We start from the raw sequence: 141,371 nt of genomic DNA, 5'->3' as shown, positions 1-141,371 counted from the left end.
CAGAGCAGGTAATTGCATTTTGTCCTCGCTGCTACACTTCACTTCCCCGCTCCAAACGGTGCTGCCTCCCTTTCATTATCCCAGCCTAACGCGCTCCAACAAGTGTATTTGGGACGTCAGGGTGTTACACGGCTTCACCCCACACACCAGCAATCAAGGCACAAAAAGACCAAGTGATGGAAGAGTCGGTGCAGATCCCAACTGGAGAACTGGGAAATGCTCCATCTCCTGCTCACCCTTCCCTGTGCTTCACACCATTAATTTTTAGCCACGGAGGGACAGTTCCTTATCAGTAACCTTCCCCTGCCCCACAGGACTTATTCAGGGAACCCCAGGGCCAGGCTCCCACCTCATAACCCTGCTTCCAGCATCTCTGGGGCTTCAGCCTCCCAGCCAGCCTCCAGCACCCCAGGCCTGGATGCTGGGAGCTAATCAATACCAGAGGAACAGATTAAGGGACTGGTTCGCAGCCATCAATCAGCACCATTTACACGGGAACTGTCAGGCTGCAAATAGAAAAAGAGGTGATGTGAAACAATCCTGTCTGAAGGTTTTCAGCACTCTTTACAAATTGCTGTGGTGAATAACTTGTTGCCTGTATTTATCCCTTTTCAAATTGTCTCTTAGCTACAGTCATCCATCTTCATTCCTCCCTGCTTGCTCCAGACACTCTCTGCTGCTACCTCATTATTTTACATTTGTACACTGCCACTTGGCTGTGCCTTGCTCAGAGGCGCACAGTGAGCCCAGGAGGATTGATCCTTCCCTGGGGCAATGCCTCTGGCCTCAGGGCAGGTCCAGCACTGCCCTTCACACCGAAGGATGGGAGCACTGCCACCAGGACACCTGAGGGACAGAGAGGGACAGTGCTAAGGGCCTTGGAAAGCAAAGCGCCTGATCCATATAATGGAGGTTTTATAGAAAGGAGGTTTTACTGGCCGAGGTGGGGCTTCCCTAGAGCACTTTTAAATCAATGGCAAGTCAATTTATTTTTTCCTTTTTAAAAAAAAAAAAAAAAAAAAAAAAAGAAAGAAATTACAAGTCCGAGATGCCACCAAGAAACAGACGTCATGCCAGGCAGCACGCGGACAGGCTCCAGCTGTGCTGTGTCTTGCAGCACCCTAGGAAAGCACCCAACACGCAGCTAGCATATGTCTCCCCATCTTCAGAGTGGCTTCCACCAGCTCAGTGCTGCTCCTCTCCGGCTCTCAAGCTCCTGGAGGAGTGCCACGGCCCTCCTCTCCCCCCGGCTGCAGGCACACACCTCCACCAGATTTTCCCCATCCCTCAGCTTTTCTCTCCTTCATTTGCCAATCATGACTGGATACTTTGCGTGTTTTCACTGGCCAGCATCTCCAAACCACCGCTTCCTCTAATTTATACTCTGCACTGACTCATTTTATTTGCCGCCGAGAGGAGTCCAGGGAACAGTGTTTGTATAAAAGATGCTACACAAAATAAACTCGTATCGTGCCATAAATCTCAGCCAAAGCACAACTAAGATGGGCGCAAAATTATAGGCTGCAAGTAGGTGGTTTGAGAGCGCTCACTTATGTGGGAGGGCAAAACCATTCCCTCCACGCCAGCCGTCGCTGGGGAAAGCTCTGTAGCTCGTGTTATTCCAGCAGCCAGGCTGGGGAGGGCTCTTCTCTTCCCATCCATAACTCTAAAGGTCAGGTTTTGTTAAAAGAACATTGACAAGATCAAAGCCCCAACGCCCTGGGGACTGTGTATATCTGTCTCAGGAGATGACCCTGCCATTTAAAGGAAAATAAAACAGAAATGCCTTGGTCAAGGGCAGCATGTAGCTCAGTGGCAGGAGCCGGACAGACCCAGAGATACCGAATGTCCACATTGTGCCAAAGGGAAAAAAGATGGGGTTGAACTTGTTCAACATTCAGATGTAAATGGGAGGAAAGAATCACAAAACCAGAGCAACATCTTGAAGGAGGAAGAGCTTTGGGGAACAGAAAGCAATCCTAGAACACTAAATGTTCCCTGTTCTCCAGGAAAGGGAGGTGTCAGGGTGTGTGCCACTGCCCCAGGCTCCATCCTCAGCTTCCCGTGCCAGCCAGTCCATCTCAAAGCCTCCTCCATTTCACTGAATCACAACTACTTCAGACATCCTCTGGTTTCCCTTTCTCTCCCTAATTGAAAAGCAGACTCCAAAAATCACTGTGGGCAGCAGCCCTCGGTCTCAGACTCATTCCCATTTCTTCCTGCTGAGATAATCTCGCCTTCCCAAATCAAGTGGCAAGGGGCTGAGTGCCCAAGCCCAGTGCCAAGAGCCATCCCGTCATCTGTGCTGCTGGCTAGCTCTCATTGGCCCCAATTTATTCAGTACCAATGCTAGCAGCCTGCTAACAGACAACCTTAAGAGCTCTTCCCTTCAATCCAGGCCCTGCCTTTTGCATTATGTAACATCTCTCCGCCTCAACTATTCCCCGAGCTGAAAAGCTGTTCGTATAATAGATGAATGCTCCGGCTGGACGTTTTTATTTTTATTATGTTTAATTCACTTTATCCATTGCTAATTTCCCCTTTTGCTATGTGCCTGTCAGGAATCCATGTCTCAGCAATTCACGGAGCGGAGCAGCCTGAGCGTATATCAGCCCTGGAAATAGCACCCCAGCGGCTCGGGCTTGCTGACAGAGCTGCCGAGCATCACTGATCCGCAGTGATCTGCCTCTGGAGGCACAGCACGCCGGGTCAGATGGGGTCACCGGCTTCCAGCTCTGTTTCCCTGCTTGCCTCCCCCATATCCTCCCTTCCCAGCTTCGCTGCTGCTGTATAGGAGCCTCAGCAGCCCCCTCCGAGTCTCCCCAGAGGGATGGCAAATAGGGAAAGGCAGCAAAGGGGCTGTGACCTGCTGCTTGAGAGGGATGAAAGGACCAGTTCTCAGCACTGGGGTCACAGCTGAACCAGTTGCCAGCCAATTCCCAGGCTCCACACACCCAGCAACCCCACTGCCAGCAGCATTGGCATCACCCTCCTCTGCAGGCAGCCAGCAGCACGTGGAATAATCCCCAAGGTTACACGGGAGGTCACAACCAGAGCTCCTCCCCACGAGCCACAGACAGAACTCATCTGCCACCCCAAAGCCTGGGACTGCTGCTGCAAGGCTTGCTGTTCACCTCGCAGCCAGCTTCAACTCCAAATTGCCCCAAATGGCAGCTCAAATAGGTTATCGTACAGCAGCAAAGAGCACTAGAAATTGAGTTCGGTGCAGAACAATTATTTTGATATGCCAGCCAAAACTGAAGCAGCTAAAAATGTTCTTTTCACGTCTATTGAAAATAAACCACTTTCTCATGGAAATAATGCCTTCCTCCCCCCCTCCCATCCTTCACAGCCCCTGTATGTGCAATCATATCATTTGGAGTCGTGCAAAATGTTTAGCTCTTTCTGCTGAAAATTATTAGTCCGATGTGGCGTGAGCTCATGAATAGCTCCAGTCAACAAATTGTGTTTTCCAGCACAGGAAAATAGGCAACCTCCCCCACTCCTTAAATCAGCTCTAATTACAGGAGCAAAAGAATCAGAGATGCCCTCAGAGATGGCAAGACGAGTGTTACTCGATATAGACAGGACTGGCAGAAATAAAGCAAAATTTTCCTGAATTGGGAGCCAAAGGAAATGTCTGGGGTGGGTTGGGCTTGGTAGCATCAAGGGCAAGTTATTTATGCCCTTCTCTGATGGTCGTGCCTGTAGCAGCCTGCCCTTCCCTGCCACGTCCTTACACCCCCTCCAGCGGGCTGAAGGAATTGTCTCCATCTCCGTCAGTGTCCAGGCAGCCAAAACTACGTGTGGAAACAAACCTCCCCTCACTTTCTCCACCCAAAACAAGCACTGCTACCTGCTGAAGAGCCCACAGGGATGTATGCAGCCACATCTAACCAGCATGAACCAAGAGAGAATGTGACAACAGCTTCGGCAGCGTTCACCTTGCCTCCCCCCAGGTCTATGTTTAGGACCAGCAGGGCTCGCAACCCTTCCAGCCTCCCACCAGGCAGCATCCGTGCAGATAATTCTCCTCAAAGCTCCGCTGCTGAACAGAGATCTTAACCGTGGACAGCAAGAAGGAGAGCAGGCTGACAGGATGAAGCATCGCCCTTTAAACCCTGCTGTTAAGCCATCATCCTTTTAGATGAAATGCTTTGGGCTAGAGACCAGTGGTTGGTATTTTTTTTTTAGCACCTAGTGTAACCATAGTGTAACTGGCCTCCAGCTGCAGTGCTTGGACAAGGATAGGCAGTTAGCTAATAACAAAACCACAGATTTCCAAACTCTTCACAAAAAAGAGGCAGGAATTACTGTGAGCATTTTACTGATAAGGTGATAGACATGGAAGTGCTTCGGGTTGGAGATCCTGGGAGAACATCCAGCACCCCAGTCATCCATTTGCATCCACAGCTGGGACCAAATAATCTCACAGCCCAACAGCAAAACCAGAAGCAGGCTCTGCTTCTCTTGCTAGCAGACTAAGAACAAAACATTTCCTAAAACCATTAGAATTCCAAGGCTTTGTGGAAAGGTAGAAAAATTGCAGGTAGCATTTGCAGTATCTTTCAGAATACTCCCCATCCAGTAAGAGACAAAAGAAAGAATTTAATCACAAGGAGGAAAAAACATTTGACCAAGTTGAGGGTTTGTTTGATCTCATCCAGAAATTCTGCCCTGGGCCATCATTTGAATCAGGTTTTTCTTCAGATTCTTCTTATTTTCCCATAATTACATTCCTTTTAATAAGCATAACTTAGTAAATATAGAACAAGAATGCCCTGTTTCACTGCTTCTGCGAAAAAAGAAACACCAATTAGAGAAAAACAAGAGCATCAAGATATAGAAGCGTGTAAACACACAGCCATTAGATGAACTGTCGGAATGTGTTGCTGGTGTATTTTATCTTCCCCAAATCAATTTCCAACTGACCATACGAATTCACATCTGGCATTACTGCTTTCCTAGAGCCACATCAGACATTTGAAGCCTGCAGAGACAGCAATCCCAGGGCATTCCCAACAGCAGAAGTAACCAAAAATATGAATACAGAGCCAACAGAAAACAAAACCTAACCAGGTAGGTGGATTTTCTCCACGCTTTGACATATAAATAAAGCTCTCAAAAATATTTTCAACCCCTCTCATCATGAACAAACTGAGACCACTAAGCCTTGCTGCATGTATTAGAGCCCCTACCCAAGGGCCTAACCCACTTCCAACCCCCCTGCTTACACAGAGCAGAAGACAGGCTGGGCCATCCCCAGCTTTATCACTTTTTTCACTTATTTATTCTCGTTGCTTGCATTGAAGCACATTGAGGCACAGGAGATGGCCATGGTGGGACACAAGTCATACCCAGCAGCAGAGATGGATTCCTGGTCCATAAAGACCCCAACACCCCTTAGGACCTTCTTCTCCTCCTCCCCGTGCACACAGGACATGGGAAGCACACAGGACGGTGCACTGGAAGGTAAAGATTTTCTGTCAGAAAATACAACTTTTGAAGATCTCACTAGAAAATCAATTATTTCAGGACAACCAGCAATCTTTTACTTGGAAGGATAAGAATTATTGAGCTGCAGGTCGAAAAGAGAAGAAATATTTTGGACTATATCTAGGAGGAAACACAGGGAGAAATAAGTTAGCTCAACGCTCTTTAGCAGATTAAAACTGGAAATTAAGCAAGCTGGCGTGCAAATGGGATCACATTTGATAAGCAGAGTGACAATGCAGTAGGAACACCAGCAGAAAAAGATACAGGAAGGCAGAACAATATTTACCAGAAGCAGGAGGTAAATATTTTTATAGAGCATACAGTGTGTGCATCTCCCTTGTTTTCAGCATTGCTCTGGGTGTAACTACATGCATTGAGCAGAACGTAATGGGCCTTGGAAAATTGGAAGAAGGCATTGTACAGAGCAGAAACGTGCTGCATGCCACAAAGGTTAACGGTGGAAGCTGTAAGACAGGCTGTCAGACAGAAGCACGTTGAATCAATGAGAATATACTACCCGGTACACTCGGTGGCAGTTTTAGCTCGTCCTTTATCAAAAGTTGGTGTATATATCACCACGAAGATACCCTGGTCACTTCCCAATGTCCTAAATCAGAGCTCGGGCGTTGTTATCCCCGGCACATTGCTAGCACAGCAAAGAGCTCGTCTGCAGCCAAATGGCATGAGCAGACAGATGGGCAGAAGGGGGAGATTCTGCAGAAAAGCAAATCAGCCCGGGGAAGGAACAGTTTGGTGCTCACTTACAGACTGCAGAGCCTGTGGTTTGTTTATCGTCTTTTGAAATTGCTGGCCTTGGAAGTAGGAGAGGGAGAGGGACGAAGGGAATTCGTGAGGTCTCCTGGCTGGTGTGCTGAGTTCAACGGGCAGCTTACCCTGCCTGGACCTTAGAAGAAGAAAAAGTGCAAAAGAAAGAAGAAGAGTGCAAAAACCTCGTGGTCAGTGTCAGCAGGTGTTCCCCAATGGGCCACACTGACACCTTTGACTTCTCAAGTGCTTTCCATCAAGGGCTGCACTTTCCCATCACAGCACAGGGGTTCTCATTAGGAGTAATTTTGCATCAGGGAGATGCAAGCTACATGCTCATTAGGCACCAGGTTCTCAGAATTACTTCTGTGCCTGCTAGACCCGTGTCCTCCCCAGCTGCCAGCCAAGGGCAGGGACACCCCAAGACAGACGGCTTGCTGCTTCCTGACATTTTGGGGTAGGACAACTTGTGCCCTGTCATTGCTCCTGAGAAGCCTCCCTCTGATCCTGAGAAAGCTTTTTTAAAATATGGCCATTTAATTATCTGCCTTCATACTTACACCGAGCTCATCCAAAAAATCCAGTCCAAGCAGAGGATGAAGCTAGAAGAGGCAGTGAAATCTCACAGCAATGTTCTTCCCTCAGTGACTGTTACAGCAGCAGAAAACATGGCCCGAATAACCGGATCACTGAATCCTCACTCAGATAGCTTAACAGGCTCATCGTATGAAAATACTCCTTCCCTCTGGATAGTTCTTTTTGCTGGGCTGGTTTTTAAGAGTAGGAGAAAATTTGAAGAAAAGCAAGCCTTGATACTAAAATATTTTGATTTCCTCTTTATTTGCTTCTGAAGTGGAAGAGGATTTAGTTCAGCTTTTTTTTTTTTTCCTCCTTTTTTACAAGGCCGTGACCAAACAGAAACAATTGGTATATGTTTCCGTAGCCAGTGTCACAGCAGCTTTGCTGCTGATTCGGGAATGTTACCTACAAGCGTGCTAATAAAAGCACGGGCATGCATGCACACACAGAGGCACCTAAAAGCAGTGGAGCAAAGCAATTCTCTGGGAGTAGCAATACAAGTCAGAGTCAATCTCCTTTCACCTTATGCCTCATTAGAGGAGAGGTTCTTCTCTGCCTGAGCTGGGTTTTGATATTAGCTTTCAATTACCCGGTGTACATTTTAAACACTTCCCCAATTACCTCAGCCACCTCTCTCCCATTACAGCCCCACAATCGATATATGGGCTATATTCCTTCCCCAAACTCTGGTGGAATATAAAAGGCAGCCCAGATAACTGCATCCTGCCTGTAATCCTGCTGAGGGGACATGCTTTCTTACCCTCTAATGTAATGTCACTCCCTCCCCAAGCTGAGCCTGCCTCGGTCGCTGCATATCACCTCAGCTCGCTAATGATTATTATCTCCTCCAGCAATAAATAGAAAGACTCCGAACTGATTCCGCAAGGATATTTATTGCCCAGGGTGCCCTTTGATCCTGTTTAGTCTAATTGAGCCTGGCACACAGCTCCAGGTTGCTAATGTATTTCCACCATAAACTATATCTGCAGACAGATGGAAGTCGCACGATTGCCTCCTTTCGCCGCTATTAGCAGAGCAGTCGGCTCCTTACTTTTACTTACAATTTAATTACGAGGCATATGGAAACGTTGAGAGCACCAAAGCCAAGGGCCTTGCACAGATCTCAGTGCTTCTTTTGCCTCCAAGACACCTCTCTCTTTTTTCAAAGGCTTGAGAAAGTCCTAAAGCAGCCCCTCTGGCTGAGCTTGGGGGCAGGGATCCCTTTGGGAGCCACGCATGGGGGACCCTGGGGAAGATGCTCCTGGTTTGTGTGAACTCAGAGAGAAGGAAACAGCAGCTGGCAAAACCTCACCTACATTTCCCCTACAACAGGGCAAGGAGCAGAGGATTTTGGTGAGAGCTGATCACCATCCCAAGAGGATCACTGGCACTGCCAGGCTGAGCCAAGCAGCTCAGGGACATGCCCCGCTGCCACCAGACCTGGTGGTTGGCTTGGGCAAGGACCTGAGCATAGCTGGAGGTGCTCAGACCTCCTCAGCTAATCACCTGAGCATTTATTAAACAGCTCTCTGAAATTAGTGAAGAGCAAGATGCTTCAAACTCCTGCCTGGTTTTAAATATCAAGATGCCATTAGCTGGGCTCATCTCCTTCCAGGAAGCAAACGGGGAACGGTGGCGGCTCCTGGGCTCTCAGCATCCACCCTCAGCTCCCTTTGGTCCACATTACACAAGGATTCAGCCACCTAGGCCTTGCTAGAGAAGGACGCCTTCCAGCTGCTCTATTTCTTGTGCTTTTCACCCCAAAGCAAGCTGCGCACTACCAATAGCCAAGACACAACTAGCCTCTGGCTGCTCTAGGTGTCCCGGTGCAAGTCAGAGCACAGCAGCAGGCACGGACTGAACCACAAAGCTGAGCATCTCGAGCCCAGGGCGATTTCCCCCTGAAGGCTGACTCCTTCCCTGGCACGGACAGCATCTTCCAGGAAGGATGCAGAGGAGAAGGACACGGCCCTGGTGGTACAGCCCCGCAGCCCCTCCTGAGGGAAGCCCACTCGAACAAGCTGCTCCCGCTGCAGCTCAGCCTTTCCTGCCACCTCGTTATCTGCTATCTCCTTGTTGTGTTTCACTGCTCTCCGATGGAAACAACAACAATAAAACAGAACCTGAGGATGGAAACGAGCAAAAGAAGGGGAGGGGGAAGGGAGGGATGGAAACGTGACATTCATCTCTTCCCCCCCACTTCAGAAGATGCCTGACAATTCTGTTGCTGAGTAAATGACAGTTGTATTCAGGGAGTTAATTGAATCCCTGTCAATTAAGCAGAAAAATCAGATCAAACCTACAATAAGATCCCTGTAAAAAAAAAAAAAAATAGAAAAGGATAAGAGGAAGAGACAATGAAAGCAAACAACTTGTACAGTGTGGTCCAAAGCACTGCGGGCCCGAATTAACCCAAGACTGATGTATCCTGCTGTGGGAGAGGGCAGACGTGAACCTTCTGGAGCAGGAACGCTGCCATCCATCTCCCACAGCTTGGGATCAGTGCTGTGGTCCCACGGACTGCGTGCACCTCCCATCCCCCAGCTGGCTTGGGACATGAGCAAACCCCGACCTGTCTCCATCCCTCACCTCTCAGAGCCCAAAATGCCCTTAGTGCTGAACTGGAAAATTCCACCCTATAATCCTGCTGAGAAACTCACAAGCAAAATTCCCACTGTCCTTGCCAAGCAGGATGTTTGTTCCCATCCCAAACATTGACCGCAATGGATAACCCTGAGTCAGCACCAACACTTCCACGTCTCTGTCTCTTCTCACTTTTTTCCTTCTTTCACTCCTCTACAGAGAAATCCACCTCTTTCACTCCCTGCCTTTACTTTACCTGTGCTTTTTTTCCTTCCTCAATTTCCATCCCATTTCCCTGAGTTCAATTTAAGCCGAATTGCTTTCCTGGTGCCACTGAAACACAAGGATTGCAAAAGCCATTTAGAAAGGGGTGCATGACATTACATAAAAAAATATTTAAGGAAGGAATTCACCAGTAAATGGAATCGATATATTCCACGTGAAACGTTAACGGGAACAGGAAAACAACAAAGGAGCGAAGTCAAACTCTTGTTAAGTGCACCACAACTACTCAAAATGCAGAGCTGGTAACGTGGTAGCACACAACCAGCAGCATCCCCATTCCTGCTGCTGTGCTCGCCCCAGCTGCCGAGCCCTGGCTGCAGCACAGCCCTGCACAAAGCGATGATCTCTTGCTGTTTCGGGGATGCTGGGCTGAGGGAGCCCGAGCTGTTTCCTCTGGATCCCTTCTCTCCGCACTGCTGCCAGCGCAGCCGTAGATCACCGGCTCTGGCACTTCCCAGCCGCATTTCGGATGCGGCAGGCAGGCACTGAGGATGGGGAGAAGGAATTTACATAGCGATTCTAGACCCAGAGGGGGAATAAATCCACAGCCGGTTTTGGAAGGCGATCCTGCAGCAGAGCTGGCTCCACACTTGCTTACCTTTGTCTGAGCCCTCTCTGTGATTAATTCAGATGCCCACAGACACTGGTGGCACAGAGGACTCACCCACAAGAGCAAGCAAATCCCTGCTGGACCCTGGGAATTGTGCTGTGCTACTCTCCTCACACATTCATGAGCATTTCCCTCCTCAAACCCAGCTTAACAGCAGCCTTTCCACCTTATCACACCGTCAGCAGGCAAACCTTCACCTGGGGCAGTTTGGAGTCCCCCTGAAGGGAGCAGAGCTCTGTGGGAAACACGGGGACACTCAGACCTGCTCCCCACAGACCAAGGTGTGGTTTCAAACCCTAAAAAGCTCCTAAAGCCAGGCTCAAGGCTAAGTGTGCAGACATTTTCAGAATATACAAGCAATCCGGAGCTCAGACTAGTTGGCAGTGATCACAGTGGCTTCTCTGGGATGGAATTAAGAGGGCCAGAGCCCTACCAGCACAGCTGGGCACATCACATCTTCCTAGTCCCCTTCTGCTCCCCCACAGCTCTGCACCCCAAGCAGCACAGCACCCTGCACCTCTCATGGGTCCTCCTGGATCCATTTTCTTCCCAGCCCAGGGGCAGCCTTGCTCTGAGAGGTGAGACAAAATTCCTGGGTTTTGCTTCTCCCAGCTGCTGCCGAATTACCAGCTCGTGTTCCTGCCAGCTCCTGGCTGCCCCAGGAATCCCAGCACAGACAAAACACTCTCACCTCTCCGGGAAGAAATTAAGTTTTCTCTGAGGAAGTAATCAGGCAGTGTGTTCCACTTACTGCGGAGATTAAGAGGCCTCTGCTAATAGCCTGCTTCCTATAGCAGAACGTGTCGGTGCTGCCTCCCTGTCTCAAGCAGCTCCCAGCACCTCTGGGGCTGCTGCACCCTGCACCTCTTAGTTTCCTTCATTTTCAGATCCCATGAAACAACTGCACCTGGAATTCCTTCTTCTCCTCCTCTTGTGCACCCTAAAACACTCCCAGGGACAAGTGATAACCCCATTGAGGGGATAAAGCTGGGAGGTTGTTCTTCGCACATCCCCTTTTAGCCATTTTCTCACCATATTCAAGCCAATTTGTTTCAACATAATGGGGTTGTAAACTCCCCAGTGACCGTGTTACTACCAAGAATGGGTTGTATCAAGCATTTCTATCAAGCCGTGGACACGGCTCTACCCTCTGTAGGTGCATTTTGAGAGTTTCAGGGTAACATTAGCAGAAACTAACAGCAGACTGTCAGCCTTAAAACATCCCAAGCATCTCCACAGACTCCATGACGTGGAAATTAAATTAATTTTTAAGTGGGAACCGAACTCTTCAGGGGTGCCTTTTGAGCCTGTGACCCCTTTAGTGCCATGGGTCCAGTAAAGGCACAACCTCCAGTCCAGGAAAAGCCCCATCCATGAGGAAGCCCAACCTGAAGTGGCACTGATGCATCACAAGAGTGGGAAGAGCATCAAGCATAAGAGCTTGCAGAGATTTGCCAAAACACCACCCCAGGCACCCCCTCGATCTGTTTTCAGCCAGACCTCTGAGCTTTATTGAGAATTACCTCTTGCCAAAGGCAGCCCGGTGCTTACAGACAGGGATTTCAGGACAGCATTCCCTCCCACGGGGAAACGAGAGCACCGCAAACCATAATCACTTCTGGATATATAATGGACTAATCAATATTATAGGGATAGTTATGTCCTCCAGCTCATGTGTCCTTAACAGCAGATAAAATGCTTGTAAATATAGCTTCCCGTTCGGTGTATGCTGACTGCTTACTTCCAAAGCACAATTCCTTAGGGCTCTCGTTCTGTGGGACTCATTACCCGCAAAGCTTTGGGCATTAACAGTTCTGGTGGACCTCACACGGCCTCTGATGATGGAATGTGGCTTTTGTCTGTACTTTTCTACGGCTTTGTTTCTTATTGTTAGCCCCCTGGAAGCCTCCTAATCAAAATGGATTTTGTAGCATAACGCGAACAAAGCGTGCCCTGGAAAGGCCTCAAATGAAATTATGGGCGATGCTCTCCATTTAAACAGCATCTTCACGGCTGCTTTTACCAGACTGATTTCTCTGGCTGGGCACCACAACACACTGCTCTGAGAGGGAAAGATCACAGACCCAATTCCCCAGCACCAGGTAAAGCCTCTCCAGCAGTCCAAGCTTTCTCAAGGTTGACTGTCCTCCCTTCTTCTCCCCTGTAGTGGGTTTACGTGGCAAGGTTTTGGTAGCAGGGAGCCATAGGGGTGGTTTCTGTGAGAAAGATCTAGAAGCTGCCCCATGTTTGGGAAGGGCCCCATTGTTTTCCAGATCCGAGCCAATAAGCGATGTTGTTTTTCGCCTCTGTGAGAGCATATTTAAGACAGGGAAAAAACGCTGCGCCACACAGCAGCCGGGAGAGTGAGAGGAGCGAGGAACAGCCTTGCGCCAAGGTCAGTGTAGAAGGAGGGGGAGAGGTGCTCCAGGCGCCGGAGCAGAAGTCCCCTGCAGCCTGTGGTGAGGACCATGGTGAAGCAGAATGTCCCCCTGCAGCCCATGGAGTACCACGGTGGAGCAGGGTTCCACGCTGCAGCCCGTGGAGGAGACCACGGTGGAGCAGGTGGCCCTGCACCGATGGAGGCTGCCGCCTGTGGAAGACCCCTGCCGGAGCAGATTCTGGGCCGGACCTGTAGCCCGTGGAGAGGAGCCCACGCAGGAGCAGGTGATCTGGCAGGAGCTGCTGCCCGTAGGGGAGCCAGGTTGGAGCAGTTTTCTCCTGAGGGATGGACCCCGTGGTACGGACCCATATCTGGAGCAGTTCTGGAAGAGCTGCTGCCTGTGGGAAGCCCACGCCGGATCAGTTCATCAAGGACTGCACCCCGTGGGTGGGACCCCACAGCACAGGGGACGAGAGTGACCGAGAAGGAGCGGCAGAGAAGAAGTGCTGTAGACTGACCATAACCCCCATTCCCCCGTTCCCCTGCGCCGCTCGGGGGGAGGAGGTGGAAGAGGGTGGATGGGGGGAAGGTGCTTTTGTTTTTTTTTTTTCCTTTGTTTTCTCACTTCTCTCGCTTGTTAGTTGTAGGCAATAAATCTTACTATCTCCTTATGCCGAGTCTGTTTTGCCCGTTACAATAATTATTGCGTGATTTTCTCGTCCTTATCTCAATCCTTGAGCCCTTTTCACATATTTTCTCCCCATTCCTCTTTGAGGAGGGGGAGTGAGAGAGCGGCTGTGGTGGAGCTCGGCTGCCCACTCGAGCGGAACCACGACATCCCCAAAACCCTCATCCCTGGCTCCCAGTTTTCTCCTGCACCAGTTCACATCCACCCACTGTTTTGGTTAAGGGACTGTAGAAGCAGAGCATGTGGCAATAGAAGTGCTGAATGGTCGCTGTACCCTGCACAGAGCGTATTCAGATCAACATGTAAATTATAGCCCTGCCTGCCTCTTGCTTTGTCCTCAAATGGGCTAAAGAGCACCCAGCAGATGTTCTGGTGCCCATCCAACACCGCAGTAAAAGGTTGCTGAAGGAGGGATAATTGAAGAGAAGTGTCAGTGAGGAGGAAAACAGAGATGGATAGCAGCTAAGGAAGAAAAGCCCTCCTTGAGCGTGAAGGACCGTGCTTTCCTTTGAAGCAGCTCAGTGAGAAGCACTCCGTGCCTGCAGGGCAGCAATTTGGGAGAAGGCTGGAACAGTCCGACTGTTTTATTACCACTGCCACACAGCTCTGAGAACCCTCCCAACACTCACAGAAGGGAATACTGGAGGGAAAAGACTCTAACCCTGAAGGATAGGCAGCAGGACTGGACAGACACTTGCACTGCCCCTTCCTCCACTTACAATTAGGGACTGCAGCCCAGAAACAGCATCTCCACGAGGCAGGGCCACTTTCTGCATGGGAAGGGACAAAGCCATTCTGGGTTTATGTGACGAGGTTTTGGTGACACTGGAGCTGCAGGGACCCAGGCAGAGTTAAACCATGGTCCCACAGAGGCAGGATGCTCGCAGAGAGCAGGGCACACCAGCACCTTAGGTGCCCCTGCTACCACGCACAGAGCCAGCAAGGAGCCTGCTGCCCACTTTTTCCAAAAGCCTTTCCTTTCTGCTCATCACAGAGCCTGAAATAATTCCCCCATGCTATAATGCAAACGTTTACAAGGGCCTGCACGCGTTATTTTCTGGTTTGTGGCCCCAGAGGAGTAAGATCTTGCATTTTCTGTATAAACGAGGGCCAAGGTCTCCCTTCCCTCCCACCAGCCTCCAAGACAGATCGCTCCTAGCCAGCCGTGCCGCAGGAGGTACCCACAATTTTTCAAGCACTGTCTGTCAAGAGCACTTAGATGAAAGGCCAAAGCAGCGAGTTGCCTTAACTCCAGTGGAGAGACAGCTGCATATCAGCCCATTACTGCCATGATCTGAGATTTGTTTACTGTCTGGGCCATAGACAAGCAGAACAACTTGTAGCAATGAAAGCGCCTTGGTGCTCCAGCACAGAGCTCTGTAATTTACCAGCTATGTTCATCTCTTCCTCCAGCAGGGAAGCCAGAGACAAAGGTAATCGCTCTAGACAGCATGCTGTGAGCTAGTCTGAATGCTTAAGAAAACAGAACGAGCTGGAAGATGGTTTCCTCTTCTCCCATCACCAAACCACAAACATCCTAGCAAGCCCTGTCACTCAGGAAAGGAGGCAGAGGCAATCCGAGTCCCAGGAGGCAGGGCAGGGTTAGGTGGTCGTCCCGTGAAGCCGGAGGATTTCTCAGGCCCCACGCATGGTCGATAACTTCTGCAGAGCCACCAATTCTAAGAACCAAACCAGAAGAAAACAAGACTCACAGGTGATTTAAAATATCTTGAAATCCACCAAAAAAAATTTCCTTCTAAAATGGAAGTGTACCCAGTGCACTCCCCTGCAACCCCCAAGTGAAAAGCAGCCTCTCCAGAGATTAAGTTAATACTCAGGAACTAAAACAGAGCATGAATGCTACCACTGAGGCATTCATCAGGAGAAATCCCTGCTGAGAGCACCTCCATCAAGCCCATCTGGTCTCAGACCACTCGCTGGAGATGGGAGCTCCTGCTCTGAGCCAAAGCTCTGATCTCAGCAAACAGCAGAGCTCTGCCCTCTGATGTTATCACCTGCCTTTCATTTCCACATCAGCTTTCATTTAGCTGCTTTAGAACACCTGGTACCCCACTAACTAATTGAAGATCATTTTGAATCCTGAACATTATCAACTGAATTATGTTTATCACCTATTTTTTTCTCTCCAGTCCTTGAAATCCCTGGCCTGTTTAATTAGCAGACCTTCAGCAAGAGCTTTTTAAAGGCACTTGAGCTTACAATTCCTGTTGAAATCAGATAACCACGTCTCTGCAATGTGGCCTCAAACCTTACATTTCAGAGACAAAACAGAGAAGTTCTCCAGCAAGGAAATTGCTGCAGTACCAAAGAACCCCAAACAGAGACGAGGTCCTTGTTACCCGAGCAAGTAATCTAAGTCTAGGCAACAAAATGAGGCAATTAGAGATAACGACCCAGCATTTATCCTTCTCACTGAGGCTCATGGAAATGAGCAGCATTTTGTTGTAGGTATATTTAGCTTTTGGGGGTGGGGAGGGACAGGAAAGGGATTGGATTATTTCCCAGTTAGTTTTCCCTTTAAGTACCAAAAGGAGTTCTTCAGTGCAGACAAGTGATAAAGCAAGCAGATACTGAAGGAAAAGCAGTGAACAAAAGCATCTTTTACCCATCCTGCCTCAAAAGTTTGGATGCTGGCCTTCAAGATGCTTCTGTTGCCCCTGCAGGTTCAGCTGAGCCCAGATCCTGCACCCCAAGCATGGTACGGGGCAATCTGTCCCTAACCAGGATTGTCACACGAGGAAAAGGAGACCAGAAAGGATGACAAATATTGAATTTTCCCCATGAACTCCATAAACTAAATGGCATTACACAGAGGTGTTTTTAGCTCATGGATCCATAAGGTTTTGCTTTTCTTTCCGTTGCAAATTTATATGTACCAGCATAACTTGTAGCAATCTGGAGGGAATAAGACTTCTCGGGGATATTTTGCAACTTCCACTTAAGCTCAGTCTGTCTTTATATTCACTGTCATCTAAACTGTGAATATATTATTTTTTCCCCAACTTTCCAATTTTATCATCTACCATCAGTGTCATTTATGTGCAATACTGCCTAGATGGGAGCCGAGGATTTTTATTTATTTATTTCTCATTCAGTAACTTCACCTTAATGTGTTATAATACAAAACATAACAGCCCTTACTGGCTCGGATAGGAAAGTTAATATTTCATTTTCTGTGTTTTATGTCCTGATGGCTTCCTACTAACATCAGAGGTAATTCTCACATATTTCACCAGGAAATGTAATGGGGTGGAAAGACATTCCCTAGCTCTGCAATCGCTGCTCTAGCTGAGACAGATGGAATAGGGACTTGCAGAAATGCATTGGTGGTGTCTATTCTGGACAGACTCTGGGCAATTTATATAAGTTACTAATACGTTTGTCAGGGAGACATCAGACATTTTCTTTCTTTTGTTTGTTCTCCCCACAAATTGGAGAAAAAGAATGGACGCATTTGCCGAGATGCAATCTTTAAGTTAGTGGTGTGGAAAATTGCATTGATACTTCCTGAGCAAAATGATCAACTTTATTGAACAGCAGCAAGAGCTGAACATTTGCATGAGGCTTTTAAAAAGAAATCTTCATCTCCTCTCTATGACAAGTGAAACAGGAAGTAGAGCAATTTTATCTGGATGTACTCCAAGGCACAAGAGCTTAATTGGAGACCAATTTATTTTTGGGACAGAAGAAAACCTATTGATCAAGGGCTACATCGAAATAAGAGATGTAAAATTGGAGACAAATTGAGCTGAATGTGCTTTGAAGAAGGAAATTTGACAGCTTACAGCGCTGGAGCATGTAGCATGGTCCTTTCAGCCTGAAGATGCCAGGTCAAATAACTCACATTCAAGACCTGACTAGGTGTGAGCAATTCAAACAGCTTGGGCCATCTCTTATTTTCATGTCAGGCTGCAGGTTGTCCCCCTACAGCCACCAATATCTCTGGTACATGCAATTCCAACTTCATCAAGAAAAATAAATGGAATCCGGAAAGTGAATCAAATAACACGGTCCCACAAAGCCCAGGGAAACAGGCTAGGAGAAATGGAACTATTTTTATTGCCAATAGCATTTCTTCACTACTAACAGAAAAAGACCTCATCCCCATCATAATCTTCGCTTCCCAGGTCAAGTCCAAACAGGGTCCTTCTAAATAACAGCAGTGAAACCCATCACTTGGTCTTCTGCACATGGAGAACAGGCGTATATTTATTTCATGTTAGGACCTAAAAGGGTTTCCAGAGAGATATCTGCCCTGTCCACTCTCCATTGAGGCATATTGCTGTTCAAGTTATTTACAAACAGCCCTGCCTTCCACATCTGCAAGCTTTTAACCCTGTTGCCTGGATGGTTTAGGATCTCATCAATGCTGGCAGACCTCCTTTGCCCTTAATTTTTGGATTTCATAACAAAACTCCTGAATCACTCCAGAACACCACCTTTTTCTGGGTTACAGGTAGATTATCCCCCCCAAGCCCCACGTTCTCACTCACAATCCTAAAAAATCACATGGACTCACTCACATCCATACCCAAAAGCTTACTTTCCTGCCTTGAACATCAGAAATCTTTTGTGGATGCACACACGAGTCTGTCCACACTTCAAATAGTTTTGCCATCAGGTATCTGAAGACTGTCGCCCTGATTTCCAGAAGCCCTGGGACTCTGCGAGCCTCGCATTCCCCGTTAGATCTCATGTCTGGAACATTGTGGTAAGCGATAAGTTTATTTAAAGGAAAAAAAGTAAAAGCACATAGAAAGCCACAGCAGTCCCAGGACTTTCATTACGATTCAAAGGAAGAACTCCCTGCAACTGCTGTCAGCAGCGTGGCTGGCATTCTGAGCGAGCCTCCAGCACCAGTTAAAAAGAAGCTCTGCCAAAGAGGAGGGGGGGGGGGGGAACATAAATAATCCAGCGGTCACAGCTCGCACCAATCGGCTGAGCTTTGTGCTTCCCAGCTCCCTGCCTCGGATCACAAGCAGCCACATCACACGCTGACATGAAAGCTGCTGCTAGGGTCCTTCCGAGCTTGAAAGACCTGGTCTTGCATTTCCTACTCCATCCCCTTCTTTACCCCTGCTCCTCACTTGCTCTCCAAGCCCCTCCCTTGCTCACGGATTTAATTATTCATAAAGTGAGGCTCTATGGACTCCCGTTAATCTCTTCCACTCTTCCCAGTTGAGGTGAGCGACAAAGCCACAGCAAAGCACGCAGTGCTGATCAAAGTATCGATCGGCAAAAGATCAGAAGTATTAGGATCGCAAGTGCCCCTAGCATTTGCCATCCTAAACTGGAAGTCGGTGCCAGTCGGTCCCACTGCATCCCTGGGACCCAAGCTGAGGGATGCTTTGCTCTGCCTGCAGGGATGGAGGCACGATGCTCAGCACCAGGGCATGTGCAGCACGAGGGGTTTAATGCTGGCAGCCTGGCCCTCTGGTAAAGGGGCTGCCAAGGAGATTAGTGAAGCAAAGAAATCCTCAGGGCTCATAATTCTGCTCTGGGGATTGGGATAATGGCATTTGCCAAAAGAAGAGGATAAGCCAAGAAACCTTGCTCTGTAACATGCCCTTTGTGCAAGTCTCAAGCAATAGACTCATGCACAGCACCAAAGCAAGCTGCTCTGCTTTCCATCACCCAAATTTCTTGACAAATTCAGCTTATTCCTCACGCTCTGATCAGGTTATGTCCCCTTTTTACACATTTGGGCAAAACTAGCCCTGAGGATTTAGAGGTGTGAAAGAGGGAAGGCTGCATTCAGCCCCAGCTAACAGAAAACCCCAGCTGTGCTTTAGGGCAGTGACCAGCAAGACCCATCTGCAGGAGCTGTGGAGAGAAGGAGACTGCCTTGTAAAGTCAGGGACACAAACTTATGGTCATGTTTTACCCTGAAGCAGCAGGATGAGGAATTTTCAGGCAGCTATTTTTGACACTAAGGATGCTATAATCTCTTGCCCTCTGTGCTGCTTTTGTGCCTGTTCTGTTCCCTAAGGAGATTTTAAAGGTGAGCTATAAAACAGGGAGAAAAGGGAAAAAGAAACATGGTTTCAGGTCCCAAGTTAGCATCCAAAAGTATGTGGTGGCCTAAAAACCTCCTATTAGTATCAGCGATCAGCAGAGGCGGAGAGCCCACATCCCATCTGGGAACAACCTGCATGTTTTGGGTGCTGAGGCACCAGCGAGGACTTTCAGGCCAGTGTCTCAGGAGGCACACATGCATCTTCAGTCTGCACACAGAGGGCAACAACCCAAGGATGCAATGTCTCCAGCTTCAGGGGAACAACTCCAGCACTACGCTGCTCTGAGGAGCACCAGTCCCAGCCCCCTGGTCCCCAGTGGGCCACAAATACAGAGCTGGATGTCCACATCTAATCTGCTCAGCACAAGCATATTCCCATAGAATGGGGTCCTTCCAGTGCAGCACCCATGGGATCCTCGGGAGGTGGAGGTTTGCGGCACCCTTCTTGCAGAGAAGCTCCCCTCAGCCCCAGGCAGCATCCCCTGCTTGCTTCTGCCCACAAAACACTCAGAATTCACACACAAAAGCCAGCAGGGCTGAACACGAAGCATGTCAACATTTAGCTTTTAAATCAAGGGCTGCAGGGCTCTTTCAAGAGAGATATTCCCTTGCAAGGCACCAGCTTTGAGATGAAACCCACCAGAGACAAGAACACATGAACCTGCAGAGCCTTTGCATGGCAAATCCCCCTTTTGCCAGACACTGCCTGTGTTCTTGTCTTCAAAGCAACTTCAATTCCCTGTATTGTCATCAAGTAGAGGAAAACCCTCAAACCCAGGGGCATGTGAATTCACATCAGTGACTTCATTTCTGCAGTCTCTCAGCTCAGATTGTTGCCTACGGGGCTGAGCCCAGGTCTCTGTGCATGTGTGCAGTTTCACCTCATCACTGCTGAAAAACAGCAAGGTTTTCATATGTTTTAATGAAAATTCATTGTGTTGGCCAGCTACACACTCCATCTCTCCTTGCTTCAGAGGTCAGGAGAGTCCACAGATGACACCTTCATCCCAAGGGCACTGCAAATCCTTACCACCAAGCCTCTTTGGGGAAAAAGCCAGCTGTGGAGGCACAGCTAGAGAGTTTGAAAGGGATGCCCATGCTCCCAGGACATAGATGGATAGAGAAGCATATACCTGGACTGAAGCATATCCACAATGCCACCCTGCCAAGGGACACTGCAAAATGAGTGCTCTCATTTTGTAGACACTACCCTGGTCTATTTGTGCTTCCCCTCTCAGGACAGCACGATTTCTGCACTTCCCAGGATGTCTCAGTAGTTTTCTGTAGCCTGATGAATTTTGCATTGGAGTTTGAAGATGGGAGACATGAGCTGAATATGCTACCCAATCGGAGCTGATTCCCATTTCAATTCTCCAGGAACACGTAAGTGAATGTTTCATTTAATCATCCCATATCCTCCAAGGACTCTGCCTCTCACTGCTGTCTGAGGGCTCCTGTGCATACAAACACACCTTGAGCAGGAAAGCCACCTTCGGTGAAAGCACACAGGTAAACACATGCCCGAGTACCTCTCCTACCACAAAGACACCACTGCATGCGTACAGCGCACAGAGCCAGGTTCAAAGCAGCCCAAAGAGCAGCGAGAGCCCCTGGGGGCTGCTGTCACATCTGCACGGGCAGAGCTGCAGCCCCCAGGGCCCTACCCCAGGAAAACAGCTCCGGCAGCACACAGCTTGATGAAGAAGAGCCCAGCCCTGCAGGGAGCTGTCTGGGTACAAAAACTCTCAGTGCTCAGGCTCTGCTGTTCCTCGTTCAGAAAGGATTCAGAAAGGAGAGAGGAAAAAAACACAAACCCATGCCAGAGAAGAAGCCAAGTGAATTGCCTGTTAGTATTCGGAGTGCAGGACCTACACTGCTCACCTGGAACCCAGACCAGGCTGTGCAGGGTGGAGGAAACATCCTGCTGAAGTGTTTTGTAAACTTAGCCAAGCAAGGATTTGCTTTGTATACAGAAGGAAATGAGACAGATGTCCTACAGGAAGGTTTGTGGCAAGGACAGGATTTTATCTTAATGTAGCTCTCACCAACAGCATCAAGTGAGGGGCCTCTCAGCCCCTCTGCTCCAATAGATTTGTGGCATCTGGCAAGACAAGGCAGAGGCACAGCTTTTATCAATATTTGACACAAAATCCTGTTTTCTAAAAGTCACCAGCTCCTCTCTGGGAATGCAGGGAAGCAACACTTAGCCAGACAGCTCCATCTCACTGCATTAGGTGATTCTTCAAGGGTGCAGAGAAGTTCCCTCAAGCAGGCAGGCTCCAAGCCACTGTTCAAAACCAATTCTTCAGGCTTCAACTGCCTGAAAACAAGCCTGGAAAAGCTGCGATGCAGCAAGAACATAAACATTCACATCACTGAATCCCAGGCACTGCAGCCCGGTGTTTCCAGCCCTCCTCAGTGGCCAGGGAAGAAAAACTCTCCCTGGGTGATTTACAAAACCTGTCAAGATGGCCAAAGATGGACCAGAAATGAGAGCTATAAAGGAAATAGGGGAGATTGGGAGCTGAAATTGGAGAGCTTGAAGAGGAAAATGAAGGATCTCAAGCCTGATGAGGCTAAATCCATAAACCCAGGCTCCCAACATAGGGTTCTTAAAGCTGGCAGCCCACGGTCTCAGGACATGGCATGAACCAGTGCCCGTGGCTGTGCTATTGGGGTCAGAGCTGCTCCCAGCCCTACAGATCTGAGGAGCCTTCCCTGCCAGACACCCCGACACCAGGACACTCATACTGGTGCCAGTGCCACCACCGAACTGGTTGGAGGAGCATGGTGGTGGGGAAGCACCAGAACGTGGCACAGCTGGGGGAAGTAACCTCAGTTCTTCCCCTCCTAGCATTTTCAGTTCAAGTCTGTCTCCTTGAGAGAGCAGGCTGTGAAGCAAAGGTTTTTCCTTCCTTCTTTCATCCATTCCAAATGTCAAGCAAATCGAGGCCAGCTCTGAAGGGCTAAAAAAAACAGGCCTCTTGCAGCTCTGGAGTGCTGACTTGCATCACTTCGGGGATCTTAGCTCCTTGTTTTGTAAATAAGTCGAGGGCAGCTGGAATAATATACCTGTCAAACAGCAGCGAGCCTCCAATTTCCCCTGACAGCACCAGCTCACATGTGCTGCCTTTTCCAAGAGCCTGCCAGAAGGAATCAATTCTTTAAACATGTCAACGTACAAACACGCCCTGTTGCTTCAGTAGCTTCTGGCCATTGACCACAGACTTGAGAGAAGCCTTTACCTCCAGTTTTGGCTCCTCATTTTGGTGTCGTGCCAGATTTGGATCCAGCCCTCTGCTGCGAGGTTCACTCAGGCAGTGCAGGTGAGCTGCCCAGCACTTTGCTTTATGACCCCTTTTTCAGCTCAGGACTCACCACAAGCTCAGTTCATCTAAAGCTTTCCATGCCAGGGACCTGTATCTTCCATTAATTCTTTTGGGGAAGTTGCTTTTGGAATAAGTTTGCTGTTTTTAGAAAAATGGGTTATTTTAGAGGGGGAAAAACACATTTTACCTAAAGAAAAAAAAAAGCAACGCTTTGGCTCAATCTTTACACTGGTCTCTGTACTAATAGAAAAATCATTAGAAAACTGGAAATCACTGAAGAAAAATAATTAAAGAATAAATAGATATAGTGGCTGTGCAAATAGAAACTCATTAAAGTTCACAAAGCACTCTGATATTTTGAGAACTGCGCTATGGCGAAGCTCTCGTGGAAATTCAGTGTTGTGTAGTCAGAGCAAGGATTAGAGACTGCATCATAAATAATGCATACAGACAGACAGCTTGTGATGAGACCAAAAAAAATAAGAGTAGCCCTGCAGTTACCACCAACAGCTTTCGTGCATGGGAAGAGCCACGGGTCGTGCAGAGCAAGTCAGAGGTGCTTGAAGATAGAGGGATAAGCAGGGAGAGCTGAAGTTATTTAAAGCAACCTCTATTTGATGTTTTCAGCCTTGATGTTCTTCTCAGAGAAAAATCAAGTACAATGTTATACAGCTTGTGTTTATGTGCTCCAACTGCTGTCCAGGGCCCCCAAAGGACACTACAAACCTTCATCAGCAAGGCTGAACCCCATGCACCTGCAGGTGGAGAGGGATCAAGAGATCCCATTCAAGGATGGAGAAACTCAATCTCGGGAGAAAAAACACTTGCTTAAGGTCAAAAGATGCCTGTGATAAAAGCAGAAACAGAAGAGGTGGCATGGCTCGATATTTGGGACACATCTTTGGTGCTATAAACTGGAACAAGTCTCTGCACGCCTGCAAAGCAAAGGCAGCAGGCTCCTGATCTCGCTCCCAGGGCCAGCAGTTCCCTGCACGAAGCTGTCTCTCACTGCAGACACCACACCGATGCCAAGAAGTGACACAGCAGCAGCAGAGCATTTGACACAGAATTAAGCTAGCAAAGCACCTGGGCATCGAGATCACACACCACCTGTGCTCCTGGTTACTGTGGGGCTCTGCACCAAGCAGCTCTGCCCCTTCCACCGCAGAGTAAGGCAGTGGAGGAAGCACAGCAGCAACAGTGCAAAGGCACAGAGAGCTTGAATTGAGTCCTCTATTCAAAGAGGAAACAAGGCACTTCTGATTGTCAGGCTGGTAAATGATAGCAAGGGTGAATTCAATGTCTTAATTGCAGGCTTACCATGCTGTGCTGGGTCAGACCCATGCTCCCTCACATCAGCACCCAGAAAGCAGGGGAGAAGAGAGCAGAGCAAACACACCCAAGTCTTCCTTTATCACTGCTCTGAGCATTGATTCATCAGTCCATAATCCTAAGGGTAATTGCATTAAAATTATTAAGACTCACACTAAGACCTGGACCATTGAGCATAAGCTTCGGCAAATTATTTTTACTTCTCCACAAGTCAGTGCACGATCGTCTCATTTGCCACGCCGAAGGAGCAGAATTTCACAGCTCTGCGGGGAGCTTTCACCACGTTCCCCCCACCCAAGGGTGACCCCTTTGCTGCTTGAGCTAGCAGAACGGCTGCTGGCAGCAGAAGGCTGTTCCCCCCACCCGGAGCAGGGGCTGCACCAGGCATTTACAGCTTCATTAGGTGTCAGGGCCTGCAGACAAACAGCTCCAAAAGGCAGAAATATCATCGCCAGGGACACGGCAGCCGGAGCCTGGGAACATCAGCCAAAGCACTGACCAAATGTTTCCCGCTCCGTGTCAGGAAACAAACGCAAATGTTGACAAATAAAACACAAGAGCTGGGCTGGGCAGGAGATCCTTCAATATTTCCCTGTGTCTGGCTGGTGCTTTCGAACACGGACACACGCAGAAGCTTCCTGCTGTGCCCAGAGCTGGGAACAGGCCCAGAGCCCACGGAAGGTGCCAGCCCCTCCAGCAGGCACTTGCCTGTCACCGTTCCCAAGCAGGAGCTCTGCAGTCACACACAGCTCATCCCAGACCCTAAAACCCCCCTTTCCATGGGCAGCACTTGCACTGCTCTTCTTGGAATCCCTACCATGTGGATGAACTGACCAGAAGCAGCAGGTCCTGTGTGCAGAACGCCCCCACACGCTGTGGGGAACTTTGAGGGCTCCATCCAGACATCTCCCCTCAGCAGGTGCAGTTAGGATCTACCTACAGGGACAAGCTGAGCTGTCTTTTTTTTTTTTTTTTTAATGCTCCAAAGCTTCTCTTCCCAGCCCTGGGGCTTCTCATTTTTCACGTGATCACCACCCATCTACCCCAGACACCTTCCATTTTGATGGAAAACTCATTGATGAGTTTTTCTTTTTTTTAGGATTTTATCACTCTAGGGACCTCTTGTTGCTGATCATTGGCAGGGAGGAAGAAGGATCTGAAAGTTAAAGGACAAGACCAGGACCAGATCTGCATTTGAGCAAGTTATCCAGGAGCCTTAGACACTGAACCAAGAGGAGCAGGTGCTTGTAGGGAACACTGCATCCACCCACATCCCAAAGCAGACACCTGGACTTTGAGAACCTGCCTGATCTGCTCCCCTTTCCCTTCACCACGATGAAGCAGCAGATAAACAGCTGTAGCCATAGGTTTGCCTTCCTCAGTGCAGCATAAGCAAGATTAATCTCAGAAGCATCTGTTTCTGGCAATGGGGCCCTGCAAACAAGGGCTCCTCCACTCCTCTCCTTCCATGCTACAGCTGTGCAGACCTGAGGGGGAAGGATTTAGATGGCACTGTCTAGCAAGGCCTTCTAATGAGCCTGGTTTTGGCTGCGAGCACAGCAACACATTTGCAGAACCGCTACACCACCCTGAGATGCCATCTGACTCCGTTTAGGGACGTCTGCTGCCGAGCTCCCCTTTTGTAGAGCTCCGTGAAAACAATCACAAGTGGGAGGACCGCAAGGAAAATGTTCTTGTGAGCGAGCCTGGGTTGTGAGTCAGGCTGGGACAGCACACGAAGGGAGAAAATGGGCAACAGCTCGTCCTCCCCAGAGCTGGCTACATTTCAGCATTAGAGAACAGCTTGTGAAGCACAGGGAGCAGCTGAAGATTTTGAGCACGTATCATTCGCCATAGCCAAAGAGAAGCAGCACCATGAATAGGTCTTCGTGAACATGAGGACCAGACCTGGGGGAAGGTGTTGGCAAGGTGTTTGCCTCCAGTGGTCAGCTTTCCTTTTGATGGGGAAGGAACTCAGCCCTTCTGGTACGCAGATGTTTTGGTGTTTTATCAGGAGCCACCTAATCTGTCCCCAGCTGAGCCCCAAACTTGCAGCAATCCAACACCTGAAGCCTGTCCTCTGCTAAATGTGGCTGAAACAGGCTAATGGTGCAGAAGTTATGAGAAGCATGTACACAGACACCACTTATGCAAGCCTCATTTCTTTAAGAAACCAGGCTAAAAAAAGGCAATGAAACCTGCACCACCTTCCACATGCTCCAAGGTTAAAGGACCCTTTATTTTAAGCACCGCAAAAGCTTGCTCAGGTTCTTTCCTGAAAGCTTGAGTAGGTTCAGCACCAGAACTGCTGCTGTCCTCTCACAGCCGACCCCATCTCCAGGAGGAAGCTGTCTGAGCAGTGACTGATGGAGAAACCACTTCATCACGCCTCCCAGAGGACATCACGACAGCAGGTTTTCATTCCAGAATAAAAAAACACTCCAAAGTAATTAGCATCCTTCCAAAGTGAAGTAATTATGCTACAGCAAAGTCACTTCTGTTCCAGAAGAGTGTCCATGCAGGCAGCTCTTCTGGAAGGCTTCCGGCTGAACAGCTTATTCGGCAGCAGCAATTCCCATCAGTTCCCCAAACGACAATGATCTCTCACTTCCCCTCCTACAGGGAGGAAACCAGATTAGGAAAGCTGGTGCTCTTCAGGAGACATTTCAACTAATTTGACAGATCTACCAGTTTACAGGAAAAAATTTTGGGGTGTGTGTGAGTTTTATAATCACTGGCAGATAATTAGAGAAGGATCAAATTCTTTCCCTGCCCTCAAGGAGAAGGCAACAGGAGCTCAGCTATGTGTTGGCCATCCAAGCATCCACGGGGCAGAGCTTTTATGGACTCCAACCATGCACGGAGCATTGGGAGCGTGCATTTTATTACACACCAGAGAGTCCAACGTAAATCACAAGCCTGGAGGAAAGCTGGCTGCATTACTCACAGCTCCTGGAACCACTTGTCCAACAATAAAAGGGACATGAAAGACAATATTTGAATCCGTAAGTGCAGTAGCCACAGGCAAAGCATCGTGTCCAGCCCCAGGATCAGGGCACTGAGCATCTCCACTGCCAGCAGCGATGCTGGGCTGCTTGCAGCCCTGCAGGATTTGGGAGAACATTTCCAGCCCTGCCTGCTCGCCAGACACCAAGTTGTGAAGGCAGAAGGGTTAACTGAGCCCAAAACGGCCTGGGCTGATTTTGCTGTGGGCTGGCGTGTGCTTTAAGTGCACCCATCTATCTTTGGCGCTCCTTAGCATATTTGCTCAGCTTATTTGCATACACAAATATAAACTGTGCTCTCCAAAAATTGCTCAGAGTCTGGAGCAAATTAAACACTCAAGCTGAGGAGAGTGGGAGGAAGGCAGTGAAAGAAAACTGTAGCTACACCATGCTCGGGGCCTGTGGCTGACATGGCTTAAAGCAAAGAGGCCTTGCAAACATCGAGTACAAGGGGAAAACATTGAGAACATGACAGGGAAGTCGTGCTGCTGTAAGAGAAGAGATGCATGAGTGGTTTATTCCTGCATATTTTCGCGGCTAATATGGAAACTGAATCTGTCTGCGGTGATAGCAATTCTATTTAACCAGAGGAAAACAGTAGTGGAGGAAGATCAAGGCAGAGAACTGATCCAGAGCTTCTTGGGATGAGGGATGCAACTGATCTCCATGCCTTTAGCTGAGCACGGAGTGGCCAGGGGAATTAATTGCTCTGCAGACACCAACTCCAGCCCACGTGGGCAGATCCCAACACCCAGTTTTGTCTAAATGGAAACTTTTTACATCAAAAAAACAGATGGGGAAAAAGCAGCCCATGCTGGCTGCCCACCCCCTGGCAGAGCAAGGTGCTCTGGTGCAGCTGAGCAGCTGGTTCGGGGCTCAGCAACACAAAAAAAAAAAAAAAAAAAAAAAAACAGGCTCTCAGACCTTTTAGCACAGGGCTGTAAATATCTGTGATTTTTCCCAGCCCGGGGAGCCACGGGAAGCAAGTTGCTTAGTCAAATTCTGGCGGGCAAAAGCTCACATCGAGCTCCATATCAACAGCTCGCACATTGAGCTCACCCAGGAGACAGGATGGGAGGCTTAAACGCAACCTCAAAGAAAGGTCAAACGAAATAGGTTTGCTCAGCCCAGATAAGAGTTTTCTGAACCGGGGATATAATAACAGACCTCTGATATGTAAAAGGTTGGTCTGAAAAGGGAGGTGAGCAATTATCCTTTAGGCCACTAGAGGCAGAACAGAAGAGAATAAGGTGAATTTGCAAGGGAGGAAATAGAAAAAAAAGGTAAATTTAGGTTTGTTGGTAGGATAAACTTCCTAGTGCTGAGGGTAAATAAGTACAGAAACAGACTGTTCAGGCAGGGGGCTAAGCCCTTGTCAGAGGAGGATTTTAAGAACATCTGCCAGGGTTGGTGCCATCTAGTCAGTTGTGCAGGGGGTAGGGGATGGATTGGAAGTCCCACCAACCCCGTATTTCTAAGATTATTCTCTGTATGAAAAACAGAAGAAACAAAGAAATGAGTGTTCTGCAAAGAATGAACCAAGAAGGACAAATTGAGGGTTTTGTCCACATACGAAGGAACACACAATGTGAAATCCAGCACATGGTCCCCAAAAGCAGGGGCTGTGCCTGGTGTCACAAAGCAAAGTCCCTCCAGCAGTTCCCATTTAGGGTGGAGAAGAGAAACACCTCCCTTCCTGCCCTCACTGCTCATGTCCAGACAATCCTTGGGCACATGAGCAAGAGCCACCAGAGTCCAGAGGAGTTTCAGTGTCCCACCTACTGTCCAATCTGTAGCTGGGTCCAACTCCCGATGCCCCAAAGCAGGCAAAAAGCAGCAGCACAGGAGTTAGAGTTCTAAGAGAAGCTTCTTTAGAGTAAAAAAGCATTTCAGGTCTATTCTAGACTGACTGATTTATCCTATGGGGACAGGGCAATGCTGGAATACATCTATACTAGCACTGTATGCTCAAGGGAAAAGGGTAGAAAACATTATGGAGGCTCTTTGCCAACCTTTTTGCCCCTCACTCCCTCAGCACTTGAGCTCCCAGGTAGAAATCATGCAGGGTAAGAGAGGCAGGAAGGGATGCAAAGGGACCTACCATGCTGGAATCAACCCAAACTCAAACTACCTCTTTTTTTTTTCCCCCCCTCCAGCCATTGCAGATAAATTAGGTCTGCCTCAAAATACCTTTCAGGAAGATGTTGTGTGGAAAAAGTCCCTGTCTGCCCTTTACAAAGGTCAAAGCTCTTCTAACCAAGCCCTCCCAGACACTTGATCAAATCAAGTGGACCCAAAACCACCTCTGGAACAGACCCAGGCCCAGCCTCCACCTCCAATCAATGAGTTTTTCATTTGGGAGATCTCAGCCCACATTTCTAAGCAGGACAAGCTTCATCAATGACAGCAGAGCTGGCACCACAGCAGGAAGGCAACGCAGGATTTTCATGGCTCTATTAATTCTTGGCCTTATTTTATATCTCCCCCTTAGCCATGTAGCCCAGGCCTGAAGTAACATCCCCACCAGTTTCTGATGCTCCCTGCAACCTCAGCACCAGGAAATCTGTCTCCATCTGCCAAAGTGTGAACCACAAACCAAGATTTTGTTCCTGGATTTACAACTTCTGACTCTTCGTGTCTGACTGCAGATGGCTGTGACCTCCAAACGCACTTGTGTGAGCACTTCTGAACTTGGGAACATTTTGAACTCAATTAAAACCTGGTTCCTGCAGTCAGATGCTTGGTGTAAGTTAATCAACGGTGATTCTAACAGGAGTTTCTCACCAACATGGATTTTTCCCTCAAATTTTGAATTTTCACCATGCCCAAAGTTGCCTGTAAAAGAACCAAGGCAAAAACATTGACTTGCCTGGGGGAACTTGGGTACACTCAGTGACAAAGACGGGAAAGGATCCAAACAGTTCATCGCTGCTTGCCTTTGATCTGCCACGCTTCTTGCAATGCCAAGGAGCATCTTGGGCACATTTCTGAAGGAATTAGTGAGGAATCCTGCAGCTGAAGTTCCCAGTGAATAGCAGAGCTGCACACAAAGGATTCTCAAACATTTACAGAAGAGCAGAGTGAGGAATCCTCTTTGTTCTGGGCATGTAACATTAGAGAACCTGTCAGCTCTCATTTCACTTGATGACTTGGATAAATCTCTGTCTTTGTCTTTCTGCTTCTCTTTCTTTTATTGTTTTTCCAAGAAACAGTTGACATGAAAAATGAGAAACAAGAATTGCACTGTCAGTTAGAAACACATACATGTAATGAATTGTAAACTGGTTGACCCTTCCTGGGTATTGATTCTGCTTTTTAACCAGGAGGGGGACCATGGACTGGTTTGCAGACGCTAATGAAAAACTACCAAATAAAAACCAAACCCACGATTTTCATATTTTAATCTTAGGCTTGTCACAGGGCTGGCTGGAGCACTATAACACAACATAATTCTCACCAAAAAAAAGGCTTCTCTAAAGTACCCCTTTCTGTCTGAACGAGAAACTTGCCAGTTTTCATTTATCAGTTTTAATCATGAAGAAAATGTAAATAATTGAGACCATAGGCAAAAGCAGGGCTCTAAAAAGAAAGCTCAAAATATTTTGCTTTCTGGGATTTCTATCTCCCATCAAAACCTTAAAAGATGCTCATGAAATATTTTCACCAACTGAAAAAGCATTTTTATGAAAAAGCATATTTCCTGAAAAAATTTGCATTTCTCAAACAGCTGCAATAAATCCTCATCTCACAGGGATGCTGCGAGAGGGATGCTAAGCTTTAAACAGTTTTAGAAATGGATCTTCGGCTGGCATAAATCAGCCTAGTTCCACTGAAACAACAGACTCGAGGCTCAGATGAGCGGGATGCAACTCCAGAGCAGCTCTCCCAATTTACACCAGGTGAGTGTTTGTCCCCTTAACATCCCCCCCAAGCAGAAACAAGAGCAGCCATTACAACACATTCCTAACTTGAAGCAATGAACATTTTTAATCACCCCAGCCAAACGCCTGGGTAAAGCTGCGCTGCTCCCACTTAAAGCCTTAAGCGCATTCATCAGCATCACAGCTACTATTGTGCATTGCAAATGACCGGGACCAGGTAACAAAGCATTCCTCTAACTTCCCCTGTCATATGATGTATGTTGTTTGCATTGCAGAGAGCAGCACCGGGTTGATTGACTGCATGCGGTAACACAGACTAAAGGACAGGTGCTTAAAACAGACTTGCAAATGAGAGCAGAAACACCAAGTGCACTTCCAATACACATATACATTCAGCAGATATTTCCCTCCACCCCACCCAGGCCGGCAAAAATACATTATTATTTTTTTTTTTTTAAGCGAATCCTGGAAACAATGAGTCTTCAATCTTGGCTACCAGCACCCATGGAAAGGGTAGGTAACTCAGGAAAGTATTCAGCCTGCTGCTTTTAATCACACCACTGCCTGCATTAGCTACATGTGCTGCTTTTTTCCCCCTCTCGTTCTTTGCAAAGATGGCTTGTAAATAACTTTTTCCAATCTCTCTTCAATCAACATCACCCAGGGTGTCTGGAGCTATCAGACACCACAGCATTGCTCTGCAGCCCAGCAAGCAGGCTGAACTACTGGACCCAGGGGAACATCTACTCAGACAAATGCAGGTGCCTGGAGATGCAGAGGGCTACCTGCCAACCCACTTTTGGCCACCAAATCCAGGGGTGCCTTTCCTAAGCCTTGCAGAAAGCAATTGCAAATGGCCTCACGCTGAGACAAAGTTCCAGTTTTTAGCAAAACCATCCTGACTTCAGAGCTGGATGGGGGTTTTCACAGGGGACCAGAACCCCTGCCCAATTTCTGCCCTACACTCAGACCCAGGGGAGCTGCAGGAGCACGAAGTGCTAATGGAGATCTCTGGTACAGGCACCCTTAGAGGCCAGCAGGTGCAAAGGAGCAAGACACTTGGATGGGGGGAAAAAACATTAGCAAAGTCACAAGGTTAAATGGCCTCAGCACATACTGAAACATCCCTGCCATGTTTTACATCTCATAAAAGCCATTTATTTGTTCCCTGCCCCATGCAGCACTGCAGCATCCCCAAACAGGACCCTGAGCTGTGCTGGGGTGCACAGGCAGTGCCTGGCCTTATGGAGGGGCAGAGGGACAGACTGCAAGCTCAAAGCCAACAGATGGGCATTTCTGGATGAATTTTTAGCTGTTCCCCTTGATACTATTTATAGCAAATCAAGACCTCCTGAGGCACAACCTTGGTAAACTTCCACTCATCTGCCACTACGGAGTGAGGAAAAAAAAGCAAAGGGAGGGATTTGGGGCTAGGCTGCACAGTCATCAGAGCTTCTTCCAGCTTTTTGTCCTTCCCTTGTTATAGCCCCTGGATACACAGAGCAAGAAAAAAAAAAAAAAAAAGGAAAAAAAAACACTCAAGAAACAACCACAGAGAGAAAAGTGCTGCATCGACATTTCTGGGCCAGATCAGGAGGCAGAGATGGAAATGAATTCCTGTGCAGCTGCTGTCTCATTGACAGATATCACTGCTCTTTAAAACACACTTATCTCACTGACAGATCTGCTGCACTTCTCCACTGCCTGCCCTAGCACTCCAGGCTGCAGGGAGGCGCATGAGACAGAAAAATAGAAGCAACAGAAACTTTTCCTACCTTGTCCACGCAGCTGGGAGGTGGAGGGAGGCAGAGCTGAGCAGATCCAGGAGCCAGGCTGCCCCTACAGCCACTGGGAGATGTAACCACAAAATAAAAACAACCAAAAGCCTGAGCCCAAGTGGGACAGGAGGCAGCAGACAGCCCTGTAGCTGCCATACAAAAAGTTAAGGAAGGGCTGAGCTGCTCCATAAATACCCTCCCTGCACAGTGCCCCCAGGTGCTGCCTGTGAAGCCCCAGGGCCTTGCTGGAAACACCTGGGCAAAAAGCTCTGCAGCACATAGATCTCAGGTGGAAGGGAGCGAATTGGGGTGATTTTTAGTAGATTGAAGAAACGAGGCATGAATAGGGGAGAAGTAATTTTCCCGAGAAGTCTAAGGAGAAAAGTTCATTGTCCCCATTAACTGAGCCAGCTGCGTGCCTAAGCCAGGCTGACACCACCCTCACCTGCTTCGTGGTGAAATGATTTTGTTGTCTGTGTTTCTGGTGCTTTGTTGTTTCTCCCACAGGAGAGGGGACAGCATACAATAGTAAAATTCTGACAGATTTCTCCGTTTTAGGGCTGGGGAGAAACAGTTCCTAAGAGTCTCCACTGAAAGAAAAGCTACAGCTTGAGTCCTTTAGGCATTGAAGAAGCTCTCCAAAAGCTCATTTCTGGAATTAGAAGTCCACAGGTTCCCCTGCTGCAAGGACTTACTTTGTAATGCATTTAGGTTTGCAACATGGATAAGGTTTCTTTGCTCTCATTCCTTGCTTGGATGGGTGGAAAAGAACCCCCCATGTCAAGCTGGTTCTCAAATGTCCCCAGGGAATAGCTGCAAGTATTATCAAAATTGCACTGTGATGTAAACGATGATTGAGCATTTGAAATTTTCCACCTATTAATACTCATTGAAAAGACTTGAAATTATTTAATTCCAACAAAACTACCTGGGAAAATATTGTCTTACAGCATAAGGGTTTTCCTTACACTGTCTTGTACTGGCTGAATTCCTGAACCACAGCTGAAAGACTGGCACCTGGAGCTAAGCCTCAAATGAGTTTGAGTTATTGCCCATCTCTTGATCAAGTTTTGGAAGAGAAGAAAAGAAGAGCCGCAAGGTCCAAATAATATTCATAGTGATGGGGGTAGCAAGGGAAATGCTTTATGCTGATCACATGGAAATAAAACAAAACAACAAAGAAAAATAAAATAAAATAAAATAAAATAAAATAAAATAAAATAAAATAAAATAAAATAAAATAAAATAAAATAAAATAAAATAAAGAAACACATCAAAGCCTGAACAAAAAAGTGAATTTATTAAAATGGTCAAAAAGAGTTTATTTTAAAATCAATTTGTATTGAACCTCCATAACAAAGAAATCATAAACTCCTTCCAGTGTAATGAACTCGAATTGACCTCAGCCACTCATCCCGAAAGCTGTGGAGCCAGCAGTCAGCGCAGCCAGCCCCTCACCTGCTTCATCCGCGCACCGCTCGATTCATAAAAGCTGTAGCTGTGTAATTTAGAACACAGGCTCTCCAATCCAGAAATAAACCGGCCTCTAAGCAATCAAATTCAGCAACCACTAAGCTAGTCCATTCCCCATTCTAAGTACATCAGCGGTTTCAAACATAGCGACTGTTTTATCTGAAAAGCAGTAAATGGCATAAATCTAATGCTCAGTAAAATACTTTCGGAGTGAGGATGCTGCACTATCAATTTGCAGAGTCTACCAACTAGTATCTAAGAAATCTCTCACCAGCCTTGTTGTCTGTGGACATTAGAATCAGCTGATCTATGCTGGATCCAAACTAAAATCAAAACCCGCTCTAAAACCTAACGTCTGGCTTAGATAACAAAATGCATCAGCCCGGGTGAGCACTTTTCCTTTTTTTTTCCCTTTCTTTCATTCCTTCCCCTCCCCCTGATGCTGAATCCTTAGAATTTTCTCCTGGAATTGCAGATCCTGATATAGCAAACACAAGTCTCCTGCCAACTGGTTTGTTTTCACCAAACAATTGGGGATAGTCAGTGGGTTGCCTGGAGCCTGTGGACTGCAGCTTGAAAGCCAGCACTGATGTGCTGCTACACAACATAGGACGAGGCAAAACATCTCCTGGTGCATCTGCTGACCTGCCAGTCCCATGCAAGTGCTCAGAGGAGAACAAAGCTCCTTGCTCAGCAATAAACAGCGCTGCTGGATTAGGAATAGAAGATCAAAAGAGAAATTTCTTCTTGTGGCCAGTGAGTCAGGAGCCTTTTCAAAATGGTGCCGGGACCTGCAGCACTTTAAAAACATGACACCAGATTTAAGACATCCAGCTGGCATAAAAAAAAGAAGTATCGTTGTGAACCATGAGCTAACAAAGCATTAGCTGGCTGGGGAGGCTCAGTGCAACACAGCTCTCCCGTAACAAATGCGTCGCAAGCTGTGACGGAGCCTTTTCTCTGGGCTGAGCAATCAGCCTGCCCCTGGCCTCTATGGGCTCTCTGGTGGCTATTGCCACGGCTGTGCTCACTCTTCAGCTCTCCTTTTAGCTGGAGAAGTAATGCTGGGCTCATTCTTCCAGCTGGCAAACCCCATCAGAACTTGGACCTGCTGAAATCAGGCAGCGGGGTCAGGCTGATGAAGGGCAGGGCTGGCAGGCAGGCAGGGACAGGGAGCTGGGCTAAAAACGCTGCTGAGTTTGACTGCAGTAAGGAACAAATAAAACACTTAATAGTTATCTGTATGCATTCCTATAAAAAAGGATTATCCCCCCTTACATCCAAGAAAGCCTTTACAAAGCAAGCTGGCCGGACTGAAAGCCTGAAGCCTGTTCAGCTGCGGAGCACCCCAGGGCTGGGGGAGGACCACGTCGATACCAATTACGAGTGAAGGGATAGAGCTCTGTCCTGTCAGCACTTTTAGGTGTGCAATTAGTCTCCCTAACTGTCTCGTGGACAGGTGAGGCTGCCTGCTGCCGGCAGCGATGGGAGAGGGATGCTGTGTGCATCACGAAACGGCTTGGGGTGCCAGCGGGCATCAGCTCCTTGGGAAAGTGCTGCAGCAGGGGAAAAGTGGAGAAAAGAAATTGGAGTTGCTCTTCCCCTTGCCCTGTGGCTTCCCACACTGACTGCAGTCACTCCAGGCTCTTTGGAGGCTTGGCTCAAGGGAGGGCCATCAGAAAGGGAATCACAAGAAGGAGCAGCACGCCGTGAGCTGTCTTTGTGTGTGTAGGGGAGCATCATGCATCGGGCTGGTTTGCAGGTGAAAATGCACAGCCAGCCCCTCAGGGTGTGCATGTGTGTGCAGAGACCGCAGCTGGATTCTGAAAATAAATTAAATAAATAAACGGAAAAGCAAAATCAGTCGAACGCGGAGAGGAAGGGCATCTTTATCCACCTGCTGCCAGGATGATGTTTCTTTCTTTGGGCAATGATGGGAGGCTTTGGATCTGATGCCAGCACAGGGCACATGGCTCATGTGTGCCCCTTGCTCCCAGGTGGGGGTCCCATGGGTCCCGCCGAGCCTTGCCTTGCCCTGCAGGGGTGCATGGCAGCATGTTGATGCTCAAGGGAGGGCTTTGCAGAGGTCTCTAGAAAAACAGGGATTTATTGTCACTGGGAGGTTTCACCAAATCATCAGCAAAACACTGAGTGCAGAAAAATACTGGAAACAATCCACCCACGTGGCCAGAACAAGAGTTTAGGTCATGATAAATCTGTATTTCTCCCAGACATCTGCCAGACTTGGCCAGCGTTGCTTTGCAGGAAGTTCCTAAGGGTGTCAGTGAAAGCAGAAATGAAGGAAACAGCTTGAAACTAAATACCAGGCTTTTCTTCTCCTCCTTCCACCTAGCCCAACCATCACAGGTCCACCAGCTTTGACCAGACCCTGGCCAAAGCCTTGAGGAGTGGTTCTCAAAGGCCTGCAGCCAGCTGGATGAGAGCTGGGCATCTCCAGGGCCAGGCTCAGGAAGAACTTGTTGGAGATGCTGATTTTGTTTTCCCACGTCTCAGGTACTGGAACGCAACCGACCGGCATGCTTGGACAGATGGGATTTTCCGAAGCTTGTGGGAATTTCCTTCCTCGGAGACATTTCTCTCGCTGTGAGAGTCAGGGGAACGAGGCCAGTGGGACCAGAAGTTATTACCGGAGCGAAGCAGCCAGACAGCAGGTTGCACACACCTTGCCTCCCCAGGGAGGCGGGCTGACATCGAAAAAGAAGCAACCGACAGCACAACGCTCTCCCTACAAGCCCGTCTTTATTTTTAGAGCCGCGAACCAAAGAACATTCTGTCTCCCAACCAGATCAGAACGTCTGGAAGCGTCCGGGGGGCAGCTCCGCTCCTTTTTTTCTATCTTTTCTTGTACAAGCAAAGAGCAGGGGCAGGGAAGGGAGCTGTGGTGACACAGCCCGGTGCTGCCATCGCCGTTATCAGCCCCGGCGAGCTTCCTGGGAGCGTGCCTGGAAGGATGGAGAGGCGTACAAGGCAGAAAAAAAGGCTTCATTTAGAAATGCATTTCATTTACATTTTTATAACAAAACTTCAAAGTTCTGATTGATCATAAGGGCTTCACTTAGTACAAAGAGCAGAATGATTAAAGCTCACATAAGCAATGATTGTGAGCCAGAAGTGAAGTCATTCTCCCTTCCTGATGGAGGTATGTTTATCCTGCAAGGGTTTACACCTTCTCCCCGAGTCAGAAAAAAGCTTCCCGGCAGGCTGTATTTATATTGAAACCACATGTGTGCAGGCAGGGTCTCCAAGACTAAGGAGAGGAGATGCAGCCTCACTCCCAACTGTGTGTTTAATAAACCACGCCGCGAGCAGAAAGCGCAGGAGAAGCTGTGAAGGCAAAGCTCCCAGCCCTGTGCGTGCTACGAGAGAGGCCAAAGGGTGCCGAGCCAAAGGGTGCCGAGCCAAAGGGCGCAGGGGCAGTGGGTGCAGGGGCAGTGGGTGCAGGCAGGCGCTGCCCATGGGTGCTGTGTGGTTCTGTGCCTCCTGGGGACCTCAGCCCTGGTCTGATGGGGCCAAGGAAACCCCACGGTCCCTGCAGGGCTTTCCTCGTGGAAAAGGAGCAAAGCAGCAGCCCGCAGGGCTGTGGGCAGAGCCCTGGGTCCTGCTGCGGCTCAGAGCCCCCAGCTGTACGACAGCAGCAATAACAGCCCTGCCCGCTCGGCTCTGCCTCTCTGTTGGTTGTCTGGGCACCCTGAGCTTGGGAATGGGATTTAGGCTAAAAACCCCAACGGGGTAAGGCTCAGCCACGTCCTGAGGTAGGTCCACCACAATGTTGGGGTCATAAAAATACCAATTTTCACTGCTCTCGGCATGGAGCAGCAGGCAGACACCGTTTGAGGTGGTCCCCACCCAAATTTGCAGGCTCTTGCTCAGAAATCTTGGAAGCAAAAAAAAAAAAAAAAAAAAAATCCCACTAAAACCCATTCCATTATAAGGAAAAAGGATCAAATGCTGGTTAACGGCTCTGCTCAGATGGTTTAGAGAACTGCTTCAGAAACACCCCAAATGGCACAGCAAAGGGCTGCAGACCAAGTCCAGCTTGCCTTGGGAAGCTCTGGAGCGGCACCGGGTACAGGCAGGCAGCAGCTCTGCACTGCGGCACCGTTTGGAGAGCCCAAAAGCTGCCCAGACTTGCAGAGCACAGTTTTAAACCAGTGGGTTGAAAAAAATGAGGAGCATTGTATGTATGAGAAAGGAGATGGTGTTGTTAAATAAGTTTGGAGTTTTCGGATAAACCTTCTTTTCCTTGGGAAATGGTTATTTAAGCAAGAAACCTCTTCTCTGCCCCAGCTTGGAAACTGTAACCCAATCTGACCTGAAATAATAAGGGGTGAAAGGACTGACAGCCTACAAGTCAGGACCCCAGAGAGGAAACTGTGGGCTTACAAGCATCCTTGAGATTTCCAGCCTGCATCAGGCAGAGCAGGAGTTAAACCATCCCATACAGATACCATTTTAATATGCGGGGAACAGCTTAAATCTGTTCAGAAGCAGGCAGCAATATCGACTGCCTTCATTGTTGTGATAGCGGAGTGGAAGCAGCCTCAGAATTGGAGGCAATCCTGAATTACTGATCCCACTTAAAAATCTTTGCTTGCTCCCAAAGCCTCTCCCTTAAACAGCAGCTGAAGGACGAGCAGTCGGAGACCTGAATGATTTTGAAATTGCCCAGATTTTTATTTTATTTTTTTTATCTTTGTGCTTCCTGAACATAAGCCACATCTTGATTTAGAGTGTATCAGATCTTGAATTATATATATTTCTTTTTTGATTGAGAATACTCTTGTGGTGAAAGGAGCCCGGCGTGTTTTATTTGTGATGCCATGGCTGGGTTTAAGATTGGCCAAACACGGTGATATATGCCTGGTTTGTTCTCCTCAGAGCATTTTTCCGGCTCTTTAGCGGGAGGTTTATGGCTTTTTTGTGCAATATGCATTCGGCAGCCTGCGTGTTGTTTTTTTTTAAATAATAAATACAATGTTTTCAAGAATAAAACCTCAGCCCCAGCTAGCAGCACGCACCCGCGTACCCATGTCGGTGCCAGAGGCCGTGAGCCCTTCCCGGTGGTGGCACCAGGAGCGAGGCCACAGCTGCACGGGGTCCTCAGCTGGCTCCAGCAGCTGCTCCTGGCTCGCAGGGAGCTTGGCAGCTCCATTCCCTTTACAGCTCACCCCAGCACTGTGGCATCGTGCATGGGAATGGGGGAGCCCTGCTTTCCCCCGAGCCCTGGTGCCGTGCTCTGACAGCAGCATCCCTCTGGACCCATCTCCACGGCTCCGTGGGTCACCAGCCCGGCTGTGGCAATCAGCTGGGCACATCTCAGGGCTGATTTGGATCCATCAGAGCTTTCCCTGAGCTCTGAGCTAACACATTCCTCGCCCATTTCTGGTGTCAGCTAGAATTCCCGTTGCCAAAGCAGGAAAGGGCTTAACCCCCTGCAATACCCCACGCAGGACACAGTCCCGTGATGAGAGCAGCGTTTTCAGCTCACCTGGGTCTCTGCTGCCCAGGAGCTGGTGACGGATCCAGAAGGGCACAGGTATTAAACCCTTCTTGCTGCCTAGCACAGCGATAACCCTGCCACCAGGAGTGGGGTTGCCAACACCAAACCTGCAGGTTTGCCTTTACTGCAGTGTCTCCTTACTAAATTTTTATTTATTTTTTTTTTGTGGAATAGCAAAGACAAATACAGGACGCTGTAGAAAGTGAGAGCCGAGAGCTACGGAGAGGCCGTGGCCAACGAACAGAACTAATGGATCACTTTTTAATAATAATGCTTACACTCCGATAGGTTTGCAGCTTCAAAGCGCTGTGCAAATGGTAGCTAATTAATCCGCGCCGAATCCCAGCCAGGTATTACTGGAGCCTTCCTTCCTCGCACATCGCGCAGACGACTGCAGCCGCTAATTGTCCCCACGGTCACAGTGGGGGAATGCGGAGATTGCTGAGATAGGAGGAAGCAGGTTCGTGCTGCTGTGAACCCCACCACACACAAAATGAGAGGTTTAGGCCCTGGGGAGCAGCGCTGGAGCTAACGATTCATCATCTTCCAGCCATCCCGAGGGCTACTGTTGTTATTACCCTAATTTGCACGGGGAGGAGAGAAAGGAGCATCAGGAGATGAAGTGCCCAGGTGGGGACTGGGTGGAGGAGGAAGGTTAGCAGCAGCCACGGGGCTCGTCCCTATGTCAGGGAGCAGCAGCAGGGCTGGGAGAGGGGCTGCATCTCCCTGTCATCCCTCAGGGGCTCATCCCTCGCTGAGCATCCCGAGCAGACACAGCCATGGCATCTCCATCACACCTAGAAGCTCCCAGCTCATCCCCGGCTGCTCTTCAGGACCATCCCATCCCCGTTCCTTCTTCAGCCAGGAACCACCACGAGCTCTCCTGCATCATCAGGGATTTCTGCACACCTTTCCCATTTTCCATGCCCTTTGTGCCCGTTCAGCCGGGGTGACAGCACAAGCAGCTGATCTCCTGGCCCGCCGGGCACCTCGCCATCAGCAGCTCAGCACAGGGGAAGGGAACAGAATAATTTCTGTTCTTTGTCACCAGCCCTCACGCCCAGATCACAGCGCTGAATGGGATCAATGAGAATGTGCTGCTGCACTTCCTTAATGCTTTATTACAGGCACCAGGGTCCTGCTAAACAGCATAATAAAATATCGATAAATAGACTGGTTGCTGTAAGGGCTCCTTCTGCTTCTGCAATTTCTCCACCTCACGCACGATTTCTGCAGCTCGGTGTGTTGCAGCTTGGCCAGAGGGGTTTCTGGCACGCGGGGAGGGATGGGGATGGATGCACGGACTGGCAGCAGCACAGGGCTGCCTGCTTTCGGAGACCAGCACAGCACCAGAGGAGCTCTGAAGCCCGCTGAAATTGTTCTGCTCTCAGCTTCCCACAAAACACCAAACCCCAAAATCGTCCACGAAGAGGCAAGAGTGATTCTCCTCGCTTAATAACGATTCTGGAGGAAAAGGAACGTAGCGGTTTTTTTCTTCCAGTTTTTAAAGCAAGACTTCAGGGACTGCTGCTATGAAGAGATGTTTCATTGCACAGGTAGCTAATGCACGTACAGGAGTAGTGGAAAAAAAAATATAAAAAGGCTACACAAAGCTGAATTGTTGTGATAAAGCTCAGACAGAAATGGGTTTTTATGATTGATGAAAACCACCAGGATTTTCATTCTGGAAAAAAAAAAAAATAATAAAAAAAAAAGCTTTGACCTTCCCCCCGAGCTGGAAATCCTCTACCCAGCCTGTTCTTCTGACCTGCCTCATTTTTGATATAATCTCATCTTCAGTGCCCCTGCCTACAATATCTCAGCAAAGTTCCTCTGTGGAGAGGCAGCTGGGGCTGTGCAGCAGGGCGGTGTGACACACGCTGCCTTTTTATTACCAGCCAGCAGCCTGCCCGAGCCCCTGCTTATCCCGGGCTCCGTGCAGCCTGGCTCTGAATCTGCGGCAGCCTGTGCCTGGAAATCTCTGCTGACCGAGGTCTGTCCCGCAGCTTCCCCCAGGGGCTTTGGCGAAGCACCTGATAAAGATGTCTTCGGCATGTCTGACATGGAGCTATCACGCTGTTTACAAGAGATCTGTCACAGACAAGTGCCTTCTGCACAGAAGCCGTTTTCTCCCTAGGCAGAGAGCAGAGGACGTCCTAAATTAGCTCCCGAGGATGGAGATGTTCCAACACACCCAGGCACAAACGAAGCCGTGCTTCGAGCTGCATGGAGCTGTGCCCTGTCGTGAGCCTGGCTTACGACTTGTGCGCTCGCTCCCGTTTCTGATTTTCCTTCTTTCCTCGGCTTCCTGATCTCGCAGCTTATCCAAGAAGTTCAGCTGGAGAGAAGGTGAAGTCGGGAGAGGAGGGGCAGGTGATGGAGAAGCTGAGGAATGCCTGCTGGGAACGCTTTGGAAATCGCCCAGAAGAAGTAGGAATACATCACTTAATGGGAAATGAAGCCAGGAGCCCTGCTCCCCTGCTGCTGCAGCCTGCTCCTCCTCTCAGACGTGTGGCAAAACCCAGGAGTGCACATTACAGGAGATGCTGTTGTGCCAACAGGTCTGCGGGCAGCATCCAGGGACCCTGGGCATCCAAGCGCTTGTCTAACCACCAACCAGACCTTCACTTCTGCCTGCAGCCACACAGGAGCAGAAATCAGCAGAAATCCTCCCCAGTCCTCCATCCACCAGCTGGGGTCTCCGTGGCTCCTCTGCCCTCTCCATCACGGTGCAGGGGAGCAGAGCGAGGTGCCTGGGTGCGTGCAGCGGGGTGGCGAGGGGTTCGTTTCCCTCCTCATCATTTCAGCCTCCCGTAAATTCAATGCCTGTGACGTTGGGAAATCACAGAGTAAGGAGGGGAAGGCAAACAGCAGCACACGAGGGGAATGGGAATGCAGCCGGGAAGTCGGGGCCATCGCTCACGCCAGGGGGCTGCCCAGCTCAGCCAGGAGGGCCAGGTCGGGGTGCTGCAGGGGTGGAGGTGCCCGTGATGGTTTCCCCACTTCAAAAGGGGCAGCATCGGCCTCTGGGCTCACCTCGCAGGGGCAGCATCGTGCAGACAGAGCTGGGAAGCATCCCCGTGGAGGCTGACTCAGCTGCGCGGACATTGGGGCTCAGTGGCGGATACCTTGCAGCTCCAGCAGGCTCTTAGCAGCCAGGCTTCATCAGCTCTGCCTTTCTGCACAGAAGCTGACATTCCCCTCGTTTTCCCAGCCCTGTTTTCCCCGGGGGAATAGGATTTCCTGCACGTTTGACACCCGTGGTACAGAGCTGGTGCACAGCTGTGCAGATGGCAGTGGATGGTTCACAGCAGCGGGTTTTGGACACCCCAAAACTGCCCTGTGGATTGCACCACCTGAAATCCCCTCCATGGCAAGGGGCTGCAGATATTCACAGGGATGAAGAACGAGGCATTTGTGGCCTGACACTTACAGGAGGTCCCCAAAGAGTCTGGGAGATGCTGAGAGCTCTGTCCCTGTGCACTGAAATCACGGCTGAGCCCACCCCGCAGACCCAAACCACCAGCTTTTGTGCAGCCCTTCCCTCTGCGTGGCAAAAGCTGTTCCCCCTCCATCAATAAAGTGCCAGCGAGGTAGCTGGCGACAGCTTTCTCCCCTCTCCTCCTGCTCCTGTAAAAAATCTTCACCCCATCCACAGAGCCTTGGTGCAGGAGTCGCGGGCAGGCACAGACATTTCTATTTGCAGCCACCCCAGCGCCTGCGCTTCACCCGCTTGCTGATAAAATGCTCCTCGCAACACAAACAAGGAGAAGCCTCTGAAATAATCCGCCCGCCTTCTACCTCCGAACCACGCTTGACTTCTGACAGGCAGCTCGGGAAAGTTCCTAATGATGTCCCCTGGACACTTCAGAGGCGACCCGCCCCGGAGCGGGATTTGATGGCTCAGCGAGCGGATGGCCTCGTTTGTACCGCCGAGCCAGCTCGAGCCTCATCAGCTGGGCTTGACCTAGTTTCTCCCTCGCATAGGTCAATAACAACACAGCAAACAGAGCTAATCAGACACTGACGATGCACAGTTAATCTGGGCTGTTCCAGGCTCACAGGAACACGGCAAACCCTGCTGTCATGGAGAAGAGGAAAATAAATCTTTCCCTAAAAAGTCAAAGGGAGCTGTACAAAGAACATGCTGCAGATAATGCACGAGCTTTGCTATTCTTTCTTTTTCTTCTTTTTTTTTTTTTCTGCTTGCTTCCTTTTTGGTCTGCCAGCATCTGGAGGATGCTGCACGGCTCTCCCTCCCCAGACAGCAGCGAGGGTTGGTCCCGTACAGCCAGGGCTAGAAGCAATCACCAAAAGGGCATGAAATCAGACCAAAATAAATAAAATAAATAAATAAATAAATAAATAAATTGCGCAGCTGGCTCTGGAGTGTCCAAATAAATCCTGGGTAAATGCCAGGCTGCCTGAGTCACCGGCTCTGCGGGACAAGGATGGCTTCTTCCAAGCTGCCTGTGCGGTGTGGGAGCAGCGACCGCACTCCGGGCACGGCCGTGGGGACGGGGTGGGTGGGAGCTTGGGGGGCACACAGGGAGCAGACAGAGGGGACATGCACGCCACAGAAGGCACCCTGAGAAGCAGGCGCCTTCAGCTGGGGACCCACACGGGCATCCAGGGCCATCCTGACCCGCTGCTCGGCTCACACGGGGCATGTTGGGGACCTGCAGACAAACACGTCTGCAGATGGGGCTGCGGGGAGCTGCGATGCCTTCCAGCCACGCACATGCCATCCTTCCCCAGCCCATCATCCCTCCCCAGCCCATCACGCCACGTGGATGTGATGTCTGCGTTCAGGTGCTGGCATAAACATCTCCAGGGCAGGATGCGTGGATGTAGCACCCACGTACGGAGGCGGTGCGCAGGGACCCGGCTGTTTTCTGTGCTCATATGGCTGTTGTGTCCCCCTGTTGTCCGGCAGCCCTTTGCATCCCAAAAGCAGCCCCTAAAGGTACTCCATCCCATTGCCCTGCCCGGATTCATGCCCAGCCTTGACCATGCCTTCTTCCTCATGCCAAGGATGTCCTGCCTCAAATTAAGGCACTCAGGGCTGGGAAAAGCTTAATGAAGGTCTCCCACATCCCCTGCACACCCCGCTCAGCAGCTGGAGAGAGTTTGGGGCTGCCTGGATTGGGGCTGATGTCGGGAGCATCCGCTCCCCTAGGACAGCCAAGAGCCACTTTCTCCCCTGATGGATGTGTGCACGGCCACTGTGCTTTGCCCCCCAGCCCCTGCTGCAGAGGTGTCAAGGTCACCCACGCCTGCACTCAAGAGCGGATAAAAAATGAGGATAAAAGCTGGCTCTGGCTTGCCAGCAGGGCTGAGCTCCCCACTTCTGGATGGGGCCATGGTGCTCTGGCTGGCCTTGAGCCACCCTGGGAAGAGCATCAGTCCCTGCGGGTGCTGAGCTCCCACCGCTCTCCTTCCGACCTGGGCGGGTATTTTGGCACTAGGAGGCAGATTTCCCCCTGTAGCACAGGGAAAATGCAGCTCCAGGGCCTCGGCTTCGGCTTTCTGCTTCTGGGCGCACTGACAGCAGGAACTCAGAAGGGCCTGACACTTTGAGAGCCTCGCTCCTCAGGGAGGGAGTTGTGCAACCCCAGCTGCTTGCAGTGACAATTTTGGAGGAAGCCAGGCTGTTATTGAAAAGTTATTCCAAAGATTACAGCACCTAATGTTAGCTTGGAAGGGAAGCTCCACCAGCAAGGTCGAGCTCCCAGGCTGGCCTCCTTGCTCTGATGCAAAAGCAAGTGGGAAATGCGGACGCACAAAATAAAAAATAGACCAGTGTTTAAGGACTAAGATTTCTGGATTTATTTCTTTTTTTTTTCTACCATTCCAGAGAAGAACCAGCACTCGCAGAGCGAAGCCATCTTCCTCCCTGCCGGCCCTCACCACGTCCCACTCCGCCGCGCTGTCCCCGCGTCTCTGGTGCCGGAGCATCAGCATAATGCGATGTGACACCTTCCCCCACACTTTGTTATAAATATCATGTGTCGCTGTAACTGTGTCTGACACCCCCTCGGGGGCATTTTCTCCTGCTCCCAGCCAAGATGTGGGCACGTGCAGATCCCCCAGCCTGCGCTGTCCCTGCTGGCACGGGGCTGCCCTCCGTCCCCGCGCCTTCCCCACCGACAGCGGTGTGGAAACCAGTGGCACTGGGACGGGTTGTGCGGGGTGAGCCAGTCCTCTGTGCTCAGCCTGGCTCTCCAAGAAATAACGCTGCAACACCACGGGGCTCTCCCTTTCTCCTCCCACCAGATGGATGCCAACGCAAGGGACTTTTATTCCCCAAAGCCTGCGATTTATCTGAATATCTCACCACCAAGCCTCACCGCTGCCCTGCCACGGGGACATGGACAGCAGAGGTGCTGTTCCCATACAAGCCAAGGGCAAAAACAAGTGTGAAACCTTGTAGGAACTTGCTACGAGGACAAAAAATATTCCTGTGAATAGTGGGGATGCCCTGCAAGTGCCACATCATGGCCTTGTTGTCCTGCTCCCAAATGAGCGTGTCCTGTCCTAAGCTCACCAGGTCCCAGCTGTAGACATCCAGGAGCACGTCCCTGTCTCACTACTCCACTCTCTTTTTGGCTCTGCTCTCCTCATCTTCCAGGCTCAGCCTGCCCAGCCTCGGGGACCTGCTGTGGTCCTGCTGGGAGCTGTGTCCGTCCATCCCAAAGGGAGCAATGAATCTGCCCTCATGCCGCAACTGCTGCCCCACGAGATAAATCACGGGGACGGGAGCCCTCAGCAGCTCCTTCTCCATTTCTCACAACCCCAACCCCTGTTCCTCCGAGCTCTGCACATGCCGGGAGGGCTGGCAGGCTCCGGAGGGTGGCAGCTTGTCTGGGAGGAGGAGGCAGCCACCGCCACCCAAACACACATGTGGTCCCCATTGGGTCCCCGCTCCTGCCCGCAGGAGGAGGCCAGCAGATGCCCTGCACGTGGCAGGGAGCTGAGGAGCTGCTGAGGCTGTGCCAGCTTCCAGATCCACAATATGCAGCCGGGACGGGGCACTGGAGGCAGCTGCCTCCCCTGGAGGGGTGCCGGGAGCCGAGGTCATGTCCAGCAGCCGCTGCCCGAGAGGCAGCGCGAGGCTTTTCCCCGCGCCAGGACAGCTGCTGCCTCGCCATTCCACCTCTTGGGCAACTCTTTGCAGCAGATGCAGTGCAATTACCAGCACTGATGTAAGTGCAATTACTGCTCGAGCTGTTTGAGAAATGATGGTTATTTTTCGGAGGAAGGTTGGGAAGGAAACCGTCTCTTCTTGCGTCTCAGGAAATTTTGATTTTCCACTGGCTTCTTTTTCTCTCGAAGGAGAAGCAGGAGAAGGACGCTTTTCTTATAACTGTTGGTGCAAAAACATACTACAGAAACACAAGATTTTAAATAAATAGAAAGTGGGAAGATATTTACCAATGAAAAAGGGATTGTTTTATGTATTTTGCTTTATTTAACTAAATCTGTAACAACAAATTTTTACTTTTTAGTTCCGAGGGTACTTATATTTTTGTGCAATGAGTTTGGTTTGATAAAAAATCAGCCAGCTCTACGTCCAGTTACACCCAGCATTCAGAGATGTCCCTGCCCACAGCAGCAAGGCCGAGGAGGCTGTGCTGGTCCTGGAGCAGGAAAAGCAAATTTCCTCCCCTCCGTTTGACAGGCTGAGCACCAGGTGCTGGGAGGGAAAGGCGAGAGGCGGTTCCGAAACAGCAGAGAGGACAGATGAAAGAGCTGCAGGTAGGTGCTTGGCTCCCAGGTGTGGGGCTGGGGCGAGCACAAAGCGTTTGGAAGTGCTCTGAAGTTGTGTCTGAGCGGCTCCCCGGGCTGATGTGCCAAGGAGCTTCCAATCGCCGTTCAAAAGCTTCCCTTCTCCCCGCTGCCGCTCGCTCCCTTTGTAATGGGTGGCTGTTTCTAATTATCTGTAAATGTTAAATGTTCCCTAATTCAATCAGAACAACTTGTTCACAGATGGCAAACCCTTCATCTGCTCGGCTTTCAACTCAGGCTCTGACTCGAGAGCCATTGATCCCCTCCTTCCCGGAGAGGAGAGGAGAGGCGAGGAGAGGAGAGGAGAGGCTGCCTTCAGACGTGCCAGGGGTGTGAGAGAGGAGGGCTGCAGCTCCTGGGGGATGGCCGGGGGGCTGCCCGATCCCCCCACACCTCCTGTGCCCCCCTCTGCTCCTCAGATCCTGCATTTTGTGTTGTGTTGCCTGCTGGTGCACGGCACGTGTTGACATGGTGTGTCCCTGTTTCCCCTTGCTCCTCTCCAGACATGGTTAGGGCACGAAGCTGCTGCTCACCACCCAGAAATACCTCTAGCAGTGACCCAAAATCAGGAATCTCCAGCCATGCCACTAAAATCTGCAATTTATACTATTCAAGTCATGTGGAAAAACGCAAGGGGAAGGTGAGGTTTTCTTGTTAAATCTGCTGGAAACTCCCTTTCGTGCCCACTCCCAGAGATTTCTTGCAGCACCACGTCTTCCCCTCAGACCCAGGAGAGGGCCCTGCCTCTGATCAACCGGTGACTCACCGAGGTGCTTCACGAGCAAGGCGAGCTATTTCTGCACATGGAAGGGGAGAAAAATAGTCCTGCTCGTCAGCGGGAGGGTGGGCAGGATGAGACCCAGGCCACCCCCGGGCTGATGCCGCGTGGGCTGCGCCCCCGGCTCCGCAGCGCCGCACGAGCTCCCCGCGGCAGGGAGCTGTGGGGGAGACTCTTACGTCTCAGAGGAAGGGCTCCACGCCAGGATGGGAATAGAAGAGCTGGAATTATCCTCCTCGCCTCGCCTCGCAAGGCTAGGTGTGGGTCTCCGTCAGCCCGTGCCGATGGATCAGGGCTGTGAGCATCTGCCGAGGGTTTGCTCACGTATCCCCATCGCACCTGCAGGTCCCAACCTGCTCTTTGCAATCCCCACCTCTCCTTCCTTTACATCGTAGCCAAAATCTAATCGCTTCCAGATCAGGCAAGCGTGTTTCCTGGAAGATCTCTTTATTCAGAAATCTCTCTCCAAATCCTGGCACAAAACCCCAATCCTTCGAGACCCCAAAACCCTTTCCAGGACATTCCTAAAACCTGCAGCATCACCTCCACTTCCTCCTGCTCTTCGCTGCCTGACTCTGCAAAAACACCTTCGGCTGAAAGGCTCTGCTCAGGGAAGGGAAATGTGCTGTTGTTCAGGACACGAGCAGATGCACAGCTAAGAGCCAGCCACCCATGAGAGACTCCCGGCACAGCGAGCGCCGCAGAATCATGGCTCCGTGTCCTCCGACAGCTCACCGAGGAGCAGCAAAGCCATTAACGCGCACGTCGCACTCGCTGGAGCAATCCTTGGGCAGAGGCTTCGTGCAGAGCCCCACTGGGCAGAGTGCTCCGCTGCTCAGGAGCAGTGATTAGGGAGGGCTTGCTAATGAAGCAGATTTTAGTGACTAAAGGCGAGTGGAGAGAGAAGAGAGAGGGAGCGGGCTCTTCATCAAGTGGCACGACGCGGGCTCGCCGCAGCTCCTCTTCGGTGGATGTAAATCAATTCAGCTCGCCCAGCTTTTATCAGCCCAGGATCTGACCCACGGGACGTGCGTGTTTTTGGAGGGCAGAGCGCCAAGCACGCCGTAATCACACTGCTCAGCGCCGGCCACAGATCTCAAAGCATTTTGCAGCTGCCCGGAGCCGTAAAAGCTTCGCTCCCGTCTCCAAGCTCGCCTTTTTCCACATGCTCCCTGAGGGCTCAGCTGCTCCAAATCAGGGCGATCCCCTCGGGGCATGGAGAGGGGGTGAAGGGTCCCTGCGTGGCAGTCCTGCTGCTCTGATCTCGCCGGGCCATCGCCCCTGTGCTGACAGCCAGCAGGATGGGACCAATTTGCGCAGCCTGGGGCCCAGCTCCCAGCTCAGGGTGCACAGCTTGCCCTGCGTGGGAGACGAGAGGGCAAAGCAGCGTGCTAAAGGGACCCCGAGTGGCTTTACCCATGCACGGATGGTGTGCACGGGGGGTTGCACGCCAGCTCCTCACACAACTTCCCCAAATGCAGAAAAACATATTTTTTGTTCCTTTCCTCCCTCCTTCAATTCATCACCCCTTGCCCCCCACCTCCATACCTTTCCCCCCCAAGTGCCCAAGGCCACAGGATGATTCCCATCCCGCAGCAGGCTGCCAAATACCCAGGGACGAGCTTTTTTCCCCCGTGATGTGACTCCCCCAGGCCAGGCACCCCTGGAGCTGCGACCCCAACCCTTGCACAGGCTCGGCAGCAGGTCGGGGCTCCTGTGTCTGTGCAGAGAGCCCACAGGGGAAAGGGGGAGCTGGAGGTGACCACACTTTCCAGAGGACCCAGGAACCTTCTCCATGGTTTTCTGGTGGATTTCTGTTAGAGCCGACCTTTATTCTCGGTTATCACACTTCGTGTGAGCGCTCCTAGCTCTGCTCTCCCTCCCCACGCCGACCCCTTTGTGACAAGAGGAGCTCAGGTTGGATGGAGACGGGTTTGGGGAGACAGCCCCTTCCCAGAGGGGAACTGGGGAGGGAGGGAAGGAAGGCCCCCCATGCTGCTGGGTGCTGTGCAAGCATGAAAGCGAGAGGTAGAGAGATTGTAATCGGATCTTCCACAGGCTTCCCACATGTCCTTCAGGCACAAGTCGCTCCGTTTGGCAAAACCTTCCAAATCTCTGCACTTAGCAGTGAAAATGAGGCATTTTCCCAGCCTGCTCCTCTTCGCCAGGCAGTGCTCCGCACCCACCCAGCCCTGCTCATCCCGAGGATAGCACCCACTTGGCCGAGCCCCTTCCCACTCAGCCCTCCCCCACCAGGCATTGATTTCCCATATTGACGGGACGGCCCCAGCCATTAACGAGTTCATTTTCCATCACTTAGCTGCAGATGGATTCCCTCAGGAGCCCCAGGGTCACCAAAGTTTCATTAACAGCCACTGCAAAAGTATTTAAATACGCTTAAAAAATGACTCAACAAACGGAGTGAGTCCATAGAGCTGCTCCTCTCGGGTTACCTCAAAAGATAACAGCAACCTTTGGTGCCCACAGGACAGAGAGCCCTTAGCAGCTTGTCCCTGCTGTTGTCCACCTCCCAACACATCACCTTTGAAGAGGTCCAGCTTCCCAAAATCCTCCAGATGGAGGCCATCTATTTATTCTCTTATCCAGGCTCTGGCCGAGCACCTTCCAGTCACCGATGGCTTTTGGCCTCCAAATTTTCCCGTTAGCCACTTTGGCTGGTGGTAAACTGAGGCAGGGACTGGTGAAGGCTCAGCCCCAGCTCAGGATTTAGGTGCTCGGAGGCAGAAGAGATGTCACAGACAGGTGCTGGTGGCTCTGCTGCAAAGTGATTTCTCATCCCAACCATCCATATCAGGGCAAAAAAATGACACCCAAGCCCTAACTGGCCTTGAACACCACCCAGAAGATTACACAGGAAAATATGTGTCAGAAATGCAGGCTGAGCTGAGGAGTTATTTCTGCTGCTGAAACATCTCTGCCTCCTTCCCACAGACCCGTAGGAGACACGTTGGATTTTACTACCACGAAGCTCCACGTAGGTGCTGGCTTAGCTGTCACTCCGCGAGGGGGGTTGGAAGGCAGCAGCATTGCCAAACCCCCACCAAAAAAACCCGGCCGGGGAAAATTCAGCCCCGCAGACAGCTTCCACTGCGAGCTCATTTGTGTCGAGAGCTCCAACTACACACTCGAAAATTTGCAAACAAAAATGTAATGTGACATTTTTCTCCCTGCTCGGGAAGGGATGACTCACGGAGCTGGGCTGCAGCTCTCGCTGGGCGCCCAGGGTGTCGCAGCGCTGGGAAGGATGCTCGCTATGGTCCCCAGTTATCCCTGAGCACTGGGAGGAATGGGTCTGCAAATAAACCTCTGGGGAGCTCAGCACGAGGATGGTGACCCCCTGCCTCCAGCATCTGCAGCAGGAAGGAGCTAAAGGTGGAGGAGGAAGGGTGCTCCTTCCAGAGCCAGAGACTGAAGGAAACTGGCCCACAAGGAGAGGTTTGTCCTGGGAGGGGGAGCAGGAATGTCACCTCACTGTCCCCACCTCTGTGACTCTGGGATGATGGAAACGTTTCCCTGGAACCTCTCCAAATTCCCACCACAAACTGCAGCAAAATTCCCCCAAATAGACATCAGCCAACCCCACTTTGGCATTTCCAAAACTGGCTGCCAGGGGGATTTCTCCAGGTTCTCAGAAGCCCTCTTTGCCTTCCCTGGATGGTGGCAGGGCACGCACGAGGGACCTCCCCAGCACGCACAGCCCGGCAGCAGCCTCCCCCTGCTCACCGAGGGGAGAATCATTAATGCCGACAAGGTAAACTCAGGCTGTATTATTCATATCTCTATTTATCAAGTATTTATGCTGACAACCTAGAGGGCGATAAATCAGCATCACCGGGATGTGTTGATTCCTGCGGCCGATGGCGATGCTGACAAGGCTGATGCCTGCCTCGCTGGGCGGAGGGGGGCAGAGGCTCGGTTGTGACAGCTGGGGATGAACGGAGGCAGAGGGTGCTCTTTGCTGGCTGTGCCTCAGAAGCAAATGGCAGGGACTGAATGGGGAAGAAGAACTGTTTCCCTCTCGGATGGGGATTTTAATAAAGCTGGCACCCGGCTGCACCACCCAGGAATGGGCCTTGGGCTGCCCCCGGGGTCCCACCACAGTAGCAGGACACGGGGGGCTCCGTGACACAGCTCCGTGACCAGCTGGGGCTGCTCCGTGTTCGTAGCAGCGACTGTGCTAAACTCAGCTCACACCACAGATCCCCATTCCCAGGCTGGATTCACCCCAAAATTTGCTGAAATTGATGCATTGGAGCTGCTCCAGTGGCACATCTGGATGGGAGGACATGGTCTGGTCTGACCCCAGCAGTTCCTGTGGGGACAGGGGAGTCACCCTGCTGATGGCAACGTGCCCTCCAGGCTCCCTGAGCTGGCTGTAGGGGCATTACTCCATGTCCTAGCATCAAATTTATGCTCTCATGCTATTGACCTAAGGGTCTGCAAATGAGACAGGCCCACACACCTCTTGCCTGCTTGCCCTGTGATCCGGAGACCAGGTCCCAGCAGAGCTTACTCACGGAGAGAAGCCAATTTGTCCGGCTACTGCAAGCAAACGGCTTGCTTCCACTTGGAAGTCTACAGCAAAACCCGATCCTGGTTCAGATCCGAAGTCAGTGAATGTCCAGCGCAGAAGAAATCTCTGTGGCTTTTCCCTCCTGGCTGAGCAGTGCAGCTTCTAAACCCTCTGCCAGATGCTATTCTGGGTACTGGTTTGGGACTCTGTGTCCTGCCTTCCCCGCCATGCACGGGCATGGCCAAGGCTCTCAGGAAGGCAGAGCTGTGGTGCTGTTCAATAATGCATGCTATTTTCTAATACTGCAGCTGCTGGGGCTCGTGCATGCTGTGAGCAAGCTGCACCAGGGCTGGAGTGTGCATCGGTTCAGATTTTGGAGCTGAGAGATGAGCCTGGAGGAGAGGAGAGGCAAATTCCCTTGCTGGACCTCGTTAACAATGCCTGCAACACACGTCCTTTGAAATATTCCTGCTGGTTCTGTTGTATATTTCCCCTCTCTGTTTTCTTTCCCTGTGCCATGGCATCTCCATGAATGTCACCTTCCACCTTCTGCCCAGCACCTCTGTGCAGGGCCATGTGCGTGCACGATCCCAAGGGGACACACAGTCCCAAGGACAACCCTGAGCGCACGCAGGATCCCAAGCACATGCACAGTTCAGAGTGCACATGATGCCAAGCACATGCACAAACCCAAGCACAAGCACAATCCCAAGCTCATGCACAATCCCAAACTCATGTGTGATCCCAAGCACATGCATGATGCCGAGTGCATGCGCCATCCAAGCCCACGCACAATCCCAAACCCACACACAATCCCAAACCCACACACGACCCCACACACACGCACGGTGCCCAGCACACACCAGGTGCCCATGGGGGATCCCGGCGCCCTTTTCCGTGCCCTCCTTGCTGCCGGCTCCTCCACCAGCACCCCCGACCCCCGGCCCCGCCGCCCTTCCCACGGCCCCAGGGGCGCACGGGGGCGCACGGGAGCGCAGGGCCGGATCCTGCCCGGGTTGCGGCCGCCTCGGTGGGGCAGCGGCGGCGGCCCCGCTGACACTAGGTGGTGCTCGGCGGTTGTGCTTGGTGCTCTGCCCGCCCTATTTCCTCGCAAGGTGCCGGCCCGGCTGCAGCTGCGCCCCTGGTCCTGCAGCTGGAAGCCGGGAGGCACCGCCAGGGCGCTCGGGGGAGGGCTGCTCGCCCTTTTCCTGACCTGTCCACGGATGGAGGCTCCGTCCCTTCCTCTGCCTAGCTCAGAGGGGAGCCAAAGCTAAAGGCGCCTCCCAGCAGGATGCTCGCTGGCGATGGGACAGGATGCCCAGAAGAAAAGAGCTGACCAAATTGCCGCATGGTGCAGTTGTTTGCACAAGGCGTGGATGCTGCTGCCTGCAGCAGCGTCGCGCCCTCCAGCCCAAACCCAGCTCCAGTTTGGGGCTGTAGGGTTGGGAGAAACCCAGAAGCTGTGGCTGGGCATTTCCAGGGGCATTTGCACTGAAACCCACAGCAGAACCCCCACTGCTTTCTGCAGAGTTGGGGTTCCTAACCTCCATGGACTTCTTTTCTCCACATATAATGAGGATTATGGTGTAATTCCTGCCTCACAAGGGGGTGCTGTGGGGATCGAGAGGGTTAAGGCACTCAGATTCACTGCAGCAAGGCCATTATAAACCCTTCAATGGCAGGGGACAGAAAAAGAAAAAGGAAAAAAAAAAAGAAAAGAAAAGAAACAAACACTGCTGTTTGCAAACTGCTTAGAACTTGCATCGGCTTCCATTAACTGGAAGGCAATTTTCTTGCCAGTTCGGATTTAATTTCATCTCCAACTGCTGGCACTACCCAGAGAACGGCAGGACGGGAGAAACTGTCAGCCCTGAATTGCCTTCCGAAAGGATGGGGCTTTCAGACCTGCAGGGGTGCCTGTGCTCTGTGCGGTGTGTATGTGAGCACATGTTGGTGTGTTCGTGTAAGCATGTGGGAGGCTGTATCAGGAGAGCTCAGAAGTGAAGCCAAGCAGAGAATCAGCTCTGGAAGCCCTTTGCACCTCTGATCCCTCATTGTTGACTGCGCCGCAGACACATTATGTGTGTTTACAGATGAAAAAGCAAAAATAAAACTGACGCTGGCTTTAAAATTCTGTTCAGCACAGCCTTCTGCACTGATTCAAAATGTTTATAAACACAGGAGTTAATGTAATCAGCACTGCAGCAAATACACACCAGGTACACGGTGGAGACAGGAGTGTCAAATGCGCTCCCAGCGCAGAATGACAGGCCTCTGCTGGGGGCTCTTCATCAAACAAAAGCAGCTGAAAAAAATAAAAAAAAGAACAACACTGAGGAATGTTTTAAAGAGCAATTTCTCCCTCCCCTTCTTCCCTCCTTCCAATCCCCTCTGGTAATCGTAATTGTAAAAAAAAATAATATAAGGTACCCGTTCCCACTGAGCCTTTCAAGTCACAGCGCGTGTGCGCGCGGGGAGCCCCTGGAAAGCGGCCACTGCTTGGGGTGGGTGCGGGGACACAGCCCCACGTCGGTGGGGAACTGGTGTGGGGGGGCTCCGGGGGAACATTTCATTCTGGGGGGGCATTTCATACTGGGGGGACTTTTTATTCCAGGGTGACATTTCGTTCCTGGGTGACATTTCACTCTGGGGTGACATTTCTCCTCCATGGCAGGGCGGCGGAGAGGCAGCGCTCCCCTGGGGGCTATCCATCAGCCCAGCCCCATTGTTCCCAGCTGCTGCTGGTCCCGGAGCAGATAGGGGCTGCTTCTACAAAGCTTTGGCCAAGCTGTTGTGCCCTGACTCCAACCCAGCACTCTGCTCAGCCCCGGGGAGCGATGTCTATCTCCTGGCAAGGGAAGACCCCATCCGAAGGGGTTGTGTCGCTGCTGACCCCACACCGAGCCCAGCCTGTGCCCTGCACGTTTTCAGGAAGCCTGTGCTCGACCATGTCAGCCAGTGGGCAGGATTTGGGGAGGTGCACACAGAATGTCCTATTACAGCAGGTTGCTGCAGAGACGTTACCTCACATGTCAGCATCAGCAGAAAACTCTCGCGCTGGCTGAACAGCCAAAATGCTGGGTGAACAAAACAGTGCTCGCTACAAGCAAGCCTTTTTTTTTTTTTTTTTTTTTTTTTAATTCAGCCAAATGTTGTTTCATGCTGTAATTGCAATTTTCAAGAACTATATTAGCATGACAATTTATATAAGTGCCGGCCAAGTTACTATACCACTTCTAGTATCTGTGCCTAAAGCAGATTTCACAGGGGGGGTATAGGAAGGGGCTTGTACAACTTTGGGGGCTCTGTTTGGATGGCCAGCTGCCACCTAAAATGAGATTTTTGCCATCCCCGGATACCAGAAAGGGGTAAATAGCACTTTTGTACAGCACTGGGAATGATTTTCCTTGGAAAAGAGGGGGATTCAGCCCAGCCCAGCCCTTCGGACTACCTGAAGCACAGTCAGCGTGCTGGGTTGTATTTTTCTCTTTGTCTGTAGTAGAATATATTTATAGATTCATGAAAGGGATTTCTGAGCCTCAGAGCCATGCCTGTGCTGATGCATTAGGAGCGGAAAGGACGGGCAACCCTTGCGGCTCCTGCCCTATTATTATTGCAGGCATAAAAAGTATTCAGGGCTCCTGCTCCCACCTCTCTGGCTTGGGACGAGCTTCAGAAACCCACTGCTGGGAGGGTTACAAGCAAGGGAGAAAGAAAAACCGTCTGATACAGCAAAGCAGAAGGCAGCCCCATTAGCCCCTCGCAGGCCATGCACACAGAGACCTCCCCAAATCAAAAAAATGAGTATGATGCAATTAAATATGTTACACATTATGATCTTCCTCCCTTAGAAATAACAAAAAACTGCCAAACCAAAGCATTCTGCTCCTGCCTTTCCTGCTCATGCAGAAGTCCCCTTGGGCTTCACGGAAATTTTGGACTCACAAAAAGCTGCAGAACAGGGGCCCCATGGCACTGTGTAATAAATCTTAGAAGTTAACAGCCAGAACTGTGCCAAATGTGATGGGTTTTGCTTTGTGCAGGGTCCTGAAAATAATACATTCTGGCTCAGTAAGTTAGGCCTGATGCACCAAGGCTAATGGCCCGCTGCCGCTGCTGCTGCTGGCGGATTTACATTTTTGTCTCCTCTGTTCGAAGGCTGTGATTTGGGAGGCCAAGGCCCAAGGCTCTATCAAATCTCCCCGTGTCCCTGAAGGGAAATCCTAATTGTGCCCTAAATCCAGCACTCAAGAGTCACCTTCCTTCGATCGCCTTCCTTCCCTCGAACTTGGTGCATCCGCCACGGCTCTCCTGAGCCACTGCAAGCCCCCAGGAGCAGCGCTCCCCTTCCCAGCCCAGATTTGGGCAGTTTTGGTGTCGGGAACAAACTCAGGATGTCTTTTTGGGGGTGTGCAGGAGGCTTAAAGCAATGTGCTGAGCTCCGGCCTGCCCCCAGCATCTCAGGTGCTGGTGGCAATGTGTTAGAAAGGAGATGGGAGAGCATCGTGCTGGGAACAACGGGAGGTGGACGTGGGAGACCTGGGGCCAGTGGGAAACCTGCCCAGGGTGATTTCTGAGTGAAGCCCTCTCTAAAATGGAGTCGGGAAAAGAAATGATGAGAACCCATGGATCAAGGGGAGCCAGATAAAACACGAGGGCTGGAAAACCAAGGGCTGAAACTACTGCTGAAGGGAGCCGGGGGCTCTCCAGAGCTTCCCTGCCCACGAGGGCAGGGGTTGTGCTCCTGCAGCTGCGTGCAGGAGGCAGCAGGCACGGGGGCAGCAGCCTCTGCTCAGCACTCAGGACCTCCAGAGGAATCCCACTGGCCCTAAAGAACCGTGTATCTTATTGACTAAACCTCATTACTACGTAATAACTTTTGTTATTTTAGACCAAACCTCGCATCCGGCTAATCCGCTTTGTTCCAGAGCTGCCCATCCTTCCCCTGAACGGGAATTAACTTCGAAGGGAATTAAAAGGAGGAGGAGACTGCTGGAGGGGTCCTTCGAGGTGTCTTTTTATAGCTGCTGGCTGCCCCCCCCCCACCTCTGCTTCCCTTCTCCTCGATGTGTGGTATCCCTCCCCACTGCTTCTGTCCTTTTTTTGCTCGCCAGGCATTGATTTGTTCCCGTGTTGTTCTAATGGAGCTTGCAATCAACAGGACTTCTGTTGGCGGTTGTTGTCCTTGCCGTTCACATCTTTGTTTGGGGCTCAGCATCCTCGGCGAGGCCCGGGAGGCTCCGTTTGCAGGCTGAACACCTCCTGAGCAAGGGAGCCACGAAGGCTGCAGCCGTGCCCACGAAACAAGGGCTGCTACGAGGCGGAGGAGCAGAGCCTCCCTCCTCCTGCGTTTCAGCCCTTGTGCTGCTTGGGAAGCCCTTCCCTTCTCGAGGCATGCAGAGCGTGGCCAGAACAGGCTCCTTCCTCCATGAAAACGCTGTAGGTTGGGATTCACACACACAAAAAAAATAAAAAATAGATATATTGGTGAGTGTGGCTGCAGATCCCACGCGCCGGCCGCACGCAGCTCCCGCAGGGTTTGTGTAAGGTGCGTTTACCCGCTGCGTGCCAGCACCGCCGGGGAAATTCGGGGGGCGAGCCTCCAGACCCCCCCAAAACCGGGGGAGAGCCCCCAAAAACCTGGCTGACGAAGCAGCGGAGATGAGCAGGGGACACCTTGGAGAGGCGCCCAGCCTCCATCCTTCCCCCGGCTTTGGGGAACAAAAGGCGGCGGCGAGGAGGCTGCAGAGGAGCCGGGGAGGCACGGAGCGAGGCCGGGGCTCGCCCACAACCTCCGCTCTTCCCGAGCGAGCCCCGGGGCTCCCGAAAGGGATGCTGCGGAGCAGGCAAAGAGTTAACGCGGCTCCCTCCTCCCCGCCGCTCCGCACTGACATCACGGAGGAGAGGGCGAGCGCCGCCGCCTCCGCCCCGCCCGGGAGCGCGCGTGTGAGTGTGAGCGCGGCGCAGCCAGCGGCCGGCCGTGCCCTGCCCGCCCGGGCACAGCCCCTGCCCGGCCATGGAGCTCCGACACCGGCTCGCCCCGGCCCCGGCCCCGGCTCCGACCCCGGTCCCGGCCCCCTGAGCGCCGCCGCCGGGCTCCCGGCGCCCCCCCCCCCCCCCCCCCGCCCCGTACCCCGAGCGGAGGCAGCGGCCGGGGGCTGCTCCCAGCCCAGCCCCGCCGCCGGAGCCACGGCACGGCCCAGGGCTGCTCCCTGCTTCTCTTCGGCTGCTTTACAACACCGATTTTTTTTTTTTTTTGAAAGCTTTTCGGTCTTTTTTTTTTTTTTTTGGAAGGTTTTTGCCTTTTTTTGAAAAGGTTTTTGCTCTTTTTTGAACCTTTTCCCTCTTATTTTTTACCTTCTCCCTCTTATTTTTAACCTTTCCCCTCTTATTTTTAACCTTTCCCCTCTTATCTTTAACCCTTTCCCACTAATTTTTTACCTTTTCCCTTTTATTTTTAACCTTTTCCCTCTTATTTTTTACCTTTTCCCTCTTTCCTTAAACCTTTCCCTCTTCTTTTAACCTTTTTCTTCTTTTTTTTTTCTAACCTTCTCCCTCTTTTTTCTAACCTTTTCCCTCTTTTTTAACCCTTCTTGCTTCTTTTAACCTCTTTCAACCCTTTTCCTTTTTTAACCTTTTCCTTTAACCCTTTTCCTTTTCTAACCCTTTTATTTTTTCCCCTTTCCTTTCTCTTTTAACCTTTCTCCTTTTTCCTTTCCCCTTTTTCCCCTTTTTCCCTTTTTTTTTTCTCCTTCCTCTTTTCACCCTTTTTTTTTCCCCATCCTTTTTTTCTCTCTTTTTTTTTTTTTTTTTTTGGGTGGATTTCCCCTCCCCTCCCAACCAGCCTCCCCGGCGGACATCCCCGCTCCCCTCCGAGCCCCGGGGGACCCCGCGGATGTGCCAAGCTCCCCGGTCCCCCCCCAGCCTCCTGCCTGCTCTCCAGCCGCCCCTATTACCTCTTCACCCTCCCGCACCTCCATTTTTCCCTTTTTTTTAATTTTTTTTTTTTTTTAAGCAGCACCGCGGGCGGGGAGGGCTAAAGGGGGGGGGGGCCAGCGACGCTGCCAGACCGCCCCTTGCCCATTTCTCGGAAGGAACTCTCATGGCTTCACAGCTGCACACAAGTTGCCCTGCATCTTGGTGGACTATCGGAGTTTGCATCCTGGCGGCCGCGCTCTCCCCAGGTGAGCCGCTGCCGGCCGGACCCCCCCCCGGCTCCGGGTCGGGGCTTTTCGGGATGGGGGCAACCCCCCCGTGGGGGTTTTGGGGTGTTTGGGGGGGATGGAGGGTGCTGGGGAGGACGGGAGAGGCTTTTTGGGGTGCGCCTTTGGAGAGGGTGTGGGTGCATCTGGCCGGGGGTGGGAGGGGGGTCGTGGCCGGATCCCCCCCCCCCCGGTGTGGGGAGGAACAAGGCGATGGTTTGTTTGGGAACCGAGGCGGTTTTGTTTGCTTTTTGGGGCTGGAGCAAAGGGCTGGCGAGGCGCAGCAGCCGGGCTGCCCCGGGGAAGGGAGCCACGAGGCTGGGTGCTGAGCCCAGATGCCTCGGGAGGAGGCAGCGAGGTTTCAGCCCCCCCCCCAAAAAAAAAAAAAAAAGCTCCCTGCCTCCTCACGCAGGCTTCCCACGGGCCCTTTTGGCAGCTCCCAGGTCTCCGAGCTTCTTCCCCTGCTTGCTTTGTGCTCGGCGAGCCTGCTTGGGGTTGTTGGGAAGGAGATGGGCAAGGATTTGGGTCGTGTCCCCCCACCCAGGGCTCGGTGCTGCCCTGGGCTCCAGCCCAGCTCTCGGCAGTGGGTGGGTGACCCCCCTGCATAACGTGCCCATTGGGGGGGGGTTGTTCTGCTGGTTCACGCCACCCTGGAGGGCTGTGGAAACGTTCCCATGGCAGGGCGAGCAGCACTTTGGGTTTGCAGGGCTTGTGAATGAGCTGGGAGGTGAAAGCAGGACGCTGGTTTGCTTTTTGGAGGCAATCTGGGGGTGGCTGGGTCTGGAGAGGGGGCAGCGGGCGCGTGTGCCACCCCCGGGCAGGGCGAGGGGCAGCCTGCGTCTGCAGAAGTTGTGGCATTGCCTCTGTTTCTCCTCTTTTGGGGCTAGAGGAGCGGCCAGGCTGGCTGGGCTGGGAGCTGGAAGCAGGGTGGGAGCCAAAGCTCTGGCCACCGGGGCAAACACCAGGGCCTGGGGGCTGTGGGTGCTGGCAGAGCTGGAGGTGGCATCACCCCGGGCACGGGAGGTGGGCAGAGCGCAGCGCCCAGGGGGGGTCCGGCTAAAATGGGTAAAGGCAGGGGTGAAACAGGGGCTGGCTGGGTGAGAAACCAGGAGGATGGGTGAGAGGGGAGAGGGGAGCGAAGAGAAATCCGGGCTGGGTAATGCCTCTGTGCTGCCAGGACAAAGGGATCTGCTGTGCATTGCAAAAAGGGGTGATGGAAGGGACAGCCTGGGGCTCCCTGCATGCTCTGTGCTGCAGGCAGGTGCCTGGCTGAGCTCCGGAGGAGGCTCAAAACTTTCCATGCAGTTCCTCCCGGGGGCTTGCCTCCCTCCTGCCCCTCCACCATGCACAAAACCCTCCCCACGGCCCTGGGAAAGGCGCTGGGGCTGCAGTGACGCGGCGGTGACGGTGCCAGGTTAGCCAGAGGGGGGTTTATCCTCCCCCAAATCCCCGCAGGAATTGCTTCCACCAAGGAGAGACACCGGCAGCGCTCGGGGGCAAGCCTGGCATTTCACCTTGCCCTGCCACGGGAGATTTCTTCTCCCCATTTCTTCTATTTCTGGCTGGCGTTGGGGCTGCGCTGCCAGCACTCGGCCAACCTCGTCTCCTGCCACTCCGTGGTAGCCTGGCAGTTTGTCCTGCCCTGTCCTGCTGACAGCTCCGCCGGCGCGAGCCAGCACTGGGTGCACCCAGCAAAGCGAAGGGCACGGGCAGGAAAAATCCCCCCCCGACCCCATCCGTCGGGATCACGGGGTGCCCTGCAGCCTGCGTGGGCGCCGCTCTCGGCCGGACCAGTTTGGGGGTGGCTGCAGCACATTTGTGAATCTGCCTGGTGCTCGCTGTGCCTTCCTTCACTCAGCCCTCCCCTTCATTCGGGGGCTTCTGCGGGCGCATCCCGGAGCTGCAGGGGGGGGAGCAGCACGTTGGGGTGCTGGGTGCTGCACAAAGCCACCCCGTACTCGTGGCCCTTGCTGGAATTAGGGTCTGAAAGGCACGCCGAGGCAGGTTTGGCAGCGTGTTGTGCCGCAAGAAGCTGGGGGGATGTGTATATATATATATATATAACAAGCCATATGTGAGCGCCGAACGCAGACGGGCTTGCTCATCGAGGAGAAGGGGAGAGGGTAACTTAGGATTCTCTGCTAGAAGTCAATTAGTGGCTGTGGACTTTTTTTTGGGAAATGCTGCTTGGTGCCTAGCACCGGAAGGATGGGAGGAAGGCAGGAGGCACCACGGGCTTTCTGGAAAGCCTTTTGTGCCCGTCTGATCAATGCCATTTGATTTTGTTCCCATCCATGCACACTGCTTCCCCTTTCTGCCAACGTTGCCCTTCTTGCTGACAAGGAAATAGGATTTGCCCGCTGTAGCAGCTGTAAGGAGCCCCTGTAAAAATCTGCTTTACAAATCATCCTTAATGCAGTCGTCTCAGTCATCCAAAAAGGGTTCAGAGCGGGGTTCCTGCAGCCTTCCATGCCCGTCTGCCTGCCTGCTTGGGACCCCTCGCCAGGTCCCACCTGGCTGTGGGATCGGGGTGGCAAGGTGTTAGAGCAAACAGGGGCCGTGGTAAAGCCGTAGGGTGCTGGGGAGGGAAGATCCCCGCCAGCTGATTGTCAGAGGCTGCCAACACTTGTGGTTGGATTTCTGCTTTGCAAGCTGCAACAATCTGCCCGTGTATCCCCGCGTGATGCTCGGTGCAGCTCGGGGTGCAGCCACGAGGAGCACAGGCCCTGTTTTTGTCCCCTCTGGCTGGGGACAAATTCCTGCCTGCCACCACCAGCCACCTCTCGGGCTCAGGCAGGGCCCCGTGAGTCTTTCTCTGCGAAGTGCTTTGAGATCCCCAGCAGGGGAGAGCTGACCCATCCCCTTTAATGTCCTGAAACAGCTTCCAGAAGGCCAAAAGTCGCCGAAGTTTTGCTCAGCCTTTGCTTGGTTCGTTTTTATATTTTCCTGTCCTCCTGAAACTCTGAAAAAACACCACCAGGCCGTGTCAGGCAGCGAGGCAGTGCCCTTGGCTGATGTTTCCTCATTAAACCCAGCTCGCTGCAGTGGAACCGACCCAGCGAGTCCTCACCCGGCGTGAATCGGCGAGCGAGGTGCCGGGAGCCAGCCGAGCCCCCAAGCAGCCAGGGCATGGCTGGGATTTGTGCTCCTCGCTCCCTCTTCCAGCAGCATTAATCACTTTTTGACGAATTTTTAGACCCATTTGCAAAGGGCTGTGCAAAGCGGGGGCATCGCCACGTCGTGGCTAGCGCCAGGCAGGTGTTTGCAGCCAGCTGGTGGCCGACGAGGTGCCGGTGGTGGCGGTGTCGGGCGCATCCCTCCTCGCATCGCATCGCATCGCATCGCCCCTCCTCTGGGCTGCAGCCGGGGCTGGCCACGACGCTGAGTTGCAGGGAGGCACCCAAAGGATCCTCTGGGCACCGCGCACGCCTCAGCTGAATCACGGAGATGGAACCAGAAGAGCCTGTTGGTGTGACCTGCTTCCCACGGCCGTGCGTCCACGGGCACCCCGCGCCCTCTGCTCGGGCCGCTAAGGCTGGGGACAGCGGGGACAGCCCATCCCAAGTTGGCCATGGCAGCCACAAAGCCAGGGGAAGGCTCTTTCCCATCGGCAGCACCCCGGGGTGCTGCACAGCACCGCCAGCCCCGGGGGGAGATGGGGGCAGCACCTGGGAAAAGGACTTTGGGGAAGAGCAGAAGGCTGCACGGAGGAGCTGCTCAGTCCTTGGGGCCTGTGAGAAGAGGTTTGCGTCTCGCAACAGCATTGCTGAAGGTTGTGGTGGCTCTTGGTGTCGTTTTCAGAAGCCAGCAAGGCACAGCGGTGCAAAAAGCAAGAGAGGGACACAGGGGCTGCCACCCCCGGAGATGTTGCCTTCAAAACCACGCCATTAACTGAGGGCAGCGCCGATGCAGGGCGAGCTGGTGCCGCCAGCTGCTGGAGCTGGGACCCAGTTTGCACGTGAGACACCTCCGGTGTTAATTACCACAGCCTCCCCAGCCCAGCACAGAGAATTCGGAGCTCTGTACTGAACCCAGAGCGATGTTGCAGGTGAACGTTTGTTGAAGTAAAGCACGAAGCCTCGTGTGAAATGTTCCTCTGCTTTCCCTCCGCCTGCTGTCGAGCTGCAGGCACCCTCCTGGCCTTTCGGTTTCCTCGGCTCCCAGGGGAGGTTCAGCCCAGGTGAAGGTGACGCACAGAGCATCCAAAGCAGCCTGGCTCCACGGGGAATCCGTGACAGAGGAGGAACTCCTGCCCGAGCTGCCCAAATGCAGAAGTGCTGGCCGCGGGAGGAAGGACAATTCTGCCTGATCTGCAAGTTAAACCCCCGGGCAGGCAGACAGGCACCGCTCTGGCCTTTCAGCGTGCCCCTGTGCCGGGTTTCAAGTCCTCCATTCCCACCCTGTGTCACGCACTAACAGGAGGGAAGTGAAAGCTGCAGGTTCAGGGGTTGTCGTTGCCAGCACTGAGTCACGTTAATGCCCTCTGCTGCCATTTCTGCCTCTCCCTGCCTCCACGGGCACCCGAGGGGTTTAAGGCACTGCTGTCCATTTGCTGTTTCTCCCCGTCCCCGGGGCTGGTAACAGCATTTGCTCAGGCTGGCGTGGTAAAATCTGCAGCAGCTCTCGGCTCTGCAGCAGTCCCGAGGCAGATGAGCAGCAGCTGCTGGTGTGAGAGGGGGAGCACGAGCTGCAGTCCCTGCTCTGTGCCCATCCCAGGCTGCTCGTGCCCCACATGGCACGGGTTTTGGGGAGCTTGGCCAGCGTCTCCGGTCCCTTTGGCTTCTCCGTGGCATGCTGGGGCTGGACCCAACCTGCTGCTGAACCTTCTCGTCTCCGTTCCCCTGCTCTGGAAGGGAAGGGGCTGAAGGAGGTGACCGAAAACCACCGCCCAGGGCTGGCCGGGTGCCTTCCCGACTGCAGGAGATGGCAAAGTGGCTCCGTCTGCTCCCGACCGTGCAGGAATGTGAGGGACAGGCCCTCAAATCACATCACTGCCTCGCAGCGGCGGCAGGTACCAGATGGGCCACCTGGCTCGGAGACAGAAGGTGCTCCCAAGCCTGGTTAGCCACGAGATCTCTGCCTCCATCTCTCTTCTCAGCACTTCTCTCCCTACCTGGGAAACCCCCGTGATCGGACCGAGCTCCAGCCTGGTTTTCCTTTCCCGTGGAAGATCCCGTCCTCCCCTTGTGCTGGAGGGAGGCAGGAGCAGGACAGAGGGGCCATGCAGCAAAGGCGCAGCAGTGTGCAAGGCACGGGGCTGGCACGGCCACCTGAGAGCAAAGCCAGCCTTGTCGGGGGGTCTGTGGCCACGTCACGCAGACACGGCTGTCATTTCTTATGGAATAAGATATCCCTGGACTAAGGGGTGTGCTGGTTGGGAAGGGTTTTCGGGAAGAGAGACAGCCCGAGGAGGAGGTCTGGGGGCCGAGCTGTGGCTAAGGACTCGATGCTAGCACGTAGAAGAGGCTGACAGGACTCGAGAGGCCAAGCAGAGCCCTTTGATGAGGGGATGTTGTGCCGAGTGTCCTAGCAAAGCCGGGGTTACACCCCGTCCCTGACGGACAGAAGTCATAGAGCAGGGGAGAGTTTAATACGATGAGCGGGGATTACTGGAGGCAAACACGGAGCTGGCTAGGTGAGGAGAAAGGTCGGCATCTCCGTCACCGTATTCTCACCGTTTCTGTGCTGAGCAGCTCAATATTTCGCCGTGGTGCTGCCTGCATGAGGCACGGCGGCACTCGGGGCAGGGGCGAACAGCAAGGGCGGAATGAACCCTGCCCGTCCTTGACCAGCCCACAGAAACTGCCCGAGCTCAGAGTCCGGGGCTGGCTGAGCTATCAACGCCCCGTGGCGTCACAGCTTGCCCCTAGCCCAAACCAAACTGAGACCCCTTGTAGCCCAGCCCTGAGTCACCTCCCCACCAGAGCCCTTGTGCTGATGCTCTGCGTAGAAGTCTGTTCAGGGGCTGGAAGTGCACCCCAGGAAAAAAATCTCCCCTGCTCCAGGGAGCTCCCAGCACGCAGGCTCCTGCCTGTGTCGCCTACCCAAGGCCTGTGCCACTTGGGGCTGTCGTGGTTTGGCGGAGCGCAGCGGGGACGGCGGCACCAGCTGCTCGTGCTGGGGCTGCCCGTGCTCTTCCCATCATCGGCACAGGGTTTCGGCACCGACCGGCTTCTTGGGGACGCGGGGGGGAAGCGAGGCTGTGCCCATGTATAGGCATTTTGGAAAGGGCCGTGTCGCACGGCAGCCTCCCTGCCATCTCCTAATTCGGATCAGCTGCCGCCGTTTCCACGGGATACGGGACCCCTCTGGGCTCTGCTGGCAGTGCTGCTGGGTGCTGCAGTCTGTGGTGTCCCCCCCGCTGGACACGCTCAGCATCTCACTTGGGAGGGCTGAGCTCATGTTCTTGGATTTTGGGGCTGAGAGCTGGGGGTTAGGGGCTGAACGGGGTGGTCGCAGCACAGCTCGGGGGGGCAAAACCTGCAGGACACCGACCGGCACGGCTTCAAAGCCAAGCGTGCCGCTCCTTGTGTCAGAGTGCACATGGTTTCTTACGAAAGCCTGGAGAAAAAGCTCCTGGCTTTTCCCTTCGAGGCCAGGGTTATGAAAGGCACTCGTGCACCAACACGTGAACCGACACGCAAGCGCCACTTCTGCTCCGGTGCTTGCCCCAGCGCGGGCACGTCCAGCCCGCGGGCAGCACTCCGGGCACCCTGTGCTGCTTTTCCCCTGGGTCCCGGGGGTATTCAGCAGAGGGGACGTGCTGCCATGGCTCAGGACACCTTCAGCATGGCCCAGCTCAGCTCCTGCTGCAGGAGGACGTGAGGCCCAGGCAGCAGCATCGCCCTGCTGCAGGCAGGGACAGCCTCTGGATATCCACTGCGTGCTGAAAGGGGACCTGCATGAGGCCTGGAGCTCTCTGGTGCAAGTTTGGTGCAGATTTTTTCTGGTGATGGGTCTGAGCTTGCCAAACCTACCTCAGCGGGAACCCAGGGACGGGGCAAGGCTTAGTGGGATCTCCTTGCAGAGGGATGATTGCAGCGCGCTGTGATCTCGAGAGGCGGCTTGTTTGGGGATTTGCTTGGTGCTCTGATGTCTGATGGGTGTGTTCGTGTATCCCTTTGATACAGGCGGAATGGGATCCTCCTGGGAGGATGGCAGCAGTCCTGGAAGGAGGTGGGAGGGAAGGGAAGGAGAGAGGCTTGCACAGAGCACAGCTCGTAAAAAGGGGAATGCTGTCAGAGCCCGAGGACCCGGGGGCAATTAGGGGCAGAGTTACGCAGAAGGAGTGCTGCAGCGGTTGCAGAGGATGGGGATGCTCCAGCAGGGTCTGGTTTATCCTCAGGAACCCAGAGAGCAAGGCTGAGGACTTTGCATCTCCCCCTGTGGCCGTGCAGGGCTGCTTCACCTGCACTCTGTCAGTGGGGTTTCCTAGACGGCTGCCCAAAAGGGACCTGGCCTCGCTCCCCGCTCTGTGCAGGGACAGAAGCATTAACCAGCAGGGACATTAAATTATCAGAAATTAAAACTGGCATGGTGATTCAGAGCAGGGTGCCTCCTGCATCCCCCTGCCCCAGAGCCCAGGTGGCCTTGCCGTGCAGCAGGGCTGGGACATGCTGCTAGAGGGGTGGAAAAACCACGCGGGGCTGTGCCGGCTCCAGGGCCATGTCCTTCACTCGACATCCAGCAGCAGGTCCCTGATCTCATCCCCGCTGCGTCTGGTTACAGGCTCGGGCTCCCAGCCCAGTAATCCTGGCTGCAGATCCCGGGGGGGTGCCGTGTCACCTCCTCTCCCCGGGACCTTGTCCCAGGCGCAAGCAGGGGCAGCGCCGGAGTCACCCCCAGGATTCAGGGGAGCTGCTCTGCCTTTGGGACTGGTCCAACTGGGAGATGCACCAGCAAGCTGCCAGTGGGAGAGCCTTTATCCCCCGACCCCCCAGCCCTGCTTGGAATTCGACTTTGCCACCTACAAGGGCAGGATGGGGATAGGAACGCATTCTCCGGGGCTGATTTTTCCACTTATCACTCTCTAGAAAGTCTATTCTTTCTTTTTTCCTTGGCATGGCAGGAACAGACTTTCAAAAATGTATCCTGATTTTTAAATACTCTTTTCGCCTGTGGTGTAAATACTAAGATGTGTTTTTTTGTTTTTTTGTTTTTTTTTTTTTTCCTCTCCCCTCTCTCCTGGAGTTTAAAAATATCGCTAGCCTGGGGAGGTGCATCTTCCAGCGAGATTTATAGCGGCTGCTCTCAAGTGATGTGGAAAATGAGCCTCCCTCTGCCCCATCCAGCCTGGCACCTTCCAAGAATTTATTTCCTTTATTTGCGTGAGCCTAGGAATACTTAGAGGCTGCATCTCCGCCCAAGCACTCTAATTATTGAAGTTTTGTTTATGGCCAGGCTCTGGGGAGGCGAGTAGGTCCGGGCTGCCAATACCTGCCTCGTCTGGGTAACCAGACATTATGCTGTTGGGCCTGTGTGTAGCAGAGCATCATGCCAGAGCCATAGATAAACTCTCTCTAGGGCTGCTTTTGCCTCAAAATCTGCTCCCAAACGGCCTTGAGCCCCATGGGACTGGCTGTGCACGGGGCAGGGAGGCAGCTGGGCGGGCGCGGGGTTTGTCCGCACGTGGCCTCTCCTCCAGACAGAGCGCAGCCGGGTGAAGTCTCCTCGTGGTGCCGGGGAACAAAAGCTGCTCGGAAGGGGGAGGAAGGAAGGAGGGGGAGTTTCCCTCTTGCTCTTCAAGGCGACCCGGCAAGGTCGGAGCGAGGCCCGCTGTGCAGATGCTGCCTCAGCCGTGCCCTGGCTGCGGCTAAGGGGAGGACTCCAGCTCGCAGCTCTGCTGCTATCGATCCCAGGCCTTTCACAGGCTCTAAATTCACCTCAGAACTACGAGGCTAAAGTCATTCTTTTTGGATACGTGGCTATTCTGCATCTTTGCGGGCCCATGGTGCTCGCTGGCAGCGGGTGGACCCGCTGCCTCACGCCGGCTTCCACCGGGCGTGAATCAGCTTTTACTTCAAGGGAAAGCTTGGCCTGGAGGTGATGGCAAAGGCAGGCTGAGCTCAGGAGGGCTGGCAGCATTTCTTGGCTTTGCCACAAGCTCCCTGGAATATCCTTGGCCAGTTCCTTTCTCCTCGGTGTGCCTTGCCTTGTCCGGAGCTGCTGCTGGCTGTCCTCGTCTCCTACCCCGCGTCAGGGCGCCTCGCCATGCCCACGTGCCTCCCTTCGAGCTGGAGATCATCTAAAAGGCACGGGGGAAGGCGACTCCCCTTTCTTCTGCCATTTTCCTCAGCCTGCCGAGATCGCACAGCTCCCTGCCCAGGGATTTTAGAAGACAATTAGACTTGAGAGCGGTTTTGCACAATTTGCACCAACGCTCTGCCAGGGTTTCTGAGTGCGCGCTGCGTGGGTTGGAGCCGTGGAGGTGGGAGGACGCAGTCCATTGCCTTCCCTGCCTGCTTTCATTCAAAGGCCTTCTGATTTCCACCCCACTAACGCTGCATTTGGGTCACTTCTGGCTTGCAGTCATTACCTGGGGGGGTGTTTTGGTGGTAGGTGAGGGGTGCAGAGATGCTCGGTGCAAAAGCAAGGGAGCAGCGGGCTGAGCCCCAGCCTCCTGCTGCAGCCCCCCCTGCCCCGGCTGGCAGTGCTCCATACCTGGTGAGTTATTACAAAAGCCTTGTCGGGACAGAATGGAAAGTTTAAAGTTCGATAATTGTTAATTATTACCCGTGCTTCCCGTGAGACCTGCTGGAAGAAGAAACAAACCCTCACATGCCTCTGTGCTGCAGAGGTGTTTTGTGGGCCATTTGTCTCTGTCCTGGCCACGCCGAGGCCTTCCTCGCTGCCTTCTTCTGCCTCCAGTGGGATTAATAAAGAGCTGCTGGAGAGCTTCTTATCTCCGAGCCGAATAATGTTTGTAATACGGGGAGGGGAGGCAGCTTTGATCCAGGAAGAGAGCAGGGAGGGAAAAAAAAAAAAAAAAAAAAGGGCTATTGGGGCAGGGGGTGCGGGGCAGGCTGGGCTGTGCTGCTGCGTGGGAAGCTGGCACGGCTCTGCTGCTGTGCTGAACCTGTTCTGCAGAGACGAGCTGTGGGTTTTAGGGCTTGCCGGGTTGGGGAAGAAAGGGCTGGAGCAGCTCCAGGGCCGGCACGCCAGCCCTGCGCTCCGCTCCGCTGGGGGCTGTGGCTGCGCGATTCCCTCTTGCAGCCCAGCCCGGTGAGAGGGCCGGGAGCCCGCTGGCCGTGGGAGGCTGGGTTTGGCTCTTTGTTGGTAAAGGCGTGGGTTCTGGTGGCGGAGGAACCCAAACACCTGGGGTTTGTACCCATTTCTGTCGCTGCCCCCCCCCCCCCAAGCTGGCTGGGGCGAAGCGCTGTGCCTGCTTGGAGACCTGCTCTCATCACCGAGCACCTTTGGGGTGCCACAACCCACAGCCTCCCGAGGGGTCTGACCCCGAGCAGAAACCCAAAATCCCAGGGCGGGGGGATGGAGCTGGGGGTGCTGCGGACGCCCCCATCCGAGCCTGGAGGCTGCCGAGCGCCTCCCGCTCCCTCCTCCCGGCCGCATCCAGGCTGGCAGCAGCAGGAGCCCGGAGGCGAAGGGCCACACCTGAGAGGCAGGACGGGCTCCGGCTCTTCTCACGGGTGTGGGTTGGGAGCCGGTTGGGCCAGGCCAGGCCCCCCCTCGAGGCCAGGAGCCCCGTTCCCGTGCCAGGGCTGCAGGAAAGGCAGCAGCGTGGCGCAGGGAGGAGCGTTTGGCCCCCGTGCATCCTCCCCGTGCGCCAGGGGGACGTGCTGCACATCTTCCCACACGTAGTCTGTGATTTTTGGGTATTTCCAGGAAGGTCTGGGTGTTTAGTGGCTCCAAAGTCCCGTGCCACAGCCCCATGTAATCCCCAGGGGGATTAGCAGCCCGGTTTTATCGTCACCCATCCCAGTCTGAACCCCTCTGGGAGACCCAGCAGCAGCTGAGCCCTGCGCCCTCCCACTCTGTGATCCCCCCAACCGAGGTTTGGGGAGGGCAGGAGGATGCTCCACGGGCCTGGCAGCACCCAGCTCGCCCCATAGGATGGGGAGTCCATGGGTGATGGGTCCCAGAGGGTTCCTGCCCCTCGGGAGGGGAGCACACAGGTCCCCCCGTGGGCACGTCCCTGTCCCCGCGGCGTGCGGCCATGGCCCCGCATCGCTCCCCCTGGGGTGGGCTCCGGCCGCCCAGGACCATCTGTTCATTTTCGGCCCGTTGCCGTGGCGACGGGGAGGCTTTGAGCTGGGGTTTCACCAGCAGCAGCGGTTGGGGGAACGCCGGGAAAATAACACAGGCGGGGAGAAGTCTTCCTTTTCCTGGGCGGAAATGGAGGGGAGAGGGAGGGATCCAGCCACGGAGCCTGCGTCCTGGCCCCTGCCTCCCCCCGATGCTCCCATCCCGCTCCCAACTCCAAGACGCACGATATCAGCGTGCACCCAGCCAGGGAGCACCCGTTTTGTCCCCATTGTCCCCTCCAAGCCGTGGCAATGTCCCTGTCCCACCACTTTCTACCCACGGTGGCTCCCCAGGCTGCAGCCACAGCTGCGGTTCCAAGCCAGGGGACGTCCCCAGCGTCTGCTCGCGCTCAGCCCTGGCAATGGGAGCAAAATTTAGGGTTTCTGCGTGCCAGGGTGCGTTGGGGCCCCTCCTCTCGCCATGCAAAGCCTGCGGTCGCAGGGGAACACGTCTGCAGGTGGGCAAGTGCTGGCAAGCGGGCTGCGAGCTGCACCCCGTGCTGCCTGCTCTGCCCCGGCACCGGAGGCAAAAGCGAGCTGGAGGAGGCTGGGGAGAGTTTGGCCGTGGGGTTTTACACACAGGGTCGCTGCTCAGAGCGAGCTGCCCCTGGTTTTTTGCATTAAATAAGTTCAGGGCAGAGAGTGAGGCTGGTCTGCCCCTGTCTGTACATGGGTGCGTGTATCCGCGCATGGCTGCGTCTAATTCGAGTGGAAATGGCTTTTAAAAAGCAAACGAAAGAGGAAGCAACAAATAACTATCTGCTTGTAGACGGCGAGATCCGGGCTAACGTGTGACAGACGAAAATGAAGCGAACGCAAAGTGACAGATTGACAGAGAGACAGACATGTTTGCGCGCCGCTTCAGCATCCTTGTGGAAACAGGAGATAATTCGGGTTGCGGAGGACCTCGTCAGGTCGCCTGCCTACCTGCCGAAGCAGACGGCTGTGCTAAATGCCTTTTTTTGAACCAAATTCCCGTGGGAGAGGCCAGCGCAGGGCCGTGCATGGGATCGGCAGGCAGGAGCCTGTTTTTTGGTGCCCACGAGCCAGGCGGGGGGCAGCAGGCATCGGGGAAGCTCGCCCTCCCCGCCTGGGTGCGATGCTGGCTGGAAAGGCAGCCGGGGCTGCTCGATGATGAGGCTTTTTGTTTGTTTTTACTAAATCTAGGGAAACGGGATCGATTAAGTGAGTTATCGCTGTGTACCTTGCGCTGGAGGCCTGCCGTGCTGGCTGCCGTCCCTGCTGGGGGATTTTCTCTGGCTTTAAGGTTTCCACTGGACGTGTCCCTGGACCTGTCTGCTCCCGGGGCAGGAGGGGGCACTTGGGGCCAGAGCCGAGCCTGCAGCCCTAAATACAACCCCAGTGGCCCAGCGATTGCTGTGGGAAGCAGAGAACCAGCCCCGTGGCCCTTAGGAACACGGAGCTGGCATAAAGTCACCTTCCTCCCTCCTCTCGTGTCCCAGATCCGAGTGCAGCAGGGCTGAATGTCACCTGCTCCCCTGGGACTCGCGATTTACAAGCGCTCATCCTGCGCCTTGTTTGCAGAGCAAATGCCCTTTTCCTGCTGGCTCTGCCCTCCCCGCGGCGGGGAATCAGCATCTTCTGGGCTCGAAGCTTCTCCCAGATTTATGAGCTTGCTCTTCACCTTGAGAGTACAGCTTCCTCGCCCCGAGACGGGTCTGAAACCCAAAACACCGCTTGCTGACTTAAGCAAACACCATTGATCCCCCAGCAAGTCAAATTTCTTCCTTTTTGTCTATTTTAGGACGCGAGTTGTTGAGGTTCTGTTGTTGGCCTTTCCGGGTTTCTCTTTTCCTCTGCTGTCAGAGAGTCCCAAAATATTCTGAGCAAAATCAATACGATGTGAAGAGAACTCTTCGGTAACACAGGTGGGACGTCGCCTCCTTGCCAGAGACCAAAAGGAAAAGAAAACATGAAAAAAAACCCTCCTCCCGGCTCCCTCTCCCCTTGAAAAGCAGCATTCGTTAATTGGCTTTTAATCTGGGGGAGAGGAGAGCCGTTTGCATTGAATTGGTAATAGGGGATAATATCCTACCCCGAGTGATGGGTTATTTGATCTCTGGGCATCAGAAACCCGAGCGTACGGCTGGGAAACTGGGGGCAGGGACGCCAGGAGCACGGCTGCTTTGTGATTTCTGATCACAATTAGAAATAAAACGGGGAACAATCACCTGTCCTCTTGCTCCAGGGCATCAGGCGACACTGGGAAGCCCGGGGAAAAGCCTTCAAAGCATGGCACGGGGCGCACGGGTGGCGTTAGCATCCCCCAGCCACGGGTGGCACGGGGCGAGCTGGGGCTGCGGGCACAGCCTGGCTGTGAGCCCCGGGATGCTGCAGGAGGAGCACGAAATGGGCAGTGCTGGCCTGGGGGCTCTGCCTTTGCCTCCCACCCACATCCCACACTTGTGTCCCTGCTGTCCCTGCTCAAAGCTGAGCGATGCAGGAAGGTGTCTGCGTGGCTTCCTGCGGCTGCAAGCTCTGGGTGCTGGCTGAGCACCGCTCAGCGTGGTCCCACCACCCCACTCTCACCTCATTTTACATCCCCAAACATCATTTCCAAGCCACGGCCACCACCCTCCTTCGCCGAGGGAACAAAAGGGCTGAACCAAGCGGCAGCACCTCACCCTCCTGGAGCCGTGCGAGCTCTCCAGGCTCTGCAGCGGGGTCTGGAGGGGAGAGCATTGACGTGAGCAGCCCTGGATGGGGCTGTCGGTGGCTCGGCCCCGTGTTCCCAGCAGAGATCCCCCCCAGCAGCAGCGCTGCGCCCAGTGACACGTGCTCTGAAATGCCTCCTGGCTGCCCGCTGACTCAGGAGCGCATGGGAGGCTCGCTGGGGACGACACCATTCCTTCCCGGCTGGCTCCGTTTGGTTTTGCTTCTTGCTGCAGCTGCCTTCGGAGCAATAAATAGCTGTGGATCCTGCTTGTGGTCTGCGCGGAGCGGTTAATATTTAATCGGAGGGCTGGAGCTGGATTCGGTTGGTCGGCGAAACACGAAAATCACTTTTTCTGGTTGTAGAGCTAGGCAGCTAGGGCCAGCCGTTCCGAAAAGCTCAGGGTCAGCTTTTAATTGATCGGTGGTTCTCAGCTTGCAGCGTGCTGCTCGGTGACAGGTTTCCCAAACACCTCGGGTCCCAGCAAACCACCTTACCAAACGCCAGAGCAGCTGAAATGCCTGGCACCCAGCGAGGAGTATTATTTATAGAAGTGCTGTGTCCCTTCTCCTGCTCCTCCTCGGGGTTTTCCTGCAGGTCTGCTCGCACGGTTGGATGCAGGTGGGAGGGAGAGGACCTGGCTTTCCCAGCGAGCCTTCCCTCTGGCTCTGGTGGCGTTAGGCAGCCAGGCTTTGCACAGCCATTAGTGCAGAAACCCTGCCGCAGGCTCCTGGGGGAGAAAAGCTGAGCTTTGATTCCCCCATTTGCAATTCTGGCCACTGAGAGAAATGTTTGCAGCGGGCACCTCTGGTTGGAAGCATCCTGGGCCCCGCAGCCAGACCATCTGGGTCGTTGCTTTACCGTTCCCCACAAAAAGCCACCTTCGGGCCAAGGTCAGCCCACAGAAGAGGCACGCAGGTTTTTGGGGGGCCCGTTGCCAAGCTGGAAGGTGGCAGCTGAAGCATTCAGAGGCGAGCATCCAGCAGCTCTCCTTGTCCCCAGCCCGGAGCCTGAGGCAGTGCCACGGGCAGGATACCACCCAGCAGCCCGGCTGCAGCATCCTGCCCCTCCCGGGCCCCGGGGAGCTTCTCTTCTCCTCTTCTCCCTTCTTTTGGAGAGGCGCTGGCACGCTAACCTTCAAACCTTGCTGCTCACCTCCAGCTACAGCCTCTTTCCAGGGAGACGGGGGCGAACCCTGCCCGTGCTGGGAGCCACCAGACCCCACAGCTCGCGCCCAGCTGCTGGCTCCTTGCGCCCCTGCGCAGCGCCCACGCGGGCTCCCGCTCGCTCCCGTTGGCAGCATTTCCACCCTGACTCGGGCTCGCTTTAGGAATTTGGCAATCCGTGGAGATCTCCAGGACGTTTTGCAACGCGAGGCCTCTGCATTACCATCCCCTGGGAATAAGCAGCGGGACGGCCGGGGCTTTACCCAGCTGCTGTTTGCCTCGTGTAGGAGGGCACGGTTTGTTTGCGAGAGGCACTGAGCGCCGGCACGTCAGCTCTGCTTCCTGCTGATGGGAACATCGGTGCCTGCAAAAAAACAGCGCCTGGATTAGGACAGGGAGGCCAGCAGCCCACCCGCAGGGGTCAGAGCCTTGTCAGGTCTTGTTTCTGCAGGAGCAGGGCGCTGGGTGCCGGCCGTGCCGGTGGGTGCAGAGCTGGAGCTGGGGCTGCAGCACGGCGCTGGACCAAGGGCAGCAGCTGCTGGGGGTGGCTGGAAGAAGAGGGAATGCCGGGGATGGGAATGCAGTGCTGGGTTTGGGGTTTTTTCACCACTGGTAGAGGCAGCGGGTGCCTGCTTCCTACCGTCGTTAGGCTGGGACGAGCCCACCGGGCCACGCTCTGGTATCGTTGCCCTGGGGTCTCCTTGAGCTGTTGTTCAGGCCATAAAAGAAGCAGTGAATGCACCTGGAAAATGCATTTTCAGAACGCGCTTTCTGAAGCCAAGAGAAGACCCGCACCCTTTACAGCCCCACCAAATCGCTGCCTCGTCCCCTTGACCGGACAAAGCATGGAAATGCTGCAGATTAGGGCAGATTTTACGGTTTTCCCTAAATATTGCTGGTGTCCTGGGTGCCAGATCCATTAGAGATGTCAGAGGAGGAGCAGGGAAAATCCTGTACGGGTTCTGGAGGCCATGTGGGCCAGGTCTGCTGCCGTCTGCCACCTCGCACGGCCCCATCCATCGGCGTGCAGGGCAGGATCCGTCCCCATCCCCTGCACAGGCACGAGGGGAGGTGAGGGTTACAGGGAGGGCTCGGCTCTCCCTCATCCCCTCATCCTTTGTTCTGGGCAGGCTGCTGAGGTTTGGGGATGGAGATCAGGGAGCAAACAGCACAAAATCTGTCCGTTAGCACCGTGCGGCGCTGATTTTTGGTTGCAGCAACCATTCTGTTCAGAACTCTGGTTTCGTAGGAGTCAATGAAAAATAAAACCGAGGGAGCAGGAGCGGTGCTGGAGCCCGGCGACGCTCCTCGGCCGTGAAAGTTGCCTCTCTCCAAGCCTGGATTTTCACTTCAATTTGCCACAGGCGGCGGGATCTGACTCGGAGCGCTCATTAGCATAGAAATGCTGTTGGTTGCTCTGCATTCCTGGCCCCATCGCTTTGTTCCTGCTCATGGCAGGAGCCCAGATGATAAAACCAACCCCCCGCCCGGCCCCCCCTTCCCTCAGCTCTGCCGAGCCCCCTCCCTGTGCTCAGGGATGCTCGGGGTGGGGAGAGGGGACAGATCCCTGGGGATGGGGATGGGAAATGGGGATGGGGTGAGAGAGGAGAATAGGGATGGGGATGGGGATGGGAAATGAGGAAGGGGCTGAGAAAGAGGATGGGGATGGGGACGGGGGTGCAGATGGGGATGGGGATGAGGAAAGAGGATGGAGATGAGGACAGGGATGGGAATGGGGGTGGGAACAGGGCTTGGGGCCAACTGCCGTGACCTCCTGCAGTGTGACACCGCTGACCGAGGCGGGAGGGAGCTCGGTGCCTGGTTCCCCTGGCGGATTAGCCAGCAGACAGCAGACATCTGCGGGGAGTGGGGCAGGGGGCAGGGCTGCCGTCTTTTGTTGTTGCTTTTCCGCTGCATGTGGCCAGAATATAGGTCGCCGCCTGCACAATGGGTTCGTGCTGTCTTTGGGGGGGGTTGCCTCTGCTTTCCCCAAGCAACGATGGAGGAAAATCTTGGCTTTGCCCTGGGTCTGTGCCAGGTGAACGTCCCGGTGCCCAGGATGTGTCCCCGCTCTTATTCCCGATCTGGGCGCGTATTTTGGGGCAAGAATCCTCACTTTGCCTCTTTTTGCCAGCAAGAAACGGCGAGCGAGGCTGGGAAGTGCGGGGCTGTGAGGTAGGGTGTGTGCCTCCGGGAAGGAAAGGAGCTGATGGACCACGGGGGGATGTTTGGGAGCCTCCCCTTCCTGCTCCTCCTGAGCCTTTGCCGAGGTGGGGAGCAGCAGCAGGCTGGGGGTCACAAATTCCTCCCCTAAAGCCAACACAGCTGGCTCAGCGCTGCCTCCACCTGCGGAGGGGCCGAGCATCGTTTTACAAAGGCTGGACTGAGCACGGGGCCGAAGGCTTCATCTTTTAGAGATGAGTTGGGAACGTGATCCGCACGCAGGGTCAGTTTTCAGAGAGGGGCAGCTTGCAAAGGGAGAAGGGAAAAGCCCAGAGCTTGGCTTAGAAATCAGGGTAGGAAGTCACCTCTGCAAAAAACGTAGAGTTTTCTACAGAGAGGGCAGGGTTTCTTCTCCTCTCACCTTTCTGCCCCTGCAACCTCAGGAGCATTTCCCTGGGTTGGTGTCACATCCTGGAGATGCTCAGGAGCTCTGCGTTGTGGAAGATGGGCCCTTTCATGGAGCCTTTCGGTCGCCCCTTGTGCCTTCCCCCATTTCTTGGTAGTGTTTGTGTGACAGGAAGGGAAAACACAGGGATGGGAAATTAAATCTGGAGGATAGATGAGAGATTTATTAATTTATGAATATGGCAGGACTAATTAATGTCTCTCCAAGATTCATCTCCTTGCCTGGGCTCCCGCATGCCAGTGACTCAGTCCCAGGAGTCACATTAAAGTGATGGAGAGGCTGAGAGGAGCTTCATGAGGGGAATGAAGAGCAAAGCACGCAGCCTGGGCAGGCCGGGCATGATGGCAGAGAAATCTGTGGCTAAGTTAGAGCAGGAGGAACCAGGCAGGAGCTGAGCCATCGCCTCCCTTTCGGCTTCTTGTGCCCACCAGGGGTGATGTGGGGCAGGGGAGAGCCCAAACCCAGTGGGCTGGTGTCCACAGCCCAGGAGGGTGGGTGTCTGTTCATCTAAAGGAGCTGTTTTATCCAAAAGCTGAAGTCCCCGGCTGCTTCTGGCAGCAGCTGACGTGGATTTCTAGCTGCTGGAAGGCCTCGCTCTCCTTTCACTTCTGCTCCTGTTAATGTGCGATTTAATGTGAGGATGGGCAGAGCCCTGCAGCCCCTCGGGATGCCAAAACATGCTGATGAATCCCTTGGCTCCAGCCCCTGGCGTTACCAATGAAAAAGCCATTTGTCCTCAGCACACAGCCCCTTCAGAAACGCTCGGTTCATTTTCTTCTCCATCACCTTCAGCGCGGCGAGGCCCGGGACTCCATTTAAAACCTATTTGAACAGTGGCTCAAAGGCCCCACCACGTCTTGGTGAGGTTCTGCAGGCCGGGCATCTCGCCGGCGACTTTACCACATCCCCTACAGACCTTTCGCTCCGTTTCCACTTCATGAAAAAGCGAAGGCAATGGGCTGGGATCAGTTTTCAAACCACCTCGCCGTGTACTGCGAGGGGCCTTGGGCCTGATCCTTCCTCAGCAGGCAGCAGCAAACAAAGGCAGCCGGGCTCTTTGAAGAGCCGTGGCTCGAAAAGCCTCTGGTGGTGCTTTTTGTTGCTGGGCATCTTCGCCTTCGTGTTTGTGATGTTTCGAGGCTCTGTCAGCAGGGGAGGGCTGCTGCAGCGGGATGGGGTCAAGGGAGCATCCTCAGCTCCCTGCTGCCACCTTTTTGGTGTGTGACCGGCCGGTGGGCAGCAGGGCTCGCTCCCTGGGTCACCCTACAAGCATCCCTCATCCCAACGGGGTGTGTGGGCTTGGCAAAGCGTCCGTATAGGACGCAAAACAAGGCAGACTGTAGGACTGTAGCAGACTGTAAGACTGGAGACCGACTTCTGGCTTTGGCCCTAGCTCCTGCCCTGCAGCACGAGGGAGGGCTGCGATGCTGAACGTGTTTTTTTTTCCTCCAGAGCAGTGGCTAAAAGCCCTCTGGGCTGGCCACCGTCCGCACCAGGAAGCCCCGGCCCCGCTCTGCCCCGCGCCGCCGAGCTGCGTCTCCGGGAAGGTTTCTCATTTCTGGGCTGGGTTTTTCTTTTGGCTGCTTTGTTTACAGGGGAATAAATGACACAATCAGGCGGCCTGATCTTCCGCGCTGGGAGGGAGGAGAGGATTGATGCAGATCTTCACTGCTGCTGCAATCAGCTTAGCCGTTCCCAGGGTCAGGGGCTGCCGGGATCGGCCGTGGCAGGGAGACAGAGACCCTGCTCTGCCTGCAGGGAGGGCAGCAGGGCTGTAACCAGATCCCTTTCCCACTTCTCCAGCCCTTTTTTTTCTCCCTGCAGCAGTGCCACGCTTTCTGAAGCCCAGCACGGTGGTCAGGCACCAGCCAGCCTGTACCTTCCTCCTATTTTTTGTCCACCGTGCGTCGCGCTGGCTTGCTCCTGGGTTGCACCCCTTCCCCTGCAGCTCCTGGCCCTCTGTCCCAGCCTGGATTTCACGTCTGGTATCCCTGCTGGCTCGGATTTGCTGGGGTGAAGCAGGGAGAGCAGCCAGCACCTGAACGCACACCTGCCGAGCTGCTGCGGTAGCCACAGCCCAGTGCGGGATGGAGAGGGTGGAGAGGGAGCGAGCGTGGGAGAAAAGGGCCTGTGTACGAAATATTCCAAGTGGGGAAAATTGGCATGTTTGCTAATGCTGCAAAGAAGGAGGCTGCCTTTTCTCAGGCCCTGGGGTGGATACGTAGGCAATAAAGGAGAAAAAAACCACTAGGAGCGAGAGCCGCCAAGCTGACAGCCCCAGCAAGCTGAAACCTGCCTGGTGAGGAGGCAGCTCCGGAGCGGGAAGGGGCAGGTTCCCTGTCCCAACCAGCTCTGCACGGCCCTTTCTCATGGAAATGGGGCCCAGGGTTTCCAGGAAGAGCTGGCCTTTCGGTCCTTTTAAGCTCTACCCCCTGCCCTCAGCCTTCAGGCTGCTCCGAGCCTGTGACCCCAGCGTGTGGCCAGGGGGAAATGTGAGCCCAGCTCCACAGCTCCCCTCTGCAGGTCTCAGCTCCCCGAGCTCGCCCGGGGCCCAGCTGGAGCCACGCTGGGGCTAATTTGCAGTGGGTGCCCCACCGGGCTCCTTCCAGCACCGTGCCGGGGCTTTGCCCTCGTGCTCAGCTGCAGAGAGCCCAGCACTGAAGGAATCAGAGAGGAAAGCTTTTTGGGGCATCCTGCTTTGGCAGCTGGATGTCTCCCCTGCAGAGGACTGTCACAGCCCTGCACAGCACCGTGCCCCCAGGCGCCGCCAGTCCCTGCTCTGGTTCCCATGCCACGCTTGCAGCTCTCCTTGGTTCTTGCACCAGAGCTGCTGAGCATAGCCTGGCCTCACTCCCTGAGGCTGGAGCAGGAAGGACAGCGGTTCCCTGCCCTAAACCATCCCTTGGCATTCAGCTAGGAGCTGGGACACTCTCCTTGTCCAGCCAGCACGGCCACGCACACCTCCACCTGCTTTGCGCTGCCCCGTGTCTTTGCTGGCCCTTGGTCCCCACGCCACGGGGGCTGGCTCCGTGGCCCTCCTCGCTGATATTTCTGACTGAAGCTGCATTTCTGGGGCAAGTCGGAGCAGGCAGCCCGGTTTCTGGTCGGACTGGCTCTGTTTGTGCTCTGGGAGAGACGGGGCCGTTGGCTGCCAGCCCCGCTGGGGAGCGGAGTCGCACGGTTGGGGCTGGGGAGAGGGGGACGTGCCGCAGCTTGCTGCCCGCTGCTCCCCCTCTCCCCGCTTCCCTCCCAGGGGTTTGAACTTTGGAGGTGTCTTCCTGCAGAAAAGGGCGTGAAACGGTGCCAGAGGGAAGCAGGGACGGAAAAAAAGGAGAATGGCTGAGGCAGGTGGTTCTGTCTTAGGGGCAGAAACATGCTGGAGGTTGAGCCTGTTGGAGATGGAGGGGTTGGGGTGGTCAGCCACCCCCAGGAGCTCCAGACTTCCCTTTTTCCTCTTCCCTTACCTCCATTCAGCCCTTTTCCACCTGATTTTCCAAGCCTTTTCCCGTGCCTCCCCTTTCTCCCATCCTTTTGTCTCGTTTCGCCCCCTCCCCGTGTGTCTGTAGGATGCCTCTGCCCAGACACAACAGACGCTGAAGGGCAAGACTGGAGCTCCTCTAGATGCAATCTCCATTTTGCTCAAGGATCATTAATTACCCTGATGATTAAATACAATTAAAGATCCGTAAGACCTTTCTGATATCAGAGCCATTAGCAAGGGCAGCTTTTAGGAACCTTCTCCTAAAACAAAAGGAGGAGATAGACCAGTAAATCAGGGAATCCCAATTAAAATCCGAGCTTAGCTCATTAACCTAATTATGCATTGTGTCGCGCTCCACCGAGGGGGCAGCGGGGGCAGGCTGCCCCTGGTGGGCTGTCTGTGCTTGCAAAAATGGCCTTGGAGGGGGGATTTCTGCACAAATCAGAGAAACGAGTGCCAGGCCCTAAAAGCTGGTGCAACGCCGCGTGCGCCCCCTCTCCCCCTAAATGTCCTTTTTGCTCCCACCCTCCTCTGCACCCCCTGTCTCCGGTGGTGTCCCCAGTGCTGGGGCTGGATCTCCACCACCTAATTCTCCCTCTGGGGACAGCAGATGGCACGGGGGCCTCCCCTTCCCCTGTCCCCAGGCCGTGCCGGCGATGCGACGTCTCCAGCAGCTGAGCTCTGGGGCTGAGATCCCGCTCCCAGCACCTGTCCCCCCTAGGAGCTTCTGCTGGTTATAGGATCGGGAAGGGGGTGCACGTGCTGCCCGGGGACCACGGCTGTCCCACGGGGCGAGGGAAGAAGGGAAGAGGGCCCCGCCGGATCCCGGTGACTCATGGATTTCGGCGTTTTCCACACCAAAGCGTGAGCGCTGGATCCCGCGGTGTGCAGCTGCATCCCGCGTGCCTCGCTGCCTACGTGTTTGTGCTCAGAGGGCCGGGAGGAGGAGGCAGGCCCCAGCACGTCCTGCCCAGAACCAGCCCAAGTTGGAAAAGCAAGTCGGAGCTCGAAGGGGTCAGGGTGCGGCTCCCCGCGTGGCAGGGAAGGAGGAAAGGGAGCGTGCTGGAGCCCCCGAGTCCCGTGGGACCAGGCTGGGGCTTTCCTGCAAGCGTGGAGAGAGAAAGGAAAAGAGGCAGGGAGCCCGGAGCAGCTCCTCGGGGAGCTCTGCGTGGGGTCCGAGCAGCTGGAAGGTGGGGGGGGAAGAGGTTTACCCCATAACATCCCCGTCAGCTGCTCCACGGGGTGCTTGGGGAAGGGGCGCGGGGAGAGCAGAGAGGGGAGCCAGGCGTCTGCAACCCCTGGGATGGAAACACAGCCTGCCGAGCAGCCTGCCACGTGGGGGTTATTTGAGCTGCTGATGGGGAACGCTGCCACGGCCCCGTGTGGCTTCCTGTGGCCGGGGTGACTCAGCTGCAGGGAAATGCCCCTTGCCCAGCGCTGCCTCCCTTGGGAAAAATCCTTCCCTGCCCCTCTGCCCGCAGAGAAACGCACCCAAACACGTTTGTCTTTCACTTGGGTGTGCTGCGGGCTTGTCAGGGAGATTTCAGGGATCCAGGGGGGGTGCAGGAGCCACGGGGAGCTGCTGGGGGTTGGGATGGGGACGGATGGGATCAGATAGGCACGGGGAGCCCCAAGGGGCGAGCAGCCTGCGGGTGGCTGAGATGGGATCTGAGCTCTGTGGGGAGCTCTGCGCAGTGGTTTGAGATCGCAGCCTTTCCTTTTTTATTTGGTCTGAGCAGGCACTGAAGGGGCATTTCCCTGGGGTGCCTTCTCCAGCTCGCAACCCCTTGTCTTGGCTCCGTCCCCTGGGCCGCCTGCAGCAGAAATCCGGGGCAGAAATTGGGATTTCAGCAGCGAGGGAAGCTTGACCGAGGGGTTCCCCTGGCACAGCTCAGTCCCGTGCTCTGTTTCAGCCCCGCTGAGCCGTGGTGAGGGTGTTTGTCCAGGCAGCAGGCTGCTCGGAGCGAGAGCAGCTGGGCAAAACCTTGCACACCCGGTGCCAGCCAGAGCGGGGACTGCAGAGGCGGCCAGGAGGCAGAAAGGTGACCAGAACCCTTTGAACCTCCAGCAAACAACAAACAGCAGACAGGTTGGGAAGTTCAGGACGCGTCTGGCTTTTTTTTTTTCCTTATTAATTTGTCCTTGCTTTGTTTAGAAAAAAAAAAAATCCCGCTCTTCATAAGCTGCGTGGCAGTTTTTGGGGTTTCTGTGCTAGCCATGGCATGTGCTGTGTCTGCCCTACCAGTGGCCCTTTCTGGGATGACACACTGCTGATCTGAAACTCTTAAGGCTTGGAGAAGTGGGGTCTGCCTCTCTGCAGTGCTACGAATGGGAAAAGACAGCTTCAGACCCTGCTGAAGGCACAGGGCTTGGGGCTTTGCATTTGTCCTGGGCCACAGGCATTGCCCCAAAGCAAACAGAGGACCCCAGGTGCAGGAAGGAGGTTATCCCCAGTGCCATAAAGCTGTGGTCCTGCTCTGGCAGAAGAATTTAATCTAGCCGGAGATCAGCAGGCAGCCTGCTTGAGCCATCCCAGCCCGCTGGGACAGCAGGGCTTGCTGTATGCACTGCCCAGGCTTTGGCTGGGGCTCTGCTTCCAGGTAATTAAAACGGCTTAACCCTGCAGCCCAAACAGCTGCTGGCACAGAGCGTGCCTCCGTGCCCAAGGGACCCTTAGCTCATCGTCTGGTGCACAGCACCCGTCAGCTGCAGGGCAAGTCTGGAGGATGCAGGGATTGCATGGAACAGCGAGGGAGGGAGGGCAGAAACTCAAACACCTTTTTTTTTCTTTTTTTCCTGGAATAAGGGCAATGGAAGGAAAGAGAATATGAAAAAAAAAAAAAAAAGGGGGAAAAAAAGTCCTAGCTAGAAGGATGTGGAAGAGCCAAAGATTTTCAGGTCCTGCGATGGGAGCGTGGAGTCTATTTCTCAGTTACGCCGAGTGCATCTGGAGTATTCCCAGAGCAAACAGTGCAATTACTTCAGATTCACACCGTGCCAGTGAGCTGTCAGCCCGAGGTTCAGGCTCCCACAGGGCCCTGTGCAGGCTTGCATCTAAGCTCTTACACTTCCCTGTGGGACGTGGAAGCTCTTGGAGGCCAGGCCAGGCTCACCTTCCCGAGGCCAGCTGTAAACTTCCTCTCGGGCTTCCTGCTGCTGCCCCGTCGAGTCCTTGGCTGTCCAACATCCACAGCCCAAAGCCCAGCCCTTGCCTTGGTGCTTGCTGAGCTCCTGTAGCCCCCGGGGGTGAAGGCAGCCTCGGGGATGACACTGGTTTGGCCCTTTAGGTTGCCTTCAGCCCCACAAGTGGCAATTATTTCTGCATGGCACCGTGAGGGCTGGCATCCCTTCCCTCCCAGCTCACCTCCTTCCGAGGCTGTGCAAACAAACCTCTGCTGCCAGGCACAGCCCCTGAGACTCCCACCCGTCACTGCAGTGACCCTTTGAACTCCCTGACACACACTAATAGGAGTTAATGACATTTATCTCTAGGCTTATCTTCCTCTCCCACTGCCTCTCCCACTGCAGTATCTGGGTACCGGACTGCCGGGAACTGGTGGTGGCACCCAGATGAAATTAGCTCTCTGACCCTGATGGGAGAATTACTGTTCAGAGACATTAAGAAACCTTCTTTGATCTCTTTTCCCTGGTTTCTTTTCTATTATTTTTTTTTAATGTTTCATTTGCATCCATTCAGTACCCATCTGGTTATTTCTGGAAGCCTTCCTGCGCTACTATTCTGGTCATTTTTTACAAGGTTGGAGATGGGACTTTTTGTCCTCTTTTTTTCTCTCGGCTATTTATATCCTTCCATCTGTCTTTTTAGGTATTCAGGCATCCAGCTGTGTTCTATCTATCACCTTGGAGATAGCAACAAGTGAGGATGTTTCTTAGCAGCTGTTAGCTCCAGCAGTGGCTGCTCTCGAGCAGGGGTGGCCAACAAGGGACACCCGAGCAGCTTGTGAGCATTTCAAGCCCAGCTGCTGTGCCCAGAGGTTGGGAAGCCCCAAGGGGAGCCCTGGGCAGGCTCATCCCCTTCTGGGGAGCACTGGGAGCCCAGGTTTAGGTTGTGTTATAGGGATTCATTCCCTCCTTGCCCCCCTCAGCTGTGTGGTGGCCATCTGGTGGTCCTCAGCTATCATGGGACCTGGCATGGGGGGGGTCAGGGAAATCCATCACAGCAGTGCTGTCCTCACTCAGACCCCCAGAGGTGCAGGATTTTTTTTATTATTATTTAATTTACCTCCCACCAGGAGAGCTGGCTGACATTTTTTGGGTAAAGTTTAAGAAATGTAGGATTTTTTGCGGGAACTGTGTCCATGCTATCACGTCTGCTAAAAAAAAAATGTACTGGTCTGCTTTGTGTTTGAAGGGGACGAGATGCAGGAGGTGCCTTGTCCTTGGGTATAAGAGCTGTTGGGAAGGTGAGCTCTGGAGGTGACTGGATCAGGTTGGCATGTGGGGATGTTGGGCATTTCAGACTGAGCTTTGTTTCTGCCTCGAAACAAATGGACATACAAGAATTTCTGCAGAAATGAAATTTCTGAAGAAAACATGGGTCTGCTGTAATCCAAAGTGTCTCATGGCGTTACAACCAAAGCATTTCATTCTGGTTGCAGTTCTGGTCAGTGCTTTGCCATACACCATTTAAAAGGAATGAGAGTCCAGAAGAAGTTGCCCTAAAATAAATACAGGCCTTCAAAAAGAAAAAAAAGAACAGAAAACTTGTTTTAGAGTGGGAAACTCTAACGCCACAAAAAAAGGAAACATTCTGTTCCAAGGTTAGCACAAACCAATCTCAACCTTATCAAAAGGCTTTTTAGTTTTTGACTTTAGTTCTGTCAAAATCAGCACGTTCCACTGGATAGTTTTGGCTTGGACCAAGTGGCACTTCCCATCAGAAAAACATGCTGCGCTGGAAAATTTTCCACTAGCTCTAGTTTCTCTTTTTCACATGCTTCCCATTTCTGTGGCCTCTTAGTCCCTGGTCCCTGCTGGGACCCAGCACCCGGCCATCCCCTGGGAGCAGCTGCCCTTGGGGTTTTGTAGGGTGGGCGATCCTCCAGAGCTCTGCCACCCTCAGATCACCGCCTGTTTCTGCATGAGAAGGACACAGGGAGCCCAGTGCTGCTGCAGTCTGAACAGGAGTCAATGAAAGAACTCTGAACAGCGATGAAATACGCCAATTAGGGCCGACAGAGCTATTTAACCCCCGGTCCCTGGGCTTAGTTTCTCCAGAGTGAGGCTGGGAATGGGATGTGTACTCTCAGCTTGCCCTGTCTTGTCGACTGTTAATGTATCTTTATGGGGAAGTGATTGCTTTTTGGTTCTGGCTTGTCTCTATCATAAATTTAGACATTAGGAACACTTAGATTTAGAGGAAATATGTGAATCACGCACGCCATCAAGATTCAAGCCTTGTAGCTACCCACAGCTCCTGTCGCTGTTGCTGATATCCCAGCCTTCCTGCTCGAGCATCCCCAGATTAGGGGGGAAAAAAAAGTGAGGCTGAGCCTCCTCTGTGCTGGGAGAGGCCCCAAAAATCAGCCAGAAAACCAGCATTGACTTGGTGTTGGTACCTGTTGAGGCATCACCCATCAGGGTCAGGGTGATGTGCAGCTGAGATGCTCCAGGATGTGCGTGGGGGGACATCTCTGCTCCGGGGCCACGAGAGCCCTGGTGCCACTGAGTTTCATGCAGGGATGTCTCTGCTTTGGGGCCACAGGAGCCCCAGTGTCACTGAGTTTCATGCAGGGACATCTCTGCTTTGGGGCCCCAGGAGCCCCGGTGAGTCATGGAGCACACAGCATGTGGAGCCACCTCCAAGTGACTCGATTTAGCAGCAAGTTCCCTGAATGCTCCGTCACAGCTCAGTTCCTCCCCGGGGCTACCTGGAAGCACAAAGCCACCTTGTCTGAGGAGGGGGTGGATAATGAGGGCAGGAAAAGTCCCGGGTTTCTCTTCGCGGGGGTTTTCTGGCTTCTCCCATTACACTGCAATCACTGACCCCTGCTCCTCCGGCCCTGCCCTCTGCTCTGGGCTGAGCACTGCCTCCCTGAGCCCTCGCTGGCTGATATGAGTGGATGTAGCAGTGTTGGTCCCACTTATCTACCTCTCCCAAAAAGCAAATCCACGTCCCGGGGCCGTGTGGGGGGCAGAAGGAGGCAGAGAGCGTGACCCCTCATGGGGGGCCTCCTGCCAGCTCTGACCCTCGCTGCTCTCACCGGGGCTGCCTCCGATGGGTGGTCCTGGCCCTTGTTTACAGCCCCACGTCTCCGAAACTCAGCAGACTTCCCCAAAACCCACCTGTGAGACCCTTCTGAGGCTCAGCAGCCATTCTTGCATCCTCCTGGAGGGAGGCTGCGATGTAGGCCGCGACCTTAACAGCAGCCCTCATAGCCTCGGTGCCTCTCATCATTTCTGGCACGTTAACACAAAATGTCATGGATTTGTTCATTGCCAGGAAGAACTCGAGCCGTATTTCGGGAATTTTAGCGTAGCTGTTAAGATGAATAATGCTTAGGGTCTCTTCCAGGCTCTGGCAGCAGAGCTTTCCCACTTCATCTGTCCGTGCCTCAGTTTCCCCAGCCGTAAAAGTGAAGGTGACCTGAGGTCTGCACGAGCTGTAGGTGGGGCAGGGAGGTGAGAGTTGTCACCAGAATATTCAGAGGCCCACAGCAAGCCGAAGCCATTGAGGTGAGGCTGCCAATGATTACCTGGGTGGCCTTGGGCACATTTCTTTGTCATTCAGCACCTCTGATTTCCCCATCCCTGAAAGCAGGGGGTAATAATACTTACCTGCCTCTCGGGTGCTGCAGGATTAATTACTTACTCTCTGAAAAGCCTTTTGAAGATGCGAGGCTGTCCATAAATATGCAGAATTATTCCTACAGGTGGGGTGTGGGGGGGTAGGACTGAAGTGTGGCGTCACAGTGCTGTGGGGATCATAAATCTGGGAAAAGGAGGAATCTGTAAAATTGTTTCCTTGTGCAGGGACTTTGTGATAAGAAGTCCGAGCAGCAGCAGCCTGGCAGTCAGGCCGGGCACAGGGTTTTTGGTTTACATGTACACACTGTTCTTCACAGCCCGCTGTTCATGGGCAGGAGTCCTCAAACAACCCAAACAGTTGGGAGGTCTCTTCCACTTTCCTGCAGAAAGATCTCTAGGGCAAGAGAAAATGCATTATAAGAAAAAATACAGGCAGGCAGGCGGTGAAGGGTGCCTGTCCTGGGCATCTGGGCGTGCCATGCTTGTGTTCATGCTGCTTGCAAAGGTTTCTTGACAGCTCTGACGGGTTGTGAGCCACCAGAACTTATATCCCATTTGTCTGGTCACAAAAAAGAAATGAACTGCTTCTGTCTGTGGACAAATTATACTAGCAAAGAGCATGGCATTCCCACGTGCCATTGTAGAAAATATTTCTCTTTAACGTTAGGAGCTGGTGAAATATCCAGCAATACGTTATATCCCCAAAGGATAATGGGAGGAAAGACAAGAGGAAAGCGAGACCACAAGTCAGAAAGCTGTGCCTGGTTAGCAAGCCTTTAAACTACAGGAAAGCAAAGAGGAGTTTTGATCTCCTCCGCAGAAATTCCAGGCCCGGTCACCACCAGCATGGTTTGGCAGGGCTTTTTTTCACCATGCCTTGGCCAGGGGAGCGGAGGGTTTGTGCGTGCTGTAATTCCCTGCGACCCGGCACCTCCCCTGCCGATAGAAGAGGTTTGGTTCGAGTCAGGACACAGGGAACCAGGACCGAGGCTGGTGGGGGCAGCCAAAATGGGGCTACCAGCCACTAACCCCTGTGCTGGAGTCACACCTGAGTCAGCAGAGTTTCGGCTTTGTCGCGTTCCCATTGTGGAGGCGAGTGAGTCACCAGCGGGGCCGGGTTTCTTGCTCTGAGCTGGCAGCCCGGGGAGGGAAGGATTTCGTGCTCTCTCCTTCTGTGCCGTCAAGTTTATTTTTATTTTCTTCTTCTTTTTTTTTATTATTGAATCTCTTCAGACTCAAGTTCCTCCTTTTCGGAAATGAGACTCTCTATGGGTTGCTATCTTGATCCCCTCTTCACAGCTCTTCATTAAATCCCTCCTCCTCGGCACCTGGAGAGCTCTAATAGGGAGAATATTTAGCCTCGGACCGGGGCTCTTTGAGCAACATCTGAGGTACTGCAGAAAACCAAGGAAGAGGCAAGGCAGAGAAAATACTCATGCACATTTTAGGGGCTCAGTCCATCATGATAAGGTGTCATGACCTTCAGTCTCAGCTGTACTGGCTTTCCCCTACTCAAGGCTTCAGCTTCTTTCCCCTCCCCTGTACTCACTTTTCTGGCTGTGTCGTTCTTTTCTGCCCTTGCTTCCCCCCCCAAACTCCAAGCAGACATATTAGACATTGTCTCTGAGTCTGGTCCCCTTTCTCAGGCCATCAGACGTGCCCAGGATCAATTTTCTCTCTTGCTTAGAGGTCAGCGTTGGTAAGCGAGAGGAGCTCAGGTTATATCTTGCTGACAGACAAGGGATGACTCTTGGGATGAAGGTCTTTGAGGTGTTGTTTTTTGCCCACCCTCGCCTCTTCCTGCCCCCTGCCTGCTTTTCCTAACACCGACTCGTGACCCTGGATGCATCCACTTGGTGCCCGTCCAGAGGAAGAGGAAAGCGAGGTGATGATGGTGGAGAGACACAAGAGGGGTGGGAAAAATTGTAAGGCTCGAATAGAGAGAGGACAAATCAAGGAAACGAGCCTTGTGGACCAGCTGAAAGGCTCCTCGGTGACGGGGACGGTTGGGGGGCAGGAGGGCGATGCGCCTCAGCTGCGGGGTGTCCCACGAGGCCACGAGGGGAGGAGAAGGACTGGACAGGTATGAGCAAGAGCACACGGTGGGAAAAGAGCTGAGGGAAGGAGCTGGAGCAGAGTCCAGCCCCAAAAAGCCCGGAGGGACGGGCTGCTCGGCCGGGAGCTGGTGCACGCCAGGCAGCGGCGAGGGGCAGCGGCTGCTCAGGTGTGTGGGAACCGGCCGAGGGATTAGCTGACGTGCTGGCGAGGCGGGGCGGGCAGCAGGGGCTGGCTCCTCCGCCGTGACTGAGGAGCCTTTGTGCTTTGTTGCTGAGCACGGGATTTGGCGGCTTTATTGCAGGAAGGCCTTTCCCAGCGCTGCGTCAGCACTTGCAGCCAGAGCCCTTGCTCTGCCAGCCTCCCCGCTGCTGCCACGGGGCATGTTCCCCTCCCCTGGTCTCGGGGGCGAAGCAAAGCAGCTGTGTGAAAGTCGGGGAAGGTACGGCAAGGAGCGAAAGCCGGGAGCAAAGCAGGCATGGTTTTTGCCTTCCCACTCCTCCTGGGTGCAGCCCTGGTGGGGAAGTAGGAGGCCGGCTGCAGCTGGGGCTGTTTGCAAGGGGGAAGCACGGGCAGCAGGAACTGGGGTGCAGCCCCGCTCCTCGCCGCTGTTTGATCTGTTTGGTCTCACCCCGGCGTCTGCTTTTCTTTCATCTCTCTGTATGGAGAACACCCAGGACAAGCGTGGCTTTGGTCTTGGTTGGGGCCTTTGTGAAGGCTCGATTGAGGCTTCCCAAACCGTAACAGAGAACGCGGGGAGCATCGGGGGATCAGACCCCCTGGGAAAGACCTTTCATCCAAGGGGATCCCGAGGCTGCTTCGTGCTCTCATTATCCAAAGAGGAAAAACTGCATGGGCAGCAGAAGGCAACCCTGCTTTATCCCAAAGCCATCTCCGCTGTCCCGTCCCAGCAGACAGTCAGTGAAGGGCTGGCAAGAGAGCTCACCCAGTGCGAGCCTCAAACACCGCTGCTGTCACTGCTGTGTGCTGGCTCTGGACGTGAACCCAGGGTACAAGGCCCCACAAGCCAGCAACAAGCCTGTTCCTTTTTTTTTTTCCTTCTTTTTTTTTATTTTTCTTTTTTTTTTCACAAGGTACTTGGGTGAGAGCCAGGTGGGCCATTGTGCACACTGCCATCTCCTGTCAGCTCCCGTAAAGCTCCCAGCTCGCGGCTGGGGGCAAGGGATGCTCAGGCTCACACTTCCTCTCGGCGTGCCCCTACCCCATCAGTTATCTCAGGCCTTTCCCTTGCAGCTGGGTCACCTGGAGCTGCAATTTTCCCACTTCTCCTTTCCGAGGCTCCATCCTGCTGTGCTGGGCAGGCAGCCTTCCCCTCCTAACCCCTTTGGTGCACGTAAGAGGGGGCTGAGCTGGATGGAGACCTGCAGGGGAGGTGTGCTGCTGCAGGAAACTTGGGCATAGAGACCTCTCCAGCTTTGTAATGAGCTCCAAACCATCTACAAAGCAGGCAAGGCGAGCTCTGTCCTCTTCTGGAAGAGCAGCAGGGTACTGAATACGCCTGGCAACCCATACCAGGTCTCCCTGGCAAGAGGGAAGGTTTTTAACCCCAACATCGTGGCCCAGTGCCAGCTCAAGCCTTTGCTTCCTGCCACCTGAAATTCCCCTGCTGGGCTTTAGGATCTTTCTTTCCCATTTCCCACCCTGCCTAACGCACCTGTGGTGTTCCTTTGGGCTTTTGGATGCTGGGTGCATGCTGCCCTGTGTGTTGCATCTCAGCCCTTGATCTCCGCTTAAAAACAGGGGGGACTTGAAATAGGAATTCAGAAATATCAGGAGAAAAAGAAACGACTACCAACAGCTGGAAAGTTTCAAGTTCAAGTTTCATCCCATTTGTACACCATCATGAGGGGCTTGTGGACATCTTGAAGTGTCTCTGAGGTGTGCAAGCCCCTGTTTCGGGCAGCATCCCTCATACCAAGGTGCAAGGCAAGGGGCCAGCTCGAAGCCAGGTGCTTGCTGCAGGGTCTTTTGTAGGTGGCAGCACGAGGCATCGCCTTGTCCTTGTGGGAGGTCCAGCTGCTGTGACCTTCTCCACATCCCCTTCAGTTCTCAGTGATGCCAAGTCTATTAGGATGGATCCTCTGACATTTGCATCAGCCGTGATATTGCCACACCAAAGGGCGGCTCATCACACCGCTGCCAAGGGCTGTTTCAATGCCCTCGGGGTAAGATGAGTATCAGGGAACAGGAGAGCGAGAAATCAGCGAGAGGCTCAGCGGAGGCAAGGTTGTGCAAAGCAGAGTGGAGTTCACATGGTGCTTAACAAAGAGGCATTGATTGGAGGCTGGCTGTTGTGACAGAGCTCGCTAATGCCTGGAGATCAGTTCCAGAGCTTTCTATACGAGGGAGCAGGAACCAGGTCTTGCAAGTGTGGGAGCATCCACGTAACAGCACCTCCCGGGCTCTTCGGAGAAAGGTTTCAAGGTTCAGGAGCCACCAGCTGCCTTGGCTGAGTCAGCCACCTCTGCTCATGGTGGCGTTACGTGCAGCTGGGTGGAGTTGAGGAGGAGAGAGATGATGCCCTGATGGCAGCTAGTGGCCTTGAAACCTTTGTGTCCTCACCAGGCTGGGCACTTATTGCTTATTGATCATGGCAGGACTCCACTGGCGCCTTTCACATGGCTTTTATCCTGCTTTTCTCCTCTCTCTGCCTCTTGGCCTTTGCACCTTAGCACCAGGCAGCAGCTGGGCGCTGGTCCCCTTTCGGCGCTGAAAGGATTCTGCAAAGCCCTCAAGGGTCAGCAGGTTCCTTGGTTCTTTCTCAGGATCCAGCCACCGAAGGGAGCACCACCACCTCACGCAGGGCGCCCAGACCTTCACTCCCAGCCCCCTGCCTGTGCCGCAGGGCACCCGAGCTCTGCACGGAGCCCCCAAGGCCTTGCATGACCTAGTGAATATCTGGGCTCGGGATCGTGGGGAAAGGCAGCAACGCAAACCACTTCAGAAGCCAGGGTGGAGGAGTAGGATCCCAGAGGTCTCCACTAATGAGGTCTTGGCACCAACATGTCTTTGGCGCTCAGCTGGGCCTTTTTTACTGCTTTTGGCCCTTAAAAACAAAACAAAGCGAAACAAAAAAAAAAAACAAAAACACACCACCAAAAAACTAATGAGTAAATTGCAGCTCGGCAAGCTTCAACCTATACAGCTCATCCTTCCTGGTGTGCTGGCTGCCCCTGGGAGGTGTCGGAGTGGATCGGTGAGCACCGGGAGATCTGGCATAGGAATGGCAGGATGTATCCCAAGCCTTTTCTCTGCCACGTCGACCACACACATCATTCAGCAGAGAAAAAGCAAGGCGAAGAGCCCCAGCACGGCACATGCACACACACATCCTGCTTAATATGCCCGAGCCTCTCCAGGGGCTGATTAGGGATTTTAGTTTCTCCTCCTCTCCCTGGCTTGCACACTCGGTGCCATCAATAATCTATGCGTTCACCCTGATGAATTATTGAGTGTGTAACGGGGCAAGGACCCGCCGTCCCGGCTCAGTCACCTTGCAGACGAACCCTCCCAGGAGCATGACAGCACCCGCTTTGCCCTCTGGCTTCTGATTTAGGATGGGGAGCATGGGAAGAGGCTCCAGCTCCTTGCAAAACCCCTTTCCTCCGTCTGTTCCTGTTCCTCGCCGTCCCTGTTGGGGTGTGGGTGTTATTGCTGCGGTGTGGAGCAGCGCAATGGGTGCCTTATTGCCCCCGATGGGAGGTTTGGAGGAGCAGCACATGAGGACTTTACCCCGTCTTGCAAAAGAGCCGTGAGTTATTCAGTCACCTGGAAAGGAAACGCGATTTCCGCACGGTGTTTGTGTTCTTTTTTTTTTTTTTGCTGTTTGTTATTTCTTCACTGCTTTTTTTTTTTTTTTTCCCTTTTCCCCTGAAGCCTCTAGAAAGTTTGGAATTTGTTTTTGTTACAGCTGCTGCGTGTAGGGGCCTGAATCGTGGCGTTGGCAGCGCTGCGCCCTTGGCAGGCAATCTGCAGCTGGCACCGGCTTTTTCCCTGGCCGAAAGTCTGACACTTTGCACCTGGGATGCTGAGGGCTCTGCAGCACCTTTGTGGTCGAGGATCATCAGCCCAAAAGTTTGCCTTTTCCCCAGTTTGTGTCCCAGTACGGTCCGTGCCGACACATGGATCCCATGGCAGGAGCAGGGCGAAAGGGGGAGGTCAGAACTGGGAGCTCCTCACCCAAGGTCAAGGAGAACCACTGGCTTTGTGAGAAGGCTTTTGGTTAATTTTCAGAGAAATAGCACAAACAGGAATGCCGTAATGATGAGCGAGGGGCTGGGTTGACCCCTCTCATGCTACACACCCATCCCTGCCAGCCTGGCTGGCTATATATTAAGGGACACACCGCTGGTGGCCATCCCCTTGGCCTCATGCCTGGCACAGCCTCCTTCATGCCGTGCCCCTTGCCCACTCCATGGAGCCCACACAGCCCTGCAAGGCACCTCCAAGCAGGGCCCGGTGGCTTCCCGGCCTTCTGCGGGGTCCAGCCCACCTCTGGCGTTTGTGACACCACTAGGCCACCACTGACGTGGCCTCTTGGAGTGGGATTTCGAAAATGTGGCTCCGAGCGAGCAGCTGGGGCCCGTGGGGGGCCAGGGAGCTCGTGTGGGAGCGGGGCCAGCAGCACCAGCGCCCCAGCCCCGGGCAGGTCCCGCTCGGGGGGCCCTAAAAGAGGTGGGGACTGGCGCTGATGAAGCCGCTCCGCTGCGGCGCTGGGAGGAGGAGGGCGTGCTGAGCACACCGCGGGTTGTTCCCAGGGCTTGTGCTACAGGATTGCTTTTGCTTTTGCTCCTCGGCAAGCTCCCACACGCCTTGCCAGGCGCAAAAGGGCTTCAGAGCCGGGCCGCTTGGCAGAGCTGGGGCTCAGCCCCGCAGGTGCAGGCAGCTCGGAGAGAGGCTCCTCGGTGAGGAGCACTTTTAGCTGTTCTTGCCCCAAATCCCAGCACAACGTACCCAAACCCTGCCCCGATCTGCACCCGCTGCCCCCGTTTCATCAGGAGGCCCCTCTGGGCCAAGTGTGCAGGCTGGGCTGGTGTCAGGAAGGTTTTGTGGTGTCTAAATGCTTGGACATCCTGGAGGCATGAGCCTTCTGGAGACCTGAACCTTCTGGAGGCCTGAGCCTGAGGTGGCACGGAGATAGCTGGTCCAGCCATGACTCCATCAGAGCAGGAACATCCCTTCCTTCTGCTTTCTGGTGGGACACCCATCCCAAAACAGCCCTGGCCATGCTGGGAGGGGATGGTGCAGCCCCGGCAGCTCCCCTGCCATCTCCCAGGACTCGCTGGCTTCATGCATGCAGGCACATGAGGGCACCAGTGCTTTGCTGTGGCTGTGCTGAAAAAAAAAACATTCCTCAGCACCCAGCCGGCGTGGTAGGGTGTGGGGCCAACTGGCGCTTGACTCAGGAAGGGGGCAAGTTCACACAAAGCTCCAGAGACTGAGTTTCGGGCTTAATTGCTGCTGACTGTGGTCAGCTGCTGGCGTCTCGTGGCCGGGCTGGGTTGTTGAGGCTTGTCCTCGGGGTCACGGGCTCGGCGTGAAGGAGAAGGGGATTGAGGAGAGGCCGAGGTGGGAAAGGGGCTGAGATCGGGCCGAGCAGGCGTGGAGGGGGCGGCACGGCGGGGAGAGAGGTAGAAATGGTGTTTGTGGGCGAGATGAGGTGCGTCTGGCTGCGTGGGAAGCTGCAGGAAGGAGCCACTCGAGGCCACGTTTGTGTGGGGAAGGCAGAAGGAGCAGTGCTGGGGGCTGGGAGCGGGGAGTTTACGCTGCCCTAGCACTTGGGGAGCCCTTTGGTCCCTGCAGGAACATGGTTGGGGGACTCCAGAAATGCTCCATCCCCTCAGCTAGAAGATGCTGTCCCGTTTCTCCTGCCATCCATTTTTTTCCTCTTTCCCCAGTCTTTCTTTCACTACCCTTTCATGTTCCTCCCTCTTTGTGCATCTCTCTTTTCTTCTTACCCCTTTCTTCCCTTTCCCCTCCCAGAACACATCCCGGCCCAGGCTGTGCCAGGAGTGAGCAGAACGCGCTTTTCTTGTTCTCACCACCTCGCTCCTCCATTGTATTTCTCATATAAATACCGGCTGTGTAATTACCAGCGCATTATCTCTAAACATACAGATTAGGGAAAGACACGGTGGCAGCCAAAGATGAATTTCGGGGTCAGTCTGGTGGGAGACATTTTTCTCCATCTGGCAGGGGAGGAATCGAATGAGACAGAATCGCAGTCGTGAGCACCAGCCACCACTTCTCCCAAGCACCTTTCGTCTTCCCTCTGCAGAATTAAGATGGAAGGCTCCTAAACGCAGTCACTTCTGTTTGTTTGTGCTTTTTTTTTTAAAAAAAAAAGGCCACAGAAGGTATCCGGATCATGCAGATAGATCATGCAAGGTGGATGGGCACCGCCATAAATCTGCTCTTCTCCAGGAGCTGTTGCTGCTCTGAAATCCAGGCCTCGGTCTTTGCAGCTCATTTAATTACTGGTGCACTTCCAATAGGATTAAATGGATGCCTGAGTGTGTGTTAGCATATGTTAGTACATGCTGTGCTGATAAATATCTGCGCCTTCGTATGCCTACAGACACACAAGTTGTGTGTAACTTGCAATAACTGATGCAGAGCCTTCCAAGGTTGAAGGCAAAAGGAAGGGAAGTTATTCCTGATCCAACCTCGTGCCTTTTGGTGATCCCGAGCCCCAGGGAGGCTGCAGAGCACTGGGGCTGGTTGTGGTGGGGGCAGAGCACCAGCGGTGGGGCAGGAGGTGCTTCCAAATGGGAACGGAGCTGCAGGTGGAGGCAGGTTGTTGCTGCCAGCCTGTAGCCATAGCCTGCTCTTGGATCGGCCGTGACGAGAAGAAGAGAGCGAATAAATAAAGGAGTTCACGGGCCCAGTATCCACCAGCTGTTCTTTTGTTCTCCTTCCCCAAGAAGCGTGTGTATATTCACGTCTTCCCGTGTCGTTGCAGGGGTGCAAGCTCAGACTGTCTTAGTCAATGACACAGTCTCGGGGTACATCGGGACGGACGTGGTCCTGCACTGCAGCTTCACCAACCCGCTCCCCAATGTGAAGATCACGCAGGTCACTTGGCAGAAAGCCACCAACAACAGCAAGCAGAATGTGGCCATCTACAACCCGGCCATGGGGGTCTCCATCCTCTCGCCCTACAAAGAGCGGGTGACTTTCCGCAACCCGTCCTTCAAAGACGGCACCATTCAGCTCTCCCGGCTGGAGCTGGAGGATGAGGGGGTGTACATCTGCGAGTTTGCCACCTTCCCCACCGGCAACCGGGAAGGTCAGCTCAACCTCACCGTGCTGGGTAAGACACTGGGCAGGTTTTGGGGTGCAGACCTTTTCCTCTGGTTAAGCACACCTAGAGGGATCTGAGGCTCCCTTCCTTGGGACTCAGGGAGAAGGCGAATCCTGGGTGTAAATGTTACCTCTTTTAAGGTGACTGTGAAGAGGTGAAGGGCTGGGAACACAGGGTAGGTCCTGGGAACGTCTCCTCCTCCTTCCAGGCCTCAGCTCCCCTGTCACTTACCGCAGGCACAGTACAAGTGACCTGTTCCCCAGGGGAGTGGTGAGTTAATGTACCTGTATCTGTCAAAGGAACAGGGAGAAAAGACAACAGAGAGGCCCTGAGAGCTTAGAGTTGTGAGTGAAGAGACCCCACCCAAGGTCTACATGATTCATTTGCTCTCCAGCTGGGGTTTCTCTTGTAGAAACAGGGCTGAAAACCTGTAGCAGGAAAGCACCAACTTCATCATGTATCTGTGCATCCAGGGCACCTCCACCAGTCTTTCCCTGCTAGCAATTTGCACCAGTTCTGGATTCCCAACAGGGTCTGTCACAGGCGCAGTGGTGCTAGATGTCTCTTGGGTTGTAGCAGAGAAGGTAGCGTTGGCTTTTCTAACCATCCCTTCGCACCCTTTTCTCCTCCTCCTCCTCCTTCTTCGCGCTTCTTGCAGCCAAGCCCACGAATCGGATGGAGGGCACCACGCGGCCCCTCATCGCCAAGGCTGGCAGGACGGAGAAGATCCTGGTGGCCACGTGCACCTCCTCGAACGGGAAGCCCCCCAGCACCGTCACCTGGGACACCAAGCTCAAAGGGGAAGCGGAGTTCCAGGAGATCCGCAACAGCAACGGCACCATCACGGTCATCAGCCGCTACCGCCTGGTGCCGAGCCGCGAAGCCCACCGGCAGCAGCTCATGTGCGTGGTCAACTACCAGCTGGAGCGCTTCACCGACAGCATGACCCTCAACGTGCAGTGTAAGCGAGCTGGGGCAGAGCCAAGGAGCCGAGATCCAGCATCAGTGCATGGGTCGGGGGATAAAACTTGGCCAAAGAGGGGTTTGCTGAAGGGGTGGTGCTGGTCGGGTGGAGGGGTGGGAGTGGGGGCTGCTTTCTTGTTCTGGAGGGTGCAGATGGAAGTGATCCCTTGGAATAATGATGTTTTCCCTTTCTCCTACCTCCTTTCCCTTGCTGCCTCTACCATATCCCTTTGTTCCTACCTTTTTCTCTCTCCCTGCCCCCTCTTCTCTTCCTGCTTGCTTCCCTTCCCTCCCCGTAACCCTTCCCTCTGCTTCCTCGTCCTGCTTTCCCTTTTTTCTGCCCCCTGCAGATGAGCCAGAAGTCACTATCGAGGGGTTCGATGGCAACTGGTTTCTCAATCGGAAGGACGTGAAGCTGATCTGCAAGTCTGACGCCAACCCCCCCGCTCACACCTACGAGTGGAAGCTGTAAGTACCCGCAGTGCTCCTGCTGTCCCCAAATGTCACCTTCCAGCCACCTTCCTTGGGAGGAAGAAGGGCAGTGGGGAGGATCCTGACCCCCTGCCTCTGGGCTGGAGCTTGCTACCAGTACCAGTGCAGCCTCAGCACCCAGAATAACCTCCTAGTACCATCACCTCGCAGTGCCCCTGCGTATATCATCACTCCACTGCCAAACAACAAGGGATTTCCCTTCCTTAAAGGGGCACAAATAGCGCAAAATTCCTCTGCGTGTAAAAAAAAAACCCAAACTTTCCTTGGAAGCAGCCCTGGCTGTGAGCAGGAGCTCCCCTTTGGAGCGCTCATCCCCACGCATCTGACATTAAACAGAAGTAATTCCTCATCCTCCAGGGCTCCAGCTCTTGGCTGAAAACACCGAAGGGACTGAGCAGCGAGCGGGGGATGCCGGGGGAGCCGGGTGGGAATTGATGGAACCTGAGGTGGTTCTCCCTCCCTCTCTGCCTTTTCTATAAGCACTTATGTAGCTTTAAAAAAATAGAAAGATAAAATGGATCCTTTCTTCTTTTCATCTGGCATTTGTCATCGGGAAAGAGGCTCTCAAAATGGCTTTGCAAGGAGCTAGGCATATTGTCTCTCGTTTTGCTTCCAGATCAAACTGCTCACAATGCAAGCCTGAAGAGGATTGTTTTTCTTGCCTTTTTTTTCTGTTCTCATCCCCAGCTCTCTCTGGTGGTTCTTCTAGCTTGATTTAAGCTCTGAGGGGTCTCTCTGGGTTCCTCTCAGCATTGCCAGGAAGGTGTTGGAGGCAGAGGTGCCCCTTGTGGCACCCAAGGCAGAGGAGATGCCGGCTCTCCATGCAGCAGAGCTGAAGAATTGAGCTGAAGTGAGCCCTGTGGGATGGAGCCGAGGACAGGAGGCAGGTTTTCTCTCAGCTTTTGGGCAAGTCATCCCTTTGTTCTGCTCTTTCATGCAAGGCTGAGCTCTTGCTGGGCTCCTGGGCACCAGGCTGTCCGCGGCAGGAGCTCACAGCCAGCGGCATGAGCATCTCCAGCTCCTGCCCCGCAGCCATGCTGAAGGCAGGCTGAGAGCAGAAGCACGGGGCAACCCGCTGCCAGATTTCTCAGCCAGGTGATGTTCTCCTAGCCCAGGGCAGGAAAAAGGGTTAGCTACCACCTGGGCTCAAGCACAGCAGGGGATGCAGGTGTCAGGGCTGAGCACGGCACAGCATCACCGGCTCCAGCGCTTCGTTTCCACACCTGGTTGGCACGCTGGGGAGAATAAATTCAGCTCTGGCAGAAATAATTCTTGGCAACTTCGTGTTTTTGAGCCAGGCATTGAGTCGGTTCCTCTGTGCTTGTGGGGTTGATGATTTATTTTTTTTTAACACTGGAAAGAAAGCTTTTCCTGTGAATTCTCCGTGAGCTGTGAGTGTGTCCATTTGTCTGTCTTTAACCCACTGTCCTGGTGAGGGTTGCTTGATGTACAGCTCAGAGGCAGAGGGAGCAGCAATACTTGGCTTTGAGGAGGGCCTGTGGGGAGAGGAAGGGAGAGAGGGAGAGCACGGAATTAGAGAGTACAGGCTTCTAAGCCCAACAGCTCTTCGATCCAATTTCCCAGCCTCTCCCTTTGGCACACTTGTTGGGTCAGTTAGGACGGAAAATAGGATTATTGACCTGAAAGAGGACGGAAAGGAAAGCTGGACTGCAGCTGAAGGTGAGGAGAGGGCAGGCAGGAGACAAGGGAAGCAGAGGGTGAGAGCGAGCAAGGCTGGCCCTGCTTCCTCTCCTCTCCTTTCCCGGCGAGGAGCCGATAGAAGCAGCCCCACAGCAGCTTCCAGGTGTGCCTTGTCTGTAAATTCACAGCCCTACTTCACCCCCAGGCAGAGGACCAACATTAGGCTGCTCTGCTCCTCCATCAGCATCCCTGGCTCGGGGTGGCTGGGGAGGAGTGCCCCTTTTTCTGACCCAGCTGTTTGCTCTCCGCGTGTGCCCGTGTGTATATATAGACAGGCAAAATTTGCCCGTGTGCATTTAGGCACTTCTTTGCAAATATAATTATGCCCCATTATTGGCTTTTGTTTCTTACAAATTGCTGACAATATGTGCACATTTTTGTTGGGAGGAGGGGAAAGAACTACTTGAGTAATTTTTAATTGCCTAAGAGAAGTAATTACTTTACTTTGCTTCAGTAATTAAGAATAACCAGGCCATGTGTGTCGTTTCCTCACACACAGGCTTTTTTTTATTTTTATCTGCCTTTGTTCATTTACTCTGTGTACCTCTAGACTTAGCTTTGCATGGTTCCAGCTTCACACTTCTCTGACTCTGCTGACGCGGGCAGGCCAGCGATGGCAGGGCTGTAAATTAGCACCACTTTACTCGAGCTGGAGTCACAATTAACACTGGCTGATCGGCCAGCAGTTACACGGGCAGGAAAGTGGAGTAAAGCAGGGTTAGGTCGGTGTCCCATTCCCGTATTTTCCATCAAATGGGAAGTTAAGGCTGGAGAAACACCCTAAAGGTGGGCCTGCTAGGGGTGAGCGGCCTGAAACAAACCCATCAGCTGGCTGGTTTACCCCACGTTTGCACCCACGTGGGGATTGTGCTGGGAAATGAAGCACTTTAAGCTCCCAGGCTGTGCTCTGGAGAGGGAGAACATGGTCTAAAAGCACTCCGCATGCCATTAGCCAAACCCAAGGGGCTAGCTGTGACCCAAATATTGCCAGTCTCCCTTGAAATCACCGAGAACAAAAGATCCATACAAAGAGCTGATCCTCATCACACAAAGGATTTACCCCGGAGACACCCCAGACTTTTCCCTGTAACGCTTCAGCCCCAGGGTTTGGTTTCAAGCCTGGCTACGTGGCCGTGGCCGGGTGTTTTCCAGCCAGCACCACCAGTACCCGGACCTGCCCAAGGGCAGGAGCAGAAGCAGCATTTCAGCATCACCCCTGCAGGGCTCCTTGGTCATCTTGAGCACCACCTCCGAGCTCTACCATGGTCTTTCTCTCCCCTAGGCCAAACGGGACGCTGCCCGGCAGCGTGGAGATCCAGAACAACACCATCTACTTCAAGGGGCCCGTCTCCTACAGCGTGGCCGGCACCTACATCTGCGAGGCCTCCAACGCCATCGGGACCCGGTCGGGCTTGGTGGAAGTCAATGTCACAGGTAGGAAAGCTCTGAAAGAGGAGGAGGAGGTGGGGAGAGGAGGTGGGGGTGAGCTGCTGACCTCTGCCAGCCAGCAATGTCTTCTTAATGTCTGTCTGAACCCCCGGTGTCCCTTTTGGGGGAGAGTCTTGGTGCAAAGGGAGCAGGGGCTCTTTGCTTTCTCCTGGGTTTGCTTGGATTTTTTTTTCTCCTTTTCTCTCGTCGTCTTTTCCTTTCTTACACCAAGAGGCCTTCGGTCTCGTTCCCCTCGTCTTCTTTTCTGCTTCGGGCTCGGGTGGCTCGTTGGACGTGTTACGAGCTGAGACGTGTCGGGGAGGTGTTTGCTGGAAGGTGGAAGGAGTGGGACAAGGACAGAGGGAAGGAAAAAAAGCACACAGATAGGTCAGGAGAAGACGGTGATGCCCAGAAACAGGCAGGGAAGTTCACCCCGCTCCTTTGGGGTAAAGGAGCGATGGCTGCACGGGGTCAGGAGGTGATGGCTGGGCAGTGACCATAAGTTGTTGCACCAGGGAGGCTTGCTGTGGGTAAAAGAGCTCTCAGGGGGGCACAGGAGGGATCAAACACCTGCCACAGCCCCCCGGGACACCCGCTTGGTAGCTGGGGTGATGCACGGGGGGTCCGTGGTGGGCTCCTCCTGGTGTCCCTTGTCCCCAGGGGATAATATCCAGGCAGCACAAGCTAGCCGGGCTCACAGGGGTGCTGGGGGGCTGCAGCTGTGCCCCCCGGGGCTGGGGGTGCACAGAGGGGCTGGGGGGCTGCAGTAGTGAGCGCCGAGCTGGTGAAACTGGGAGAACTGGGCAGTCCCCTCGCTGTGACATGGGGGAAGCGGGCGAATCTTCCTCTATCCGAGCGCTCGGAGGTCAATGGATGGGATGTGCTAATTAGATGCTAATTACGAAGCGGTTATTTATGATCATTATCACTGTGGCAGGCCTTTAATTCACACCTCCTGTCCTGGAGCCGTGCCTGCTGAGTTGTTCCCGGTACATGCTTTTCTCTGGGGGATTTTTTGTTTGCCGGGGGGAAGGAACCAGACAGACAGAGCTCCGTGCTGAGCCCTGCCCCATCCCTGCCCAAAACCCAAAAAAAAAGGGCAAGGTCGTGGCCAAAACCCACCCAGCTGCTGGAGGTGCCCAGCAGAGCGCCGTGTTCCTGGGGCTCTGCAAACTGCCAGCCCACAAGGGCAGCACACAACGTTGGGTAGAGGTCTGCCTGCGTTCCCAGTTTATTCCCCAAAATCCAAATTGTGGTGCTTTTGAGGTTGAACAAGAGGGACAGAGGGACGCACCAGCAGCCCCCGCTAGGAGCAGGGAGCAGCCAACACGCTAAGACAGGGCATGTAAAAAAAATAAAAATAAAAACCACCACACTTTTAATAATTCATGGGATCTGAATATGTTTATCCAGCTCTCCCTCAGGACCGATTAGGCCAGTGCTGGGGAGGGCTCAGCCACCCTCACTCAGCTATTACAGGTACATTTGTTTGGGTCTTGCAGACAATTTCGGGATTGTCAGCGGACCACGAAACATCTTTCAAGAGATGCATGCCGTGAACGGAGCTCAATCTAGTGAGCAGCCAGCCTGGGGAGAAAATAAATAAATAAATAAATAAATAAATAAAACCCACAGAAGGTTGATGCAGAGAAAAACCTGCAGCAGCCGCCCAGCATCCTCCATCCCAGCCCCCGGGAGGAGGAGCAGGGCTGGGTCAGCCCCGATTCGTTTCGGGGGGAGACGGCTGCACGCTTCTGCTGGAGTTTGAGCGTATTAAAGGGATGGATAAGTGGAAATTTAATATTTTATTCCTGCAATCTGTTCCTGTAATAGCTTCTCCCGCCTTGCAGGACCTTTGTCAGTGGCAGCCAAGCCATGTAGTGTGACATGTAGCTCTTTATTCCGGCCGGGAGGGCGACATAATCAAAAGCTGGGGGTATGGACTGCCTGGGGCTGCCCTGAGTGCTTGCACACGCGTGTGGAGGGGAGCTCCCCTCCGTCTGCACGGCTCTGTGCGACCCCAAAAACCGCCCGCTGGCACGGGGCTGCCCTGCTGCGCAGCCGTGCGTGAGCATCGGCGCACGTGTGAGCACGCACGTGTTTTCGGGGACGTGCTGGGGTGCAGCAGCTTTTGTTGCCCCGTGACATGATTATTGCATGCCCTGGCCCTCGGGCACACGGGGGTGCCTACAAATTTCGGGGGGGGTTGCAGCTCTGGAGCCCTGGGGCTACGGGCAGCTGGATGGGGGGGGCTCTGCCTGATGCTGACCCTCCAGACGGCGTCTGCTGCACCCCGTCTGCTGGCATCCTGATTGACAAGCGGTAGGTGACCTGGCAGGAGATTAAAACCTAAGGCTGGCTTGGCATCTGGCCTGAAAGCCGTCACCCTCTGACACGCCAGCGGCAGCTCCTGCACTGCTGGATGGGTCGCCAGAGGTTTGTTCTCCCCCCTCTGCCTCCTCTGCTCCCTGCGCCGCCGCGGCACGAGGAGAGCAGGAGCATCCTGCGTGGGGACGGGAAGGCAGCACCCCCGCTGCAGGAGGTGGGATGCTGAGAGGGAAAAGGGCAGCAAAGCTGCCAGGTTCTCCAACCAGCCCTGCCAGGGCTGAGGTGTCTCCCTGTCGTGACTCAGGAGCAGAACGGGTCAAAGTCCCGGGATAATTTGGCGTGGATGGGTTGCCGCCAGCAATCTGTCTCCGAAAAGTAATAAAACGAAGCCACTCTGTTTGCTTGGTGCCAGCTGGGTGCTGGGAACCCACTGGTTTTAGGGCTCCTGCTCCTCCCCAGAGCTGCTGCTCGCCCCTACCAGCTGCTGCTGCATCGGGGGCTGGTGCTGAGTTTCTCCTTGGCCCTTGATTGAAGGGAAGAGGATGGGGCTGTGACTCCACGAGGAGATGTTCCCACAGGAAGCAGCCCCTTATAAAACACCCAAGCAGCACGATGAGCACTGGGCTTTTGTAAAACCCTTTCCTGCATACCATAGAAGAATAATCTGGTGGCTAAAAATACATTTTTTTCTGATCAGGGCCCTTCCTGCCCTTGGGAGCAGGCTCTTGTCCCTGTGGGTTCTCTGATGTCTAATGAGGTTCAGGTCCCACCTCTGCCAGGGATCCCACCTCCGAGAGCTGCGTGGTGGGGATAATTCTGCTCCTTCTCCATCAGATAGCACCGAAATTGGCCAGCAGGCTCAAAAAGCCGTAGCTGAGGGATGGATGGGCGGGCGGCGTGATCTGCATAGCTCCCCTTTTTTGTGTGCTGGAAACCAGCCATGAACAGAAAGGAGCGATTTTAACACCTGTATTTTTTCCAAAGCCACCCTCGTGATGGGGACGGTCGGCGGCGTCACCCCTGGGTGCTCCCAGCTCCCAGCAGCAGGAGAAGCCCCCGAGCCCCCTCCTGGGGGAGGCAGGAGCAGGACGATGCTGGTGGGATCAAAGGGAAGGGGAGCGAAGCCCCGGGGCCATCCCCAGCCCCCTCGCTCCCAGCTGCCGTGCGGGAGCTGGCACGGGGACAGGGAGCTGGGCTGAAAGCAACAGCTGGCAGAGCCGGGCAGCGGGCAGATAGTGTTGCTGCTCTAATTCCTATTCACACAGCGCTCCCTGTTTTTATGAGGGCTGGGGAGGGGGGAGCAGGAGGAGGACAGGCTCTTTATGCTGGCATTAAAGCCCGGCTTGTTCCCCCTCCCCGCTCTCCGCCGTCTCCTGTTTCCCCACTCCGCTTTTCACAGCGGCTTTAATTCTCTCCAGACTCTCTTCCTAATGGATTTTTCACATGGAGGGCCCCCAGCGCGCTCAGGCACCGCACCGCTCTCCAAAAAAAAAAATTTCACGCACCCCTCGGACACAAAAAGGGGGGGGGGGGGAGATCCTGTTCCCACACTTCCCCCTCCTTGACGCCCCACGCACGAAAAGCGGGTGGGCAGCACCCTGCCTCCCCTCCCCTTTGTGGGGCTGCTGGCAGCGGCTGCGTGCCCAGAACCCGCTCCATCCCGAGCCACGAAGGAGCCTGGCGGTGTCCTCGGTGTCCTTGTGGCAGGGCAGGGGCACCCAAGGGTCCCTGTCCCAACCCTGCAGGGGGGGGTGCCCAGAGGCCACGGAGAGGGGCGCTGGGAGGCAGCGGTGGTCTGCACCGCCATCCAGCGGTGGTGGCACGCCTCGGCCCGCCCTGGATCCCTCTTTCCTCTTTTTTTTACCCATTTCTGACCGCCCCCCCCACGCCCCAAGCTTGGCCACGCTCCCTTTCTGCACCCCCTGAGCCCCTCGGTCCCGCAAGCTCGGAGCGTGGTTTGGGGAGGAAGGTGGGAGATTTGGGCTGCGGGCTTCCCACTTGCCCAACCCCTCTCTTCCCACGGTTCGGTTTTGGTTTCTCTGGCATGGGAAGTGGGCCACGGCGAGGAGGACGTGGACGGGAGCTGAGCAGAAAATAAATTCAGCAGAAAAAGGTGTGAAAAGCCCGGGAGCGGCGCGCTGGCTGCCGTGGCCGCGGCGCTGGCCCTGGCACGGGGGTGGCCCGTAGGCGAGCGTTATCTCAGGGCCGGGCAGCACAAAGGGCAGGAGAAAATAAATACACACGGGAGAGGGAGGAAAACCTTCGCCCTTGCCCTTGCCTTTCGTGCCTCCAACCTGGGCTGATAAAGAGGCTTGTCATGAGATAGTGGGCCAAGAGCTTTCGGAATGAGTGCGCAGAGGTTCAGATCAGAGCTGTGGGTGGGGGAAAACATCACTGACATCCCCCCCCCGGGGTGTGGGGCAGCTCGCTGGGCTTTCCCTGCACCCCTCCAGCTCCAGGCTTTGGGGTCTGCAGGGCAGGGGTGGGAGCTGGCACGGGCAGGGCTGGATGCTGCGCGGATGCTCATGTGGTTGAAGCGGAGCCCTCGGCAGCCAGGACTAGCAGGGGATGGACGTGACATTTCTTGCTGGCTCGGCAGAGAGGCTTTGCATTCAGCAGCTGGCTCTGACAAGCCTTCTGGTGAAGCAACATGTGGTTTTGGCTTCCCAGAGCCCAGCCTCAGCTCCCCGTGCTGAAATGCATGCCCTCGCTCCTGCTCCGAGGGCTGTCTTTGGAAGGAGATGCTGACTCCTGCCTGCGCAGCATCTTTCTCCTGGTTCTGGCTGCAGCAGGGAGCCTTCCATCTGCCTGCCCCCCAGCCCGTCCTGCCCACTGTGCTGCTCGGCGCCTGCTTTCAGGCTCGTGAGGCCTCGCTCGAGGCGAGGCAGCGCTGCAGAAACCACGGTGCCGTGGCTGGGGTGATGTCTCGGGAAAGGCAGGGGTGAAACAGCTCCCAGGCACGAGCAAAACGCTTGTGCCAAAAAGATCAGGCCGGCGATTGCTTGGATTCAAAACCCTTGTCCAAAACGTGCAGCTGCTCCTGGAACTGCCTCTGCGGAGAGGAAGCAAACTCTTTTCTCCCCTCTCCCTTCGTGGCTGGGCTGCCTTGTGCTGCAGGGCAGCTCCCTGCACTGCTCTGCCTCGCTCAGGGTTTCCTGCCCTCCTGCAGAAACTTGGCTGCCAGCAGCAGACTCCCACAGGCCCGTGACGAGGGGACAAAAAGCAGATCCAGCCCCGGATCCGCTTTCTTTCAACCCCTCCCAGCCCGTCACCCATCCTGGCTGCTCTTGTGGAGGACGTGCTGAGGTCCTTCGGTGCCTGCCGGGTATAAAGTGAGGGTTGGGAGGGTCCTGAGCAGCAATAAAAGGGCTTGTGGCTCCGAGCAGGGCTGGGAGACAGGGCTGGGACATGGAGGGAGCAGCGTGAGGGGGCTGAGCTCGGTGTGCGAGGGCAGGGCTGGTGGTCGGAGCAGCCCAGGTGCCGTGCTGCTGGTCCTGGGATGCTGCTGGATGCTGGTGCCGTGGTCTGCTCGTGCTGTCGTGGCTTTCTGTCCCTCTCTTCTCCCCCTGCCCACATGGATGGGGGTCAGGGATGGAGGGTCCGGGCACAGCAGAGCCCAAAATGACCAGCATGACGCAGGATGGGCCCTGGGGCCCCCCCTTAACAATACCTAGGGGTGCCAGGGGGTGTTAACCTGGCATCTGCTGCTGAAATTCGGAGGCAGGTGAAGGACAGAGACAGCCACTTGGTGCTTGAGGCCTCCCAGACACCGCTGCTCGACGGGCAGTTGGAGAAAAAGAGCAGAATTTGGCCAGGGGCTGTCAAGTGTGCCGAGGGAGGGCTGGGGAGGGTGACTTACATCCTGGGTCAGACTTTATCCGTGCCAAAAAGCATGGCTCAAAGTGCGTCAGAGAGCAGGGAGCCGCTTTCCCATATCTCTTCTACTCTTTCTGGCATTGTTTGTTTATGAGGGGGGTTGGGGTATCTGCTGGAACAAGATTAGCTTGAGCCGTGGCACCGCGCCGGCCGCAGGGGGGGAGGTCGGTGTCCCTGCGCCGCCGGGCAGCCAGCCCCGACCCCGAGCATCACCGCGTGCCCGTGGGGTGTGTGTGGGGGCAACAAGGTGCTGCTGCCCTCGGGGATGGGTCAGGGTGGGCTGGGGTGCCGAGGAGGGGGACACGGAGCACCACAGCCACTCGGTGCCCACCACTGGGTGGGTTTGGGGTCCTGCTCCCGGTGCTGGAGCATCGTGGGGCTGTGGGGACGCGTGAAAGCTCCCCGTGAAATGGAAAACACCCGGACCGATGGCACTGGGGGTGTGGGATCCGAGCACGCCTGGAGGAACCGGGAGGGGTGGGGAGGGAAACGCCGCTTCCAGCCTGCTGGGCTCCTGCATGCAGCTTGGGCAGCTTGGCACGGCATGGCCGCATCCCCGCGCCGGGGCAGAGCTCCTGCCCCGATCCCTGCTCTGACGCACCCTTCTCCCCTTTCCCTGCTTTTTCCCTTCCCTGTTCCTTACCCTCATCTTCCCACCCCTCCCACCCACCCCACCCAAAAAAAAAAAAAAAAAAAGGCAATGAGAGCATGGAGGGAGGGCGCGTTTCCGCATGGTTTGACACTGTTCCCCCTTCCATCTGTCTTTTCCTACCCAGAATTTCCCTACACCCCGTCTCCAATCGATGATCGCAAATCCATGGTGCAGCCGAACATCCCCACCCCCGTGATCGGGGGCATAGTGGGAGGCGTCTCGCTGGTCCTGGTGGTGGCCGTGGTGCTCTTTGTGGTACTCCGGCGCCGGCGTCACACCTTCAAGGGTGACTACAGCACAAAGAAGCACGTCTACGGCAACGGCTACAGCAAGGCCGGCATCCCGCAGCATCACCCCCCCATGGCCCAAAACCTGCAGTACCCCGACGATTCGGACGACGAGAAGAAGCCCGGCCCGCTGGGCGGCAGCACCTACGAAGACGAGGACGAGGACGCGGGCGGCGAGCGCAAGCTGGGCGGCCCCAACAAGTACGAGGAGGACGCCAAGCGGCCTTACTTCACGGTGGACGAGGGCGAGGCGCACCCCGAGCCCTACGACGAGCGGACACTCGGCTTCCAGTACGACCCCGAGCAGCTCGACATCGCCGAGAACATGGTGTCGCAGAACGACGGCTCCTTCATTTCCAAAAAGGAGTGGTACGTGTAGCTCGCCTCCCGGCTCCAGCCACGCGCCCGCACGCAGCCACACGCCCGCCAGCTCCCCCCGAGGCGCCGCCGAGCCCCCCCGGGGCCCCCCAAGCCCCCCGCACGCCCCCCAAGGACTTCGGAGGCTCCGGCGCTGGCGAGCGGGTTGGGGAGGGGGACACGGGGGGGGTGTGTGTGTGGGGGGGGGGGAAAGCTTTGCTTACAGATCGTTTTTTGTTTTTTTTTTTTTGTTTTATTTTTTTTTGGGGGGGCGAGGGGGGGACGGGAGGTGGGAGGTCGGGTAATTATTTTCTCGGTTTTGGTTTTTGCCTTTTTAATTTCTCTGGAAAATTTTCGTCCCCTTCTGTGGTGTTTGTATTGGTCGGTGGCGTAGGTGTTACTCTTTGCTTTAACGACTGGTGCCCAGCCTGTATATTACACTCTGTTCGTGTCTTCATAGCTCAGGGGGCCCTTTGGCCCCGCGTCCCTCCCCGAGGTTCCTCCTCCCACTTCGGCACCCCTGAAACACTGGAATTTGTTTGTATGTTGTCGTCTTCTGCTTTGTTTTAACCCGGGGAGGGGGCCGGCCGGGCTGTCCGCAGGACAGAGGCCAGAGGAGCTGGTGGCGAAGGAAACGGAGGTGCCACGGCCGGCTGGAAGGACTTTTCTTCCTGAGCACGTTGCTCCCAGCGGGGCCTGGGCCTGTCCCCATCGCCCGCTGCACGCCTGGGGGATCCCCTCCTGGGCTGGAATGACTCGATAAAAGGAAAATGAGGAGAGAAGGGGGGAGGAAAGCCCCAAAACCAGCCCCGGGTGCGCGGGCTGATAGCAGGGCAGGGAAGCGGAGCTGCCATTTTCCTCCTCCCATCCATCACCTCCTGCCTGTTCATTTTCCGTCTTTGTCGGAGCGTTCTTTATAAAAGAAAGACGAGGAGTATTTATTGCTGACATTATTTTTTCCCCCCCCTGCGATGGCTCGAAGCAGCCCTGGCCCCTTCTCGCAGCCCCCAGCCCCGGGCTGCACCCGGGGGGCAGCGCTCCCCCCCTGCCCACCGTACTGCAGGGGCTGGGGACAGGCCCCGCGCTTTTATTATACCACTAAGACTTAATTGTCATGTGTTTACACTTGATTTTGTTTATTTTTTTTTCCTCTTTCTTTCGGTCAGAGCATGCGGGCGGCGCTTAATCCCTCTAGCAGCAGCCCGAGCCCGTGGGTACGTTGCTTGGCCTGCTTTGGTTGCCACTTTTCCCATGTCCTCTCCCTCTGATCAGCAAAGCCTCGGGAGATGGGGCAGGAGGGAGTGAGCCTGGGCTACTGATCTCGTCCTCCTTCCCCCGGGCCCCCGCGCTGGGATGGGGGCTCGGACTGCTGCTATCTCTGCTCCGTGGGTAAATGGGACTCCAGGCTCCCGGGCCCTCTGACACTGACCTTATCCAAATCAGATTCACTGGGTTGGGGATTATCGCTCTTCTTCTTCTTCGTCTTCTTTTTTTTTTTTAATTTTTATTTTATTTTTTTGTTTTGTTTTTTTTAATTGGATGTATAAATAAATCTTTTGTTTGAAAAGAAACCCCCAGTTCTCCGCGCTGTGTTATCACGCCCCTCTAACACCAGCAGGGCTGCTTTCTCCTCCTGCCCTGCCCGCTGGGTTTTGTTCCCCAGCATCCAGGGGTTATCCTGCTGCAGAGCCAGCCCCACACAGATGAGTCCAGGTCAGCTCTGATCCTAGCAGCCTCTGGTGCTTTCCGCGGTGCTTTCCTGCTTCCTGGCTGCTGGCAGAACAGCCCCACGCCGCAGGAAGCCCTGTGGCCACCTCAGCCCTAAAACTGACCCTTACCAAACACGGCCAGACCTTCCCGTGTCCCTCCAACCCCAGCAGGAGCACCCCAGAACCAAGCAGCCCCTGCAGGGGATGAAATCTCTGCCATCCCTCTGTAATAGGTTATATGGGGCTATTGGACACCACGGGGTCCAGCAGCGATTCTTCCAGGAGGCAAATTCGCCTCCCCAGCATTTCAGAGCCCCAAACTGCTCCCAGTTTGCTGACACCGTAGTTATTACCCTCACTTTGAGGTGTCGTTTTGGGGATATAACCCCCTTGGCTTGTCCATTGCCCATCTGGGGGCTCCGGAGGACAGCGGGCTCGGAGGAAGAAGAGGAGATAGCGGGTAGGGCATCGCCAAAATTCCCTGGTGTGATACCCTGGGCACCAGGGGTCCCACCACGAGCCCCCCCAGCTTCCCAGGAGAGTCTCGGCTGACCCAAACCCAAGCCCAAGCCTCCTGCTCCTCCACTCCCCTGCCACCAAAAAGTGCTGAGGAGGTGTAAAACCCCGCTGGGCCCAACCGAGGGCAGGCAGGAGGCTGGGACCCCCTCCGAGCACGTCCCTGTCCTCGCCCACCCATCACCTGCTGAGGGCACGGCGCTGCCCTGCCTTGCTGAGGTGCCAGGAGCTGCTGGAAATGTCCCAATTTATGCTGCAGCTCGTTAGTTGAGTCGGCTTTGGGTTTGGAAGGGGTCCCCAAAGAGCACCTCCGGAGCCAGCCAGGCAGGAGAGGTGAGCAGGGAGCTGGGGGCTGCCCCGAGCCCCCCGGGCATCCTGGTGGAGCTCACCCAGACGAACAAGGGCCGAGCCCCAGCTCCTTCCCTCCACGTGCTCAGGAGCTGGCACATTGGTGTCACAACCCCAAACGATCCTATAGTTGACGTACAGACACCCCAGCGGTTTTCCCGCTGGGGTTTACGTCTAGGATTATTCATTGCAATTCGCCCCAGTGATGTTATTTTCCCTTATTTAATTACTTTTTTTTTTTTTTTTTCCCCCGGTTGTAAAATCGTTTTCATTCAGTCAAGGGGGAAAAAAAAATAAAACCTGAAGATTTCTTTAGTAAAAAAAAAAAAAAAATCAAACTGAAATGGTAGCACCAAATTGATTGCGAAGACACGAGGGACAAAGGGAGCCATTTTCCTGGTGTTGAGTCAAAAAATAAAAATAAAAAAGAAACACAACTGTTCAGCACAAATCACCGAGGGGTTGAGGGAGAGAGAGAGAGACTCAAAAGATTGATCTTCAAGCAATTAGAGAAGGGAATGCAATTAGAAAGGGGGCTGCAGATCTCCTTTGCTGTTTGCCTTTCCCCTACACAAGCACACACGCATGGATTTGGGCAGTTTGGGGCTCAAAGCTCAGAGGGAAAGCCCCCATGGCCGAGAGGCCGGGAGGTGGGTGAGGGCATCGTGCCGGCGGCTGCACGAAGCTCAAGGGGGTCCGAAATGGGTCGGGGGTCCCAGGACGGGGAGAAGCAGGGGGGTGAGGGGCTCGTGGTGGCACCCGGTGCCGCGGGGAGAGCACCAGAGCCACAAAATGTGCTTGGGGTGAAGGCAACAGGCAGGATCCTCGCTGGCACACCCCGGTGCTGGCCGAGGTGTTCTCGCTGAGGATCTGCTTTTTTCTTTTCTTTTTGCCTTTTATATTTTATTATTTTTTTTAAACGTGATTCCTTAACTCCGGTGATTTTATCTCGTTTTCTTCTTCCCCTTGCTGTAATTGTCAGTGTGGAATAAAGGCTGCAGACAGACCAACAGCCCCAACCCCACTTCTTCTTTTTTTTTTTTTTTTTTTTTTTTTTAATCTGTGTTGTAAGTGCTTTTGTAAAAAATAAAAAATGAAAATAATAATAATGTAATGGACTTTTATGATTTTTTTTTGTTTGTTTGTTTTTTGTTTTCCATCCTTTGTAATGATTTGTTTGTTTGGGGTCCAGGGGGACATTTTCATGGTTATAATTTGTGTGGGCGGGGTGTTGCATCACCCTTCCTTTTACTTGTACAAAAAAAAAACAATAGTGGCTCAGCTGTGGAAAAAAAAAATGTACTTTTTTATAAATAAAGAATTTTAAAAAAAGAAACACTCTCCTCTTTTTGCGCACCTCTGGCTGCGTCCTTCTGCATCCCGTGGCTCGTGGCTGTCAGGGGTGGTTGGGGCAGGAATGGGATCTGCTTCCAGCACCCCAGGGCTGCTCCCGTGCTCTGCAGTGCTTTGCTGTGGGAATTCCTTGTGGATGAGGGAGGAGGCTTAGGAGATCTCCGAAACAAGTCTGGAGATCTTGGGAGCCTCCTAAAAACAGCACCCCAGAAAGGGGACGCGGAGCGATGGCTTTTGCCAGTGGAGTGGGTGGTCTTATGAGAAATTCTTGGGCAATAGATTCAAAATAAATAAGATGGGATTTTTTTTGTTTTCTTTTTTCCCTGTTTATAGTGTAAAAAAAATAAAAGGTGTTGTTTTTTTCCCGCTGTTTACAGTGCAAACAGTGAAATTCCTCGTCAAAGGATGCTGCTGAGGCTGAAACTTAGCCAGGGCTATGTGGCTGGGCCAGGACACCAGGCAGGGCCAACCTTTGGGCTGAGGTTGTAGGATGCTCCTGCAGCACAGCGCTTGGCTACCGTGGCGATCGGGCACCAAAACCATGTAAAAGCCGTAGGGATGCCCAGGGTGCTTCGGGAGGAGGGATCAGTCAGGTCGCTGCTTTGCCTTTCCCCTTTTCATCCAGCTTCGTGGCTGTGAGCACACGCTGCAAAGGCAGCCTTGTTCCCAAAGATCAAGGCAGGCAGCCCTGCGAGTCCCGGGGTTTTGCAAGGGAGTGAGAGACAAAGGAAGCGAGAGATCAGAGAAAACGTGCACGTTCTTCCCCGTGCTGATACCAACAGGAGCTTTGCTGTGCCTCTGGCCTGGAGAAGGCTCCCAGGGAAAGCGTCTTTGTGCCCGACTGCAGCACGTGGCTGGCTGCTGGAGGCGTGAACCAAAATCCCTGACGCTGGGGGAGAGGATGGGGGATCCTGAGCCACATCTGAGCCTGGCCTGGTCTTCTCCATGAAGGGATGAGCTGGACGGAGAGGGAAGGGTTGGGGTTAGGCACCAAGGAGAGGTTTGGTGCAGCCCGTGGGCTCCCCGTCTGCAGGCACAGCAGCTGGATGGATGGATGGATGGATGGATGGATGGATGGATGGATGGATGGATGGATGGATGGGTGGATGGATGGATGGGTGGATGGATGGATGGATGGATGGACGGACGGACGGACGGACAGATGCTCTGTGTGCGCCTGGCAGGCAGCTCCCCAGAGCCCTGTCCTTGAGCATCGCCCCCAAATGTGAAGGATTAAAACCCAGGAAGACTTGTCATCAGCCTGCAGCATGGCCAAGGGAGCTGTGACCACTGTCCAGGCTGGATCTGTGCGCTCCTGTAATCACCGCCCTTGCTTTCCCCTTCTGCCAGCCCCTCCTAGGAAGGACAGAAGTTGGAGGTGTAGTTTTTTTGGGGGGTCGAGGATGGTAAAAAGGAGAAAAGGAGGCGCTGCCTGTGCCCGTGGTGCTGCTGGGATGAGCCCCAGAGAAATGCTGCGCTGATTTCCCAGGCCGTGCCTTACAGCAAAGCGATGATGGATAAAACCCATGGCAGGGGGCCTCTTCTGGGCAGCTCAGGTTGCAGAGCGCTGAGCGCGGCGGGAGCTGACTCCCCCGGAGCACCCCCACGTCTCGTGTTTCTCTGGAACAAACCAGAAGCACGCTGGGGCAGGAACGCCAGCAAATGCCTGCAGGAAAGGTGGCAGCGTGGCCGGGATCTCTTCCCAAAGCCACGGCTCTGCAGGCGAGCACTGCTGGCCACAAAAGCAACATCAGAGGCCGGTAAATGAGCAGAGCAGCCAGCAGGGAGGCAGTGGAGGAGCGAGGTCGGGGTGGCTGGGGACGAACAAGGGGATCGTGTTTGCTCCGAGCAAGCAGCAGGAGATGTACGTGCCTGGGGCTGGCTGTGCGCAGGGTGCAGGAGGGAAATATCCACGCTGAAGGTACAGAGCCAGGCTCCCGGTTGGTGTAAGCACACCCGACTTTCCTGACTAGGACAGAGTTATGCTCATTGCCACCCACGCAGATTAACGTAGCCTGAGCAGGATTTGCAGTGAGAGTGAGACACAGCCCCACGTAAGCAGGGAATTACCAGGCAACCTGTCCGACACCCCTGGGCACCGGCACCTGGGAATGTCCCCTCCAGCTGGGACTGAAGCCTTGCACGCTGCTCACAACCAGGTGGATCTCCCAGGGATCCACTTCTGTGGCTGCAAGGTCCACAGATTCCCAATTCCCTGCGAGGTGAGAGGTAAAGGCAGAGCTCTCAAGGTCACGCATCCCTCTGAGCTCCCTACAGCTGGTGCCCGAAAAGTTGAACCGAGAGAGGCTCGCTGCTTCAGAGCTGGGCGAATTACTTGTAGTAACAAATACGCCTGATTAATTTTTTTTTCCCCCCATGTTTTCAGATTATTTGCGAACTTGAGTTTGGTTTGTATGAACGTATTTGTTAGAGGAAATTGCTTTATGCAAATGTATTCCAGCTGGGGAACCTGTGACACCGAGAAGTGCTGTTGAGCCTCAGATGCCCTCCGTGGCGCCTGGCAGAAGGCGAAGGGGGGGCTGGCTCACTCCTCCTCCCAACAAGGCATTTCACAGCCTTCCCGGACGTGTTTGGATGCAGGCTCCCTCTTATATAGTGTTTGCAGAACAAGGATCAGCCTGTAAAATACCAACGGGTGTTGCACTCCTAAAATTTTACATACTAGCTCGCAGAAGGAAGAGAACCGAGCGTGGCTGCGCAAGCAAAGCAGGGGCACCGCGTTGTGCATGTGTACGTGATTTAAATGTGCATGGAAAAGGTTGCTTCAGCCCCAGGGGGACTGAAAGGTCTGAATTTGGGGAAGAAAATGGTCTCAGTGCAAGAGAGGCATCGAATGCTCTTTCTGCCCCTTTGCAGAAAACCCTGCCCTGTGGCTTGTTGGGGGGCTCAGGGGGGAGGAATTTTGTGCTTGCAAAATCCCTGGAAATGAACACGGACCAAATCCTGTGGGGCCGAGGGCATCACCCTCTGAGCATCTGGGAGGGGAAGGGCTTCCTCTCGATCATTCCTGCCTGTTCACCAAGCCTTGTTTCTAATCTAGCACCCGATCTACATCTGGGGCTATGCAAAGCAGACCTTTTTCCTCCATCCATCGCGAGCCCCACGGAGAGAGGTGCCTGAACGTTTCTATTTCTCCCTTATCTCTCGGCTCCTCTCAAACTCCTGCCAGCCTGTTTATCTCACAGTTTTGAAAAGAAAATTGCCAACTTCACACCTGTCAGGTTTAACTGATTGCCTGTCGCTTGGAGGGAGGGAGTCCATCCGTATGGCCCTGGCCTCACAGGCTCGGCTCGCCAGGGGAAACATCTCCATCCCTCGAGGAACGAAATGCTTCATTTCCCATCTCCCGGCCTCATTTCACTGTCCTGCTGTAGCTCCCAGCCCTTTCAATTACCGCTTTACAACAGTAATGAACAGGAGCTTGCTGCTGGCACGCAGCTTTGTCCACCCGAGGAGCTGGAACACATCCTCCGAGGCCGGCGATCTCCCCACTGTGCAAAAAGTGCCCTGGCCCAGCAGTGATGCGGAGAAGTGATGTGATTTTGGCAAAAGTGTGGAGGGAACCAGGGACAAGGCTCGGGGAGGAGCTCGGAAGAGCTAAATCCTTACCTTCTGCCTGTCGGATCTACACCAACACACATCATTGGCATCCCCAGCAGGTGCCTTGCCATGGGTCTGGTGCATCTCCCTTCCCTTTTCCGCTCCAGGACGGAGGAGATTTAATCCCGGCTGTGCCTCCCCAGCAGATTAATGAAGGAGGAGGTGGGAGAAGGAGCAGGGAACGGGGCACCCAGCCCAGCTGCTGCCAGCTGTGTGAGGGCCCCGGCTGCGGGATGAATGCTGCAGCTGTCTGGGATTACCGATGGATAGCGGGGTGGGAATGCTGAGTCTCGAGTAAACACTGCCGAGCAGTCCAGAAATAATGGCATGGGGCCTTTATAATAGGAAGGAATCGTAATTAAATAGAAATTAGTTACTTAAATGGTCACTTCCCGGGGTTTCGTTGATGTCCGATTAACTTAACTTTTAATTTGCATAAGCAATAAATGTTTAATTATGTTATTAATATATTTGAGTTGAGGAGCTTATGGGGTTTTATAATTGGCATTTAACTAGATAGTTCCAGCATATTAACCGATGTTTTATAGCTCCACGCGAGGTTTCCCAATTATAACTGACCTAAAAATTTGCTTGGAGGACCTGCCTTGGAAGTGTTACCTGAGCAACAGGAGAGGAGCAGGCACGGAGCAGCTCCGCACCCTCCCCGACAGCCTCAGGACCCCTTTTTCCCTCCCCGGGATGGTTTTTTCTTGAGTTTCGCCACCTTCCCTATGTTGGAGAGGAGGTCACGTCCCCGCTCTCAGCATTCAGCTGACTGCTGAGCCAAAAAGGCTGACACACGGCAAGGGATTAGGGTGGGGAGAAGGAGATTTGGGGATGGGGAAGGCTCCTCGGGTGGTTACGACCTGACCCTGGGGCTGTGCTCAGCCCTGGCAGCCCCTGGGGCAATGTGTGCAGCTCCCAGCCCTCACTTGCTGCCTGTTGCCACCAGTTTATTTCTTGCAGGGAGGTGTCAAGGAACACCCCTTAAGGCCTATTTGCAGTAGACATACTGGAAACCTAGATTTACTCAATTATTTTCTCATTTCTTCTTTTCCTTTCAAAACTAAGGGTAAGGATGCAGATGCAGGGTTCTGTAGCCGTACAATTATAACTGTGATTGCATTACAGCATCCTGCATCCATTGTGGCCTTTATGCAGCAACCTCTGCCTCTCCCAGCACCGCTGAGGCACCCAGGAGGCAATTATCTGCACGCACCTGATGAAAGCACCGAGCTGGATCAGGCCCTCCACTCCTTCCCCCATTACCCTGGGCAGAAACGTGTCCACCAGCAGCGATTCCCTCCTGACAGCTCCTCCTGAGACCTGTCAGTTAGTCACTCTTAATCTGTTTTCTGTTCCGTCTCTGTGCTTACTTTGATGAGATGACTGGTTTAGTGGGCAAAAAATGACATTGTGTTTGACTGACAAGACCTATTTCCATGAACCGTGTAGACCGGCATTGATTATATTCCTGCCTCTTAATTCTTTATTAACTGCAGCCCGTGTTAGCTTTTTCTTTGATGCCAGCAAATCAGCCTACAGGTTTCAGGTCATTTTCTGTGCCCTCTTCCAGTCTGCCAGAATTAACCTTCTAGAATTTAACTGGCCCAATGTATTTAAAAACAGAACAAGCTAACAGAGGTGAGTTAGATGGCTCTTTGGCTAAGTTTCCAACATATTTTCTTATAATAAGTGGACTATCCTAAGAGATGCCGTCCAGCAATTGCTTGGTTCTGCCATCTCCTAACATGCAGAAATTGTTTTGTCATCTCAAAAGCCACGAACAAATTTCAGTTTCTCTCCCGAGACAGATCATGAACAGTTATTCAAATCTGCTGCCTTTTCTGAATGATCACTGCCCTCTTGACCATCTCCATCTGGTAAAGTGCCTATGCAGCACTGCAAATTTTTTTTCCCCCTGTTGCATTCCCCAGGGCGACCTTAGCTTTTGTATCAACAGCTTCACAGCTTCTCATTCGTACTCACAGGTCCTTCTTCTTGCAGCATTTCTGTTTAATCTGTACTGGAGGTGGGGGAAGCTAGCACACGCCCAGCTGGAGAAGGTGACGTGGATAAATATTGGTGGTTGCATGCTAAGGCAGAGACTGCTTGCAAGACGTTTGGGAAGTTGGGAGACATCCTTTGTTAGGAGTCTTCCCTTCCGGTGAGAAGGAGACAGAAAAGCAGGAAAAAGGCCGAGAAAACAATGCCTGGGCTGCCTTTTGTGAGAGCTGTGGCCCTGTTCCCCTTCCCATTTGCACAACGCTTTGTTTTTGGCCGTGTGACAGGGACGCAGAGCAGTTCCCCCTCGTGTCACGCACTCCTTGTGCCCGCACCCAGCCCCGAGCAGCCTCGAGCTGATGCCAGCAGGGAGCTGAGCTCACCCCTTGGGGACATCCAGGGTACACCAGTCCTGGGGTGCAAGCACCCTGCAGGCAAAACCAGGTAAAAGTGGCCCAGGACCTGCGGCAAAGAAGAGTGAGATGTTCCCAGGAGTGATGCTGAGGATTGCTGAGCAAATTAACTCTATTAACACAGAGCCTGAGCTGCAGTCCCTGTGCCGTCGATCTGACACAATTCATCTGGTGGCTGCTTGTAATAGCACGACCTTAATGGGCTCATCAAGGAAGCGAGGCTGTATCTCTGGCTAAACACGGATTTGAGACCTGCTGCTCTCTGGGCAGCTGGAGCTGGCTGCCGAGGTCCAGGGAGACGCTGTGTGGTGTAAAGGGAGTTGGGATCCAGCCCCTTCATTCCTCCAGGAGAGGCAATTTCGAGTGCCATCACCTCCTCGAGACTGTACAGCAGGAGAAATAAATTACAAAAGGGATTTGATTGTTCATTACTCTGCCGAGCTGCAAGGAAATGAAGCAGAGCTAAAATTAAGGGTTGGGAGGCAGAGGAAACATCAGATAACCCGGGGCTCATCAGCCCCCAGCCCAGGCTGGGCGCTCTCCACCCAACAGCACCGAGCTGCCCTGGGAAGCCGGGCAGTCCGTGGTGTTGGTTGCAGAGAGGGCAGAGCTGGAGACAGCAGAAATAAGGTCCCCCTCTTTGCTAGAGCCACCAAGTGCCACCGAGAGCCAGGGACATCACAGAGCCTGGAGGTAACGTGGACAGATCCTGGCTGGGGTGCAGTGTGTGCGTGCAGAAGGGCGCTGCCTCTGCTGCAAACACGCGGCTGCTGTCGCATCCTCTGGTCTCCTGGCTCTTCGTGCTGAGCTCTGTCCTCCCACAAAGCGAAGAGCTTCCTTCCTGAGCTGTCAGGGCGCGTTTCCAGGTGCTGTTTGACAGCTGCCACGCTTTGCTCCAGAAGCAGGAGAGAAGCCGGAGCGGCGAGAGGAACCTGCGGGGCATCTCCCAGCACAACTCGCCCTACCTCTGCTGGATCCCAGGGGGTTAACGGGCTGCTCCCCCTGCTCTAATCCAACATCCTCCCTGCTAGTGGCTAGGAGGAGGCTCGGGAGGCATGCGAGGGAAGGTCAGCAGGGGTTAAAGCCGCATTCCAGACATGCTTTTGCAGCCAGCAGCTACTTAACCAGGGCTGGCTCTGCGCTTCCCATGCAGGAGGGGAAAGGGAGGGAGCTGGTGGTTATGGGACAGGGCTGAGCTGCCCCCACCCGCGGTGCGTGGCAAAGAGATTGCCTGTGCAGGAATGTGTGTGAAATCCCTGATAAAACCCAGCTCGTCCCTGTGTCTGCTTGCAGCTGGGCACGCTGCTCCAAGCGGCTCCCCGCGGAGGGCTGGCTCGGCCGCCGCTCTGCCAGGGTCTCCCCAGACCACATCTGAGACGAACGAGTGGTTTGCAGAGGTTTTAATTACTGGTCGGGCTTGTAAAAATTACAGAGGGGAGCAAAACGGGCAGGGATCTTAAAGGGATGTCACGATTAGTGCCCAGACAGCGGGGTACCCGTGTCCCTGCATGCTCTCAGGATACCCAGCCCCTCGGTTCCCAGCAGAGCAATTTGGGGGGGGATGCACCAGGTCGCTCGCAGAGGGGTCTGAGTGCACCTCCAGCTCCTCGGGGGATATAAAACCAGAAAAATCTTCTCCTGCAGCCGGAGAGGTCCTGAGCTCCTTCTGTGGCTGGTGGAGTCTCTGGGCAGGGTTGGGGAGGGCTGCTGGATCCGCTCTGCTCTTGCAATGCCTTTGCCACCAGGTGAAGCCATGAGGCTCCTCCTGCTCCGAAATCCCTGCCAGCAACCTCGGCTAGCCAAAATGCTCCTCTTTTCCCCAGGCTGAGGCCTGCCTCCTCCAGTTTCTCCCAGCTTAGGCCACCAGATGAGCACTCGATAACAGAGCTGCTTTTGGATCCTGCAGGAGCTGAGGGGCTGCAATCCCCAAGCTGCCTGCCGAGCACTGATGTGTGCTCGCCTTCCCAATCCCTTTCATCCTCTGGACACTTAGCTGTCCCTGCGAGGGCTTCACTTAAGACACTCAGTGAATGGGGCTGCCCCTGAGAAACCCACCTCCCTCGGACTTAAGATCCCTTTAAAACCTCCAGGGACTGCTGCTTATCCCACCATCAGCCCTGTGCCCACATCCCCTGGGAGCAGCCTTTATTTAACTGTATTTAACTGTATTTATTTAACCCTTTGCAGACACGAGGTGCCACGAGGCTCCCAAGCAGCTTGTGCCCAGGGGTGTGCGCGCTACTGCAGCGCGTCTCAAATTAGACAATCCTGCTCGTCTTTAAAACCTAACCGGGGACGTATTTGCTCTGCCAAGCTTTTCAGCTCAGTTTAATTTAGCTCGGCAAACTCGCTGCGTCTCAGGCTCCCTGGAATGTGTCAGGTGGGGTGCATTATAAATATGCATCGTCTGATCTCATCGTGTTACTCGGAGGTTCAGCGGGCAGGAGGAGTCCAGCAAAAGGGCTCAGCCCTTCCACTGGATCAGGACGGCGATCCAGGGCACAGACAGGCTTACTGGGAGCTGGCGCTGTACTGGGACAGCCTGCTTTAGCCACACGGGCTCTGTGTGCCCAAACAGGGGTGCAATTTAGCGCTGAGGCTGCGTTAACTCTAGCAAGGCTGGCAGCTTTGAGGCTCTGCTAGCTGCCAGCCTAATGAAAGGAGAAGAATCACGACTCCCTCCCATTGATTTGCAATGTGTCTGCGAGCAAAGCTGCACGTTGCTGAGTGCCTTGGCTAGCCAGCCATGAAATAGACGGGGATTTGTTTTGTGTGGGGAGGGGATAAGCAGAAACGGAACCCTTCTTCGCAGCTGGTTACAGATGCGGGCAGACCTTTCAGCAAATGGTTTATTAGAAGTGCTGCGAGTTGCTGTGCTGCTTCTCTGTGAAGCACTGAAGGATCAGGCTGAAGTTAGGAGGAGGCAGAGGCAGAAGAGTGTGAGCTGCAGTGAGCTGGGGCTGGGGAATGACCCAGCCTCAGATTTCCTGGGGGATGAAGGCTGAGCACCAGCAGCTCGATGGGGCTCGGGCTCGCTCTCAGCTGGCCCCATGGGAGATGGCCAGGGCAGAAGAGATGGGACAGAATTCTCATAAATGAAGCCTTTCTGCCCAGCAGCACCTCCATCCCACCCTGTTCATGCCAGCAGGGCATGCAGGACCCATTCTGTGCCCTGGGATATCCCTGTGCACAGGGACATTACAAGATGACATTACGAGCCAGCCCAGGGCAGCACAGACCCTCGGTGGGGATGTGACGGGTCCTGCTCTCAGGACCCCAAGACCATCCAGGTGCTTCACCATGCAAACAACCCAGCCACTGAAGCATCTTTAAGAGGAGACTACCCCCAAAAGCGTGGCAGACACCATCTCTCCTTTCTGCTCCTCCCGTGAAGTCCTCCACATCGCTCCCCCCGCGCCGAGGGCATGTGAGTCATTTCCTCTGCTCCGGCGTGCCCTCCTCTGGAAGCTTTCCAGTTCACCCGTCTTCGCCTCACTTCGAGTTCCCTTTGGGAACATCTCTCTCTCTCTCCTGTGAGCTGGTTCTCCAAAGCCTTCATTGTTCCCCTGTTTTTATTTACTGGTGCGCTCTGCAGCTGCACTATTTCACCCCGCGGGCACGGCGCGTGTGGACAGCTCCATCCCTTTGTCTCGCTGGTTTGAAACGCTACCACGGCTGTTTGCAGGGCCCGGGCAGTAAATCACAGCCACGGCTCCACGGAGCCATCAGCCCTGAGGCTGTTTGGACAAGGGAGGGTTCACAGCCAGAGCTAGGAAGCTCTGCGTGGGCTGCGTGCTGAGATTGCGCCCGGTGCGGCTCTCCTGTTAGTGGGCATCCTTAATACTTTGGGGAGATGGGGACAGCCAGCACCTTTGGGCTGCTGGATGTGATTTAACTGAGGATCCACGCTGGTGGATTACACTATCAGCATCTCAGGAAAATGGTTCAATCGATCTTCTTGCTAGAAAGATCCTCGCCTAGCGCTGGTTCCTCTTGGAAAGCCAGACACGCTACCAGGTGGCTGGAAGGAGGCTTTATGGACACATAACCACATTTCTTCCTTTCCTGTGTCTGCTTCCATCTCCAGAAGAGCCGTGGGAGAACAAAGCAATGAACCAAACTGCTCCGAAGGAGGCTGGGGGCGGGGTGTCCTTGTTTTCTCCTTAATTGTAATACTTTGAATTAATTCAGTTTCCAGCAGGAACGAGGAGTTCCCAGCAGCCCTCAGACATCCAGATAAGGCTGAGCTGTTCATTCAGCCCCTTTGGGTTCCCTGGTACCTGCATCTCTGCCAAGTGCCTCACACCAACTTTTTGGAGAGTTTTAAATTATTTGAGCGTGACACAGAGCGAGGGGTTTTGCATTCTTAATTGGCAAAGCCTTTTCCCACTCCACTCCAGAGGCCCTTGAGCTGTCCTGCCAATTTATTCTGATCCCTGATTCTCGAGCCTTGCAAACATCTTCCTGGGGCTGCCCAAAAGCCTTGTCAGTGTAACCGAGCCCTCAGCCACTGCTTTGTACAATCTGCTCCCGAGGCTTCCCCAGTGCCCTCCAGTTGGAGCCCAGCAGCCTTCCCACAGCCCCCTGCCCTCCAGGACAGCGGGGTCTGGCAGGAGGCGGCTGGAGGCACCTGGGGAAGCAGCCCTCAAAATATACAACATACCAGCTGCAGCCCTGCCCCAGGAAGGGGAGAGCGAGGAAACAAACAGCTGGGGATGCAGATGAGAGGAGCATTAAAAATAAATAAATAAAAAGAGGGAAGAGAAAGCAGAAGGGAAGGTCTTTTTGCCTCTTACTCTTTTTCTTCTAGCTGGAGTCCTGCAGAGACGAGCCCAGCACTCCTGCAGGCTGGCTCAGCCCTAGGGGAGCAGACCCACACGTGCAGGGGCAGGACTTGTGGCAGGATTTTGTCACAGCTCAGCCATCTCTCTGGAAGAGCTGCGTGGCTGTGCAGCCCTGTCTTAGGCAGCCGGAGTGGGTACCAACAGCAGGATGCTCACACCACAGCCGTGAGAGCTTGGTGAGAAGGACGCGCTGTGATAGACCCCCCAAAACTCATTTCTCCTTGTGCTCCCCCGTTTTTTCCTCCCCTCATCCCCTTACTCTCTTTACCCAGTGCTTTATGCTTACATCTGCAACCTGTTGGCTGCATTTCCATTTCTCCAAACCTCCGTGCCCCCTTTCTGCTGTGGCACAGCCCCGTTCCAGCTCCTGCAGACTCCTTTCAGCTTTATCCATCTGCCTCCCCACCCCTCCTTTTCTCCTCCCGCCCCCGTCCCCATCTCTCACACTCACACCTGCTGATTTACAGCAATAGCAGGAGGCTGATGTTCCCTGCTCGTTACCTGCCAGCCCGAGAGCCATTAGGGGCTGATCCATCATGGAAATGCCCCAGCCAAAGTGACTGGGAGATCCTTCACCGTCACCGTCCCTGCCACAAACTCAAATGCCGTCCGGGGGCTCGGATTGCAACGTGTCAGCAGTCTGCCCGAGCGCGGCTGTAAGCAAGCTGTCTCAGGGCAGAAATATTATTTACAAGATAATGTGGAGAAGGGAAGAGAGAGAAAAGTGACTGCCAGAGACGAGGACGGTGGGGAGAGGAACCTCGCGTCTCGATGACTCCGGCATCCTGCCACTTGAAGACATCCAGCTCGGAGCTCTTAACTGGGGAGCGGGGGTGTGGGGAGGCAGGGGGGAGGCTGCCAGTGTCCTCATGAAGTAAGGGAAAAGCAGGTTTGCATGGAAGTCATGGGAAAAGGGTGCGGGATCAGTGTCAAGGCGGTTCTCGGGGCGAATTCCTCATCGGTTGCAGTGTCCTGGTGTGGTGCTGGGAATTCCCGTGGTTGGCGCTGGTGCACTAAATGCTCCGGGTCTCTGGGATGCGATTTGCTGGAGAGGGGATTTCCCTGGGAAATGTTTGTACATCTTGGTTCACTCCTGGATGACAGGAGGGAAGATGGATGGTGAAGGCTGGCATTGAGGTGGGCATTGGGAATGGGGCTGCTGCCAAAGGATCAGTGCAGCCAGCCCTGCACCAGGCTGCTCCAATATCTACTCTCTATATCTAATCTCTCTCTATATCTCTATCCAATATCTATAGTCCAATACCTACTCTCTGAGATCAGCCAGTAGCCAGGGCAGCAAGAAAAGCACAAAAACTAGGTGTGACAGACAAGTTCTACAAAGCACTTTTTTCCTTCTTCCCTGTCTTGCTCCCTTCCCCTGGATTTCTCTTCCTTCTCCTCCTCCTCCTCCTTCTTCCTCCATTCCAATTATCTCCTTCTTTCATCACTGCCAGCGCTGTAAGTACAAAGTACCAATTAGCTACTTTTCAAGTTTAATTAGGTTGGAAGGTAGAGCAAATTAAATCCTTTTATCGTACGTTTCAAAGCGGTTTCCCGTCAGGCCCATGGGATTGGCTTCCTTTGGATGAGGTCCATGGTAGTCACAGAGGAGCCGTCCCATGCCACAGAGCAAAGGGCCAGACAGGAGATGGAGCACGAGATGTGATCCATCCCTCCCTCATCCCCAAATCCTACACTCAGGACACCCGTTTTGTAAGGTTTAGGGGTGCCAGGCTCTGATGCACGTCCCCTCTGCTCCACCTCAATGAATCAAGCATTGGTCCTCAGCTTTTCTAAGCTCTACATTTAAAGCAAAGCTCTTCTTCATCTCAACAGGGACAGGATATCAGTGAAGAGGCTGTAACCAAGCCCTGCAGAATGCTTTTGAGATGACTAAATAATATCGAGTGGTCCGCATGAGTCCCACAGGAGTGCACAACATGGGAGGCTGCTTTGGGGCACCTTTATTCCCTGACCCTTCCTTCTTCCAGGACAGAACAAGGGTACATCCAGGAATAACCACCCAATTTAAGGGCAAATAGCAGAATTAGGAAGCTGTCAGCCCTTGGAGGCACGGTGGGCCGTGTGGCTCTAACCCTCTGCCCTGCGCTTCCCTGTGTGTTGCAGACAAGCCGCTACCTCAGGGCGCCCCGGGCGGCATCATTGGGATCATGGGAGGCGTCATCGCCGCGGTGCTCATCATCGGCGTGGCTGTCACCGTGTTTGTCATCTACAGGATGGCAACAGAAGAACCGCACGGACGCCGACCACGACCTGTGAGTAGTGCTGTGCTGCCTGCGGGTGCCGCGGGGCACTGCCGGTCCTTTCCCTGCCTGCACGCAAGAAAAACCAGGAGGCAAATATTTTTCCTGGATCTTTCCTGCATGGCGTGGAGCTCAGAGCCAAGTGCAGCACGGACAGAGCCCTCTGCAGAGATGTTCTCCCCGTCCTCTCCCCGCAGAGCTCTGCCTCACCGCAGCATCCCCTCCCTTCCCACCTTGCACTGAGAGCCCCAAGGCCACAAGTTGCTTTCATCTTCCGCACTCCCCAGCGCGCCGCTGCTACATGCGGCCACATTTTGTGCTCCATTTAATCCCATTTGAGAGGGGGCAGCGGAGGATAGCGAGGGAGGGAGGGAAGGGAACCGCGGAAAGCGGGAGGGGCGGCAGAAAGGCACACGAACAAAAAAAAAAAATAGCACCACAAGGTGAAATTGCATCAACAGCATCAGCCCCATGACAGAGATGCATTCAGACGATCCACTTCCCACAATGGCCCTCCAGGAAGGAACAGGGAACAGCCACTTTAGCTGAGAATAGAAACACAACAGTGCCCTGGACTGCAGAGGTGCTGCCTCTATTGTGGGGTTTGCTCCAAAGCCTCGGAAAGTTAATAGCTTTTCTTTTCTTTAGAGCCATAAAGTCCATGTTTTGCAGAGCCTCTGGGACCCATTTTACTCCTCCTCTCACCCATAAATTCGGGTCCCATGCTGCAAGCTTTTAGGCTGCCCAGGGAAGCCGCCCATCCCTATCAGAAGATCTGGTGAATTTTGGAGAGGGGAAGCCGGCTAATTAGCAGATCGGAGTTTTAATAAGTTTTGTAACAGGATTAGACACATCTGCGCGCACGAACAGAATGCAGAGAGACAGGCTCTGGGCTGGGATTACAACGGCTGCCAAGCCCTGTGCCATGGGACAGAAGCTGATCCCCTGCTGGGGGGTCAGGGACAAAACCCCTTTGGCATGGAGGAGGAAGATTCAATCCCCTAATGGAAAGCCTGGGGCAGGGGCTAGGGCTCCAGAGCAGCTCCCGAGCTTGCTGTGGTTGTGATATTACCTCCTGCTAATTACCCACTACCACTGCTGGGTGCTCTGTGGTGCCCCAGGAGAGGAACCAGTGACTGCATTGGCAGTGTGGTGACAAACACAACCAGACCCTTCGTGCACGCAGGATCCAGCCTGTCCTGGTGTACGAGACCCCTTCCTCCTGCCCTCTAACCACCAGCCGCTTCTTTACCTGCAGAATTGACTTGCCTCCGTCCCACAAGCCTGCCCCTCCACCGAAGAGGAAACAGGAGCTGAAAAGCCACCTGACTGCAGAAGACATCCAGGTACAGCTCCCCATCCTCACGGCGAGCCCCTTCCCCTAGCAGGGAAAACTTGAGCCCAAAGTGCAAATGGAAAGGGGTACTTTGGATCCTGCTTGCTCCCTTCGGGAGGGATTGAATTCAGAACAAGCTGGTGTTCAGACGGGCTCTTAGGTGTGAGGGCTTTTGAGCAGCCTCACTTTTTTTTGTATGGCATAAGTGGTTGTGATGAGAAGAGGAATGTGAGAATGAAATAAGAACAGGAGGCAAATAATATGGCCAGGGAGAAGGTAAGAGGCACTGCCCTTCACGGTGGCACCGTGTGGTGTCCCAGGCTGTGGCAGAAGGATTGTGCTTGCTCCCCTCACCCCTATTCTCCCTTCTGTTACAGGTTGTTCACCTGGACAACATGAAGCATGAGGAGGAAATCCAGAAGCTCCCTCTGCAGCCTCCGTACTACGACATGGCAGCCAGCGAGCCCTCTCCCTACACCGACAAGCTGGTAAGGAGACAGGAGGCATCCTCAGCCCCAGCCTCACTGCTTTCCCCCAGGATCCCTCACCCCACGAAACCAAAAACCCCAAAAGCCTGCGGGTGCACCAGCAGCCTTCAGAGGCCAGGAGCATCCCATCTCAGAGCACAGACTGGTGGCCCTACTTCAGCACCTGCCCCTTGGCTTCCATAGGTCCTCCAGCTGGGGTTTTAGGAGTCATTCCCCACTGAAACACCCTGCTTCTTCCAAATCTACATCAGAGGACCTCCTCTGTAGAGTTAAACCCCTTGTCCCACCCCACTCACCTCCTGCAGCTGAGCCCCGCGAGTGCCTGCAGCCGAAAGCAGCAGCTCCTCAAAGCAATTATCTGCTGGGCACAGCGTGCCAGAGTTTGACTCAATCGACAAGTTCTTTAAACCCCCTTGTTTTGTGTGGATTTGTTCAGCCTCGCAGAGAAAGGGATGCTAATGTGAGGCAGCAGCAGCAGGGAGATTAAGGGTCAGGGAGAGCTGCTAGCGGGAAGGGCTGCTCGTCAAGGAGGGAGGCTGCTGGAGAAAAGGTTGGGTACAGAAGGGCAAAGGCATAGGAGACAGAGCACAGGTAGCTCTGGAGTCCTTCCACAAAGGGAAAACCAAAAACTTTCCTCCCACCAGGCCTGGGACAACAAGGGAGGGCTCTGCACCCCTGCAGTGTGAGCCCGTTTGTTTGAGGGGGCAGCAGAAATACCAGCCAATACTGAGTAATATTTTATGAACGCAGCTAATTATTGCCTTCCCTCTGGCTCATCCCAAAATGACCCCTCGATGTGCATTCCTGTGCAGATAATGGAAGGATGGGGCCCAGTGACCTTTCGCTAGCAGAAGTCTGCAGCAAGGCAGGCGCCGAGGGCTCAGCGATAAAAGGGCTCAGACGCGGCTCCGTGCCGATGTGATCTTATTTACTTCACCCGAGCTGGAAGTGGCTGGTGTCCCCAAAGAAAAACTTCCCCTTGGAGCCCTCCCGTAGTCCCGGGGCTTGTCTCCAGCCCTTTCCAACCCTCGCTGAGTGACAGATGAGGTTTAAATGAAACAGGGCACTAGAGCCAGACGGGCTGCTCTGTGGAGAGCATCTGAGAGCTGAGTTTCAGGCAAGCAGGAGGATGGAGGAGCTCGTTTCGGGAAATAACGAGCAGTCGGTTAATTAAGTGGCAGAGTTAGTGATGTGAGATGGGGCCTGATGGGTAGCTGCTCAGTAACCATGGGAACAGAGTTTGCTGCTCTCAATCCTGGTCTGAGAAGATGCATCTCCACATCCCGTGCTTGGCACTCGCTGCTCCTTCGCTGTGCCTCGAGCCAAGTGGCGACGAGCTGTGCAGCCCTGGCTTCCTCTGGCCTGTGATAAAAGTCCCTCTGCGCTGGGGATGGGGGTCCGGGTGTCTCGGCCATTGCTGCTGCAGCTGTGACCGCTCTTGGCACTGATCTGTGGGTTGGACATGTCCCCTGTCCGCTGGTCGTGCTGGTGCCACTGGGCTCCCATCACACGTGCGCACCGCGCTGTGGCTTCGTGCTGCAGGAGCGAGATGAGGCTTGCTCCTGCTTCTTGCTAAATCGCCGTATCCGCTGGGCAGGCAGCAGGCTGTGCGGGTTCGTGGCTGGCAAGGGGAGGGAGGGTGTCCCTTTGCTGCCAGCATGGGCTGGATGTGCTGGATCCTGCTCGGATAACGCAGCCAGGGCCAGGTGCGCATCACGTTGCCCAGCCGTGCCTTGCAGAGGAGCCAGCTCCTGCCCCCCTCCCTGCAGGACCGCTCACAGACACCCCATTTCCCTTTTTGAAGGGAAGCGATTCTGCAGGAAAACGGAGCAGGCGCATTTGGCTTTAAATGGATTGGGCAAAACCTCCTCATTTGGGATAAGCTGGCTTCATCGCCAGGCTGTGTGAGAGCCACTGCCTGGGGTCGACAATTTCATGGCACAAGAATGGGAGTCAGGAACCGATGAGAGATGGCAAAGAGTGAGGGTGGGGGGAGTGGGAGAGGTGCCAGGAGGAGAAAACATTGGAGAGGTGGGGAGGGAGCAGCCCCACAAGCAGGGAAAGGCTGGGGCATGTCCATATGGACAGAGGACATGAAACTTCGGGGGCTACAAGTGAATATGGGTGCTGCAAGTGATGGGAAAGATACCATGAACATAAAGCTGAGGGCACAGACACTCAAGGACAGTGCAGGGGCCAATTAAGGGTACAGACGTGTGCAAGAGGTTGCCTGCAGCGTTTGTCTCCAAGCCCTTGTTGGGCAAAAGCTTTGGTTGATGCGAGGGCATCCAAGCAGGAGTGAATGGGGTGGATGTGTGCGTGCTTCAGGTGACACCTACCAGCAGGACGTGTGTCTGTGAGCGGTGGCATCCATGCACATCAGTGGGTGTGTTAAATAAAGTGGGTGTGCAAAAGCAGAGGCGTGCCCAGCAGTGCCTGTGCCATGCAAACGCTGCGTGCTTGGCAGCGAGGAGGAGCGTGAGGGGTGGAAGCACGAGCGCATGTGGGAGCTGTGGTGTGATTAGTGTAAGTGTCAGCGATACCCATTTGCGGAGCAGAAAGGAAAGTTTCATTGCTGCAGACAGCAAAATAATTCCTCTCGGTTTACAGGGCAATTACCAGGGTGCCGATGCTGATGATTTACACAGAGCGCTTGCATGTAGCAGTGCTAGACCTTGTATACAAGTCACATTATTGATATTGTAATAAATTTTGTTCCAAACAAGCAGCAGGGAGCAGGAGCAAGCCCAGGAGTGGCAGAGAGCAGGGGAACTCCACAGAGATATCAGCACCAGGGGAAGGCAGCACTAGTTTGGAGAAGGAGATAAAGGCTTGGTCTGCCCTTCCCTGAGGCTGGAGAGGGTGCTGAGACACAACGACCAAGGGGACAGTTCTGCAGGGCATAGATTTAGGTTTGAGAATGGAGTTGGCACTACTCATCCTCTTCAACATCCATGGACATTTAATCTGCAATGGCCAGAGCTGATCATCCCCAAATAGCCCCTTCCAGCAAGAGGCATTAAAGCACATCATTACAGGGCCATAAACTCCTGAGAATGGCTCTGCCACAGCTGCTGCGTGGCTGAGGACAGCTCCAAACCAAAGGAAGGGAAACGTTTTTGGATTAAACACCTTTTGCATAATTTCTGCGCAATGTGGCCTTTTTGGAAAAAGGCTGGGGAAATGTGAAAGCTATTTCATGTGGAAGAGCAAGCTCTCTCCTTTCAGAGAGGCTCAGCAGATGTTTGGTGAATGCTAGCATGGAAATTAAAGCAACTCCACAGGGGAAGGAGCCAGGGCACCCCTCATACCTTGGCTACTATCACCAGGGCTGTCCCAAAAATGCACCTTTCCTCGTGCTGGTGGCTCTTTTCCCCACGGAGCAATGAGGGCTCCAGGTCCTGCTGCTTCCCGAGGTCCTCTGGCCATTGCTGTTTGCAAAGCATGAACGATGTCTGGATAGGAGTGATCAGACAAATTGGGTAATATTCCATTCATGCAGTTCTTGCTGATAAGCCTGCTTAGAAAGGAAAAGCCCGTAAATATTTTCATGCCAAAAGAAGGATGCTTTTAGCATCTATTACATTACCACAATGACAAAATCACGCTGCAGAGTTAATCCGCAGCAGCATAATGTGCAGTAAAGCCTTGTGCAAAAACACAGCATGTAAAAAAGACCATTACAGCCCCCACATTTGGGCAAAAAAAAACAGCAGCACTGGCTAAGCCGTAGCATTTCCCTACAGTAATGTGCCTGCAGCCTCCCCCTGCCCTTGGTGCCATGGCTCTGGACCCACTCCCTGCAGGCATCTCCCTCCTGACACCCCACACTCAATCCTTCCCCATCATCATCACCCCAAATTCCTGGGTCAAGTGCCAGCTCAGGTAGCCTGTAAGGCTTGAAATCACTGAACCAGCCCCGGGTGAGGAAGGTGCTGGTCCCAGAGGGGGTGAGGGGGAGATCGGAGCAGCGAGGTGCTGCTGGGGGCAGGCGCAGGGCAGGGGGGCTCAGAGCTCAGCTCACCAGCAGCTTCGGGGAGCGATGCCAGGGGGGCCTGTGGTTTGATTTGGGATTTTACCTGACTGATTGTTCATTACATCCCTCCCTCCCTCTTTCTAACTCTTTTTTCTTCCTCCCCCCTTCGCCCTTCTCTTCTTTCTCCCCGTCCCATCACACACCCCCCTCTCCCACCTCATTCACTCGCTCCCTTTGGCTCGGCTCCCGTGTCCTCACCCCCCCCACCTCGACCCCCAAATCCTCTCCTCCTGTGTCCCCACCGCCTTGCTGCTCTCTTCTCTCCAGAACTCTGGCAACAAGGACTGTGATGTCCACTATGCAGAGCTGGACACGTCCGCTCTGGCCTCGTCACCCAGCCCTCGGAGCTCCATCCATGCTGGCGGAGACCTAGTCGAGTACGCAACCATCCAGCCCAACTTACGCTAGCGCATGTCACTCTAGGCCCTTTCCCCTCAGATTCTGGCCTCAAGGTACACGATCGCACTCTGCCTTCCTCCCCCTGCTCCTCCGCAGCCAGTGCTTGCCCTGCACCTCCTGCCCTCCCCGTTCAGCAGCCCCTCGGCCCCATCCTGCCCACCCCGTAGCCCTGCACGCGATGCTGCCCCTCTGCTCCCCTTGTGCCAGGGGGGGCTGGCAGGGATCTCCTTGCCTTCTGTGCATGCTCTCTGCAGCGTTTTCCTTTGCTTTCTGCAGCGATGAGAGGCATGGGGTGGGGGAAGCGTTAATGGGGTGGTTTCTGACCCAAGCAGCCCCTCTGCAGCCAGCCAGGCTGGAGGTACAGGGAGGAACGAGGTGGGTTTGAAAGGTACAGCTTGTTTGGGGGCATTTTTTTTTCTTGCAAAGCAAAGCAGCATTACTAGGACGTTAGGACATGCAGAGGCTGAGGACAAAACTTTGGGGAGATGTTAAACAGGCCCTCCCAAGCTACCCAGTACAAGAAGGGGAGGGAGAGAAAAGGGGACTGAAAGAAGGAGGGGGGAGAAAAATGGGTTTGTGTGCGTGGAAGAGACTATAGATAAGAGGGAGCATATGTGCATGTGTGAAAGAACAAGGTGGGAGAGTATGTGAGAGAATATGGGAACACGGAAAGGTTCCTGCATCTGAAAGTGAGCGCGAGGCAGCCAGGGAGGGACTGCGTATGCAAAATAAAGAGCTTGCGTTGCACGGGGCTGATGCAGATGGCATGTTTGAGTGCTTGAGAGAGGGAGGGAGATTTTTCCTTTGGTGCTCTCCTTCTCAAAACCAGAGATCAGACCTGCTCGTTTGTTCCCTGTTTGTTCCACGCTGAGTGTCACCCAGGCCCTTTGAGCTCAGGTCCCACAGCAGGGACTGCTTAGGACTCGGATCGCATTCAAACCCACCAGTGGTGGTCCTGGGGCCTCTCTATTTACCAGTGACACTGTGAAGCAGAATGGCATTTGAAGAGGAAACTGGTGTCCTCAAGGTCTTCTCCCATCCCCTTACCCTATAATCTTACCCGTTTCTCAGGAATTAAAGCCACCAGTTCCCTATCCGAAGTAGAGGGAACTCAGAGATTTTCTGTGTGATGCCAGCCATTTTTGGCCAAGAAAAAGCCATGGGCAGCTCCCTCCTTGGCTATGACTCTCCCTTGATCCTTGTCCACACGTATTCCCCAAGTCATGGTGATTGCAGCTTCTACCCTGCTCTTCCCTCTTTGTTTTACTGCCTTCCAAATGGGAGGAACGGGCTGTGGGCTTAACGGGGCTGCAGCCCCACAGGGGTGTCAATGAAGAGGTGCAGAAGAGGGTGGGGAGACAAGGGAGGAAGCAAAGGGGGTGCTGGAGTGCTCTGCAGCACCCCAAATCCCTCCGGGGTCACCAGAGGATGCTCACAGAAACAGCAGCTTGGGGATGGAGAGGGCTGGGTTGGAGGAGAGAATAGGTGGCAAGGGAATTGAAACCTTGGGAATCCCCTTAGAAGGGAATAGCTCTATGCAGGGGGATGAGCGGGAGGAAAACGACTTTTAAAGAAGTCCCCTTGCAGACCAGGAACATCAGTGCCACCAGGTGGGTGACAGTGGGGCAGAGCAGCCTGAGAGGAAGGCGCGTGGTGGGCTGGTTCAATTTGCCTCTACCCCCTTGCCCCCTGGCTTTCCCGTGCTGGAAGGAGCCCTGTAGTTCCCCTGCTGTAGCAAAAACCTCCCTAGGTAAGTGCCTGCAGCGGGGCCGGCCCCGGAGCGCAGCGGTAACCTCTCTCTCTTGCGGTGTCTTGCCCACCCCTGCTCCCAGAATGAGGATCAAGGTCTTCGTAGACGTAACGAGCGAGAGCGGACAGTAAGTTCTGGGTCGCTTTGGGGTTGCTTTTTCATCTCCGTTCGATTTTGGGGTCTGTTTGTGCCGGTGCTCAGCCGCCAGGCACCAGCCTGCCCAGCTCCAACAGGCTGGAGGAGGCTGTGGTTGGGAGCAGCCTCTTTTCTTTACGCCTTCACCTCCGCGTCCCTGCGGCTCCTCGGGCTGCACCAGAGGACCACTCGCCTGGGTACGAACAAGGCAGGCGCTGCCTAATCCATCCTGGGAGGTCTCACCTCGTCCTCTCCAGGGTGGGGGATTTTACTGTCAGCAAAAGGACAGTAATCCTCTAAATCCAAATTTGGAAATCCTCCCAGCTTCTCTGAAGCAAAAATAAAGCCAGTCATATGGTGCTTTGAAGGTGTAATCTCACCGCCACGAAATCTCCCTGCTATGACACACCACAGATCAGGGTGATTTTTTATTTTTTTTTATGCTTTTTTAATTATTTCCTCCCCCTTCACCTCCCCACACTCCTGTTCTCACTTTTGTTTGGGAATTTCTTGTCCCTGTTAGAGCAAGAATAGCTCAAACCTTGAGACTTGCATCAAGATCCCAGTAAATCAGAGAGCCGGGATCAGATTCCCAGCTCTGTTTTCCCTATAAAACCACTAAATCTGCACCCATCACAGATTTGGCACAGTGTGAGCTGGGGATACTGAAGAACCACCAAACACTGGCTCAGCTCCCATTTACCACTTCTCCTTCCTATCAACACAGAAGTTGCCTGAGCACGCCCCTGTTCAATAACCCATTTCCAGTTTGTGGGAGGAATAAAGCAAAGTGCTGAGGTGGCTCCCCATTAGCTGTCCAGCTGTAGGATGAGGGCACCAACCCTGCCCTGGCTGTGAAGTTTTAGAGGAAACAGCTCACAAGGGAAACAGCATGAGGGTAAAGTTTAAGGTTACTGATGGCCTAAGATGCTGTAGGAAGAGAGAACAGGTAAGTAGCTATAGCTGAAGAGCTAAAAGCATGCTGTAAGGAGGAATGCAACCTTATGAGTGAGCTTACTGCATAAATAGTACTCGCATGTATCTGTGGGTGCATCCTTCATCATAGCTCCTTCCCTAATTCGGGGGAATTTCAGCTCTGGGGTTTTCCAGAGACTGGAGCAGGTAAATCCTCAGATTTGACAAGGAACTTTTCTTTTAGATCAGTAAGAGCTGATTATTTAGTGATAAGAAGTATTGCACGTGGTCAGATTGGAGGGAGAGCTGTGGCACAGCTAGTCCTACCAAGGAGATGATCACAAGTACATAGGAGATGGAGAAGGGATGAGAATAAGTCATAGCAGAAATGAAAGCTCTCTAATTCAATCAAATAAAGACCGTTTAAAGGTAATCTGCCGGGCTGTCTGAAATGGATAGATTGCTGACATCCCCTTTAATCAAGCTCTTGAACATAAAACTGAGGGGGGGAGGATGTAACCCAGATAACGAGGAATTGTATGCAGCCATACTGGAAACAAAGACAAGTAGGAGAAGTCAGGTGGGGGAAAGTGGCAGTTCAATTTAATTAGTTCATTATCCCTAATTTAATTTCAAACTTTGTTAAAGATAAATTAGATTTGGAAAAAGTCACAGTGGGAACGGGGAAGGAAGTCAAAGGGCACCGGCTGCTAGATGTTAATAAACATCAGGCTGATTCTCTTCTCTTCCCTTTTGGTATTTAGAAATGAGATAAGGGAACAAAGCAGGAGCAATTGACTCCTGGGCTAAAGGAAGGTGAAAAGAGACAGGGAACTCCCTTCCTCTGCCCCAATGCTGGCATTCTCCAGCTGCCCAGCCCTGGCCCTGCTGACCCATGAAAAGTGAGCCCAAAATGGCAAGAAAGGAAAGCATGCTTGTACTCACCTGCCCAGAAGAGCTGGCAGAACTGCACTGATTCTCTCTAGTCTTGCTTCATGGATGCTTGTTTCGTGCCCACATTAATCATTAGACAGAAAAAAGGAAAGATGTATTTGCTGAGCCAGCACATTGCTAATGGGCATCCCACAAAGTAGCGCCTCATGATGTGCTTCTTGCAGCTCCGGATGCTACCCACGAGCTCAGTTTACACAAGATGTCTATTTGTGTTAACTGAGAGCCTCTTTGCTACCAGACCTTCTGAGCACTCATTTTTGTACAAAGCCCTATATTTTTCCATTGTACGCCCCAAACACACATAAACTCACCCTCCCATTAACTGAGGATTGATTGCTGGCTAAGAGCTCCTCTCTCCTGCTACGTCCTACTGGACTCCAGTCACTGAGACCACTTCCCTTTCAGGTTAGCTTTACCCAGGAGGTTCAGTTACCCATTAATGACTTACCACTTAAAGCAGGAGAGCAGGGTTAATACTTTTCCCCGCTCCCCACAGGTATGGAAAGAAGTTTTCAGGAGTTTTCTGCTGCATCTAACATTTCCTGAGAGCAGATTATGCAGGGAGAACACCTCTGCACATTCTAGTTACCTCTCTCCTTGACTGCTAGCCCTTCTCCATCCATTTTTATCAGCTGTTACAATCAGAAGAATAACAATCAGCTGTTCTTTGTTCCCTTCTCCCATCACGGTACGGATCCCTGCGCCTGCTATGGGATTTGTAGGGGGATAACTGCCCTTGTTCTTTAAGCGTGCCCAGTTTTCCAGCCACAGGGCTGTGCACAGTTCAGCCTTCAATCCTGTAGAGGCCTCGACTTGCTGCATAAACATAACTCCCACCTGAAAAGGAGAGAGCTGTATGGCAGGGCTGCCCAAACCCTCTGGGAAGAGATTATAGGGGTTAAGGTTCAGTGCTGCTGTGCCTTAGCAGTAAGGGACCAAGAGCAGCTTCCTAATGTCCCCGGCTTGGATTGATCCTGTTAAACAGCTGTAATGCTGCTGCCCAGCTTCTTCCCTTTTACACTTTGCACTTAGAAGCCAGAAGTGGATGAAAACGTTAGGAGATAGGTGTGGGAATGGCTCACTTGAATTTCAGAGATACCAGCGCAGCAGCTCCAAATAGAAGGGATCTAGAGCTGAACATGTGGCCCCTTGCTGTCTGCCCAGGTCAGGATCACTGACTTTAAAAAGCTTGAGCAGTGGGTGCAGCGTTTTGCCAAGGAAAGAGAAATGAAAGTCAGATTGACCTTAGCACTGCAGCTCCTTTCCTGGAGCTCCAGCTTCCCATCCTCTGGTGGCCTCTACGGCTCTTTGTGAGGCTGCTGCTGCCCTAAGACTGTGCAGCCCTTCAGCTTTCTTGTTGCCTCTTGTAGCAGGCTGAACCATCAATAAATTATTGTCGACACTTTGTTTTCTATGTGATTTTTTAAGTGTCCTGGTGAAATATTTATCCAGGCACTGGCGGCAGAGGAGCTGAGTAGATTGTTCTGTTCCTTCAGGCTTTTTCTCCCGAGGGTCAAATCTTTGTCCTCTTCGCTAAACTGATTGTTTCTGGTACTTTGAAAGAGAACAAGGAAGGACTGCAGGGCAAGTTACTCGCTCCAGCCAGCCCCAAATCAATCCACAGGCATAAAAGGTGATTGCCAGTGGATTTGCTGCCTCTTAGAGATGAGAATAGCCCTTATTGAGACCAAGACCTTGGTGAGTGCTACACGTCCCTCCTGCTTGGGTCCTTTTGCAGGGATTCAACTGGGAGGAAAGGGAGTTTGAGCAGGAGGAGCCCTCCCCACCTGCTGCCACCCCCTGGGGAGCAGGGCTGGGGCTGGGGGGTTGCTCTGCACTACTGGGAGCTCACGCTGCCATCCCAGCGCCCGTGCTGTTTGCCCAGAGCTTTTTTTGGGAAAAGGTGTCTCTGTGATTTTTTGCACTCAAACAAGCAGCGTTTGTTCAGCATTGCTTGCTGCACCTCCGCAAAATTACCTCAATGGGAATCAAAGCGCTTTGGACTCCGGGAGCTTTTCATTTCATGTGGCACTTGGGGAGGAAGAATCACTTTTTGCAAAGCGTCCCTAAAAAACACTCTCCATGCACCCCAGGAAGGTGCTGGGACCACCTCTGTCTTGCAAGTCCTTTATGTTTCCCGCAGTCCCTTTGACTCACAAATGTGGCTGACAAAGGAGCTGCTCACCCAGGTAAAGCTGAGCAGAGGCACTGGGAGCTGCTGGGCAAACACCGGGCACAATAACCCATTGTGCCTCCAGAGCCTGTGGTCAGAGCAATGTGACCTTTGTATAAAAGAGCGCGAGGCTGTGTTAGATCAGCGATGTGTACAAGCAGTGCTTTTTTCCAAACTCAGGTGTGGAAGAGTTGGGAAGACTGAAAATAAACTGCCCTTTCTTGCCATGACACTTATTTTATTGAGGGAGGCAGAGCCCTTACAGGCAAGGGGCAGAGAATGCAAAATCCTTTATTCTGTAGCAAAATGGGCATTTTGGGAAGTGAGGCGCGACGTTAAAAACACGAGAATGTTAAAAACGCGAGGATTTATCAGCCGGGTGCCTATTTTGCTGAAGCAGTAAGCAGAACTATTTAATCCCCCACCCTGCTTGTTACACGGGGGTCTCAGCAAGGAGCTGAGCTGCGTTTTCTCTCCGATGGCCCCGGAGCCCTGACGCGCTGCCTTGTGTCTCTGCTTCCAGGACTTTGGAAAGTGTCACTCAGAGATACCGAATGCGAGTGATTACCTGACCCGCTGCTACCCACGCGAAGGGCGATATCTGGAGAAGATCCCCCACGCCTACGCCCCCCTGTCGGACCTCCCGCGAGACCTCTACCCTCAGCACCCCGACGTCTCCTTCTGCTGCCCACCCCCCGGCTCCCGGGCCCCTTACATCTGTCCTAAGGAACAGTACGTCTGAAGTGTCAGCACAGCAAAAAGACGAAGCTAATGTTTTTCACACCTCCCGACCCTGTCGTTCAACAGCCAAGGCCTTTTAACCCCCCCCCCCCCCCCGACACACACTTTGCCGTTGCTTATTTTATTTATTGATTTCTAAATTTCGGTGCGGTTGTAAGCGACGTGATTAGGTTAAGTATCTGCCTGGCTTGCTAATGCTCGAGGGAGCACTGCCTTTGCCCACATCTCATCCAGCTCTTGAACCTTTCTTCTCTCGTGCTGGCCCCCCTGTAGCAAGCTGGCTGTGTGCATGCATGCATAGGCGGGTGGCAGCTGCCCTGCGTAGGATGGGATGTGCCCGACCCCATTAAATGTCCGTAGGTCCCCTCGTGTCCCTCTCTGCACTGCTTGCACCAGAGTAGCCAGGTGTGGATCCTCCACAACCCTTCTTCCAGTTTGTGAAGTTTCAAAGCCCAGCCAGTGCCCAAATCTGAGGCTGGAGGGTTTTTTTTTTACTCCTTTGGAGAAAACTGTTTTCCCCCTTGGCAGTGGGGATGGGAAATCCCTGTTGCAAACAACTAAACAGCCAAGGTTGCTGAACCAAATAATAAGATGCTTACACTGAAAGATGCTCAGAACCAACCAAGAATAGAAAGAAGGGCTTGGTTTAGGGCTTTTGTTTCTGTCTTTTTTCCCTCCTACTCCCACTCCAAATTTTTCTGATTGACTCTGTTTAATCCAGATGCCATGGGGACATAATTTGAAGCCAACGCTTTGGAGAAAGCATCCTTTAAAAAACCTTCTTATAACCTGCAACCCAGAGAGGAAAAAAAAAAATTAGAAAGAAAAATATTCTCTCTAATTTTCCTTTTCAAAGCCTAGTGTGACCCCCCACTAGCTTTTCCCCTTCTCCTTCTTGCATCTGTTGATTGGAATTTCAAAATGAACTCAGGCAGAATATGAAGAAAAAAATCATGATTTCAGGTAAACTTCGCACTCTTAATGAAGGATAAAAGCCAATAGAGGAATCTGGCCTTTTAACTTCTTTTTTTTTTTTTTTTAAAGCATCTTAGTTTTGGGACTATATATTTTTTTTTGATATTTGGAATGTGTGTGGGTATGTAAATCCAAATGTGTACATTACTGTGACCACAAAGTGTTTTAGAGAAGGGAATTTATCTCCACATCACATTTGTGTTCACGTGTATTAGAGAAAAAATAAATATAGATATACACTTACATGTATATAAGAGCAAAGAAGAGGAAGTGGAGAAAAAGGAATGAAAACCCTGTAGAAGAGCTTGGCTTCGGGGATGAATTTCATCTGTTTCACCCAGGTATGGCATATGTAGGGTGAGGGCTGGGACAGTTGTGAACAAGGGGATGTGCCTGCCTGGTGATCGGGGGTTTGCTTTCCTCTCTCGTGGGTTGGGTATTTGGCATTCTGCAGACACTGAACACTGAGCATCACACTGAGACCACGAGGATGTCAGAGCAGAGTGCATGCAGGAGGGAGAGAAGGGGACCACAGCATCACCCTGCTGCCCAGACCCCAAACCACGTCCCAGTGCCACTTCTACAGGTGGGAAGTGAGCCTGGTGCCAAGCTAATTCCTCCCCAGGAGGAGGTGTGAGCACTGTGCTGGTCATTCCAGCCCAGCTCCTGCTGTGCCACACTGATGGAGGCACCCTTTTATTTTTCTATATCTGAATCTAAGCAGCTCTCGATGTTCTATGCACTTTCTTTGTCCCCATCACCTTCAGTAGCCTCAAGTCTCACCCTGCTTGCCCCTCTCCCTCCACCGAGAAGCACACACGTGTTCGCACTACCTCGTGGGTTCCCTGCAGGCTGGCACATAGATCTGTACGTAAGGGAGAGGTTTATAACTCAGCAAGGCAATATAGCAC

At 53.8% G+C, this 141,371-nt stretch overlaps 1 protein-coding gene across 1 annotated transcript; it reads left to right on the top strand.

Moving 5' to 3' along the window:
• Window positions 1–59,944: 59,944 nt before the first annotated feature.
• NECTIN1 (nectin cell adhesion molecule 1) lies at window positions 59,945–139,486 on the top strand (the record flags this gene model as incomplete). Its single annotated transcript, XM_084301553.1, is given in 10 exon segments — window positions 59,945–60,026; window positions 97,061–97,411; window positions 98,061–98,363; window positions 98,716–98,833; window positions 101,841–101,992; window positions 126,422–126,534; window positions 126,536–126,570; window positions 127,817–127,904; window positions 128,272–128,382; window positions 139,268–139,486. Coding segments are annotated over 10 exon segments (1,572 nt in total).
• Between the last annotated feature and the right edge of the window lie 1,885 nt (window positions 139,487–141,371).

Source organism: Netta rufina, assembly GCF_964035555.1.
Source record: "Netta rufina genome assembly, chromosome: 25".
Taxonomy (NCBI): Eukaryota; Metazoa; Chordata; class Aves; order Anseriformes; family Anatidae; genus Netta; species Netta rufina.
The sequence above is the reverse complement of the archived record's forward strand: the minus strand, read 5'-3'. Positions and strand labels throughout refer to the sequence as shown.